Genomic DNA, 121,896 nt, shown 5'->3' with positions numbered 1-121,896 from the left:
TTTGTGCAATTTATACAGTGTAAGTGAATTCAGTGTTCTTGTTCTTCAAATACTGAAACAAGTTTATCAATGTTTGGATCATGTTGTACATCCGTTTGGGGATCAAGTTGGTTTGTTTTTTGTTTATTTACTTCTGTAAATTTTGTTTTGACTAGTGTGTCTTTTAAATTTTTGTTTCTCTTGTAAGCAATGATTGGTGATTCTGGGAATAGATTCCTCAGTGTCTTTTTCCGCTCTGCCCAGCGTTTCAAAATATTTCCTTTTGTTTTAATGCATGGGCAGTATGTTGTGCTTAAAATAAGTTTGTCCGTTGTTTCTTTTCTTGTCACTGTTCGGTTTGTTAGTGTATTTCGAATACTGTGCAAATTGAAATGTAATGACCATGCCTTATCCATACTTTGTAGAATTATTTAGATGTCCAATCCAACAATTTTGTTTATTTTCACATAAATTATTGTTCAGATATTGCACATTACATGTATCAAATAAAAATATGGGGTCACAAGCCTATTTACAATGCTACATTGCTTAACATCACCCCCTCCCCATATGTGAAATGGGAAAAATTACAATTTGATGAGAAACATGTCCTTTTTAAATTATTTTGTTGGGATTTTTAAATACTTTGTAAATATATCGACATTCGAACATTAAAAACTTACAACTCGACGATAATATAATGATCATTCAATCATCACTAACAACGTCTGCTTTCATGCTAAAAGCTCTGACAATAAGTTGTATGAAGATAGGTTTCCATCAAAACCACGGTGTAATTTTCACAGTGAGCACGGTCCCGTACAGTGGACGTGCGTGTCGTATAGTGCGCGTACTATTGTTTGCAGCTATGATGATGTAGCAAGTGACCCGATCACCCTTAAAACTGAAAGTAGTATTCATTTTCTTTAAGGCATCTTTACAAGTCAAGCGGTCAAACACTCATAGGCAAGTGCTAAGACACTATGAATAATTTAAGGTACTATGTGCCTCGAAAGTTAAAGACTTAAACTTTTGCGAAACTTTCCTAAAGGAATATTTCAACCATTCTCTTTCAAAATCAAGAAAAAAAAACGGGGATCATCGTGCAAATTTTGGTACTATAGACACAAATTACCAAAGATTTACCTATACTTGAAATCCAAAATGGCCACCTGTGTTAACTCTATGGAGAAAAATGAAATATTATGCATATACAGTTTCTATGGAAACAATGGAAAGTGTCAATTTGTGCAGGGTCAATGAAATGGAGATAACTCCCACCTCCTTCCCCTCCAAACATTGAGTTTTGTTCATCATGTACGTCTTATTCATCCACAGCCTCTGGGCTGATAGGCTTTGTGGCTGTCAATGTTCATGGACCAGCACTCTGATAAAAACATGCATTGATGGACGGATGTAGATAATCCCAGCAGCCAAAATGAAACAAGTGCAATATGGCCTATAAATATATAATGTGAAATGAGCCAATACAGATGCACAATACATCGATGTGAAAGGCAATACAGATACACAATACAAGGATGTGAAATAAGGCAATACAGATACACAATACATAGATGTGAAATAAGGCAATACAGATACACAATACAAGGATGTGAAACCAGATATGAACTGAAAATGCTCATGTGTTTCATTATATATTGCAGTTATGTGTAAATTTGAACCTTCACCACATGTTTGCAACTTCATTGAAAGTGTTATGATCAACATAATGAATAATATTCACCACAGATTGATTCTCAATAATAATAATATAGAAAGTTCATTAAAATAAGCAAATTAGGAATTGACTGAAATGTTCTCATTAAAATGCAAATTAGGAATTGGCTGAAGTAAAAGTGAATCACTTTCAATAATCTCGTATCATAATATCTTTAATGTGCAAAGCAATTCGTCAACTTTGGTCTAGTCAAGACAGACAAATATCCTTAATTAGGAAAGTTCATAAAATTTGCAAATAAGGAATTGGCTAAAGTAAAAATTCTTAATGACTTTCAATGTTGTATCATAGTATCTTTAATGTACATAGCAAGTTTCGTCAAATTTGGTCTAGTCAATACAGATAAATATCCCTAATTAGGAAAGTTCATTAAATATGCAAATTAGGAATTAGCTGAGGTAAACAAGTTTAGTGACTTTCAATAATATTGTTTTATAGTATCTTCAATATAGTAGCAAGATTCATCCACTTCGGTCGAGTCAATTCAGATATATATCCCTAATTAGTGAAGTTCATTAAATATGTAAATAAGGAATTGGCTGAAGTAAAACTGCTTAATGATTTTCAATAATGTTATATCATAGTATCTTCAATGTACATAGCAAGTTTCATCAACTTTGGTCAAGTCAATTCAGATATATATATCTAATTACGAAAGTTTATTAAATATGCAAATAAGTATTTGGCTGAAGTAAAAATGCTTAATGACTTTCAAAAATGTTATATCATAGTATCTTTAATGTACATAGCAAGTTTCATCAATTTTGATCAAGTCAATTCAAATAAATACCCTAATTTCAAAAGTTCATTAAATATGCAATTAAGAGTTTGACGAAGTAAAAATGCTTAATGACTTTCAATAATGTTAAATCATAGTATCTTCAATATACATACCAAGTTTTGTCAATTTTGATCAAGTCAAATCAGATATATATCCCTAATGAGGAAAGTTCATTAAATATGCAAATTATCCATTATCTTTTATGTCACCCCTTCGTACCTTTCACAGCTGATATATCTTGGTGTGATCAACATTTGTAGTGAATTTCATCAAATTGTGTGCAGTCCTTGTCAATATATATCCGTTTCTTCTAAAATCATTAATTATGCAAATGAGCAAAAAGTAAGCAAGCCACATCCACCAAAAACTAATCAGTTCTTGCCATTTGCAAACTGAATCTATGTACCAGATTTGATTCTGATCTGATGAGCCGTTTTTGAGATAACGAGTACACAGACAGACAGACAGACAGACAGACAGACAGACAGACAGACATCGCTGCGACATATGCTCACATGTGTCAACACGTGAGCAAATATTAGGCAATACAGATACACAATACAAGGATGTGAAATAAGGCAATACAGATACACAATACAAGGATGTGAAATAAGGCAATACAGATACACAATACAAGGATGTGAAATGAGCCAATACAGATACACAATACAAGGATGTGAAATAAGGCAATACAGATACACAATACAAGGATGTGAAATAAGGCAATACAGATACACAATACAAGGATGTGAAATAAGGCAATACAGATACACAATACAAGGATGTGAAATAAGGCAATACAGATACACAATACAAGGATGTGAAATAAGGCAATACAGATACACAATACAAGGATGTGAAATAAGGCAATACAGATACAAAATACAAGGATGTAAAACCAGATATGAACTGTAAATGCTCACATGTTTCATTATATATTGAAGTTATGTGTAAATTTGAACCTTTGCCACATGTTTGCAACTTCAGGGCCGACTCGCAGCGATTTCGAAGCTGTTATCCAATTGGTTGGCAGAATCGTACCGTTATAATGAAATAATACAAATAAACTCCCTAAGTTGCTGCGAATAGTGACAATCGACCAATCAGATATAACCTTGCAAACACGCTGCGAGTCAGCCGCAACTTCATTGAAAGTATTATGATCAACATAATGAACAATATTCACCACAGATTAACTTATAGGTCATTAAGTATTCAAATACGCAATTAACTGAAATAGAAATAGTTAATTTCTTTGACTGCTGTCATTGTATCACCACTTTATATAGCAAGTGTAATTGCTTGCCTTTGGTCAAGTCCTTCAAACTATATATTCCAAACTTTGAAAGCTCATTAGATATGCAAACTATAAATTAGCTGACATGAAAACTTAAGTGCGAAATGACTATCAATATTGGTATAACTGGTATAATCATCAATGTACATAGCATGTTATGCCAACTTTGATCAAATAAATCCAAGTATATATCCCTAATTAGGAAAGTTCATTAAATACACAAATTAGGAATTGGCTGAAGCAAAAGTGCTCAATGCCTTTCAATAATGTACATAGCAAGTTTCATCAATTTTGGTCATATAAATTCAAATATATATCCCTAATTTCAAAAATTCATTAAATATGCAAATTAGGAGCTGGATGAAGTAAAAATGCTTAATGACTTTCAGTAACGTCGTATCATAGTATCTTTATGTACATAGCAAGTTTCGTCAACTTTGGTCTAGTCAATACAGATAAACATCCCTGATTATGAGGGTTCATTAAATATGAATAAGGAATTGTCTAATGTTCAAATGCTTAATGACTTTCAATAATGTTCTATCATAGTATCTTTAATGTACATAGCCAGTTTCGTCAACTTTGGGCTCGTCAATTCAGATAAATACCCCTAATTAGAAAGTTCATAAAATATGCAAATTAGGAATTGGCAGAAGTAAAAATGCTTAATGACATTTAATAATGTTCTATCATAGTATCTTTAATGTACATAGCAAGTTTCATCAATTTTGGTCATGTAAATTCAAATATATATCCTTAATTTCAAAAGGTCATTAAATATGCAAATCAGGATTTGGATGAAGTAAAAATGCTTATTGACTTTCAGTAATGTTAAATCATAGTATCCTCAATATGCATACCACGTTTCGTCAATTTTGATCAAGTAAATTCAGATATATATGCCTAATTAGTAGATTTCATTAAATATGCAAATCAGTCATTATCTTTCACGTCACCCCTTAATAACTTGAACAGCTAATATATCTTGATGTGATCAACATTTGTAGCAAATCTCATCAAATTGTGTACAGTCGTTCTCAATGTATAGCCGTTTTTTTCTAAAATCATTAATTATGCAAATGAGCATAAAGGAAGCAAGCCACACCCACCAAAACTAATCAGTTCTTGCCATTTGCAAACTAAATCTATGTACCAGATTTGATTCTGATCTGATGAGCCGTTTTTGAGATATTGAGCACACAGACAGACAGACAGACAGACACACAGACAGACAGACAAACAGACATCGCTGCGACATATGCTCACGTGTGTAAACACGTGAGCAAATAAGGCAATACAGATACACAATACAAGTATGTGAAATACGGCAATACAGATACACAATACATAGATGTGATCTACACAATACATAGATCTTTAAAAAAATTACATCAGAGACAATTTACTTTTCAAACGTCCTTTTATTTCTTTCACTTTATTTTCACTTGAAATATAACATCATCTGTTGAAAATCTTGTAATTTTAACACAACACTAAAATTTGTTTACAAATAGCTAGCACCCTGTCTGCTAGAAAGTACTGTTACAGTAAGAATACATCACCAATACCACTGATATACTACTAAAGCAGGTGCATGCTTTAGAAGTTTTGACACCAGTGTACACAAGTCCAAGTTTAAAAGTGTGATCTAACAATGAGGATCTAATGTGATGAGTGCAAACAACTCTCAGCACCCATAAGTATAAGCACTTAATGCAAAGTTGGATCACAGTACAAGGAAAGAGGGGAGGGTCTATGGCAAAGTTGGATCTCAGTACAGAGAAAGAGGGGTGGATAGGTAGTGGTCTATGGCAAAGTTGGATCTCAGTACAGGGAAAGAGGGGTGGATAGGTAGTGGTCTATGGCAAAGTTGGATCTCAGTACAGGGAAAGAGGGTGGATAGGTAGTGGTCAATGGCAAAGTTGGATCTCAGTACAGGGAAAGAGGGGTGGATAGGTAGTGGTCTATGGCAAAGTTGGATCTCAGTACAGGGAAAGAGGGGTGGATAGGTAGTGGTCTATGGCAAAGTTGGATCTCAGTACAGGGAAAGAGGGGTGGATAGGTAGTGGTCTATGGCAAAGTTGGATCTCAGTACAGGGAAAGAGGGGTGGATAGGTAGTGGTCAATGGCAAAGTTGGATCTCAGTACAGGGAAAGAGGGGTGGATAGGTAGTGGTCTATGGCAAAGTTGGATCTCAGTACAGGGAAAGAGGGGTGGATAGGTAGTGGTCTATGGCAAAGTTGGATCTCAGTACAGGGAAAGAGGGGTGGATAGGTAGTGGTCTATGGCAAAGTTGGATCTCAGTACAGGGAAAGAGGGGTGGATAGGTAGTGGTCTATAGCAAAGTTGGATCTTTGTACATGGAAAGAGGGGTGGATAGGTAGTGGTCTATGGCAAAGTTGGATCTCAGTACATGGAAAGAGGGGTGGATAGGTAGTGGTCAATGGCAAAGTTTGATCTCAGTAGAGGGAAAGAGGGGTGGATAGGTAGTGGTCTATAGCAAAGTTGGATCTCAGTACATGGAAAGAGGGGTGGATAGGTAGTGGTCTATGGCAAAGTTGGATCTCAGTACATGGAAAGAGGGGTGGATAGGTAGTGGTCTATGGCAAAGTTGGATCTCAGTAGAGGAAAGAGGGTGGATAGGTAGTGGTCTATGGCAAAGTTGGATCTCAGTACATGGAAAGAGGGGTGGATAGGTAGTGGTCTATGGCAAAGTTGGATCTCAGTACAGGGAAAGAGGGGTGGATAGGTAGTGGTCTATGGCAAAGTTGGATCTCAGTACAGGGAAAGAGGGGTGGATAGGTAGTGGTCTATGGCAAAGCTGGATCTCAGTACATGGAAAAGGGGTGGATAGGTAGTGGTCTATGGCAAAGCTGGATCTCAGTACAGGGAAAGAGGGGTGGATAGGTAGTGGTCTATGGCAAAGTTGGATCTCAGTACGGGAAAGAGGGGTGGATAGGTAGTGGTCTATGGCAAAGCTGGATCTTTGTACATGGAAAGAGGGGTGGATAGGTAGTGGTCTATGGCAAAGTTGGATCTCAGTACAGGGAAAGAGGGGTGGATAGGTAGTGGTCTATAGCAAAGTTGGATCTCAGTAGAGGGAAAGAGGGGTGGATAGGTAGTGGTCAATGGCAAAGTTGGATCTCAGTACATGGAAAGAGGGGTGGATAGGTAGTGGTCTATAGCAAAGTTGGATCTCAGTAGAGGGAAAGAGGGTGGATAGTTAGTGGTCTATGGCAAAGTTGGATCTCAGTACATGGAAAGAGGGGAGGGTCTATGGCAAAGTTGGATCTCAGTACAGAGAAAGAGGGGTGGATAGGTAGTGGTCAATGGCAAAGTTGGATCTCAGTACAGGGAAAGAGGGGTGGATAGGTAGTGGTCTATGGCAAAGTTGGATCTCAGTACAGGGAAAGAGGGGTGGATAGTTAGTGGTCTATGGCAAAGTTGGATCTCAGTACAGGGAAAGAGGGGTGGATAGGTGATTTGTCAAATGTATATACTGAAAGCCACTACATCTGCATCTCTTGATAACACTTTGGAAAACTTTGTTTCACAATATTTGGCGATGTGAGCTACTCTTACACAGGACTAATATCCTAGCCATGGATGGTTTGAGTGGACATATCCCATTACATGTGAATTTTCAATTTTTTAGACATTCATAATATTTTCATATCATAAGTAAATCAGAATGAAGTGCCATATGCATGATTACAGTGTTATGAACGGGTTGTGCAACATTGAATAAACGTGTATTCGGTATATCAAATGTTGCAGATTTACATCTCTGCTCAATATCACTATGCAACAATAAATGTCCACTAGATACTGGCTTTGTTTGTAGTCTGAAAACCAGGTGTACTAACACATTTAAGGAATAAAATTAGAAAATGAAGTTGACGGTAGAATAAAAACATTGAACTATTAATGTTACATCTGAAATGTACTGCCTTTTTTGACCAAGACTTTTTAAGATGGGAATACTTGGTTTCCATTGTATTACTTGAAATAGTACCCAGTATGTGTAAGCAATTGACATTTTGTAAACTTCAAGTTCTTGCATGTGTTTTAAAATTACAAATCTATAATAAGGGGAACTTCTATGTCAAGTAATACATGACAAGATGCAGCTACTGGGCCCGGTTTTTTTCTGATACAATTAAAATTTTAGTTTCCAAGACTTTCTTGGACACTAGTGTACAGAACTGCTCCAAAAAATTAAATAAAATTAAAGAACATGAAAATAAGGAGTATCTCATAAATCTGAACAAAGATAAATTTTAGGTTTCATTGATAGCAGTAAGTCTATAGTCAAAATACTAGAGAGTTTTACCTCTACCCAACTTTCCCAATTGCATCTACAGTAAGTACTAAAGATACTTGACTACGATTGAAAAGCTGCTTTTCTTTTATCATGTCACTGCGACCATATCAAAATTCACATAAGTGTATCTCTTTTACATAACCCTAAAATCATAAATATTGCAATTTTTTTACATCCACACAAAGACTTCATAATGTTACTTGTGTTTAATTACCCTGACAAACCTTTTGAACAAAACATTATTTTCTTAGCCATTATCATAGCCTAAAATACAACAAAATTCAACAGAAGCAAATACATCTGTTTTGCTAGAAAAGGCATGGCAGTACCAGCATTTGTTTTGTGGGCTATTTATGGAATATTAAAAAAAAGTTATAAAATAGACAGCAAATGACATGCATGGAGCTGATACAGATTGATACGATGTACCTTTCATGTAGTGTCTCTATTTCCTACACTATTGTAACTGATGAATGTCATAAACTGAAACAATCTTTGTTAAAATTGATTTTTTGCCAGGTCTATTTTTTTAGTCATAAGTTGAGTTCACATTTAATGCACCTCTCCTTACCCAATTATATATTAGATAGGACTGGAATAAGAGTTTGGCGGTACAATTTTAGTATACCAGTAGTTGATGAAATAATCAAATAATTTGCCATATCATACATCTGCTGTCAAATATTTGTTTGATTCCAGGAACAAATACTGACACAAAAGATTACTGGTAGTTTCAATCTCTACAGTTCCTTTTATTTTTCAGTTAAAGCTTTATCAGAACATCACAGGTAAAAAGCCAACTTTTCATATGTCCAAAATAACATGAAACCTTGCATCTAAACATGCTGTCGTATATTTATATATACAAGAAAATCACATCTCAGAAAACGTTAATAAATTATCACCAAATGAACCTAAGTTTAAGTGTTGTTGAAATGCAAAGGAACATATCTCAGATTGTCTTCAGAAAACTAATGAATAAGAAGGTAAACATCTGCAGATTCACTAATATCTAAGTTACATAGCCATACCATGACAATCTACATAATTATGAAACATGCATACAGATAGAATATCATCAAGGAGTATTGTGGTCAAACATTGAAATACTCCATTGATGGAAAGTTTACTATCAAAGTATTTACATAGAACAACTTACTGACATCATTGAATGAAACTGTCAAATGTGATGTTGAATCTTTATTTTCAAGTTGACATTCCTGTACTTGGTGGCGCTGACCAAGATATCTTCCTTTGGGATGCCACAACCCTTCAACTATTAGAAATCAAGGTATCAGTACAAGTTTAATGATACAAAAGTTGAAGAGGTAAACTAACCAGTCACCTGATGTAGCTACATGTAAAACAGAAAATAATCTGATCATGCATGATTATACAAAATGACATCATTCACCAAATGTATGGTAACTCAGCCACTTTGAATGATACACAAAATGCTGACACTACAGCTTTCATTATATATTACTTATATTGACCCTTTCAAAATGACCATACTTGCAAAGGGACTCACCACTATGATTGAACTAGATTCCAATACTTTCAAGCAAAAGCTGAAATAATACTGATACTAACACTGGCAGTTGCAGAGTATACATTCTGCAGCTGTGCTTTTTTCAAATGAATTGATAGATGTACAGTCCATTGTCAGCTGGCTGGCAGGAACAGGCAAAGCACCATAGTGATAGAACTGAAAAAGACTGTCTGTTCCACATGTTGACAATTGTTTTGAAATTTTCTATTTATTTACCTATCTTCCTTGTGCTAAATTTCATACTCGTTAAAATACTCAGAAATTTGTAAACATGAGATCATTTACTCATTACATGTATGGTCTATGCTTCTCAAGGCATTTGCACTGTGCCTGTACACCAGCTGACTCAGGTACAGTTTGTAAATCCCATTACAAAGAAAAAACATGATCAAGGTAGTCAAATCATAATAAAACAAAGACCAGGTCTCTATAAACGGAAAGTCTACACTCTGCATGAAGTGATCTACAGTATAAAGGCACCTTTACTGCAGGGGGAATATTTCTTCATGCTATATTGGTGTACAAAAATTAGCTATGAATACATGCAACCTTTGTATCACTTCAATCTATCATTGATGGTTTCTTTCACTTCAACTTTCACATTGTCTGACATTAGAGTTACTCTCAATACAGTAAAAGTGATCCAATTAAAAAAACAAAATTTCATTTTTGAGACATTGCCTTCAAAGCAAGGGTTGTCTCTTTCATGTAATTTCATGTATACATAAAAATGAAATACAGACAAAATATGACAGAAAAAACATCTCTCTCCCCAATAGCAAGATGCAGCCGTTTCAGCAATGATTATCAATATAAAAATGTTCTTGACATTTACATCAGAAGAAAATACAGAAATACATGCTTAGAGAGTACATGTTGGGCCTTAATTAAAGTAATTACAATTTCAATGGTCACAGAAACTTTCAATGATGAAAGAATTCTTTAAAATCACTCTCTGTTCATGCAGTATGATTGTACACATTGACATCTCTCTACTTACTATAAGAATGCACTAGGGTTTGCTCGAGGGTCTTTCTGGTTCCTGTAGCGTACAGCTAACCATACTCCAAGAAGCTAGTAGACAAATAGGAATTGCATTAAAAATTCATGTATTTTTGTCGAAAACAAGATACACACAATTGGAACTACTTTCGGAGAATAGGATCTTTAAGTTATTCACAAAAGTGTTAGGTGCTCCACAGCTGAAATTGCAATATTACAAATTTACCATTTAAGGTAATATGCACCTCAAAAGTGAAAGACAAACTTTTGCTCAAATTTTCCTTGATGAAAGCAAGAATACAAATCAGAGGTCAATGTGCAAAATTTGGTACTAGAGAGACAAATGACCTAGGATTAGCCGATATTTGAAATTCAAAATGGCTGCTATCAGGAAAAATAAAATTTTTCGATTTGAAAAACTAAGACGTTGACAACTTCTCTTTCACAAAGAGTTTTAAAATGAACCCCCCCACCCCCCACAAGTGGTAGATCAGAACAGAATTGATAAAATTGAAAGCCCGAATTTCTGTCCCCCAAAATATAAATTCTGAGAGCAACAAAGGCCAACAGCTTGCATTGTTTGAGCTAACCAGGGCAGGGCCAGTTGTGCATGTGTTGAAAAAACTGGCTTCAACACCAAAAAGTGTGCATTTCTGCTTTATTTTTTTGTCAAAACATTCATTCACCTGATAATTTTACCTTAAATTAATTTGTCAGATAGAAACATTTTTGGGTCAACTCCCCCCACCCCCCGACTAAAAAAGATTGTTTTTTATCCGACATTGAACTTTTGACGTCACCCCTATTCATCAGTAATTTGCCGATTAAACCAACGTTATTACAATATTCTATTCTCCAAAATTAGCTCCAATCATATATCTAACAAGAAATTGCATTTACATGCTGCTATGAAGAAACTGCTGAAGAGAAATACAGATAAAATACTTGTTTCCTACATAGCTTTCCTATTTATTGTGACAAAACTCATAATATCTTGAATTTGTGTCATTAACATATACAGAAAGCTGATGAACTTAAATGACAGGTTCCCAGATACTTCTCACCATACCATCTCATCCCATACCATTTCGCACCAAAACAAGCTCATACCAAAACCTCTTCGCCTCAAAAGTCACATTGCCCCAAACCATTTCACCCCTACATTTCGCCAACACCACTTTGCCCAAGACTTATTGCCAAATGGTATAGCTGAAAATAACCAACCACTGCCATCAAAGTTTTCATCACCTTTCTATCATCCCATGACTGAAATCTTGAAAGTATACACATTTCGAGAAAATGACATAGTCCAATTCCGCGCACGGCACCTGAGTTGAAGCATTTTGTAGTTTGCGTTTTTCTTTTTTTTCTTATATACCGTTTATGGTTTCATGCAAGAATAAATGGTTTGTTGTAGCCAAACTGTCCTGACACATTAATGCTTCAAAGTTGCAGGTAAAAACAACGTTATGATACATCATGGCATTGTTGTTTTAGGACGAGTTGGTAGTATTATGATGGTATTATATTGGGGCGAAGTGGTTTTAGTCTGAGGTGGTACTTGGGGCGAAGTGACGATGGACGAGGTGGTTTTGGTACGAAATGGTTTTGGGACAAAGTTGTGTGAGGCAAACTGGTTTTGGTGCTAAGAGTCTGGACCCTGAAATGACATGATGCAATCTTAACAAGAACATCCTATAATTTAAAAGACTCTCTAGTTTTAAAAATCATTTAATATAGACCGGTGCAATTCATTACAGGTGAATACCTTCAGTTTGTGTATGTCATGGAAAAATTAGAAATTCCCCCGTTACATTACACTCACTTGACGATACATGTACCTACCTCTGTGAAACTGAAAAAAAGACCAATGCCACCACTGAATCTCAATGCTGTACCCATTACAGGCAGTATCTTTTCACTACATGTCTCACAGGCTCCACAATTATTTGTCATATTCTTTTGACAACATTTCTGTAAGAAAGTTAAGAAATGTATGTACATAAAAAAATACTGTCAAGGACATTGTGCTCATATTTGGTTTGAATTTGTCCATCAAGAAATCTTTAACCTGTTCACTCCCAATTCCCTGTAAACAGGGCCACACATATCATTGATAACAATGAGTTTGGACCAAACCATGCAGTCCTTCTTGGTTTCAGCAGGTCTGCCAATATGTATCAGTTCATGAACAATGACAGGAAATGACTCAAGGTCAGAGAAGTAGCCTGTTTCAGTCACTGCCACCACTCCTACACATAATAGGTACACAGCATACAAATAGGTTAGAAATTACAGAATCTGCAACTAAGATGTGTGGGCTGTTTCAGTTAATGCCACCACTCCAGCACATTTGCAGGATTTCCCCTTTTTCTTACCTCATTTGCATATTTTTGACAGGTCAATACTTTCAGTTTGTGTATGTCATGTTCATTTGAACAACGTCACATCTCAACCCCGGGTCTACCTGTACACCAAATACTGTGATGGTAGGTGTGGCAGTTTGGGAGCTTTTGCGTGTGATGGACATACACCCGCACATACATACATACATACATACATACATACATACATACATACATACCAACATACAGATGCCATCGACTCACCATATAAGCTCTTTTTGGTATTTATATACATACAAAATATGAGCTAACCAGAAACAGTATACAATGTGGAGAAATGACATTGCTTATAATGACAGTGTAAAGTGTAAATCTACCTTTTCAAACACATATTGATTGTTGTAATGTGGAATGATGTTAGCTGAGATAAGCAATGAGAGCAAAAGCCAACCAGAGTGAGAATCTCTGCATCACTGATTATTTTGCTATTCCATTACATTAGCATATGCTTAAGGTGGTGTTGCACTTAATCAACACTATTCAAAGCACTTACTAAAGATGACATGAAAACCCCCTCATACTATATATTTTTAAAAAAGCAGAGACTCTTTTAGTACTGAAGCAATAGTTTACATGTACTTGAAGGATGAAGGGGTTATTTTGAGGTACAAAATCTAAATTTTAGTACTAATGATAAAAAATTAATTTAAGTTAAAAACTTGATATTTTATGAAATTTAATATCTCGTTTAAAACTAGAGTTTATGTAGAAAACAAAATAATTTATTGCATTATCTATACTCATTCTTAAATGGCAGGGGTTGAAAGACTGACCTTCAAAAAGTGAATTAAATCATAATAGGCAAAATGAGCCTCATTCAAAATATAGGAATTCTATCACCGAACAAAATTGTCCTTTTGGTAAATAAATACATGTAGTATTCAAAGAACATAAAGTGAAAATTTCACAAAATTTGACCCAGCAAGTGTTGAGTTAAATATTTTTGAAATGTTCAAAATTTTGGAAAAAGAAGCCAGGAAATCTATGATTTTGCATATATCTACACTTCTTTCTCACTAATTCTACCGTATGGTATATGACTACTTGTCATGCTAAAAGGTGAAGCGAACAAATATCTAATCTTGGGTTAAAAGATTGATGAAAATTGAATGAATCTTTGCAAAAAAAGGATTTTTAGCAAAATAACTATGAGGTTATATTGAAAATACTGCAAAGGATACATGAGGACATTGGCGCAGCCTATTGACCTCTGCTTCGCGTCGGGTGATGCGCGGCGCCTATGTCCTCGTGCATCCTTTGCGGTATTTTCGTAATAACCTTATTATTATACATCTTATATTCGAGACTGGGACATCAAATTGTCAGAGTAATGACGCTTTTCGTGCAATATCAACAATTTTTCTTCTGATTTATAGCAAGTGTGGAACGCCATCTCGGACGCGCTTCTGCAAGTTCGGCATAGTGTGTGTGCACTACACACGTATGTACAGAGCGTGCGTGAGACATGTTCTGGCACTCGCCCAATGGGTCCCTTGAAACAGTTCAATAGTGAACGCGCAGATACAGCTGCAGGGGATGGGGCTCCTGGAAACCGTTCGTGTTACGGAATGGGCGTTCAGTACCGGTTTTTTAGCACACGCAAAATTCTGTTGTTCTCAATGGTAGATGTATAATAAGATGTGTTACGTGCAACACCACATTAAATGAATTTGTAACAGACATGTACTTGAAAGAATGGACAAATACACTTGGAATTAATCTAATTTAAGATCAGCTGATATTGTATGATAGAGAAGTATTGGTGTGTAACAAACAACTGGCTATTCAAACTATTTTCAGAGTGCTAGTAGAGAGTACTTACTGTTCCTTCACACGACGGATGACCCAGTTGAGGATCAGTTTCGTTCCTTGAAAACAGACCACAACAATCAAATTGTAGTTGTGCTTCTTCCTTGGTTTTGTCAGATGAAGATTTCCATCCTGAGACAAGAAGTTGTGTCCTTGCATTGTTATCTAATGCCAAACATGCACAGGATATTGCAAATTGTAACAGGAATACTAGGAAAAGAATTATCATATACTGTGATCCTCAGTTAAGGATGTAATGTCAATATCAGTTTTACATTATCAAATACACAAGAGTGTACCACTTCACATTCAGCACTTCCATTTAAAATTTGGATGATTTTTTCCCTCTCTTATGTTAAAGGTATACTGTCACCTGTTTCAATTTTGCCACAGTTACCATGGAAAGAGAAAATCTAACCAATCACAGATTTTAAGCGGGTGGCTGCTTTTTAAAAATAGCGCCCTCACATGGGCATTTTGAATACCAAGGAATGCCCCTTTGACCATATATAGGCATATTTAGATTACAGGTGACTGTATACCTTTAAGTACCAAGAGAAGAAACAACCAGGTTATTTCCATGTTATTTTCATTTCAAATCTTTTTAATCCCATTGTTGTTCAAAATTGCTTTTAAGACATTCAGTCATAAAACAACTTGCAACTGTTCCCTACATCATAGACAGTTGTAATTCATGGCCCTCAAGTTGCTTAGCTATGTCAAGGTGGTAATAGAAAAGGAAATTAAGGACAGTATGTAAATGCACTGATAAACAGCTACCAGAAATGTAATAACTTTGATCTATTGAAAGACTCCTTTTTCATGCAATAGTACAACCATTGTTTATCTTTCATGCAATCAACAATCTTAAGTTTGATCAAACAAGCTTCAGGACTACACACTGAATGAAAAGAAAAACACACAGTATGAATTAATGGAACAACCACAGCATTACAGGAGCTGTGATTGAAATCTTCCTACAAATGATTGGATGTACTGATTATAAATGTGACCTTCACTTCAATACATTGTTAAATTCCATGAATGGACATTTTAAACATACAATTTCCTGTTCTATTATCAGAACCCATCAGAACTTTTTTGATCTCATTGGGAAAGAAATGGTGGCATGTGTAGTACACAATACATAGTGTAGAAATTTAGGAACTATTAAGCAGAATGTTACTGCTGATAGCACATAAAGTACATATAGTCATTTGTAGACAAGTCAGTTATCAATAATGTAACACTTGGTGTTACATTATTGATATCATACAGTACTCACAAGGGTGTGTATACAATGATACTGATAGCCTTTGATAATAACTTGTCAACTGTATTGAATGAAGTTTTCAGTGGCCATATATTCTATTGTTTATGACTATTATGGTGAACAATGACTGTAAAATTATGAGATACAAAGACACTTTTAAAACCAGTTCACTGGGCTGTAATCTTAGAAATATGAAAATTGAAATTCATTGTTTATGGGAATAAACTGTATTGCAATCAATGTGTACAAATTAATACAACCTCAATGCAATAGTTCAAAAGAGTAAATGTTTACCCAATCCCCGCAACCACCTACCACATCATGTACAACTTGCAAACTAGCGACCGTTTTGTCTTTCTTGACTGCCAGAATATTTTTAAGAACCCTGATATTATTGTGATAAGATTTTGATTTGAAATGTTATTGTTCAAAGACCTGTCAGCAATATAAATGTCAACACATATAATTTCAGCATGTCAGGGAGGGGGTCAATTTAAAATTTTACCGTCAGATTTTCTTACTTCTAAACTTTTGTTTACGGAAGGGTTAAGAGTGAAATGCAATGAGTTGCCAGGTCACATTTCAATTATCCATGACTTGGAATGTTGATTTGTTTTGAATCATCACGTTTTGTAAAAGGATACAAAGAAAAGTAAAACTTGATGGTGTTTGACAGCTCCTACAAGTCCAATAAGTGCAACTAGAAATAAGAAGACTCCACATGCTATGATTCCTCCTATGATGGCTATACTGGTTACAATTGCCATAATCCGACCATATGCCGCTACTCCTATCAGAATAAATGACACCAGCTGTGGAAAAAACACAAGAGATAAAGACAGTTGAATAACCAGATCAAAATTTGGATGTAACAGGCATATGAATATGTGAAGTCATTTTGTTTCCAATGAAAAGAGACATGTACTATGGGTCAAAGTTCAGTCTTCACAAAGACTTCATTCAACAGTGTATGGTCAATGACCTGGCTGTAAATTACAGATACCATTAAATTGACCCTGTGAGTACAATGTACAACATGGAAGTACAATGTGCAGTTCAACTGAGTGATCCTACATTCAATAGAATGAGTGGAAAAACCCACTGTTTGATATTACGTACTTTAGTAACCTTCTTTTACTTTTTGAAAGGAAGTGAAATTGAATAAAGTGAGTTTTGCTATAAAAACATACATGCATCAGCTGACCATCATAGTTTTCATAAATACTGGAGAGTTTTGCCAGAAATGAAAAACAACACCTAGTACATATAGTAGCAATAATTTTATGAATATGTACAAATCTCAATATCATAACTATTAAAGTGGTAATATACGAACATAAGATCTAATCATAATTATATTCATGTCATAAATTATATGTATTGACCACCTATTTTTGAATGATTGACATACCGGTACAGCTATAAATTGATCCTTGCAATTAAACTTTAGCCAAAATTTGCAAAAATATGTCAGTCTTAAAATTTGCAAAACTACATCAGTCTTAATAGCAGTTTGCTGGTACAACATGTACTATTTACATTTACTTTGCATCCAGGTTTTGGATGAATGTCACTTCTAGCCTACATGTGCTGAACTTTGACAACTTACAACAATTGTTCTTTGCTTCAAATGGCAAAAGGACTGGGGAGCAACAATTAAATTAAAACTGTTAAAACATTTAACGTTTACATGGATATTGTAACAACAATGTACTACTGTAATAAACAAAATCACGCATAATTATTTTGTTTTATACAGACCTTTGCAAAATAATTAGACAATCTACATGAACAACAACACTCACTGCATATGCCATAATTGAATGCAACAACCATCAAATGTACAATAAGAGTTGAATGTAACAACATCAAGAATGAGACACAACTCATGGTGTGATGCAATATTCAATTAATTCCTTTCTCTTGAAGGGTCACAGGTTAAGGTGAAGTGAAAGTAACATATGCAAGATAATAGATTGCTATAAATGTGAAAAAATGGTTGGGATACATTCCATTGCATTTGAATTGATATGTTATCATCCTATACTTCTCAGTAGTCTTTATATCAGTGTTTCTTTTTGATAATTCAGTGTTGAACTTGAACTTGCAATGCATCTGTTTTACAGACTGAGTGTTTTTTGTTTTTGTTTTTTTTGGGGGTGTGCATACTTTGATATGAAGTGACAAGTAGAGATTAAGAACCTTTAAGATATCTTAATCATTTTACCTGGGAGCTTAATTTACTGAATATCTGTCAGTATGTGATATTTCAAAATTACTGACAGATACTGAGTTATCAATGAATTATTAGCGACTTATCAGATTAAAGTGAACTTGTGAAAGATAGTTTGGGCTACACTCACAATTTGGTATACTGTTGCATAAACTTACTAAATTCAACAAATGGAAATTACAGACCATAACCCCTAAGAAGAGGATTAAATACTACAGTCATGTCAGCTACTCATGATATCCAACTGATATAAATTATGTTCGTAGGGAAATTTTTGCTTAGTTTATCAGCGTTTTTGTTAAGGACCTTGGGCATGGTAAATTTGACCTTGGTTCCCAAGTCATCAATGTCATGTTTGGGAACATTAGAAATGGTTAAAGGGTTCTCAAAACCATGCACCTATGTTCCAAAACCTTAGCAAAAACACTGGTTATTCTGAGAACAGATTCCAATAAATTGTTAGTAGACAAACTGTTCTGAGTGGCAGTATCTATCACGCATTGTATCAATAAAGAGTGTCAGTGGAAGATGTGAAAGCATTTCCTTCGTAAAATTCCACAAATAGTAAATCCCGAATTGGAGTTGCAAAAAGAACAAATTGAATACCAAGATGTTTTGTTACGCTTTTTTGGAAGCTACCCAATATTCATATATTTTTTTATTTGAATGACTGTTTGCTTTCGGTTTTGAAATTAGCTTGCATAATTTTTTACTTTGATTCAACCACTGATAACAAAGAAAGTTCAACAGCATGTTATATTAAATAACCTTTTTGAAATTATATGCTAAATATAAATAGCAACTCCCTATCAGACAAAATGTACAGGGTCAAGCTCTTCAAGTAGACTCCATTTAGCTAGCCTCTGAAAAATGTTACTTAAATATAGTGCATAATGTAGTGTCTGACTGTATGCCTTATAAATTAGTATATGCACCATATTTACATGAATAAGAATAGCAACACATTTACAAATAACAGTATTGTATTTTCCTCTATTTTAATTTACTGTGTCATGAAAGAATTTCCTTTTCTGTTGAGAAATGATCCTTCCCTTTTCCATGCTTTGTCGATGAAAATCAATTAGTACATGAAAATTTCACACAATTTTTTTCCTTTGGTTACTTCACAATGTTGATTGATTTTCCTAAAAAAAATTTTGAAAGGTAATGCAAATTTTATCCATAAAATGATTCATAAAAATATGCTACAATATTAATTTTGTGGTTAAGCTATATGGCTAAACCAACAATGACATGCAGAATACATGTATTTGTGAAAGTGTCATTATATTGCTACTCAACACACAAAATGCCATTTTGCATTCACAGACTGAAAAAGGATCTTACATTCTGCCTTTCTTGGGTTATATATTATAAATCAGAAATATGTGTTTATTTCACTCATTTATCAATCTCTCATAACACTATGATGGATGCAAGCCTATATATATATATATATATATATATATATATATATATATATATATATATATATATAATATATATATATATATATATATATATATATATATATATATATATGTGTGTGTGTGTGTGTGTGTGTGTGTGTGTGTAAATTTCCGAACATTTCTCCTTCATTGTATAGAAATAGAAAACCTTACAGTATGCTCTAATGCTAAATTAGTTGAAGACAAAATCACTTAAAAATGAACCCAAAAAATTATTCTTTTCAGATGGTAAGTACTGGCATAGATCCTACAGAACTCTGGGGTCTATGGTATTAGTCATACCTGTTTCACATAAAAAAAAAATTAAAATGCAACTAAAAATGTATATGGACAGACACTGATTCAAGGGAACTTCCCTTCACTCGACCAGCAAAGAAACAGAAGTACATATAGTAAGTACTGTGATCTTTTGTACAGACATGGCTACACAAAATTGGAAGGAGTTTAATGTCCTGATCTGTCCAGGACTCCAAGGAGACTCCAATCAAGTAATACTTATGATTTATTGGATCTTTTGTCCTGAAATTGGCACACTGCCTTTTGCCTGCTCTCATTTGATGAAAGAGGCCTAGGGCAGTGGGCCCTTTCCAGCCACATCATTGCTCAGTGATGTTTTGAATAAAATAAACAATGGGTACACAATGTTGGTGCATCTGCCTCAGCTTTTTCCCTTGTGAAAGATATATGCACAATGTGGAAGTACATGTAGAGGTATGACATCATGGATGAAACAACCTTTGGCCGTTCATTGTTCACGAGACCATGGTTGTACAAAAATCTATTTTTGTACATCCATGACGAGACCCAGCACAATGTAGTTTCTAGTATTTGATGGGTTTTGATATTGAAACAAAGACGCAGCAAAGAGCTCCTGTTTTGATTTTGTTTCTAGGGACCCCTGGCATTTATGAAGTGACAGTATATTGCAATTTTCACTCTACACTTGTCATGGTTACTCTGCCTCACCAGTAGGGTAGAATAACCGTATTCTGATACGTACTATTTTCATGAAAAATGTAACAGAAGATTAACAGTGTGCTACAGTTGCCATGGAGGTGGTTGTGATCATTATATTGCATCGATGTAGTTGCCCTGGCTGGTTTAGCGATGTTCTGTGTTATCTGCTGAGTTATCAAGGACATAATCATGGTATCGAGTATTTGAGAGCACCATCATGATGGCAATTGGCATGGTGATGAGTACAGTTTAGCTGAAATCACAAACTTGAGTTAATTATTTCTCCGTACTCTCGCTTAACATGCTTAAAATAGGAGTAATGTTAGCTCCACGTGACGCTTACGTGCGTTTTGACATAAATTGTTCAAAAACAGAAGTTACGACTTAGGTAAACTATACCAACAAATTGAACAATGCCTCTGGCGAATCCCGGAAGTATTATTGCTATGCCACGGTGTAAAACTAGTACACAATGCTGGTACGAACAAAATATATTATTTCTTCAAACACTATACCGTTGAACATTTTAAAATTATCCACGAGGATATGACTATATTGACCATATAATCGAAAGAGTTTTGAATCAGAAGGCTTCAATCTTCCTATAAATGTTATTAAATTTATTCGGAGCCACGTCAGCTGCTACACAGCACAGCATTGACCAAACTGACGATTTTGTGAATTAAGATTTGCAGTATTGATCATGTACTTACGATGTAAAGGACGTTCAACGCCGCAAGAGCATTTTTACTGCAGGCAAAACCACCACACGGCATCTTTGTGGTACTTTTCTGCCCCTAGACTAAAAAAAAATCGGTCAGTTGGAATTATTCAGCGAACAATCGGCAACCTGTCTGCTGTCTACTATTCCACGCGAAGGAAGATGGCGACTGATAATCAGCCTCGCTTTGACGATACCTGCCCTCATCGATGACGTCATGGTTCATCCAAGCATTTTGTCATGTAAAATACCAGGCGCAATCATGAGCATGACAAGTTGAGTCATCCGTAACCGAAGTATTGTCGGTTGGAATAGTTGGAAAAGTGTCGGTTGAAAGCTTTGAAAATATCTTCAGGTTTTTTGCACGCTCTAATATTACTTTGTTCAAATGTCTCTGTTTGGGTTAGATTTAATTTAATTTAATTATATTCTTTATTTCCAAAATGTGCTCATAAAGGCCCAACAAAAATAACATAAAACATACCAACAAAACATTTAAAAAATTTGTACTTACTTTTTACATCGAACACAAATAACAAAGAAATCTTGTGGCAAAAGTTGGCATGTCGAATCACATCAAAGGATGAAGCTGCTTCTATCAGGTGCAGAAACACTGTCCACTCAGCAACACCTTCACTTCCATTGACCGTGTTGGCAATCACCTCTGGTGCCCTTTCAATGGACATATGTATAGTGTGTTCACAAGTTTGAAAGTTCGGTATCTGTGTTTTCGTAATTTTCTGTATACTGTGATATAAACATCAAATGCTAAATACATTCATTGGCTCCAACAATTCTGATGGGATTTGTCTATTGTGCTTTTTCATAGACTTGATAAAAAAATTAATGAAAAGCTGCAGCAAAGGTAGTGAGGCTGTAAAAGCAAAATTAATAAAATTTAGCTTTACTTTGTTTGATAAAGTGCATTCAATTCATGCAAAGTACATTTTATAAAATTGGTAATTGACACAGACTGCCTGAACTATTGTACAATATCACACAATACACCACCATTAATAATAATAATAATAATAATAATACTTTATTGCATAACAACACACTTCGGGAAGTGCGGTAGAGCAAATCAAAGTCAAACATTACACACATGTTCAGGTAAGACTGCTGCTGGGGATGAATCTGTAGTGTAAGAAATATACCTTAAAAGAGGCTTCTTGTCCTCAAAATTCATGATGTACAGGAATTTCTCTCTGTCACTTAAATATTCAAAGTTCTCAAAATGTGATTTCATACTAGTGAAAAGAGTATTTCTATTATTAACATACTTGTCACACTTAATAATATAATGAAACTCATCTTCTACAGAAGACTTACAAAAAGTACAAAATCTCTCATTTAACGGGATTCTTGGGACTGACCTTCTGCCAATCTCAATTTGTAAATTATGATCAGAAATACGAAACTTGGTAATCAATTTCCTGCAGTTAATATTTGTAATATCCATCAAGTATTCCTCAAAAGTAAATAAAGTTTTAAATTTTCTGTATGTTCTTAGTTTATTTTTGTCCACACTCTGAGTCCTTACATCATTATGTAAATCATTCATCCATGAGACACGATATCTTTCTTTCAGTTCTCTGTGAACTGTTTTAACAGTGAAATTAATGTTACAGATATTTGACCAGATAGATCTTCCACTATAATTATCCAAAATATACTGAATATACTCAAACCACTGGAGTGGGTGCTTAGCAGTTGTATATGCAGCACGTAGTAGAATATCATCTGATAAAACCAATCTATGCCAATATTTTATCATATGTAGTATAACAGTGAACTGAATGGGGTATCTACCCAATACACCACCATTAACGAATTGTTTACGAAACTTAATGCTCAGTTGTATAAACCTGTCCTCATTTTGCAGAGCTTTGGTTTCATAATGACAGTTTTCTGATTGGTGAAATGAAGTAGTTATGGCAATTGTGAGCCATCTTTTTCACAAATGGCAGGTGATTAGGCTGCGTACACAAAAAACCAGTTAGGGGGGGCTGGAGGAATTCGGGGGGGGGGGGACTAAAACATTTTTGGGGTAGTAGGGGGGACTTGAAAGTTTTGCTCTGCCTATAGGGGCCGGGGGGTACCTGAAAACTTTTTGGTTCCCTTTTTTTTACGATTCAAAGTTTGTTGGGTATTTCAATGAAAATTTAATAACACTTTAATGTCATCCAATTGTTCTATTGTTAGTAATAATTAAACAAGATCTAGAAAAAAAACAAGTAGGCCTAGTATCGGAGCAACGGCTGCAACTGTTGTAGTATACTATGCAGTATATCAAACACAGTTTCTTGCTATCTCCCTACAGCATGCTGAAACATACAATATTCGGTTTGTAAACAAAAGCCTGCATATATGAATATTGCATGATAATTGAATTAGCGTCCAGATTGAAAGTCATTTGTCAATGATATACTGTAAATGCTGGGTACATATATATTCACAATCACAGGCTGTGTTGGCAAGCTGAATACTGGACAGTCCAGCACACTGTAGGGTGTGAAACAAGAATGCAGTTGTATAAACTGAACAAAATTATCATCAAAATTATCAAAGTTAATACAGCTACTGCCCTGCTACTGCCTTCGGACAGTGTCACCGTCATTGCATACCGGCAGTGACAGAGATTGAGCTCTGACTATGAAGTAGATGGAAAAGGGTTCGGTCATCCTCATGACAGTGAAACATACAAGATCAGGCCAGAAAGCAACACATGGAAGACCAGGAGACTTGAAAGTTATCAGGAATTTCTGAATTCTGGCATATGAGCATAATCAAACATAAAAGAAAAAAGATGGGGTCAACATGCTTGATTTTCTAAATTTTCACATTTTCATTGTAAAATAACACAAAAGTAAAACTTTGTACAGTAAAGACTCTAATTTAAATGAAAAAATGTGAGACTAAATGGAATTATTTTACTTTTACCGGGCAAACATCAAGAACTTGGACACTGACAAGAAGAGATGCAGCTTCTATGAAGTTTATTGCACAAAAAGTGTAAACATGACCATGATTAATGTACATTAACACAAAATATTGAGTGAAAAAAAAAATTGTGTGAGATAAAGATCATGATTGAAAGCACTTGAAAGTGCATTTGATTAAGACTTGTGACAATACACGGTACTGAATGAAATTTCAAAATTTGCAAACGGAAAAGACTGATGGCAAAAAAGAAAGACAATTCTTTCAATTATTATTCTGTCAATTATTGCATGTTCTATCTATCTCTACATAATTGTATCTGCCACAGTGCCCAAACAAATAGTTGGAAATACCATGGTAACTATTTATACCAGATGAACTGCTACATCCACATACCACTGTCTTTGAATGAACACTTATCAAGACAGTCAGCATAATGAGAGATTCAGATCAAAGATTTTGCTGTGATGATCAAAGAACAGTATTTGCAGGATTTTCAGACAGTACTTGATACAATACTTGAGTAATACAATGTTATATGCAGCTGATAGTGTGCTTAGCAGTAATCTTACACATGGTGAGTAGTTAGGCTAGGTGACAATGTTACACGTCTATTTTTGCTGAAAATTCAAAGTAACAGCTCATAAAATTCATGTCGTAAAACCTGTTTTTTTACAATTACCTTCAAAGGAAATTATTGTACAGAATAAAATCAATGTCTTCAATGTTGAATGATAGGCTGTTGCAGGCTCAAAAGACAAAGTTACATGCACAAAGAAAAATGCAAAATCCAAGCATTCAACCATAGACCTTTCTGCTCCAGGGTCGATGATTAGATATTGGTGACCAAACTTTTAATACTTCAAGAGGTGAACAGTTTAGCTGAGTTGTACATCTTCTATTGTACCAGCAAATTACACAAAAGCACTGTTACAACAATTGAGTTATGATTGTTCAAGTGAAACACTGATGACCGTAACTGATGGTCTAGGTATTGCCAACTGCTGGAGATGAAGAATATACGACAGTACACTTCATGAAGGATATACCAGGCTACACTTCATGAAGGATATACCAGGCTACACTTCATGAAGGATATACCAGGCTACACTTCATGAAGGATATACCAGGCTACACTTCATGAAGGATATACCAGCTACACTTCATAAAGGATATACCAGGCTACACTTCATGAAGGATATACCAGCTGCACTTCATGAAGGATATACCAGCTACACTTCATAAAGGATATACCAGGCTACACTTCATGAAGGATATACCAGGCTACACTTCATGAAGGATATACCAGGCTACACTTCATGAAGGATATACCAGGCTACACTTCATGAAGGATATACCAGGCTACACTTCATGAAGGATATACCAGGCTACACTTCATAAAGGATATACCAGGCTACACTTCATGAAGGATATACCAGCTACACTTCATGAAGGATATACCAGGCTACACTTCATGAAGGATATACCAGGCTACACTTCATGAAGGATATACCAGGCTACACTTCATGAAGGATATACCAGGCTACACTTCATAAAGGATATACCAGGCTACACTTCATGAAGGATATACCAGCTACACTTCATAAAGGATATACCAGGCTACACTTCATGAAGGATATACCAGCTACACTTCATGAAGGATATACCAGGCTACACTTCATAAAGGATATACCAGGCTACACTTCATGAAGGATATACCAGGCTACACTTCATGAAGGATATACCAGCTACACTTCATGAAGGATATACCAGGCTACACTTCATGAAGGAAATACCAGGCTACACGTCAATGCCATGACTTACTATTTCTCACTAATTTCATACAATATTCACACTGAATCTAACAAGGTACAAATGGAAATCAATATTTTAAGTTGGACAGAGATCATTCACCACTTCCATCACCTTGGAAACAGAGTAATTGTAAACGCATATTACTCTTGAAGTTATTTAACTCTTCTTCCAGTATTCTGTGAATGGAAAAGACAAACAAATTCTTTACAACTGATACAGGTGAAAATGAGGACAAAACAAGACACGGAGGTCCACTTTCCTGATGATAATATCCATAGAACATTTCAGTAAAAGTTCAAACTTCTTTACTGGCAGAGTAAAAATCCCTGTCTATCTCTAGGTAGGTCTGCAGTGATTTATATGATTATTGTACAAATGATAAGTCAATATTATAATGCTGAATTGTGCTGACTTCATCTGTTTTTACTTCAGTCCTCTGAGCTATAATTACAATATTACAGAAAAACTCACTGACAGTAAATGGATGGACATTACATGAAAATAGACATCTGCATTTTCTTACTTTTTGTTGCTGCCATTAACTTGTGGAATCAACTTCAGTGCTTCTTCAAATGATGAACTGTAAATGATGAACGAACAACTTGATGAAATCAAACAAAACTTATGTTGAACTGGACAGCAACAAATGCTAAGGAATGCATTTTATTGATGCTACTATGTTCGTTCTTATTTCACACTTTATCGCTGATACTTTTCATATCACATCATATTAATATTACGTTTGCAATATGTTTACAGTAATCAGTCTTGACAAAGGCTGCATTAGTTATTGAACATGGATACTAAATGTTACAGAGACCAACATCATGTTTCTCCCATATGGAATAAAATCTTCCATTACTATTGTAAATCAAAATAGACTTACTTGGAGGCAGCATTACTGTAATTCATAACAGCTTGTTTTAGAGCTTGTAATTCTATCCTAGCTTGCAAAGCACCAGCTGAACTAAAACCTGTTGTGACACAACTCATCAAGCGGCAAATTTCCTCAGCTAAAGCTTCAACTATCTTTGTCATGATACGACCAATAAACATCGGTGAGATGGCATATACTTCAGCATGTATGCTTATTAGATTCATAATAGCTTCTTTGATGTATGGCCTCACACCTACGAATGAACAATGTTAATAAGAAATTATGGTAAATGGTAACATGCAGAATTATTCATCTCTCACATGATATCTCCTTTGCCAAAGTTCTGTACTTTACATTGCGTTGCCAAAATACATGACTGTGATTTTGAAATGAACACTTGGCACAATCATTTTAGATCACTAGGGATGACATGTACGTACCACTGAAAAGCATGAAGAGTCTGCTAACTTATCTGGTTTCCAAGCAAGCTTTTGCCTTGCACTCTGTTTTACTCTCTCATTCCTTTGTTTGAATTAATTCTGTCTGGGGTCATTATTTCATTTATTATGCATTACTCACTGACTCACTGCTTGTTACGAGTAGAGTTAGCCATCACTAGTGCCACAGTATGGTAAATGTCATGCTATACCCATGATCATTTTCTGCATGTTAAGTTCCTAAAGCTATTCTGTAGTGACTTTCTGTGTAAACTGATGACATGGCTGAAAATCTTTGTCCATGTTACTCAAACAGAAACTGAAGCAACGGTGGCTTTGAGGCAAACGATATTTGAAACGTTTGAGCTATGAGCACAAATTGTCATTGTCTTATTGTGTATGGCTGCTTCATAGAAAGTATTCTGCAAAGTTGCATCTTTAAAGCTTGGAGTGATAATCAAGGGTTAAAGTTGTTTCAGTATTGATATGATGTCATCTTCTTTCAATGGTAAAGGGATGCTGGTATAAGTTGAAAGTAGTGGATACAAACCTTTGGATATAAACTGAAAGGGTTTTCCCAAGCAAGTCTACTGGCTATGTACTCTATCCAAAACCCTAAAGCTAACCATTCCCTATAATACAATTGATGAAGGTGGAATGCCATCTGTGTGTTGACTTATTTCACTAAAGCAGGAGAATTGGTAGGTTATGGCTTTTTTGTTCAACAATGGTAAACTGTGGATTGCAAAATTGTCTTTGAAATGGTTGAAACATTTTGAAGAGAAAAATATGTGTCAAGTAGACTGAGCATGAAGGAGGAAGACAGACATGCTGTAGTAGATATTGTGATGTAGCATAAATACTGTCAAATAGAAATTCAACATTCAAAGCACTGTCTGGTGATTGGATGATGGTAAAATATGCATGAATTTTACCTTGTATGATTGACAGGTGATTGAACTTCATACATGTGATTGTGTTCCTACATGTCTGCTGCTGACTTGCAGAGCTGTCCTTTGGCGTCCGCTGGACAACCCATACAACCTGTCATTTTTTACAGCAGTTGCAATCTGAGGATGATCAGTCTCAGAGATGTGGTGAATAGAGAGACTTACATTATTGAAATGACTTATCTTTGACACAGAGTTTATTACTGAAAAGATTTCCTACTTCAGAGTTACCTACCCATTGGTCTCTGTAATGTCTTCCAGTCAAAGTAACCAGCATACAAGCCCTGTTCTAGTAAACCTACAACTGGGTCAGATTTCTGTTCTGTATATGCGTCAAATAATTTATCATCTAGTTCAGAAAATGCTGCTTGTACAACCTGTAAAGTAATTGTAATGGAAAGAGTTTTACAAAATCAATGATAAGATACAACTCAAAAGTAGTGATAACTTGCTAAGACCAGTAAGTTATGAACATTAATGGATTGGAGAGATCCAATCCATCTCTCTCCAAACTATTGATCAAAGTTTGGTGTACTCTAATGCAATTTAAAATCCTAGCAGGCTGTACAAACTTACTGAATGGTTGTTGTGCATATGTGAACAATCATCTCCAAGTTCATGAGACACAGTAAACATCTACACCAGTGAAAGAAATTTCAATCAACAGTGCTGCATACACAGGGCTGTGTATAACTGTGTTTTCACAGCTCTATCACAACTCTCTCTATGTGGTGTTTGCTGACAGACACCTGTACCATATGGTTGTGACAAGTGAAATCTTTTGGCGGTGTACCACAGAGGCAGAATACTGGTAATCAATCATTATTTGGTCAAAAATCTGGGCATTGGCATCAGATAAATCAGTCATTACATGTACGGTGTTTGTGTGATATCAGAATTTATTTGAGCAATTAACTCTGACACTTGACTCTTTCTTATGTCCAACACAGCTATGACATTCATGGTGATAGACTCCAAAAAAAGGTTACATTTGGTAACAACCGGCGTGTAGCCTATAAACAATAGATCATGTTCACAATTAAACAGTAAAACAGCCATACTTACTGTCTCTACCCTCTTTGTGTCTGGATAACCATTTTTTTCAAAATGTTCTCGAAGTCTTGGTATGACTTGATTTGCTACATAATTGCAGTTTGCTAAAACTATTATTAGTCTCTGTTCCTAAGCAGTGAATAGAAAAGACATGCAATAAATATTGCTGTAGCTTGATTGATTTTACAGGGATTCTACAATCAACCATTATCCTGGAGAAAATTTTAACATTACAAACTTTATTATGGTAAACTATCTGAACTTATGACTGTAGTCATTTGGTTATTTTCACACAGCATCATCTTGTCATTTTTCATTTCATTATTCATTTAATGTTCAATGTTTAGAGTATCTTTCATGGCAACAATAAATAGAACACATAGATTATGGAAGGGGCAGACAAATCAACTTCTTGCAAAACTGTACACAGATTTATTCAAAGCTAACAACACTTACCATTGTTAATAAGTTTTCAGTAGTATTTGTGTTATCTATATATCCATAAAGATTTCTGAAATTTGACAAACAGAGTTAGTTCTTTACAATGTCTTCTGAACACACTCACATCTATCATATGAGAGAGATCTGATTGGCTAGTATTGTAACTTCATGCTAGCAAATGAAATCTACCACAGCTGCATTTGTCCATATCATATTGCGTTTACAATGTGGAAAATCAACTGATTTTGACATTGAAGATTGACACAAGAATTCCCTGAGGATTGAAACTACCAGCAAATGGAACTGAAAGAAAAGGGAATCAAAAATAGACGAGCAAAGCTATGTTTTCAAGTTCAAGCTATGAGTCTATGATAAACTCATTACTTATATTGAGGTGTGATATCTGCATATACAGTGTATTTACTGTATAATCTCTCAATATACCACACCAGTATTTCAATGGAAGTGCTATATCCACCACAGCACAGTTTAAACATGTGCAAGCTCTCACTTGGAGGAAAGTTTGTTTTTTTAACGTTTCACAAAAGAATTGAAATATACTGTCATGATGTAACAGCAATAAACCACTTAAACAATTGGCAGACCAAATGGCTTTGACCAGTTCTCTCCATATACCGGTATGCACTTGTTATCACTCATGCACATGTATGCAACTGGTTTAAATCTTGTGCTAATCACTGGACGTGGTTTATTGCTTAAATATCTTGTACCCTATGTCCTACAGGTAACATTTTCAATAAACTTAAACGATGATGTAGGTTGTAGACATCAAATATATCTGATGTTGCTTGTTGTTGACAGGTGGTTTAGATAACACTTACTCCTGTGAATCTGCTTCTACATCTGTTTTAAAAGTCAGCTGTTCCAGACAAGTTGCAAATGACTGTCAAAAAAAATCATAGGGAGAAGAGTCACAAAGGTATTATTGCTACAACTACAGCAAAAGTGTCTTCACTATGTTTGGATCATTCATTGCACTGTTTGACTATTGAAAACTAGAAAATATTGGTGCATGATTTGAGAACTAATGTGTCATTTACACAGTTTTATATCTTGATTTGACTACACTGAAACACCATAGGATGTCCCACTGTCTCACCATTGTCAAACGACCTTTGAACCTTGGTAAGAGTTATGATTAGGACTAACTGTAACAAAAACCCTGACCTATATAAATGTATCCTACAAGACCTGTGTAAAATGTTGTTATTTGATTGATTTACTAAATATTGTTGCATTGATAATAATTGATGACTTTAAAGACATGTTTGAAAGATTATTATGGAGAAGATTTTTACAATGACCAATGATGACCTTCCTTGGTCCCTCTCAGTCAACGGTTTCTGATTTATACAATTGTATATATCCTACCTTCAGCATATCTATGGATAGTCTGCCAGTTGATTTTTGAACACCTGGATCTCTAAAAATCTGTGAATGTGAACAAAGTTGGCACTTTTCATGACAAAATCTTCATTGACAAATACAGCTTTAACTGAATCACATGTACATTTCAGAAAGATTGCATAGCAACTGAGACAGGAAACTGAGATGTACCGTACAACCTGATGTAAATATCTGCACAAAAAAGTAAAATGAAAAATTTTCGATCATTGCAATTACATTGCATCTTATTGACTTGTTTGATTATAAAAAAATTCCTCCAACTACACTCACTTTGAACAAACAACAAAGAAATAAATAAGACACTGACTTACATTAGCTTCTCCGGCTTTCCATTCCACCACCACTTCTTTCAACAACTGGATAGTTTCCATGACAATGTTTTCAAATAAAAGAGGCTAATACAGAAATGATATTCATACAACATTGTTATAGTCATATTTACTGATTGACACAATAGTTTACATCGTCTCACAGATTGTAAAGACACTGCTGTTATTTATTTTGAATTGCAAATAGTAAGGAGGGATGTCAGAGGTACAGCTACAAGAATTACTGTGTTACAGACAGTGAATATAGTCACCTGTCCAAACTTTGGAAATAACTATTCAAAGAATATATGCGATTCAAAGTATCAGATTTCGGGAAATCCGGTAATTTAATTAAATCAAAAGAAGAGATTTGGTATAGTGTAAAATCTGTTTACTCCAAATATGTAACAAGAAAAGAACAAAAGAGCTTCCATTTGATCAGAAGTATAGTTTGACTACAGGGGCTCAAAAGTGGCTATATAAGTCAATATTACAGCGTTTTTCTTCCTTTTTCAATGTTAAAAATAAACTAGCTGAAGAGCACAACACTTGTGTAGCTGTCTTTTGTGTAGCTTGTATTGGCATGTATAGTGCGCCCTCAATAGGGAGTGTGATCATATGTAAATGCGACCTTTAGTTCCGTGACCTCTAGCCATGCCTACTTCCCTCTCCATATGGCCGGCCATGCGTACAGACGTCGCTGTGTTTACTGACGTCGGTGTGGGGAAATTAGTACAGTAAGCATAGCGAGGACAGGAAGTAGGCATGGCTAGAGGTCACGGAACTAAAGGTCGCATTTACATATGATCACACTCCCTATTGAGGGCGCACTATACATGCCAATACAAGCTACACAAAAGACAGCTACACAAGTGTTGTGCTCTTCAGCTAGTTTATTTTTAACATTGAAAAAGAAAGAAAAACGCTGTAATATTGACTTATATTGCCACTTATGAGCCCCTGTGGTTTGACTACCAAAATTAATATGTTTAACAAATTGTTCAAAGCCAAAAATTGGAATAATGGCCCTAAAAGTTTAAATTGACAAATTTCATTATCATTCAAACAAGTTCAAATAAAGTCATCTCTGGTAATCTACAAACAAAATTTGAATGATATTGAGTGACTCCATTTGGAGAAATGATGCATTATCTGAAACTGCAAATCTTGACAATAGAAATTTACACTAGCAAAGTCACTATTGTCTAATAACATCTCCATGAGGTTCTCCCTAGGCACCTACAAACCAAATTTGAAAGCTATAAGCAAGTGGTTTCAGAGATGAGGTGTTTTATTAAAACACTGAGCAAAGTTTCTCTATTAAAATATTAACTTTTCATTATCATTTGAACATATCAGAGTAAGCCCATCCTTTGGAACTTACAGGTCAAACTGAAATGCTATCAAACATGTGACTTAAAACAAGGCATTTGAAGTTTTATAAAAATGTTTGTAGATACTGACGAGTTGATCACCTAGACTTAAATGGGAAGTTACAGGACCATGGGTGCACAATAGGGGGATTACTGATGACGCACCATTTTCATACACTGGGCAGTAGTTTTTTAATTCTCATAGCATCGTGTTGACCATGTAATAAATTTGAATAATCATGATGGGCAATTTCGTGACATAAGCAAAGAGGGTAAAAGGTCGTACAGGAAACACATTTCGAAACATATGCGTTCTCCGATAAAAAAAAAAACGGAACATTTTTTCACTTTATTTTCGACTCAAGTTCAGTCGCCATATATTCACAGACATCATATGCAAGATTCAATGACAATGAACGCCTAAAACATGGCAAAATTATGGAATTCTGGGACCGGCTTTTATAGGGGAAGTTCCTGTTTAATCAATAAGCCCTTCTGTAGACAGGTATACACAAGATTAAGGTGCAATGTAAAATATTTTGCCCAGAATGCTCTAGGCAAGTGATATCTAGAATAAATTGTATCAAAGCCGAGCACAGACCCTACACGCAGAGAGGCTAATTGCTACTATATGTTATATTCCTGCATTTTCAAACTGTTGTCTGAAATAGTTTGAGCATTCAAAATAGAGAAAGCAAATTTCAGGATAGAGAAAGCATCGTTGAACAAAAACTTAGAAACCGGCACAATGAATAGTGACCGATGGCACACAGTAGAAGAACAAATAAAATTTGACAATTCTGATGTACAAGTAAGAAGAGGAAAGACAAAGATTTCAAATAGATCTAATAAAACACTTTCAAAAGTTTAACTGCAGTTACGTATCATCTCCAAGCATTTAATTATTTACTTTTTTCAAACCCTGAATTTTCCCTGTTACCTGAACAGCCTTTGTCTTGGCATCAATCTAATCTTCTATATTAGTAGAGGAACCCATTTTAGCACTGGTAAATTACTATTTTAACACAGCTTTGACACAATGATGTTGTGTAAGGGCTCATCATGTCCTTGTGAGAATTTCTTTGAGATTATTTCTATCAGTTGTACACAGTCAAACTCTGTGCAATGTATATTTACAGAATGTTTTGCATCAAAATACACTGTAAGCTATCTGTGTATCAGGCCTGAATATTGATGATGAGTCTTACCAGTGTTGTAATTCCATTATTTTCATCAACCTGCAAGCACCAGTTCTCTCTTCTGTGTAATGCTTTTATATCTGTATAAAACAGAAGAAGTTATTTATAGAATATTACTAAATCTCTTCCTAACTTCAAAGATGAAATTACAAATATCAGTCTACTATCACTTTTCAGAGACAAACAGTGGTGGTAGGGTAATATTTTGTTTCAATTTCAAAAACAGCACTTGTTTGACAAATTAGTATAAGCTACCTTGTCAAAGAAATATGGCTCAAAATTGGGGTGTCTACTTTTACAAACAAGCTTACACACTTATGTCATGTACTTTACATGTAATCTCACTTTAAACAGTTTTTGTAGATCTTCAGTTTTTAAAGATAATATCCTGTTACTGAAATAAACAAAACCTTAGACAGTACATGTACTGTCAATGAAATCCCCATATTGCACAACCTTAGACAGTACATGTACTGTCAATGAAATCCACATATTGCACAACCTTAGACAGTACATGTACTGTCAATGAAATCCCCATATTGCACAACCTTAGACAGTACATGTACTGTCAATGAAATCCACATATTGCACCAATCAGAGTTGGACTTATCCTTTCCTCAATAAAACCTTATGCCTTTTTCATTTTAATAATCTGGGGCTTTCCTTTTCTCTGTAGATGATCAAGGAATTACAGTAATTTTGAAAGCGTTGTGCTATAAAAACGTACAATTGTATTCAAAGAAATCTCTAAAAGATTGACATCAAAGCTAAAATAAGATGAAAACTCTTTCCATTGTAATTTGCTGTGTCAATATAGCACAGGTCTATACAGTGAACTCCAATGAAAATGAACCATAATGAAAGTCCATCAAAATGAAAAACTCTCTCTTATGACTTTTCAAATTAAAATGCCTATTTTATCTATATTTCATCTGTCTGCATTAGTATAATTGACTTTCTTGTTTTCTATCCGCTGAACATAAAGCCAACAAAGCCAGTTTGCTGTATATCATAAATATACCAATAGGTGATGCTATGGCACTGACATCTACATGTAGGTAAGATATCGTGTTTATCACACAAAGTCATACAAATGCTCATGCAATAACTATTTCCCTTTCAGGAAGCAGCACTATGATTTAACTTAATTCATAATGTACGACCCCTTCAAATAAATTAATATACCTTAAGGTAGTTCACCCTCAATACAAAAAGACTTATTGCTGAAATTTTCAGTAGAAGAATTTTTAGCTATATCGTTTGAAATTGCGAATGGAATGAGGAGCTAAAATGTGGTGCTAGAGCAAAATTACTGAATATTTCATGACATTTGAAATTCAAAATGGCTGCAATCCCCAAGTTAACTCTATGGTGGAAAATAAAATTTTCATTGATTTGTTTTTTGTCCATTTTCACGAAAAACAAGTCAATGAAAATCTTATTTACTCAATGAGCTTTAAAATGAGCTCCAAAAGTAGTAGATCAAATAGTGCTGAAAAAGTTTGAGAGTCTGAATAAAAAGAGATAAATAGCGGGTTGAAGTGCCTCAACGTTCAGGTTATACAAAGTACAAAATGAAAGAACCGATTACCTTCACTAGCTTGTTGAAATAAAGACGTCATACAGTGAGATCTCATGGCTAGTGTGAAAGCCTGAATGTGCTGCACGGCATCTGATGGCATATCTATATTGGTAAAGATACTCAACAGTGTCCTGTAAGAAATGAAAAAAGAATTAACTGTAAGATCTTCATGCATTCTGTGAAAGTGGAAGACATAAATTGTTGACAATGCAGAGTTTTGACTAATTGAGATGGATGGGAAATACACTGCAGGGTGAGAAAATCCATTCAATATTTGTTATTGTTTGGACAAGTTTTCTTTATCCTGTATACATTCTTTACCATGCAAGTCCAATATCACTGGTCAGTTGTGCAACCACCATCGCATATTTAGTGGTCTGAGCAGATACCTTAGTAGTACCAAATCTGACAACACAGGATTTGCTCACCTCTAGATACAGTATTTCCCCGATTAAACATCAAATCTTCATTTTCACTGACAGATGGAAAAGTTCTACCGTTCACTAATTTCTCCCAACATTTAGACAGTTTTAATGTGATTTGTAGAATTTACGTGTTTTTTGTTGGTGTGCTACAAGTATTGAAATTTTTAAGAATGCACAATTGCTAAACAACAGTTCACACAAATTCAAAGTCTCCATGATAAGGGCTCCAAAGGTTTACAATGATAAATATTTCTAAATTCTTGGTGAATTACAGGACAGATGTCTCTCTCAACCCTGTTGCAAAACAGAGTATTTGAGACTTGAAGTGCTAACAAGTGTAACCTACAGTGAAAAGGGATGTGTCTGTTTTACAGTGACATGGGATGTGTCTGTTTTACAGTGACATGGGATGTGTCTGTTTTACAGTGACATGGGATGTGTCTGTTTCACAGTGACATGGGATAGGTCTGTTTTACAGTGACATGGGATGTGTCTGTTTCACAGTGACATGGGATGTGTCTGTTTCACAGTGACATGGGATGTGTCTGTTTCACAGTGACATGGGATGTGTCTGTTTCACAGTGACATGGGATGTGTCTGTTTTACAGTGACATGGGATGTGTCTGTTTCACAGTGACATGGGATGTGTCTGTTTCACAGTGACATGGGATGTGTCTGTTTCACAGTGACATGGGATGTGTCTGTTTCACAGTGACATGGGATGTGTCTGTTTCACAGTGACATGAGATGGGTCTCTTTTACAGTGACATGGCATAGGTCTGATTTACAGTGACATGGGATGGGTCTGTTTCACAGTGACATGGGATGTGTCTGTGTCACAGTGATATGGGATGTGTCTGTTTCACAGTGACATGGGATGTGTCTGTTTCACAGTGACATGGGATGTGTCTGTTTTACAGTGACATGGGATGTGTTGTTTTACAGTGACTTGGGATGTGTCTGTTTCACAGTGACATGGGATGTGTCTGTTTCACAGTGACATGGGATGTGTCTGTTTTACAGTGACATGGGATGGGTCTGTTTTACAGTGACATGGGATGTGTCTGTTTCACAGTGACATGGGATGTGTCTGTTTTACAGTGACATGGGATGGGTCTGTTTTACAGTGACATGGGATGTGTCTGTTTTACAGTGACATGGGATGGGTCTGTTTCACAGTGACATGGGATGGGTCTGTTTTACAGTGACATGGGATGTGTCTGTTTCACAGTGACATGGGATGTGTCTGTTTTACAGTGACATGGGATGGGTCTGTTTTACAGTGACATGGCATAGGTCTGATTTACAGTGACATGGGATGGGTCTGTTTCACAGTGACATGGGATGGGTCTGCTTTAAAGTGACATGGGATGTGTCTGTTTCACAGTGACATGGGATGTGTCTGCTTTAAAGTGACATGGGATGGGTCTGTTTTACAGCGACATGGGATGTGTGTGTTTCACAGTGACACGGGATGTGTCTGCTTTAAAGTGACATGGGATGGGTCTGTTTTACAGCGACATGGGATGTGTGTGTTTCACAGTGACACGGGATGTGTCTGTTTCACAGTGACATGGGATGTGTCTGTTTCACAGTGACATGGGATGTGTCTGTTTCACAGTGACATGGGATGTGTCTGTTTTACAGTGACATGGGATGTGTCTGTTTTACAGAGACTTGGGATGTGTCTGTTTCACAGTGACATGGGATATGTCCGTGTCACGGTGACATGGGATGTGTCTGTTTCACAGTGACATGGGATGGGTCTATTTTACAGTGACATGGGATAGGTCTGTTTTTCAGTGATATGGGATGGGTCTGTTTTAAAGTGACATGGGATGGGTCTGTTTCACAGTGACATGGGATGTGTCTGTTTCAGTGACATGGGATAGGTCTGTTTCACAGTGACATGGGATGGGTCTGTTTCACAGTGACATGGCTTGTGTCTGTTTCACAGTGACATGGGATGGGTCTGTTTCACAGTGACATGGGATGGGTCTGTTTCACAGTGACATGGGATGTGTCTGTTTTCAGTGACATGGGATGGGTCTGTTTTCAGTGACATGGGATGGGTCTGTTTTACGTGACATGGGATGGTCTGTTTTCAGTGACATGGGATGGGTCTGTTTCACAGTGACATGGGATGGGTCTGTTTCACGTGACATGGGATGGGTCTGTTTTCAGTGACATGGGATGGGTCTGTTTTCAGTGACATGGGATGGGTCTGTTTTCAGTGACATGGGATGGGTCTGTTTTACGTGACATGGGATGGGTATGTTTTCAATGACATTGGATGGGTCTGTTTTCAGTGACATGGGATGGGTCTGTTTTCAGTGACATGGGATGGGTCTGTTTTCAGTGACATGGGATGGGTCTGTTTTACAGTGACATGGGATGTGTCTGTTTTACAGTGACATGGGATGTGTCTGTTTTACAGTGACATGGGATGTGTCTGTTTTACAGTGACATGGGATGGGTCTGTTTTACAGTGACATGGGATGGGTCTGTTTTACAGTGACATGGGATGTGTCTGTTTCACAGTGACATGGGATGGGTCTGTTTCACTGTTTCACTAAATCTGACACTACTGACAGGATGCATACTGAGCAATATCATGTAAAAATCACTCTAAACCCTTTCACCGCCATGGTTTGGCTCAAACCCTTTGTTATAAATGGTGATTGTGGACCTATTAACAGGGAAAAATTGGGGTGAACAGGGTTATGAAAATACAGCAGTCAACATTTTTTAAAACTGTGATAGTTGGAATTACATGTAAAATGAATACCTTGGGATAATCCCATGTCTGTTATTGAAATTATTAAATTGTTTTTGCCAACTGCTTTATTTAAGATTGTACCTCATAATTCTAACACAATGTGGTAACCATGCACTTCCACTGTCTTGTGTTGATTCAAGTTTCCAAATACCAAGCTTCTTTCTAGGTATTTCAGGTAACTTCACCAAAGTTTGTGGCAAAAATGCTGCCCTCAGTAGATATGCAAAGTGTTTGGCAACATCACACATCATTTTCTGTAAAACAAAAATTTCAGAGTTTTACTATTTAATCTTGAATGCTATCCTTTTGGATATGATATGAGACATACAGAACTTTTTACTCTTTTGCCATTTGAGATTCTCTAATGCTATCATTCACTGAGTTTAATCTTGGATGCTACAGAAACAGGGGACTCTGCCCCCTTGCCACAATTTCAAGGAGTCATTTGGAAGTACTCATGGGGATGAAATCTATGGCTTTCAAAGAAATTCTTTTTTTCATCCTGACCTGCTGTGTTTTTTAATCAAAATGCACTCAGTAAAATTCATCTGCTACCAGTATATGTAGACCTAATCTTCCCTGAAGATGTTAGCATTTTTGAAAAATATTCAAAAAATAATGTTTTGATCACAGGTAGAAATAGGCTGGGAGGGTATTTCATAAAAAGTAACAAAATAAAAGGACATGCAAAATTGTTATTTTTGATCAAGACTGAATAAAATAGACTTATTATATTGTTGCCTGGCTGTCAATTGGCATCAGCAAAGAGTTTAAAACTGTAATCACTAAGTGGTATTACTGGGTGTCATCCCATTGCAGTGATCCACATGGAGGGCATGGACTGATTAAGTGTTGGGATCCTGAAATCCCACAGCCTAGATGAAACACTGCTGACCTGACCTTCACACACTTTAAAGCACTGCATGGCAAAACATTAGCGTTGAAGAACTTTATGACACCTGATTTTGAAGTAATTTGTACACATGTATGTGTAGATTAAATGTGGACTTGTGGTATTCTAATCCCCATCCATGTACATGTATGTGCAGATTAAACATGGACTTGTGGCATTCTAATGCCCATCCATGTACATGTATGTGCAGATTAAATATGGACTTGTGGCATTCTAAATCCCCATCCATGTACATGTATGTACACATTAAATGTGAACTTGTGGCATTCTAATCCCCATCCATGTACATGTATGTGCACATTAAATATGGACTTGTGGCATTCTAATCCCCATCCACGTACATGTATGTGCAGATTAAATATGGACTTGTGGCATTCTAATCCCCATCCACGTACATATATGTGCAGATTAAATATGGACTTGTGGCATTCTAATCCCCATCCATGTACACGTATGTGCAGATTAAATATGGACTTGTGGCATTCTAATCCCCACCCATATACATGTATGTGCAGATTAAATGTTTTTCCCCATCAAGGTAGATGTATATGTACTACTGCAGATCTTTGCAGTGTTTGAATGTAGCAGACCAGCAACTCAGCATGAATAAAACATTGAATAACAAATAAGTAAAATGAAGACAGAACATGACTTACCCTAAACACTTCAGTTTTTTTTGTATCAGTTTGTGCCATTTTCATTCCACTCTGTTGGATCAAAAACATCACATTAAATATCAAACCAGACGTTGACAAATATCTTACAGGCGATATTTCATGTAGCAAAATAAATTGAGTTTCAAAACTTAAAATCTACCTATGGAGTTGATTCATTTAAAACAAATGAAAAACGTAGCTAGAAGGGATATAGGAAGGAGAAATTGAAGATATTTTACTGTAGAAATGGGGAAAATAGAATGAAGTCTCAGTAAGATTTATCTTAATCCATGCTGCTGATCTAAAGTTTAAACTTGCAAAAATATTGTTCAATCAAGAAGGAAGTAGTTTTATTCCATCAACGGAAGAAGTCATTTACTTCCTAATTAGTGAAGTACATGTACATCATATGTAGGGCTGAAATATAATATTATCACTTGTGTTTACATTCATTCTGAAAGATGAACTTACATCAGCATAGAGTTCTCCAGTACAGTAAGCTTGTCCAAGCTTCCAAAACTCTGGTAAACGTTCCTGAATGATATCAACCAAATCTTCAAGAAATGCTACTCTATGTGGTGAGGTCAGTTTGTCTGTGATTTAAGAGGATGAAATATTGTAAGAGTTGGTAAGATGTAACTAAATTTTGCAACAATCAGTTTTTCTGTATGCATTGTCAGAAATGCAGTGATGCTCTGGTATGAACAAATAGATGGTTACAATACCATAACTTAAGAAAATGTTGTCATTTGAACTTTTGACCCACAGTTTAAATCATTTCTACTATCAGTCTGATTCAGACCATTGAATTCATCCTTATCAAATCATTCACTGCAGATAATGATAAATAGTTATCAACATTCATTAAACCTTTTATCTGTCAAAATATTTCACCAAAACTTATAAACCTATCCATTGAATTTTCTGATAGTTTTGTGATCTCTTTCTTTCAACAAACCATGAAAGAATATATGCTGAACAAGTCATTGACAATGACACAGTCCCAACTTGTTAGTGGGTAGTTTAGTTACAAGTCCTCTGAGAGGAAAGAGTCCTCTTCATCAATTAGGTCTGTGATTAAAAATACTGCGATACAGATGGGGCTTAATAAAACCAATGTAAGCCGGCATACTAATTACAAAAGGTCATTAAAAAGAATCAATTAGTACTTAATTGACTTGATGCTTCCAAACATTTTTGCATCCTATCCTAACACTGACAGATTATCACTGGTACCATATTTCATAAAGTTTGATGCAGTACTTTGGACATTCACCCTAAAAACAAAAATCCATTATGTAAATGCAAACTAGCAATTAATTTATATATATAAATGATACCACTAAGTGTCATTGATTTGTATTTGCAACACTATGAGATCAAAATCTGTACCAAGTTTCATCAAATTTAATGAAGTATTTGTGGATATATCACTCTAATTAGGAAAGTTCATTACATATGCAATTACAAATTAATTAAGTTGACACTGACAAATGTCTTTTTCACTGTTAAAGCAATGTGAGCTTAACATCTGTACCAAGTTTAATGAAATTTGATGCAGTATTTCTTGACATATCAGACTAATTACGAAAATTCAATAATTGACATGATACTACTACATGCCGTTAAACAAATTGATGTGCACATGTATGACATACGTCAATGTCCTTGTGCCAACTTTGAATGATACTGGTGGAAATATGTCTGAGTTATAGCTCTGTACATGAAAAAATCGTAACAAAATGGCCACCAGGCAGCCATTATGTTGTATTGGACTGTGAAACCAATAGACATGCATATTTATGACATGATAGGTCAATGTCCTTGTACCAGCTTTGAAAAAAATCAGTTGATACATATCCAAATTATGGCTCAGGACATGACAAAATCATAACAAAATGGCCACAAAGCAGCCATTTTGCATCGGATTGTGAAACCAATTGACATGCATATTTATGACATAGGTCAATGTCCTTGTACCAACTTTGAATAAAATTGGTTGAAATGTGCCTGAGTTATGGCTCCGTACATGAAAAAGTCTTAACAAAATGGCCGCACGGCAGTCATATTGGATTGTATCACAAAACAAATCAACGTGCATATGTATGACATATGAATAATCCTTCAACCAACTTTGAATGAAATCACTCCAGGCATCTCTGAGATATCTGCGTGAACGGACGGACGGACAGACGGATGCACGCACCCACGGACATGACCAAACCCTAGGGATAAATCTCCCCGGACGGTGTCCGTGGTGACTAAAAATCTTCTACAGGTACTAATAATTTGCCCAAAATTTTAATGAAACAATATTTTTAACCTCCAAAGATACATCTTGGGATCAATCTGATTTCAAACTGAGATAATTGTCAATTTTTTAACTTTAATGAATAATTCTCTTTAATTCCATGGAACATGAATTTTACATCCTACTGTATTTAATGTAAAGAAATCAAAAACCTAGTTGCCATGCAGCTATCGATAAACTTTTCTAGTTTTGTTTCAAGACAATAATCTTATTCTTGTTGACAGTAACGTGTTTTATTGCCACTACTTAGTTCCTGCTATACATGTCATTTTAGTTAATCACATGTACAAGCCAAGTTTGTCTTCTTGTCATTCTACATTCTACCTGCCTAGGTGTAATCAATTTGTTGTGTCAACATGTTTTTTGCATCAATTTTCAATGTGTTTGACAATGAAACAACATGGCAGCAGGTATATCTCCTGCCATCAAATTGAAGTCTAGCCAGCAGTGAAGATTTTATAAAAATTAACCTTGTTTCACAATGTATAATTTGGGTTCCATATTGCCTTAGAAAATTGAGTGCTGGCTGTGGCTGGCTGGAATGTGACCAAGACCATGCCATATAGATTCAATTGATTTATCTCTTTGAGTTCTAGTGTAACATTGTCGGAGGTGAATTTCTACGCCTATGCCTTCTGTATAACCATGTGTAACTGCAGTGGAGGTATATTAGATCAAACAATTATCTGGCAATATTTACCATGTGAGTGATGTTTCTCACTTGCGACCTAAACATTGACATCATTGAAAACTTTGTCACACGCATTACAAATTATAGTAGTTTTTAATTTACAAAAATAATATAACAAACTTTTGGCTCGAGCATATGATATGATAAGTTAATTATTTCAAAATATTTTTCTTTGATAAACTTGGAAAATACTAGTGATGTACTGTCACCATAAAACAAAGACAACATGTTGGCTGGCCACTACATCACTCACATTTTTCAAGTTGGATGAAGTAACATCACTCATAGTTTTCGAGTTGGATGTAGTTAAATATGAGAAAGTAATGTGCAATTATTCTTCTACAAAAGAAAACAGAAAATAACTTCTCACAAAACAACAATATCACAACACTGTCAAAAGTAGGCACTTTTATCCCTCTTAATGAGGTAGAGGCTAATACTACATCTTAGTGATAAACAACTCAGATTTAATGAATAGTAATTTAGATTAGTATAAATCAGTAGCATCCTGTGGTGTCTGAGTTAAAAACAATTACTTTAATTGGTGTAGGCTTGTATTTATCTATTGCTGCTTTGCTTTGTAACAAAAGTCCCAATTGACAATCTCATGATCACCTTAGGAAAAGATTTTGTAAATTACACTGTACTTTCATGCCTACCATTGAGGAATCGGCCAAACTTGATAATTTTGTAAAGGCACGGTAGGGTACATCTTACCCACTGTTCCATGTAATTCTATGGAATAATATTAAAGTTGGTGCCATTTGGAATTTTGCCTCGGGACAATCATTTTCAATAACAGATACTGTTAATTTCCTATGATATTTATAACACACCATCTGTGTTCCATGGTCCACATCATGTATGCATCCCATGATGGGGTACTCCGGCAAGACAAAGATTGACTGCTCTGTAGCAATGTTCACAAGACAAGAATGCTGCTATGGGTTAGATTGCATATCTAGTAAGTCTACAGAAGCTCAGGTCTATTAATGCTACACTGTACTATGACACTGGTGACAGATGGATAGATGCATATTTGAGATGATGTAATAGCATCCTGAACAATGTAGATATGAGTGACGTGATAGCATCCTGAAAATAGCAGATATGAGATGATGCAATAGCATCCTGAACAATGCAGATATGAGATAATGTGATAGCATCCTCAACAATGCAGATATGAAATGATGTGATAGTGTACCTTCCATCTCGTATAATGCAGACATAAAATGAGGGAGAATGGCAAAAGTACAGTGACAAAAACATAATATTCAATTTGAGTTTTTACAGAACTCAGGGGAAAGATAGATAGACATATAGACGGACAGACAGACAGACATCCAAGGCTGTCTTACCATTGTCAACATTGGATTGATGAGATTTCATGCCAAGACTGCTTTGTTTCATAGATTTGATTGGTGGACGTACATGTAAGCCACCTGGAGCACTGTCACCACTGCCAGCACCACATGATTCACCGTCAGCGGCTTGTTGTTCTGAGTGATAGCAATGTATGAAAATGATTCATGATATGCATTCTTAAAAAAATCACAGCTTTTTTCTGCAAACCAATGCCATGTATATTTTTACATAATATATTGGATAAATCTGTGACAGTTACTGGCACAAAAATGCTTTATGGCAATACTATTTTTAAAGCTGCTTTTTCATTGTGCTCCAGGAAATAGCATTAGCTTGAAGTATGCAAGTATTTGGTATTTCAGTATCAGTATAGTGAGTCAGCTGAGTATAACCATTCTAAATTTGCTGCATCACAGTCCCTCCACACACTGTGGGGAGGGGGGAGGGACTGCAGCTGCATTTAGCAAAACCATTGAAGCAATTCTTATCTCTGTATCTGTGTTACAAGCAACAGATTGGGTGTTATACTTGTGCCTGATATGATGATGAGAAATGAAATGCAGTGCAATGGTACATGTATGGTACCAAACCAACAGTAACCTTTCTTTCCTAGGATTGCAATCAGCAAGGAGCAATCAAGATGCCCTTTATTTTTTACAATTAGTTGTACCTATATTCTAGTATTGAAGTGTTAAAGAGCCAGTAGCTTTAACTTTTAAGATTTTTTTTTTCATCATTTTTGTTTTGTATGTCAGTTGGAAGTTCTTGCTCTACTTCCTAAAGCACGGACTATTAAGCTTGTCAACACAGCATCTATTCATGTAAAATGCACTGTTATTAATTACGTTTCACTTGTCAGCAATAACAATACAGTCTACACATGTACATGTTGAGTTGACAAGCTGTATACTGTGTACCTCAACATGCTTTGGGGAGTGGAACAAAAACTGTGGTCAAAATAAAAAAACCCAAAAACTGATAAGTCATCAAAGTTATAGCTTCTGGCCCTTTATCAGAGACTAAACAAACAGTTTCAGTTTAAATACTAAACTTACTAGTGTTAAACAAAACAATTCACTTTTAGAACATGGGGACTACAGAAGTTTAGTTTCCTTTGCATGCACTCTTGATAGTGAAAACACAAAAATAAATTACTGTTACAAGCTTCTTGACAGAGACCTTTTCTTTACAGACACAACAGGTAAGTTACTAAGTTGGATTTTATGACATTGATACAGGTTCATTGTTGTCATCTAACAGTTTATTTAAAGTGTTTCTCACTAGGTTTAAGGATAAGTGTCATGATTCATGCACTCAAGTGTTTTAATTTTATATTATTTACAAATTTTATGAAACTTTAACTTAGTACATGCAAACTCTCTTGATTTTTGTGGCAAGTCCATCATCAGTGTTTCAAGGCACACAAAGTGGTTAGTGACAAGGCAACAACGTGCCGTGTACAGTATTACATGTACCAGTACATAAATGCATTAGTCACTGAAAATTGAATTCAATATTCTGAAATTATTAGAATGAAAGAAGTAAAACCAAAAGACTTAGAGCATTGGATTTGTAACATCGTCAACTTTGTTTTCTTGATCAAATAAAAGTTTATGATATCTTGAAAATATTGTTGCTGGCAACAAAAACGATTTGAAATAGATTTGTGCAGTTATATGCATCTGAATATCACGGATTGTATAGACACTACCAGTAGTATACACGTGACTGTAGTTGCTATTTATACGGTGCTGGTAGAGTTTCACTTTCTAAGTTTGGTGTTGCATTGAGAGTTACATCATCAGCTAAGGACAAAAACCACTTCTATGGGCAACTAGGAGGGCTTTGGTAAACCACTTCTATGGGCAACTAGGAGGGCTTTTGTAAATCACTTCTATGGGCAACTAGGAGGGCTTTGGTAAACCACTTCTATGGGCAACTAGGAGGGCTTTTGTAAACCACTTCTATGGGCAACTAGGAGGGCTTTGGTAAACCACTTCTATGGGCAACTAGGAGGGCTTTTGTAAACCACTTCTATGGGCAACTAGGAGGGCTTTTGTAAATCACTTCTATGGGCAACTAGGAGGGCTTTTGTAAACCACTTCTATGGGCAACTAGGAGGGCTTTTGTAAATCACTTCTATGGGCAACTAGGAGGGCTTTTGTAAACCACTTCTATGGGCAACTAGGAGGGCTTTTGTAAACCACTTCTATGGCAACTAGGAGGGCTTTTGTAAACCACTTCTATGGGCAACTAGGAGGGCTTTGGTAAATCACTTCTATGGGCAACTAGGAGGGCTTTTGTAAATCACTTCTACATTCTTTAAGCAACTAGGAGGGCTTTGGTAAACCAGTTCTGTGAGCAACAAGGACGGCTTTGGTGAACCACTTCTATACTTCTATATACTGTCAGTATCAAAGTCATCTAAGTCATAACTTGATCCTTACAGGTTACATCATGTACTCTGGAAATGTCTTTGTCTTCAATAACATCTGAATGGGGATCAGTCAACAATGTATAGCATCAAAAAAGCCCATGAAATAGTCTTTAATATGGAACTGTGAATGTAAGGATTACTGCCCTGAGAATGAGGTGTTTGTTTGCATGGTCAGTTTTTGCTCATGTTTGCAGGATTGTAGATGAAAGAACAGAGTTAAAGTGACAATTTCTAAATATTTGACCAGTCACCTCTTTCACTTTTATAATCTTTAAAACAAATATTCTCTTGGCCTTGGTCCTCACTAATATTTAGAACTATTGGTATACATAGAACTAAAAGAACACAAACATTAACAAAGTGTTCAATTTAACATAAATAACACAAGCCACTAACATTGAACATAAACTCAATCATGGCAGAATCATTTGCAAAGTTGCAATGAGTTCATGACCTAAAAAAGATCTTCCATAAATATCCAGTAGATGGGGAGATTCTACATGACAGTTGATCTTATCAGCTCCTAGCTTACCTCCTTGAATGTATTCATCTTTGCATTGAGTCAGCAAGTTCATCAACCACTGTTGTTGGTGTTTTATACAATCCCATGCTGGGTCACCACCGGACTCTAAATCCACCAAATAACTGCAGATCAACACCATGACCATGTATAAGAGATACAAAGATAGAGATAAAGTAGCGTAATGTAAGTTCATTTCTTAGGTATGGAAAACTCTTACATCATGGACATGCATTACATCAAGTATCTAGCTTAAGGACACATTCATAGTAATATCATTTAGAAAGACAAAGATTGTGTTGATTCAGTAATTTGGTATTGACTGAAATAGATTACTGCCAACATCATTGACAATATGACAACAACAGCAATGCCATGGTGTGTGTCATTTTAACGCTGACAGGTCGATTTCATGACTTTCTTCGAAAACAATATGTTTACAATCATGCATACTACAAGACCTTCATCCAATACTAAACAGTAAAATACTAAATATCAAATATTAAACTATAGCTTGTGTGATGAGATACTACAACTTTACTGCCATCATTGCATCTGTCTTTATTGATGTATTGGAGCTAAGCTGTACAAATGCAATGAAATGCTGATATGATGCAATACTATGTCATAAACTTTGTAATCAAAGTGATATAAAGTCAATAATGTCAGTAACCCTTTCATATCATGGTTTGATCTAATCCCACAATTCAATATGGCCCAGATGGATCATCACAGAGAGAGATGGGGGTGCATGGCAGAGGGTGGCAGTCACTACTAGCCAAGTTGGACCATCACAGAGAGAGATGGGGATGGCAGAGGGTGGCAGTCACTATAGCCAAGTTGGACCATCACAGAGAGAGATGGGGGTACATGGCAGAGGGTGGCAGTCACTGTGGCCAAGTTGGACCATCACAGAAAGAGAGGGTGGCAGAGGGTGGCAGTCACTATAGCCAAGTTGGACCATCACAGAGAGAGATGGGGGTACATGGCAGAGAGTGGCAGTCACTGTGGCCAAGTTGGACCATCACAGAAAGAGAGGGTGGCAGAGGGTGGCAGTCACTATAGCCAAGTTGGACCATCACAGAGAGAGATGGGGTGGCAGAGGGTGGCAGTCACTATAGCCAAGTTGGACCATCACAGAGAGAGATGGGGGTGGCAGACAGTAGCAGTCACTGTGGCCAAGTTGGACCATCACAGAAAGAGAGGGTGGCAGAGGGTGGCAGTCACTATAGCCAAGTTGGACCATCACAGAAAGAGAGGGTGGCAGTCACTATAGCCAAGTTGGACCATCACAGAGAGAGATGGGGTGGCAGAGGGTGGCAGTCACTATAGCCAAGTTGGACCATCACAGAAAGAGAGGGTGGCAGTCACTATACCCAAGTTGGACCATCACAGAGAGAGATGGGTGGCAGAGGGTGGCAGTCACTGTGGCCAAGTTGGACCATCACAGAAAGAGAGGGTGGCAGTCACTATACCCAAGTTGGACCATCACAGAGAGAGATGGGGGTGGCAGAGGAAGGCAGTCACTATAGCCAAGTTGGACCATCACAGAGAGAGATGGGGTGGCAGAGGGTGGCAATCACTATAGCCAAGTTGGACCATCACAGAGAGAGATGGGGTGGCAGAGGGTAGCAGTCACTGTGGCCAAGTTGGACCATCACAGAAAGAGAGGGTGGCAGAGGGAGGCAGTCACTGCCACACTCTATACAATCTATGGAATATCTATAATCAGTATCAAAGCCTTACCGAATGATCTTCTTTTGATCTTCAAGTGTGGCTGGTAGATCCTTTAATTGTTCTTTTAGTTGATTTCTCAGTTTGGCAACTCTGCTCTCAACTTCCGTGAAAACTAATCCAAGGTAAAGATGAAAATTTAAAGGCATTATACATTTTAAAACTGCAGCAAAAATGAGTATATTTTTATAATAAAATTACACATTCCAGATGAGATTTGCATGTTTGATGCAGGGTCAGAAAATTCAGTATCTTGCACAATGTAATCATCCTTTCAAAGCTTTCTCTGATGTAATACATTGATGGTTCTACTGCCCTCCATGATAATACACAACAGTATAGCATTAGTAGCAGTATAGTTTAATTCAGATAACATTCATTTGATATTTAACCCTTGGATCCTGCACAATATTCATATACACGCCCTGAACATTGTACATCTATGTTAGTAACACACTGTACATACTGTGATCAATTCAAATTGTGATCCACTACTGCACTGGTCAGCCATTGTTAATTCACTCCCTGTTCATTTCATCTGAACATAAGACATGTGACATGACAGAATACCGTACATGTAGACTTTACCTTTCTTGAATACTTGTACTTCTGTGTTTGAAAACAGTGATTTTGCTCTACCATAATCATTGACGACAATTTCATAATCTCCCTGAAATGAAATGCATATGGAGGTATTATTGTATTGTGTAATTAAAGGCCTGTGCTGGCATCAGATTGTCTCGCGGGAAATCTACTTATTAGATTACATTTTCAATGGAAAACAAAAGGCTTTGACACTCCATAATCCTCTTATAGACTAAAACAAACTTGATCCCGGGGATCAAGTCCCTGGCCTTTAAATTATCTTGGCACAACATAAAAACATAAATACCTATCTGGATTAATTATCAGAAGCAATGATGTGATTGTGAAGGTGAGATATGGTAGAATTTTTACAGGACTTTTGATGTTAGCCATTGTGTTGATGTTAGCCATAGTGTTGATGTTAGCCATAGTGTTGATGTTAGCCATAGTGTTGATGTTAGCCATTGTGTTGATGTTAGCCATATTGTTGATGTTAGCCATAGTGTTGATGTTAGCCATAGTGTTGATGTTAGCCATTGTGTTGATGTTAGCCATAGTGTTGATGTCAGCCATAGTGTTGATGTCAGCCATTGTGTTGATGTTAGCCATTGTGTTGATGTTAGCCATTGTGTTGATGTTAGCCATATTATTGATGTTAGCCATTGTGTTGATGTTAGCCATTGTGTTGATGTTAGCCATTGTGTTGATGTTAGCCATTGTGTTGATGTTAGCCATTGTGTGATGTTAGCCATAGTGTTGATGTTAGCCATAGTGTTGATGTTAGCCATAGTGTTGATGTTAGCCATTGTGTTGATGTCAGCCATTGTGTTGATGTTAGCGATAGTGTTGATGTCAGCCATAGTGTTGATGTTAGCCATAGTGTTGATGTTAGCCATTGTGTGATGTTAGCCATTGTGTTGATGTTAGCCATTGTGTGATGTTAGCCATTGTGTTGATGTTAGCCATAGTGTTGATGTTAGCCATAGTGTTGATGTTAGCCATTGTGTTGATGTTAGCCATAGTGTTGATGTTAGCCATAGTGTTGATGTTAGCCATCGTGTTGATGTTAGCCATTGTGTTGATGTTAGCCATAGTGTTGATGTTAGCCATATTGTTGATGTTAGCCATTGTGTTGACGTAAGCCATAGTGTTGACGTTAGCTATTGTGTTGATGTCAGCCATTGTGTTGATGTCAGCCATAGTGTTGATGTCAGCCATTGTGTTGATGTCAGCCATTGTGTTGATGTTAGCCATTGTGTTGATGTTAGCCATAGTGTTGATGTTAGCCATTGTGTTGATGTTAGCCATTGTGTTGATGTTAGCCATTGTGTTGATGTTAGCCATTGTGTTGATATTAGCCATTGTGTTGATGTTCGCCACAGTGTTGATGTCAGCCATAGTGTTGATGTTAGCCATTGTGTTGATGTTAGCCATTGTGTTGATGTTAGCCATAGTGTTGATGTTAGCCATAGTGTTGATGTTAGCCATAGTGTTGATGTTAGCCATTGTGTTGATGTTAGCCATTGTGTTGATGTTAGCCATTGTGTTGATGTTAGCCATAGTGTTGATGTTAGCCATAGTGTTGATGTTAGCCATTGTGTTGATGTTAGCCATAGTGTTGATGTTAGCCATTGTGTTGATGTTAGCCATAGTGTTGATGTTAGCCATTGTGTTGATGTTAGCCATAGTGTTGATGTTAGCCATTGTGTTGATGTTAGCCATAGTGTTGATGTTAGCCATAGTGTTGATGTTAGCCATTGTGTTGATGTTAGCCATTGTGTTGATGTTAGCCATTGAGTTGATGTTAGCCATTGTGTTACTCCTTTGCATGTCATACTTAATATTTCATTCAGAAAGCAGTGACTGAAATTAAATTCTCCTTTGCTGGTCAGATATTCTCACTCAAGATGAGAAGTAATATTCACATTAATTTCCATGACCTATTCTTGGTTCATCTATAATCCCTCTGCATTAAGTAATTGAAAAAATATTCAGTTTCTCTTGAACTGATGTACCGTAGTAGTACTATTTCACTAGTCTTAAAGTTAAGGTGGTTGGAAAGGCTAGAGCGTCAGTTATAAATTCAACAAAACTATTAAAATATAAAAGTAGTCAACATTCTCTGTGGAATAAAAAAAACTAGACATTTGGGCACAAAGGCATTGCAGAGTTATAGCCTGTTAAAACTTCTGAAAAACTGACCAAATAAGAAGAAGTTGGGGAGTCCTTAGTGTATTAACTATGGTAGAGGTCCCCTAGCTTTTAATAAATTGTTTGAAAAGGGAAAGTCATTATTTGCTGTTTTTCAGGAAAGTTTGACAAGGCGGTGCTGGCATTCAGAGTGAGTGACTGCTATTGTAAATGCATTTTTAGATTCTTTGAGTGTCAAAGAGGTGTCAAAAGTGAGATTAACCAAAAAAAACTGCTCTATGACTTCAAACGAGGGGTGCAAATATGGCTTGTTTTCAACATTTTTGACAGAATAACAGTTTTCCTACATAATTGTGTACCAATTTAATCCAACTTTAAAATGAGATATGGACATGGAATTTTTACAGCCTATTAACAAGGTTACAGATAAGATTTGTACGGCACAATTTTCCTGTATTTGAAGTACTTTTTGAAAAATCACATTTTGAAATTTGAAAGAATTTTTAATAATTTTTTGATATATAAACCCATGTAAAATCATAAAAACGAATTTTATTTACAAATCCTGCTGTACAAATCTTACAATAAATAGTGTCAACATATTATAACTAATTTGGTAATATTAGTACTATCCAATTATTATTAAATTCAAATATGTAAAAAAAATATGAAAAATTAATTTTAATATTTACTGGTGTCATATTTCAAAATCATGGCTGCAAATATACAATTTTTATATTCTTTGGAGAAAATATTAACTAAGGGAGTTATCCTGAAAATTTGAACTAAATATCTTGATTCTAACACTTGAAACTTGACATTAACTCTGAGAAAAGAATTGGTGCAAAAATAGCCTTTTCAACCACCTTAAGGATGTACGATCGGAAAAATATAAGCGTACTGCGCCGATTTCCGCGCAGAAATTTATCCATAGTAACCACGCGCGCATAGTGACGTTCCGAACGTTTTTTGCGTTGTACAAAATGTCGTCTACAGAAAAAGGAAAATCGCGCCGAGAAAATGTTTAGCGTGCCCTCAAAACATGCTGGAAGGTACGAGAATTCAGCAAAAAGATAAAAAAAATGCAACATGACCGTAGCCTGTACAGCGTAAATCAGAAAAGTGACGTCTGATTTGCTATTCGTGGTTATAATTCCAATGATAGTGTCTCTAGTAGACCTACCGGAGAATGGAAGAATGGCCGTCGCATAGTCGATTTGAGTGAACTAGCCGAAAATCTTGACACTTGTGTCAGTTGCGGGCTTGCCTTTACGATTGTCATCGTGTATTGGAGAAACGCCAAGTTCACGGCCTCGGCTCCTGGCTCCACGTAGTGTGTGAAAACTTACTTAGCCTGCAGCGAAGTCAACCTAATCCCCACCGATAAGCGTTACGGCAATAAATATTACGTGATTTTTTGTATGCTGTATTAATATATAGACTCTAAAAGTAGAAGAACCTAAAAGTCTTTGCTTTGTTCTGTCATTTCCCTCTCATTAAAGTTTAATGGTAGGCTTAAATCATGACCATGCCTGGACAGGGCCACTGCGGGTAGCCACGGCAGGTCAGCGGCATTTGAAGAGCGCCCTCGTGCGACAAACCCGGGAGAGCATGGTTTATCGCCAGAACCTGTAAATCCTAGTTAGTTTTTGCAAAATTGTGAAAAATCGAGCTCGGTGACCTACTAAACAAAATGTGGTTTTGAAAAATTCACAAAAAGTGCTATTATTTGGCAAAGTTTGAGAAAATTGACATTAGTAGAAACTATCAATAATTAATAAATTACCCTCTCCCATTCCTAAAATTTGGGGCATATTTGTTGCAATTTTGGTTAAAAAATAAATATGACTTTTTAACTCAATTTTAATGTAAGTAAAATCTTCAAAGTAGCTTAGGTTTATAATTTCTTTATTCTTTTACAGTGTAAACGTGAAAAATGCAATCATGATATAAATATGAAAATGATGACCTGTTTTATTGATTTTTAGTGATTTTGTGAAAAACCGTGAATTTTTAATGTCATTTTGTAAAAAAACAAGCGCGGTGACCCCATGTTTTTTTCCCAGTTTTGGACTATTCACATATGTAGGTATTCAAAAATCCCCATTTGAAAAAATTGACATTACATTTACTTTTTCCGATCGTACATCCTTAATGTGTAACACAAACACACTAACACTACTGCAAAGTTAAAGAAGAACTAACCTTTTTGATATTCCTTTCCATATTTATTGGAAGGTTAAACAGGAACTTAAATCGATGGAGCACATTTAATGCATTTCTGGTGGAGTCAGCTTTATCTTTTCGATTCAGAACATCTTCAAACAATACACCGGCATTTTTGTTACATTCTGAGGATGTATAAAACACATGATATTCATGATAAGACATGATTATGATATTCCCAGTGATGACTGATGTCAACATATGATTTATTAGTCTTAAAAATTGACATTTTCACTGTACCTAACCAGGAACTTGTTCAAAACTGTCCTGAAATTAGGAAACAGCTATCTGTAATTTGATGTTGGTAAAAACAATTTAAAAATATAAATACCGGTTTTCATTAATAAAGAATTATATTTAATATTGCCTGTTGTTGACTTTGAATGTGGTCTGCCTTTCTCTCAAAAACCTTGAGGGAAACACACACACACACACACACACACACACACACACACACACACACACACACACACACACACACACACACACACACACACACACACACACACACACACACACACACACACACACACCAATGTAATACAGTGACATTGATGCAAGATGTCTGTGACTTGAGTACTGTACTGATCAATGATAGTCACCTTCTAAATTGTCTTGCAGAGTTTGACAGATCGATGGACTTCCCAAGACGTCATCTTCTACTAGTCTGCTATGCATTGCTGAAATCACATAGAATATTGAAATGTCACATAAAAATGTACATATACAGGAAAAGAAAATTTACATAAAGAAAAAGAAAATTGTCTCATCTAACATGAAACTGAAATAAGCAAACTTTTAGTGAATGTACCATTTGATGAACTTCTATGGAACTTATAACAATGGCGGCATGTAGGGAATTTACGTATCACGTGTATGGTAATAATGACAGCACTAACAAATATATCCCTGAGATATATTATCATTTCTACAGAGGACCAGATTCTCATACAGACTTTGAAAGACTACAATGTATGAACAGCCAATGAAATAGTTTTCTTATTATTACATGCCTCGATGTGAGTGCATTCGGTGCATTGATTTGAATAGGAACATCCGGGGAGTTAGTGGGCCAGTGAACGATGTACTGACCGGTTTCCTCCATGGTTATCCGGTCCAGTGAAACCCTTCGACGTTTTCAACGTCAAAGTAGATGCTTAACGCTGGATGTAAAATATCCATTCATGCATTGCTATTTTGACATTCATTAAAATCTGTTTGATGCTGGTCGATAACAGTAAAATTGTTTGATAATGCCCTGCATATAACTAAATGTTATATAGCATTAACTGTGAAGAGGCATGTAATATTATTGCCTGAATAAATGGATTTTTGTGCCAAGCAGCAGGAGACAATCTGCCCTCCTTTGATGACTGATTATGATATCATCATTGTGATTGTTCTCAATTACATTTTAAAGAGTCATTCTATTTGGAAAGCCATAGCATACAATAAAGTAGTGTGGAATGGAATAGAATTACAGGAAATTATCAAAATGTTTGTCAGACTTTTCAAACATTACCTCTTAATTTTGGCTGCATGGCTAAAATATATTTTGACTGGTAAATGCTACTCAAATATATAATAAAAATTCTCACTGATGGTAGTCTTTCAGGAAAGGTGAGTGAAGCTTAGATGGTCGCACACTTTTTATGTTTGATGGACAACATTTCTGATGATTTAAAATGAAAGAACAGAAAACCTGATGATATTAAAAATAGCGTCAATGATGGCACTGTTGCTCCTCAGTGCGTTTAGCGGCAGGGATACAAACTTTCTTCCTGTCATTGATAGCCTTGATTTTCTTAGGATATTGAATGGATATATTTATGAAAGACGTCACTTTAGCTTGTCCATGACAGTGAATTGATTTTTGTCGAACTCAATCGGCCCAGCCAAGTACACACGCTTACTCATAATAGTTGGACCGCGATGATCACAACGTTGTTTTGTGATATCCCGATAAAAAATCAAAATATTGTGATTAATATGTCGTATCGACAATAAAGTTGCAAAATATTGTGATTAATACGTATCAACTATAAAGTTGCAAACACAAAATCTTTTTTGCCTTTATTGCACAATTTTTCTCAAAATGAATACTCCTGTCAGAGTGTGACACACTGTATGATCTGTGTATGCATTTTCATGACAAATGGATCAAAATAAACAGCCATTTTTTAACGTTTGCTTTTCTCTTATTAGTTTTAGATTTCTTTCTTGTGCATTCAAAGTGTCCACATGTCAATACCATTGCACAGCACCTTGACGGTCTCATCACATTACTTAAATCTGGACAGTTTGAGGAATGGGTACACTATAACAGTATACAGTAGCAGTCTTTTGTCCTCAAGTTCTTGTACGTTTCTTTCAGGTTTCTGGTAATGTTTATGCTCTGATGGAATGTCATAGTTTTGCTAAAGATGTCTCTGTTTTGAAAGAAAACACCAAACTGGTCGGGTAACTTGTAGCCTCTGCATTCAATTTTAGAAAGATGGGGCATCAGAGAGAACAAGATATTGGTGATATAATGACAAAAGTATTCCCGTAGCTTCCTCGGGACCATCCATAAAACCAGCACCTTTCCTTTCCATCAAATAAAAGAAATCATTTCGCAATTGTCATTCTCCACACACAGACTCATCAGACCCAAATTTAGGTGGACATTTCACATCTATATTCCTTGCACTTTCAAAGTACCACACCCTTGCCTTTCCAACCACCAGAAAAACATGACCCCTATTTAAAAGTCAAATCGGCCCGATTTCACAACGACCTTATGGGCGTCGACACCCACGTATATCCTATATCACTGCCATTTGCGTACACGAAGGCAAAAAGCATTACATGTCCACCTAAAGATGTCCACCAAACTTTGACATCGTTCAACAATATCATCCTAAATTTCGAAACAATTTATCCACGATTTTACGATTGTAGCAGCGTAACCTACATGTACGCAGCAGTCAGCCGGCCGGTGGAGCTTCGACCTGCACGGTGCACGGTATCTATACATCTATCCATACATATATCCCCGAGACGGTATTCTAACCACAAACCACGGTCCTTAAAAACGCAAGATCAATAGTTTTCACATGTCCAGCAATCTCGTAATTTACACTGACGGGACAAAAAACTTCAAAATTGATATGGCATGGACGTTCTAACGTTATTGCATCATTCCGTGGAGGGTCTAGTTGATAGTCTATCGCATTTTCATGCAAAAAGTGCAATGGTACGCAGTCAGCAGGCCAGCGGGGCATCGACCTCCGGGTTCTACCTGCATGGTGCACGGTAACTATATCCCCGAGAAGGTATTCTCACCACAAATGCAAGATCAGTAGTTTTCACAGGTCCACTACACTCACGACAAAAAACACTTCAAAATTGATCGAGCATAGACGTTCTAACGTAAATGCATTATTGTCTATCGCATTTCCATGTAGGCCAATACACACACACATACGCTCTAACTTTCATTTTATTATTATTTCATATACACAACAATCTCCCGTTTCCTTATCGAGGTAATTTCATGGTGGTAGTAAATATACGTAGCACAGTATGATCACGTGGTGTGACAAAATAGTTTAACGGAAGCTGTTGACGGATGTTACGTACGTCACTTTTGCCTCCTGCACTCTATTAGCTTCCTCAGTTACATAATTTCGTCGCTAAAAATCAGATGAAACTCTGAAGAATTTGCATTACCTGTCAAAGATTCTTGACAATCCATGAACGCACTAACATTTTCTTTCATAAATGCCAGTGGACCTTCAGATCTCTGTGCTGATGTTTTCTTCAAATAACTAAGGCCAGCTTTTAAATCTTCAAAACTTTCATGGGAATCAAAACAAAATAAGATCTGCATTATTACAAGGTACTGTGATTACCACTACTACAATTCTACAATTTTATAAGCCTTTATATTCAACATATTGATGGAAAACTGCTTCAATTTTACAGAAATTTATGAAACTACTCTTTAATTTTAACTACTAGTTTACACTTTCAAAGTTTTTCTATTGTTCAGGATAAAACTAAAACTAGTTTCACCAACAACATTGCATTGTTGAGTGCTATTTTACATGGCTAATGTCAAACAACAGAGGATATATATCTAATTCTACTTCATATTTTTATATGAAAGAATGTTATATTTCTAAAATAAAGTATTGAATATTTCATCTATGTGTAGTTCATCATTAATTGTGATGTTATGGTACTGACCTTGTCCCTTGGTGATTTTCAAGGAGGAATCTTGCTGGTATGAAATCCTTTGCCGCAATATCACCACTTCCTGTGAGAAAATATGATGACAATATTATCTAAAAGGTTGCAACATGTTTTACTAAGAAATGTTATTGATGAATTCACAAAAGTAAAGTAACTAACAGTATACTTGTTGAATAAGGAGTACAACCCTATTCCATCTAGAAAATAATGATGCGATATCCAAGCTGTTGCAATTTTATGATTTTCTTCTATTGATACAGTGAGTTCTAGTCAAGCACCTGCAAGTATGAGTACATGAACACTCTGCCATGCAGGCATACAATGATACATACCACACAACACACACACACATATAAATAATACATCCAAAACTGCAAATCAGTCCAAAGACAGTACTACGGGCAGTGATGTCAACTGGTACAATTCAATATCCATATTACCTTCTGGAAAAAGTTCTGCTATTTCACCATCAGCAGATGTAAGTCTGCAATGATAAAATAAATCACTCTATCAATTATAACATTACCTTTTACAACGTGCATAGTCACAATATACAATACCACACGTAAATATGAAATATACAAACAGTTATCCAAATTTATTAAAAATCTGCATATTAGGAAAACACAAGAAAGAATATAACAGTAACTTTTGATGATTGTTTCAAATTTTTTTATTCATATGTTTTGAATATATGGTACACTTTCTGTATGAGTGAAATGAGCATTCAAATACATAATAGTTTAAACCAATGCATGAGTGTTAATACAAATACATGTACAAGCTTTGTTTTTCTTCATGTCACAAATGTCAAATCACATTGATGGTAATTTGATAGCTTTCTTAATATACCTTGTTCCATCATCAGCTAATCCCAATGGGTTATCATCTTCTGACAGAGTAGGTGAAGAGGGCCGATGTACTGATGATAGTCTGGAGTCTGCAACATGACCTTCATCAATCCAAATTGCTGACTCTTGTAATGGACCTAGTGTTTCCGGTAGAAATCACACTCGTTAGCCAATCAACATGCCGTGTTCATCTCATTGCAACTACAGCTATTGTTAAATGGGTTAACAAACCAAAATTGCCAATACAGTGGAGAAGTTCAGCCACCACATCAAAATATCATGACATTATGAATGAATACTTGAACTATGCCATGACTACAAATCAATGAGTTCTGGAAGTCATTTCTGGTGAAGATATTGTGCAAGGTGCAAAGGCCACCCATGGAGTGTTAGAAGTCTAAATACACTCAATCTTCTAACCTTCTTAATGAACTGTAATTTTCATGTATTTCTATTGTACACTGATTGTAAAATAATCTCTCTTATCCTACTTCAGCATCATATCAACCTCTCAATACAGACTGTGTAATGTCAATACTATTGTTGATTGGGTCCAGACTAGATTACATTTGTGAACAACTTGGTATCAAATATGAATGGTATAGGCAAGGTTAGTACCATGTTTTTTAATATACTTTAAGGAGGATAAGAATAAAATATACCTTTTCTTCTGAATTAAATATATCATAAAGTTACAGCTACCTTTAAACTGATTTACTATTTAAAATCCAGAAATGATTGCTCATGCAACTAAATATGCATTCAAATTTTAGTTGACCTTGAAGTTATTATATCTACTGATACATTCTGTGGTTAATACATGTGATAACTAGTATTACATCAATCCAGTGTATTGATGGCACAAATACAGTGATCTGATTGGTCCAGACATGAAAATAACTGTGGTATACTGGCAATAAAGCACGATTAGCATGTGCGCAAGCTCTCGGCAAGAGCAAAAATCCTTTTTTTGACATTGCATACCAGAATTGTAATATACTATTATGATTTTAATAGCAATAAAGCATACCCAGCAATAGTATACCACTTGGTCTTGACCAGTTCACACTCGCTATCGCTTGTGCATATATGTCGTGAACTGGTCAAAATCTTGTGGTATACCGTCACCAGGTGTGCTTTATTGCTTAAATATGCACCTGTCTGCTACCCATAGGATTTACAACAGAGGAATACATTGTACATGTATTAGGCATAATAACGGATATTGTCATCAAAATGCACCATTTACGAATAAAAAACATTCAACAACCCTTCCTTTCAGCTAAATCTAGCTTTTGATAAACTTTTGATCGTAATTCATTGAATTTAAGCATTTCAAATGAAGTCGCTTTATACACTGTAAGGGTATGTCACCATACTAGAGTTTACAATGGATTATCGATGACATACTTACCAACTTGTACAAAGAAACCTGTGAAAGTGACTGTGGATGTACCAATACCAGCTGATTTGGTTTGAACAATCACATCACCTTTGCCTTTAACTGGTCCAGTTCTACAAATTATTTTACTTGGAGAAATCCATTCCGAGGACAGTAAACAATTCACTCCACATATTGTCAATCCTGTGAAAAGATCAAATCAAACTTGTGATTATATTTCTAAAGGAGGTTGTCAAGGTACAGACCATTTTCAAGTGATCTTTGTCTAGTAAGGGAGGGGGGGTCATTGTGATTTTGTATTTTCTACTAGTATTAACAGGTTGTACTGAAGTCTTAGGTCCCCTTGATACATACATGAAGTAAACTGAGAAGTGAGAAGTGAACCTGAACTTGTTTATTGTTGTAATGAGATCTGTACTACTATACTGACATCAACGCTGAACAATCTCCCCAATCCAAAGGAGTCTCAGCTTAGATTTTACAGTAGAGCTACAATGAAGCAATATGGCACAAGATGCCAAATTAAATGTAAGTGTACATTGTTCTTATAAATTTTATTTGTTTCATGCTGTCTGTATTTCCAATCTTAACCAATCCATCTCAATTCTTATAATATCAAACTCACAAATAATCCTCAAGAATAATTTGATTGAAATTGACTTAATTACATAATTTTTCATAAGTTGTCTTGGACAAAGACAGGTGTTGAAATCTTACATCATGTAAGGCATGATAAGGTTTCAGACACATCCGATAAGTTTACCATAACAATGCCAATGCTTGTGACAGCCATGAATACCGGTATTTAGTTCTCTCTGAGTGTAAAGTAGTAGTACCAATGCTACTTTAAAGGTCTGGTGAAATGGTCCCGTTCATGTGACTGAATATCTTCCAGGGGGTCAATACCATCACACTCGCGACAGAATTGCAACCTAAAAGTACGCGCAAGTGTTAATTTTTTTGATATTTCTGTGCGCGGCTTTGATGGGGTCATTTTGCGACACTCAGGTCACGCCCTCAGCTGGGATCATGGTTGGCCGTCTGTGACGTCACAGGTGTGTTCATTTACATCGAATAGCGGTCCCACGCCGCCTTATCTCTGCCCGGTATCCGCTAACAAAACAGTGTTCGCGCTGCCCATCCGCCACGTTCGCCAATGCGAATCGAAATCCGAAGTGGCGAAAAAATCGATCCTAATTCGCCACAGTGGCGAAAGTGATTTAAAATAAAGAAAAAACGTGGCTTTTTTTTAGTCTTTTGTTGATCTGCGCTTCTCTCTCGGCGATTCGCAAAAACTGTATCTACTTCCGTATTATTGCATTCTTTCCGTCGTACGCATTTGCCATGAAGCCAAGTCTCGCGAGAGACTTGACGTCATTTAGTCTAGTGTACAGCATGCATAAATGGCTCTCGCGAGAATTGAAACTTAGGCACACTCAATCGAGCCCTCGCGATAAATTTGACGTCATTTTGTCTAGTGTACAGCAGGCATGATAGGAACGCTCGCTCGCGAGAATGAAACTTTTGCTGTACATAGCAGACATACGCATTTAAATCAAGGCCACAAGGTTCGGTGTTGCAGTTGATTTGCATTGCGGTCTAGATGCTTCCATGTTGCGTTTGATTTGCACAGCGTTCCTCGTGGTCCGGTATTCCCGGTTGTGTCCGGTATTCCCGGTTGTTCTTCATTTTTATCGCCGTCCCAACGACGCGTTCCGTGTTGCTGTCGATTGGAGGACTCAACCTCCATGATTTGTATCGCGATCTCTACGTTCCGTATTGTTGTTCGTTTTAATGGTAGTCTCAACGTTCAGTGTTTGTGTTTATGCAGTTGGTTTGCACCGCGGTCCCAACCTTCTGTGTAGCGAGTAACGAGGCAGGCTCAGCCGATCGTAAGAACCAGAAGAGACAAGCACGTTACTGTTCAAACACTCAACACTTGACGGGAACTTGAAAAAGTTTACAGTTGAGCCGTTCACGTTCTTGCCGCTGTCACAGCCACCAAAAGAACAACGTCTTCCCATAGTGAAGGAGGACACTGTCCTGATCATGTAAGCGGAAATCCTAGAAGTTACCCCACGCGGGGAGTTTACGGAGGTGTGAAATACTTAACTTCCCGTTATGAGATACGGCTTCGGGCAAGCTTCGGAAAGCCGAAAAAAGTCGACTGGAGAGGCTCGGGGGACACGCCCACATTGCATTTTTCTTTTGCCATATTTCATAATCACGCGCGCTAAACGAAAAAAGAAATGAATGTGACTGTTTTATAGACCATCGACTGTATTTTTGTGATTTTGCTACATGGGCATTTCACCAGACCTTTAAGTCTACTCAACTGAATCATTGAAATCACAGAAACTACCTCTGTGAGGTTGTAACATCTGCTTGAAACTGTTGAGAGCTTCAATTTTTCCCATCAAAATTTTAGTGCAACATTTTACCAATTTTTATGAATTTTTCTGTATTTGTTTATTCTTTTGGCTATGTTTGACTTTCATACTACTTTGGATATTTTCCTTTTTATAAAACAGGTAAAAGTGTTGGAAAACACAGACAAGTTTTATACATTGTTTCAACACTTTGCATAACCAACATTACTAACCTATTAGATCTCTGGCATTGATACCAAGATTTTCACCACGTATTGTAACTTTAGTTCCTGGAGGTCCTTCTTTTGGTGACAAGCCAGTGACTTTTGGAGGTTCCCTGTTCCTCTTCATTGTACGATCTCTACAGGAAAGTCACAAGTACAAATGTTTCATCTGCTTAGAAAGGGGAATTAAGTTCACAAAGGCTGATTTTTACATATATGCTAGCTTTTGGGTTGCTTACTTGGAAGTTGCAGTTAAGGGCTTCATCAACTTAATTCATTTGGATTATGAGAAAAAGCACCAAGCCAGGCTGTGCGTATTTGCATAACTATTGTTTAATACGCAAACACTCACAGCCTTATGTTAAAGCCGCACTTTTCAATCCCAGGTTCTCGCATTAGTGGAGTTCTCCTCCCAGTCAAACATTTGGCCAGTACGATGTTTCAACCTTTTGGCACCTTTTGCTAATCCTGCAAACAGAGTTTATGCAAGCTTTGATTGACGGTCGGTTCAAATCGCCAACGGTCATTGATTCCCCACCACAAACACTTGCATTTCCTAAAAATTGTCTTCCAGTCGCGTTAGACTTTGAATACAACCACAGAGTTCGATCGGCAGCAAATTCAAGCTGACCGCTTGGCAGTCTGTCTACGTTTTTGCTGCCGGGAAAACTAAAACTTTGCATTTTCTGGAGCGTGTGCCTGCGTGTTGCCTGTTTGGTGTCCACTTACACGTTGAACGCCGCCATAACTTGGCGTCCTTTTAAAGGGAGGCTCCGCCTTTAACATGAGTGATAAGGTGATATCTCAGTCTTGCTACAAGCCATAAGCCAAAAGTGGGTTTACACGTGCGTGTTTACTCCGGAGCTGACACTGGATTAAATTTAAACCTGTGTCAGTTGGACGTGTGACCAGACAACACCGAACTAACAAAGAACTAAATTAATTCAGTGTGGAAGGGCTGGTCCAGGTTCAGTGCTCGTACCAAACAATGGCATATTTACAAGTGTGACCAGAACACCAAACTAAACGCCAAACTATATCCTGTCTTCAGCTTGCGGTCATTACCACAATGGACGGTGTTCAAGGAAGAAGTTCGGCGATCATGGCAGCAATTGGTCACAGGATGAAATCAAACTACTCATTTCCATCTGGAGAGGCGAAAAAGTCATCGGTGTGATTTGTTATGTCCATAGGCAAGTTTATGAAGTCATCGCTGCCAAGGCCAGGGAGAAGGGATTCGAGAGAACCGCGGAGCAATGTCATAACAAAATCAAATGGTTGTGAGCCCAATTCAAAATCATGTCCGACAATAACCATCGTAGTGGCAAAGGTAGAAAAACGGATGCCCCAACCTTACTATCCAAAAGTTTGTGTTGCATTCATTGGAGTTTGTTTCATTTCGGATATATGTGAAATAGGATCCCCCACCTTACTGTCCATTCATTAGTGTTACAATAGTGTTTGTTTCGTTTAGAATAGGTGCAGGGAAGTTTATTTTATTGAGTGATAGTGTTTTGTTTGTGTGTTTGTCCATATCGACCGATACACGGGTGCAGTGCAGGATTCATGATCACACACAGGAAAAGGAAACATAAACTTGCTCGTTTTCTTCGATGGCGACTCAACGATCTTCATGGAATCGGTATCGACATCAGGCCGAGTGAGGCCATCAAAATTTTCTTCTTCTTGTAAATGTTTTTGCCGAAGGTGTCTTGATCGGTTGAATGAAACACGGGCCCTCCGGTGATTGAAAACAAAAAGAGCGTAGACAATAGCCATGCGTACGATGCTGTTGTGTGTTCCCGGCATTGTACGGCCTCCCAACACATGTGATGGGAGGCTGTAGGGCTACGTAGACAGCAGTAGTCTGACATGTTTGTGTCCGCCATTGCGAGCGAGCAATTGTTCTCTGGTCCACTGAATACCGCTGAGGATGCTTGACCCGATCTAAATTTATACCTTGTTGATTGACGTGTAAACCCGAGGTTGCTTAGATCGCTCATAAGCAATATTTACAGAGCAACTAATCAGATCCCCCCAGGTTCAAAAAATACACGTGTAACCACGACTAGGGTCTTATGATGTCATAAACTAGCCTATCCCTCGATGTGCCGACCATCATGTGGATGATGTTTTTGTCACTTCAGATGGAAATGAGTAGTTTGATTTCGTCCTGTTACAAATTGTTGCCGCAATCTCGCAAACTTCTTGCTCAAACACTATCCACTGTGGTAACCGCAAGCCAGAAGACAGGATATAGTTCGGTGTTCTGGTCACATGTGTAAAGAGGCCATTGTTAAGTACGGAGCACCAAACCCGAACCAGCCCTCCAACACAGAATTAATTTATTTTTTTGTTGGTTCAGTGTTGTCTGGTCACATGTCCAACTGACATTGGTTTAACTTTAATCTAGTGTCAGTGCTGGAGTAAACATGCACATGTAAACCCTACTATAGAGTAGCGATGAAATCTGTGTTGAATTACTTGTCAAACCAGTTTACAGATCATACATAATCATACATAATTCGGAAATTGTTATTTTTACAGTTTTTAAAGGCATTTTTGTGGATGTACAACCAAACCTGCACAATATATGCAATGTTTCTTTATGTGACCAAGTTAAAGTTACAACTATTACTATTTATTAGAAACAAATAAGCAATATAATATCAGTCTGAATAGCAGATATATGTCCATAACAAATGAAAATCATCTAGCGCACCCTGATTGTGACTGACCCGTATATATATTATAATAGAAAGCTATAAAATAAGAGTCTGTTTTACTCTAAATGTCCGAGTCCTGTCTCAGAACTAACATCAATATTGGAGCGCTAAGTTCTCGACTCGACGGGCAGTGATGGGCAGTGTTCCGACATCGAATACGATCAGCGTTGCCACTCGTTTGCAAATCAACGTTGTTGGGGTCTGGGACGACAATTTTGTTTGGTTCTATTGTAAGTGATGTTTTTGACATGAGATATCAACTGATTACAGTAATTGGAAGGTAAATTTCCTGACGGCAGTGATGGGCAGAGGTCAGACATCAACGGGCAGTATGTAGGTGGCCAGTGAGTGATGCATGTACGATCACACGATTAGCGTTACTTCTCGTTCGAAAATCAACATTTTTCGGATCTGGGAATATTATTTCGTTCGTTTTTAAAAAGAGTGATCTTTGGTATTGAAATATCAACTAATTAAAGTAATTGGAAGGCTAATTTCCTGATGGGCAGTGACGGGCAGTAATCAGTAGGACCCATAGAAGGTGATTCGATGGCAGTGGTTGCTTATTTTCAGCTTTTAACGGTTTATAGCGATATAAAGTTGGAGGCGAAGTGGCATTTGTTTTGGGGGCGAAGAGGTTTTGGTACTACTACTATAGAGGTTGTTTTGGTGCGAAGTGGTTTTGGTGCGAAATGTCTGGGAACCTTCGAAAAATCATCCATGATAGGGGGAGCATTATAAATGCATTCGCATTCTCGTGAAATACAACATTCTTTCTACACAGGTAGGGAGGCTGGAGCAGTTGAGGGACTGAAAATATGGTGATGAATAGCTGTAGTACAGTAACTCGAGGTTTTGCCTGGGTGTTTGGGTCGGACGGCAAATCTGGTTTTGCCGTCCGACCCACACACTCAGGCAAAACCTCAAGCTACTGTACACTGCAGCTAGATGATGAACCACAGTCCCTCGTGAGCTATTCAGCTCTGGGACTATTCGCCTCATAGACGTGTGTACATAAGCGAGAAACAATGTACACACGTCTATGGGAAGAATAGTCCCAGAGCTGAATAGCTCACGAGGGACTTAGCTGCAAAATTGTAGCTCTACGGTGAGGCGGTCGGTGAGTTTTGGTTTTTGCGACATCGCTCACCGTAGAGCTACAATTTTGCAGCTAACGTGAAAGCGGTACAGCACGATATAAACCATGGGTTTACGAAGTGGTGACGATCGCTAATTTGATTTCAACTTTGCCTTGTATCAACCTACTTACAGGTTCTCAATTTTCTTCAAAACAGACCATCTACGACGACAGTACCTGCTGAAAGACAATATTATCCGTGGTCCCTCTGAATGCCAGAATGAAGGAGAATGGATTCAAGCGGAAGTTGTTATTGAACAAGGCAAGAGTTTTCTGATTCTGAATCTTTCTGAATCCTGAATCCCAACTTCAACTGCCCTGCCGCGCCTAGCAATACACATACGCAAAACGCTTCAGAACGCTTAATAGCTAGCCCCTTAATTTCGGTCTTATATTCGTTTTGAATTACTATGCTGCCCACTCACGTCACAGGTCCGCCCACGGTGCAATGAACAAGGTAAAACCGCGACGAGTGAATATAGATTACCATCATTGTGAAGAGCCACATACACTGCGTGAAGGTAATGACGCATTTTTGTTACTCCATATATTGTCGTATAGCATAGCTGAAAACAAGGCAGTAGCATGAGTAGAGCTCATGATGTCGACTGACAAACAGCGACTTTATCCATGATACATTTACTTGTACACACACGTAAAGTTTTCATGACCGAACTTACGCAATCTCTGTTAGGTCCTGGCTAAGATTTACTACACTGCAGTGTGTCACACTGCAAAGAAACTGTCAAGTCATCAGTTATTGTGGTTGAGGTCAAGTCAGCATACTCACTACTGTTGGCCTTTCAGTTTCACTGTTATGTTATCGATAAATACTCAACCTCTGTGAAGTTCTGTGGTCTGTCGGTTAAACTTCGAAGTAAGCCATGTATAAGCTGCACGTTTTACTAGTAAGTCAGTACAATACATGGATCCTTGTTCATGTGTTTTGTAGCTCCATAATCAGTGTAAATGTTACTGTATGTGTATGAGAGATTAGCACATGATGAAAACTGCTTCAAAAGAGGCATCCGTCCTGAAATTCACATAGTTTGTAGGAAGTTTTGGCCATCATTATGACAGTCCAATACTAATATTCAGCAAGGCATTTCTATTTGTTGCACATCTCAGTCAATTAGCACAAACATTATAGGAATGTATGTAGGAAATCATTTTGTATAAAATCAATTTAACTTGTCAGTCTGTATAATACGGGAGCTATCATTATACCAGGGGTCGGAAGAATGTAAACTTATATTTACATTAAATTCTTATTGAATCATCCCAAAATTTCTTTATTAACAACTGATAAAATTGTGTCCCATATTCTATGAGTGCCAGAGAGTTCACATTTTACATTAAGTCAAGCTACAAAATGCATGGGCATTCAAAGTCAATATAGTATTTACATTGTTACATGGTAGAAGTAGGTGTCATGTCACCTATGTAACTCTTTGTTTAAGTCACATGTCCAGTCCAACTTTAGAAATTCTCAAGAGCTATGAGTGACAGCCTGCCAATAAATTGAAAGGAAAGGCACAGTCCAATATTCATTGTCAGAGAGTGACCTGACCTTTGATTTTTGAATTCAGTGCAATATTGATATTTGTACCATTGTTACATTGTGTTCTGATTCACCCATGACAGTTTGTTAGCTTTGGGTTGCCACCACTTGAACTGTGACCCTAAGTCACCCAAACTCCGCCATACATTACAAAACATAAGTCTTACGTGCTAAGGTCTAATGAGATGATAGGCATTTTCAAATAACACTTTTGCCCTTCTTTGATCTTCAAAGTGGAATTTTAACTGTCAGTGCATAATAGCGATTCCTGTTTAATAAATGGTATAACTAGTAGTCTACTAAAACATCAAACATGGGCAAGAAATTGAAGAATTTACTAGGTCACTATGTCAACACCAGTTATAATGTAATTGTTCAATAAAGGATTAACATTTTAATTTCAAATTTTGTTCAAAACCATAATTAGATAGTCAATTTATTGATCTGGGTTTCCTATGAATTTAATCTATTATCCTAAACATATTAAAGAGGCACTCCCACTTGGTAACATTTTTAAAACACATTTTTTTAATGCCAACGGTCGATATTTGACGTGGCGACTGCGCGCGGATCGCGAGATATCGATAAAATCATGTCATTTCCCGAGTGTATTTTTCACATCCCGAAGGTTTACGATCGTTTCTGATTTTGACCCGAAATCCCCCGAAGGTTTGTTGTTGTGCTTATGACGATATTCTAGGGAGTCTACAATAAGTTCGATCGACGCGATTAATTTACTTCCCACTACAAAGACTTTGTATACAGCATTATGCCTTTACCTCAGGTAAGTTTTTTAAAACTTCTTCGTTTTTGTCGTTTTCATTATTCTCAATCAGTTGTATTACATTTTTAACCAATACCACATAAACATCAGTTTTTACCTGTCAAAATATTAGCCGCCTCCGATGACTACATTTTGTCGTCTGCCACACAGTACGCCCCGCGCGTGGTATGCGTCTATGCATACCACATGGCGGCCGCTATGTATCAACCACACATAACTGTGCTAGTCACCTACGCGAATTCTGGTGGAATCAGCAAAAATTGTTTTTCGTTTATACGCCAAGTCAGTAAGACTCAGCTTTCTTCCACGGGACATGACCGATCACCGATGCATACTGTGGCGTACAGCAGCGTCAGCATAGACTCGTACTCCATAGCTTAGTTGACAATGGCCCAAGTGCCGAACGTTCGATGTTTGGAAGCTGAATGTAGGTGGGCCACCGGAATTCAAACTTTTACTTTTTTGAAGACATGTTTTTATCGATATCTCGCGATCCGTGCGCAGTGTCAAATGTCAAATATCGACCGTTGGAATAAAAAAATGTGTTTTAAAAATGTTACCAAGTGGGAGTGCCACTTTAATCACACAGTTTTAGATCAAATCCCTCCTGAAATTTATTCAATGTAATTTTAATCCGCTATTAGTCTGTTGATGTTGTCTAAAAACACATGAATATATTAAAAAATTCTTTTGGTGAAATTGGTGAAATCCTCATGTATCACACTTTCTTTTTCCTTTCTAGAAATTAGAATGGAAAAGGGAAAACAAAAGTCCAATATAAGTTACGTGAAGATCTACTGCTGTACCTCATCACAGGAGACACAAAAGTAAAACTTTCAGAAATGGCAAATACATCTGTCAGTGAACTGACCTGGTTTTGTGGAGGAAACAATTCAAAAAATTCTGATAGAGAATGGAAAATTTATGATAATTACTGCATGGCTAATTTTTTCACTGCATGTGTACACCTGTTCTTCCTCCTGGCAACATGCGCCATTTTAATCATCTTAGGATGTTGTACTAGTTTACGGCAATACCATTCCAAAACATTATTGCAGTTCCCTGGACACTTCATCAAATGGACAATTTCCATACTACTATGTGTTGTGTTGTTGATTGCCATTGGAGAGGGAGTATTGACAGACGTGACCAGAAACTCTGTAACTGCACCTCATCTGTATGTACCGGATAGTATTGCCTTTGTGACTGTGATCATGGTACTAGTGTTGTATCACCATTTAGAATGTTGGAACAAACCTCATCTTGCCTGGTTTCTACTCTTGTACTGGATTCTTGCCGTAACTGGTGAAATATTCCGACTTGTAAGTCTAAGCAGGGAGATTGGCTTTGATCTAAACATTCTACGTTTTGTGCTGCTGATCCTGACAAGTGCATTCTATGCAGTTTGTGCACTGGTGGAGATCAATCTTCTCAGAACAAAGGTAAGAATTCTATAAACATGAGTACTTTGGGAGAACTTTGTATATGTTCATTTAAAGGTAGAACGCACCTCGGGGACAGACATTCGGACTCTCTAACTTCTCTTCTGATATACCACTTGTGGGGGTTCATTTTAAAGCTCTTGGTGAAAGAAAACTTTTCACTGGTTGAGTTTTTTGAAATTCGAAAATTTTTATTATTCTCCGTAGAGTTAACACAGGGATGGCGGCCATTTTGAATTTCTAATATCGGCAAATCTTGGGTAATTTGTTTCTCTAGTATCAAAATTTGCATGGTGACCCCTATTTTTATTCTTGATTTTGAAAGAGAATGATTGAAAGATTCCTTGAGGAAAGTTACAGCAAAAGTTTTAGTCTTTCACTTTCGAGGCGCATACTACCTTAACCCTTTTCCTGCCAGACAGTAATAACTGTATCACTTCTCCATCAGCCAAGTCAGTAAAAAGCGGTATTGAGCCAAAACATGACGTATTTTCACCCTCTTGGCTTTGTATGTTATAGCTTCTTTTGTCCCAAAAAAATCAACTTTACAGTATTATGTTTTCAACAGCCTTCAAATGTACGTACAGTATTATATTAAAATACATCATATACATCATATGGAATATGTTGTGTTTCATTAATTTTAACCATCTTGACCTGGTGGTGAAATATGGACTTGGCAGGAAAAGGGGCATACTACCTTAAAGAAATACTGATAACTGATTCTTTAAGATTACTTCAACCGCTCTAAGCCTTTCATATGACATGGATGTACACACAAGGAAATGTTATTACTGTCACTGCATACATGTAGATGCATATACATTAAAATGTTATCACAATGAAAAATGATATGTGTATATTCTACATGTAAATATCTCACCTAATCGGTAGTTTACTTCATTTACATCTCAGACTGTTGCACAGAGTGTGACTTCGATACTCACTTTCTGAAACTTTTTAGACCAATGCCTTGGTCCTGATACAATATAAGGTGTTAGATTATGGTGTGAAACTTCTCACCCGATAAATTTAAGTATAGGATAAAGCCCGAGTACGAGGGTTTTATCCGACTTAAAAACTATCGCCCCTAACTGATATATTTTCGTTTTCAATGTGTTTACGTCAACCGTCCCCTTTGTCAATGTAACATGTTTAGGATATGAATTAAATTTTTGTTTGTGAAATAGCCTTCCAATGTAATGGAACATCCCATAAATGCCCTAGGGCACATTATATAAATGCCCTAGGGCACAGCAGATTTTGTGTTGCAGCTGGTTTCCGCTGTGTTACCAAATTTGAATATTAAAACGTACCAGATGTCTACAGAATATGACATGTTCACTTTTGATTGGACAGTACTTTACTACGGCGCTGTCATTCGTTTCTGGAATTTGGTGACCAAGGCTTTACGAGTAAATAAAACACCCTGAATTGAGCACTCTGATTGGTCAATCAACAGTAGATAGTTTTTAAAAGATAAATAATTTACATTCTTAATGTACATGTCATTTTGTCAAAAGAATGATACACATTACAGTATGTTTTTGTTTTCATGACAAAGTTCCAGATCATGATTACGTTGATATTATAAAATACCATCACTATTTTTAACAGGTATTCAGATGTTGCTACCAGCCCAAGCCATATCCCCGTGATCTTAAGAAGAAATCCATGTACTTTTACTATAAGTACACAAACTTCCTATCACAAACATCCCAAGTGTGCATAAATTGGTTATTTGCTCTTGGATATAAGCAACCGCTAGAAATACAGGATCTTGGGTGTCCACCAGAAGAATTTGAAGCACAATATCAGTACAAGTTGTTCAACAATGCATATGAAAAACAAAAGGTGAGGGATGGGTCAGTTTTGTCATAGAATAAGAAATGATCTTGTCTTTGTCACAAGGCTAAGAAAAGTAGTTTTTAAAAATATTACCACCCCTTTTGGTTATGAAATTTCTTCTGATTATTTTTATGTGTTTTTATGTTGTAGAAAATTCACTTATAAACCATGTGTACACCTACATATATTCACAATAAGAAATATTCACCTTTGACCTCATTGACAGTTGCAAAGGTCATGTCATCTCTGAAAATTGAGATGGAAATACTAGTGTAGAAAAGATCAAATACATATACTACTATATAGACGAGATTTTTTTGAGTAATAATGTACCCCTTCCCAGCCCATAATGGACAAAAGCAGACTTAGCACGATATAATGTACAAGCAAGCTGAGTACGTGTCCTTTGTAACAAAGAAAATACCGGTAGAACTAGCTATGGAACAAATTTTCAAATTACTGTACAAATAATCTGTGCAACAACTTTTGTGGTCAGGATCTCTTCTAGCTTTTAAAGAATATCATATCAGTAGTAGCTGCAATAATTGCAGCCATGGTTAAGGCTGGGTCATGCAGCTTGGGCCTCTGTTGTGTGATTTGTGCAATACCCTACCAAGGCTACAATCCCATCCTATACCTTGCCCATGTAAATCAGCAGTGCAGATCTGCAGTGCACACACAAGGCACACGTGGGGCTGCATTATCAGCGAGTCTCTCCTTACCGTGCGCAAATTTCACCATAATCCTGCTCTGGGATAATGTTAGAATCGTTTTAACCCCATATACCGGAAGATGGTCAACTGTACTCCTTGCATCTGAAAAATGACAGTTTAATAACTCGGGCACAAGTCAATTCAAACTCGACGGCCATCTTTCGACAGAGTACTTAAGATGACCTATTTCAGTTATTTTCATATTTGATTCAGGAACTACTGACTTGCTAAGTTACGGAAAAAATCTTGTTAAGTACATTCTATTCAATTTCATCATTACAACCATATAACACAGGGGCCATGAAAGTCTTACCTTGATTTTATTTTGTAGTTACATGCACTGAGGAAAGGACAAACTGCATCTTTATGGAAGACATATGGAAGTGTATATGGCCGTGATATTACAATAGGAGTGGTATGGGTTATGGTCAGTGCAATCTTTGTGTTGATACCCACTATCTCAGTTGGAAGTGTTGTCGCCTATGCCTCTGATTGGTATTATGATAAACTCAAACAATATGTGAGTTCAGTTTATTTTTTTCACTTTTACCATCATCTTTCTCTTCATAATAAAATATTCTATTCAATGTTTTCATTCATTTTATGTTCTTTGTGTACCATATTACTCTGAAAACTGCTTGAGATATTGCATGATTGTTCAAAATTAGATTTCTTTGAACTAAAAAATCCACAGTACTTTGTAATGCTGTAGCAATCCATCATTTGCCTCTTGTTTCTGTAAGCTTACATGATTTGAATCCTGAAACTCAAACTTTTATATATAAAAGACATAATAGATATTTTCATTTCATTCTTTCTGTAGGATACTGACATGGTTTCTGTGACTGAATATTTCAGCAATGGCTTTGTCCTAGTAGGCGTGATATTTGTTTCTTCAGTTTTGAAAATATTCGCTTTGGGCTATGGTATGAATGTCGCTGTTACGACAGCTGTCAAAGTCAAGACTGCCTTACAGGTACAGCATATTTTGGTCATATTTTAACTGTAGACCTCTTGTCACACTGATATCTGTTTTTGTGAAGTTGTATGCTTTTTGTATCTGTTCCGTCAATATTTTAAGAATGGCTGGTTTAATCACAAATGTTTCATACAGATGTATTTGAGAAATTGTTAAAACTGATTATGTTAAAGCCATTGTGCATTTTATCTGTGCATCACAAATATTTTCAAAGTTATTTAGGTGACTAGCAGCGCAAGTGAACTTGATCAAAGCAATTAGCAAATATTGTGTAGGATTTGTTGGGTGAATTGCAAGTTCATCTGTACTGTAACAGCTGACATTGCGATTTTACAGAGACTATCTTGAAAGTACTAAGTTACATATAGTTTGTACCTTAATGCTCATCCTAAAAAATCCTTTATTCTGTGCAAGACTGTCAAAGTATAATGCTACCCTTACTTCCCTGTTTCTTGAGGCACATGTTTATTTTAAGTCTTCTGCCTTGTAGGGCACTTGAGCCCTACACATTATCTCCTGACAACCAGGTATGAAGATGGACAGCTTTAACAGTTAAACTAAACCTTATGTGTCTATAAAATCCCATAATGTGTGGTGAAATGATCCGTAACTTCAGGTGTCATAAGTGTTGTATGTGTTCACTGATAGCATATGGAGAATGTTATACACTGGGCTACAATTGTGTCAAATTATGAAAAATTTCTTCAATTTTGACCTTTTCCTTTATCAGCTTGGCTTCAAATATAACAAAATTTTTATTGTTCCTATTTTAATGACTTTACTGCCATCAAGCAGGATTATGATACCAGATTGTTTTGATGTACATGAAACCCAAGATGGTAAATCAAATAATGTTTGTCCAAGTATGGTACAAGATGATGATACAATGTGTTAAACTACACCATAAATGCTTCACCCTGTCAGTTTTGCTTTGTACTTTTTCAGACTCACACCTATGAGAAAGCATTACATTTATCATCCTGGGCTCTATCAAGTGGTGATACAACTGCAGGCAAAATAACAAATCATATGTCTGTTGATGCCATAGCCCTGCAGAATTTTCTTGTTTTCTGCCCACAGATTGGAGCCATACCATTTCGAGTAAGTGTTATCATGTCTTTGTACAGGCATTTCTCAAATTTTCAAAGAAAGTCCAATTTCAAGGATGGGCATTTATGTTGCAATCTGATATACATGTAGTACATGTACAGTATGTCTCAACAGACACACAGTAGTATGTGAGAAAAAATTGTTTGGAAAATGTTTCGGAAGAAAATCCTCAAATGTATTTTAACCCTTTTTCTGCCAGACAGTATCACTTCCCCATCAGCCAAGTCAGAAAAAAGCGGTGTTGAGCCAAAATGTGAAGTATTTTCATTCACTTGGCTTGGTCTGTTACAGCATCTTTAGTCCAAAAAAATCAAGATTATGTATTTATGTTTTCAACAGCTTTCAAATGTACAGTATTATGTTAAAATACACCATATGGAATATGTTGTGTTTCATTAATTTTAATCATCTTGACCTGGTGGTGAAATATGGACTTGGCAGGAAAAGGGTTAAAATTGTCTCTGAAAATAAGAAATAACACCATAGTTTTTAAATTGAGATTCAAAGGTAAGCAATGAATGCAAAGTGTCTGCCTGTCAAAATGGAAAACCGAAAGTGAAATTAGTTGATTTATTGTTTGCCTCAAACCACCTTTTATTTCTGAATCACTGAGAATAGCCCTGATTACATTTTGTAGATTTATTTCATTGAGAATATCCCTGATTACATTATTTTGTAGATTTTTAGTTAGAAAACATAGCACTGCATGTATAACAGTATAACAGTATCTGCTGCTGGCATAAAATCAGGCATATTTTGTATTTCTGTGTATTTCTGATTGTTTGATCTCTTTATGTGTGATTGTGGTGGTTTTCATTTCTTTTTTCACCTCTGTTTTTTCAGTTTCATGTTTGTTATATGAACATTGATTTCATTGTCTATTCCATTTTCACATTGGATATAAAATCAAGATAAATTTCATTTTCATTTCTGTACAATTATTGGGTAATTTTTTTTTTATTTACTCCATTATCCAACTGGCAAGGATCCTATAGATAAGGTACCCGTAACCCAATCCCTGATTGAGCAATGAGGAGTTCACTGCCTTGCTCAAGGTCACTACACCATGCTTAAGTCTCAAACTCACTATCCTTTGTTAGTGAGTCCACTGCTGTGGCCTCACCCAGATATCACACTCACCATCATGTGACAATGAGTCTGGTGCCCTACCCACTGAACCATGATGCCTCCTTTTTAAACCTGATAAACTTTTACTTTCACTTCCTTTTCTACTATGGTTTGAAAGCAAAAATATTTAATATCAAATCCATTTTAGTCCAGGACACTTGTATGAGTTATTTCCAAAAGTCTTGTCGAAACTTTTAAACAAAACATTATGCATATTTGTGATGTAATTGGAGTGTCATTTTCAGTCAGCCTGATTAGAACGTCAAGATTTGGGTCAGAGTTCATTTCATTTTATTTCATTTCAATTTGGTTAAGGACAGTGCATATCTTTTATGTCCAAGGGATGTTTTGACTCACTGCCAAATCCTAAACTCTAATGCTTTATGTTTAATTTCAGATTGTGATTATTCTAATCTTTCTCTATTTGGAAATTGGATTTGCTGCTCTCATTGGGGCATCAATCTTCATCATTGTGTCCCCACTACAATATGGAATTACAAAAATGATGGCCAAGGTGCAAGGTCGTGTCCTGGTAAGTCATATTCCATTGAGTGAGGGCGCTAGACAAACAATCATGTTTTTGCAGGTAACTTTATTGGATTTATGTAAACTGAGTTCCTGCAGTTATGTTAAAGTCCATTTACCCTCATTGAAACACAAGAAATTGTTGAATTTTGTGATGGAAGATGTCATGAAAACAGTGAAACCAAAACATTTACGCACAACTGTTCAGTTTACACAAAATGTACTGTATTATTATCTGTACTGCCATACTCACAATGCAGAGTATGTGTACAACTAAGCATCTTTCCAGTTCTGAATTTCATTGCTTTCTCAAACTATCTTTTATTGCACACTGTGCATTGCCTTTCATTGATCTCAACAACTAAAACAGTTTCTAGTTAATGAACTTTCAGAAGAAATTGTTGAACTTTATGATTGAAGATGTCATGAAAACAGTGAAACCACAACACTTATACACAACAGTGCACTTCAGTGCACCAAATATTTTATTAAATACCAATAACAGTATTGTATTATGTTCAGAAAGTGGCTGATAAGCGTCTTAAGAGATCCAATGAGGTTCTGATGGGAATCAAACTATTAAAGCTTTATGGTTGGGAAGAGAAGTTTTGCTCTGCAATTGAAGTGTTACGTAATCTTGAAGTCAAACAAATGATGAAGAGAGGTGGTTACACTATCTTGACAAGTGAGTTGCTATTTCACATTGTAAATATACTAAGTGTACATTGCAAGGAATGGATCATGATGTGTGTCACACCGTCAATATCAGCAGATATAGTTGGAATAAATGAAGTCATAAGTCATTGTAGTTTGTAGGCCCAGACACCATTTCATCCCTAATGACCTGACCTTAAAGTACTTCATGGCAAAATACTTCATCCTAAGCTACTTTGACCTGAGCCATTTTGCCTAAACCCAGGTCTATCCACCAATTCACCCCAAATTAACTTTTGAGATTGTCCGTGGTGTGTTTATAAATTTGAATCACATCCTTGCAAATATGATGTCAAGACTCTTCAACAATCACAAGGAAATGTGCCTTCCCCTTGATATTGCGTGTACACATAATGGATGGTTGTACTTTTTATATACCACCAGATTCTTGTGTCACTACTATGACGATTGAAATTATCTGTAAAAATTCAACCCTGAAAGTTTGTTTTTAGAGGGAATTCGAGAAAGGTTGCATGAAATTTTCATGACTAGGTGGAGATAATTTACACTATGTGGCTGTAGCAGAGTTTGTAACAAGCTGGTTTTGGAACAAATGGTTTTTTACTAGTGGCTAGTGCTTTTTAGATGAAAAACTACATGGACAAAGTAGAGGAGACAAAGTTGTTTGGTAAAAAGAGTGCAATACAATGGTCTTTTCAAAATGATTGTACTCGTAATCTCTGCTCATTACTTTGATGACGATTTACAGCTATGGACTTCATAATGTGTCAACACAATAATTATAGTCATTAGTAGTGATTCAATGCAATATCAGTAATTATATCATACCAGTATATTGATGGCGTAAATGCAGCGATCTGATTGGTCGAGACGTGAAAAAACCGAGGTATATTGGCAATATACCATGGCTGGCACATGCGTGAGCTCTCTGCAAGAGCCAAAATCCATTTTTTGACGTTCTATGCAAGAATTTCAATATACTGTTATGATATAATAGCAATAAATCACACCCAGTGACGGTATACCACTCGATTTTGACCAGTTCACTTCATATTTGCACTTGCTATTGCTCGTGCATATATGTCGTGAACTGGTCAAAATCTCGTGGTATACCATCGCTTGGTGTGCTTTATTGCTTAAGTAAATGAACAATCAAATAGTTTAAACAAAAATCCAATGCTACAGAGAAATACTGCAATCTTGATTGACCCATTTTATGGATATATATACACATACACATACTGTCTTGATGCTATGATTTCTAATACATTGCATCTTGTAAAATTTTTCAGCATTTGTGGCAACAAGTACTCCAATTCTTCTCACCTTCATAGTAAGTATCTCTCCTTATTTTATCTGCTTCCAAATCCTAATCAAACTTATAGTGTGATACTACCTAATAAAGTTATTCAACATTTAAAAATGATGGCAAAGACATGATCATGATTTGCTGCCTGGCCAAACGTTTGGTTCATCGTATGGTAATATTGATGATTTCAAAGCCAAAGGGGAGGGTATCATCAGCATTAATAGTGTATGGTAGGCACCAGCTTAAAAGCAGGCAACAAATCCAGAGAATCCCCTCACCATCATCTAAGTGCTGTCATCTCTGTTACACTGAACAAAAATCTGTATGTCTGAATCTTTGCACACAGCATTCTCTTACAGAGCAGAGCAGAGTTGGAAGTCTGTCTGCTGTCTGTTAATAGTTTCATCCCCTAAAAAGCCATATACCGGTATACTGTTAGCAGGTACCATAGTTTCTGTCAGGTTGCACTAAAATGTTGTCTAATTCAGCTGATGGTAATTCTGCCTGCCTTTAAAGCCAAATGCAAGGTTATGCAAAAAATTGTGCATCTTGTAGATGATAGTTTGTTACACACAGAAAAAAGTGCTACAAACTCAAATGTGGCTCCTGTGAGTATATCACCATATTCAGCAGGCAAAAGTCTCTTCAGCCTTTGTACATCATTTTCCTCTTGTGACAAAGTCTCAGCAGTCTTGATAACCAGTTCATACTAGATGTGTGATAATGAAAGACACTTCATGACTTTCCTTTCATGAAGAGTAGAGATACTAAAATACAAGTTATGACCAAAATGAGTATTGTCACAATAAACCAGTTTTGTCTTGGTGGTGAAGAACATTTATGAAATTACTGTCAGTGTATCAGCAATGCAGATTTTGTGATGTAGGTTTTGTGATGTGTTCTGCAGTTTATTAAACTTCAAAAGATATTTGTTTTTATACCCTGTACAGTACACAGGATTGGCGTATAACGATGGATTCATTTGCTGTGTCATTTATTAACATCATCTTGTTTTCAAGTCATTCTGATCTGATATTAAAAATGATTTGTTTCTTTGCAGTCCTTTGCTGTGTATTCACTGACAAGTCCAGTTCCATTGACTCCAGAGGTAGCGTTTGGATCATTGGCTTTGTTCAATCTTCTTGTGTGGCCAATGTCTGTTTTACCAACTTATATCAGTAACTGTGTCAATGCAGCAGTCAGCACACAGCGTCTACGCATGTTCTTTGCCGCTGCAGAGTTAGCTGAATCCCATGATGGAAGAAAACCTCTCGGGAAAGGTTTTGGTAAACCAGATGAAAATGATGAGGACAGTGTGGACGAGGATGAGGTATGTCATTGGTACATTGTATTGATAAAATCAATGGTTAATGGTATGTCCCTGGCCAAATACAACAACAAGCTAGGAGTGTGAAGGCAAAATAGAAGTATCAAATAAGTATCATATTGTTTGTGATCAACTTCCCAGGAATACTAAATTGATGTGGTTTCAATAGCTAACTGTCCATGACCTCAAGGTTATCATCCCAATCACTAATCTTTCATCAATTAGTATAATTCTTTCCAATGCAGTCTGTTGAAGTTGGGTTGTATTGTGAAGGATATTTCTAGACCCAAGTTTTTGATGAAAAGGGTTCATGTAGATGACATTATACAGATTTTTCAGATTGTTGCTAACAAGGTGTTACATATATTGTGCAGTAATATTACATGATTTGTCATGAAAACTGTTTTCAAAATGACAATTGCTGTATTTTTTAAAGCAACATTATGTCAAAATGTTCCAAATTTGTCTTCATGTTTGTATTTTATAAGATCTGTCATCTGAGCCTGTACATGTATAAAACAAAAGTACATTCTTAGTCAACACATATAATTAAGCACTGTGTTCAAAAGGTAAATAGTAAGTTGGTGTTTCAATATGCTTTGAGTACTAGGATAAGACCTTGCAATTGACGTACTGAGCAAAACTCGAGGAAAAAATATCATCAAAGTTAAAACTACTGGTACTAGCCCTTTAATGATCACTATGCACAAATCTTCCCATCACAACAGATATTTGACCATGACAGCGTGGATGAACGCACCACATTTGGAATCAAGCGACGGGGATCAGAGAAAGCTGACAACCACAAGTCGTATGGTTCTCTTGAAAGTAATTCATTCTTCAATGAAACTGATTTTGGAATTACTTTACCTGATCATATTGCCGTGCAGGTACTGAAAGCCCATTTCCAATTTTACATCCTCCTTTTCTGGGTGATCTTTGAAAGCTTGCAGAGCAGCTGAGTAATATTGATCATTTGTTGTTTGAAGTTTATCGTGACTTGTTGTTTTAAGTTTATAATGACGTAATCAAACCAATAGTTAACATAATGATATATGGTTCCAATTTTTAATTTCATACTACAGTCAGACTGTGTTTAAACCAAGGAGTAAACAGTTCTAGTTCAATGAACAATCAATTTCTGAGATGTGTTTCAGGAAACACAAATAACTTGCATTCATGTCATCATGAATGAATTTTAAACAAACTGTAAGAAAGTCAATGATTAACACCTGTATTTTTTTAAATTTTATTCCAGATAAAAAATGGATCTTTTGCATGGGGGAATGAGACATTGATGCCAGTTTTATCCAATATCAACGCAGACATTCCAAAAGGTGACTATGCCACGCTTGTCATTTTATGGGGAAAGGTGGTAAATTGCAGTGTGTTGGTTTGTTCACTTAATACATTGCAAAATCCCATTGATAGCCAAGATATCACTCAATCCATCCTGTATAGTGTACTACTGTTCTTTGAAAATCTACAGCCATCTTTCAATGAGAAGAAAGTGTGAAACAGTGATTACAAATTTAACATTTTCCATGAAATGAAGTAACATCTGTCAATCTATCAGGAGTCTACGGGAATAGATATTTTACTGCAGTAATGATGTACATCGTTCAGTTTTAACATTTGAAAATTCTTAATTCAACAAATGCAGCCAAACACCTTTTACACAGTGTATCGTCAACATTTAACCCTTTTCCTGCCAGACAGTATCACTTCCCCATCAACCAAGTCAGTAAAAAGCAGTATTTAGCCAAAACATGACATTTTCACCCACTTGGCTTGGTCTGTTATAGCATCTGTAGTCCAAAAAAATCAAGTTTACAGTATTTTTGTTTTCGACGACCTTCAAATGTTCAATATTATGTTAAAATACACCATATGGAATATGTTGTGTTTCATTAATTTTAACCATCTTAACCTGATGGTGAAATATGGACTTGGCAGGAAAAGGGTTAAATAGGGTGTGGGATACATGGTGGGATCCCAGGTGGTTACCTTGATGACATTACATGTGGGCTCTCAAGATGGGTTCATGAAGAGCATTCCAGCCAGAATCTTGGCTAACTCTCCATCAATTTAAGATACATGTCGATACAGTTCAGTCCTACCCAAAGATTGCATAATGGTATGTATGTATATGCTGGTATTGCTAGGAGAGCACAACTGACACTCCAAGTAAATCATGTTATGTTGATTCCATTAACACCCTTGAGTGATATAGGCTGAATTACTGATTTAATAATCTTTGTACTTTTAGACTGTTACACACCATGTGCATCATAGTCATACATTGATATTTATATCAATTGGAAAGTATGCAGAAATGTACTTTTGAACTGTGCAGAAATCTACATTTACTTGTGCAATGTGACACAACATTGAATTTTACAAAAGCAGGAGGCTCAGAATTGTGTTGGAAAATATGCTATAATATGATGAATCAATATCTGTAGTTGACAATGACATGCACATTATCTTTTCTGGACATACCGTACTGTATATTGTTTTCTGTGTCAGTTTATGTAATAAGTCTAGCAAAATAGATGAATTCATGTTTATATTTCACAGGAAAAGTAACGATGGTTGTTGGACTTGTTGGTAGTGGTAAATCATCATTGTTGTCAGCAATATTGGGAGAAATGAATGCTCTTTCTGGCACAGTCAAGTTCAATCGGTAAGTGTTGCATTGCAGTCTAACTGAAAAGGACGGTAAATATATAGTCCTGTTTCAGATACTCTGTAATAACTTGACGGGTCTTCCTTCCAGGAAGGATCATTACTTCTTACTGGTATTAATCGATTTTAGGAATTCACATGAGAAGACATGATATTGTTTAATTTGTTTCCATGGGTGTTGTCATAATATTTAAAATTCCTTGTTATCTTGTAACAAGATTGAAAAGCTGATAGCAATATTCATTATCTTTGCAGACACTACAATGTTGTATCTTATGTCGCCCAGAAACCATGGCTACAAAATGCTCCATTCAAGGAGAATATTCTATTTGGTAATGAAATGAATTCCAAAAGGTAAGTTTACCAGTATTTATCATTGTCCAAGCACACATCATCTAGATTGCTGCCTTTCCTGAGTATGATATGAACATTTAACATGTATTTGTAATAATCAGCCTGTCAGTAGATGTTTTAGGATGTTTATGTTTCTTGATCACGTCTTCAGTTGTACATTGCAAATCATGTCTATTTCAGCTTTGCAAGGGGAAAACTGCTTTGCTCTTTGTCAAACAGAGGGTACAGTACATCCAAGATTTTTCAACGGTGCCTGTTTGTTTCAGATACCGCAAAGTTATTGAGGTATGCCAGTTACAGGCTGATATAGATATTCTACCTGCTGGTGATATGACAGAGATTGGTGAGAAAGGTATTAACTTGAGTGGAGGTCAGAAACAACGAGTCAGTGTGGCAAGAGCTTTGTACAGTAACTCATCTGTCATAATCCTGGTAAGCTTCTTTGCCTCCAGTTGGTTTTTGTAGCATGTCTGTGATTACACTATCTGTTTCATATTTAATCCTCAAAGACTATTGGATGTAAACATGATGCATGCATACATTATTTGTATAGCATGGTATCAAAGACATAGAAGTGGACAGCATCACCCTCATGTGCAATGTAGTGACTCATTTGTGCTAGTGAAGGACATAGATGTCTTTTGATGGTTTGCCTTTTGTGATATACTAGTACACCTTTAGTTATGTGCGATGGTAAGTGTACGAGCTTGAGTGCTTCACAAACTCTACAGCATGTGGAGGGATCGCAGTCACAAAAATTGTAACAATCTAGCTCAGTTATTGAACCAATCTTTTTGAGATTGAGGATTTGGCCAAGCGGTTTTGTCTGTGGCTTCTCCGCTAGGCAACTGGGTGCTGTACATTGTGAGTTTGAAACCAACGTATTACTTACCATGAGGATGATAGTGTAACTTTATTCCTTTGAAGGATAGCAGGTCATCCCCAAGCTATGACAATCAGTATTTCTTTGACAATAAAGGGCAGGTTGTCCCCAAGCTATGACAATCAGTATTTCTTTGACAATAAAGGGCAGGTTGTCCCCAAGCTATGACAATCAGTATTTCTTTGAAAATAAAGGTCAAGGAAGATCTATTGTGGAGTTGACACTCCAGGCGTGGTGAAACACGTCACTATTTTACCTGATACAGTCTGTTTTTGTAGCATACTTTGTATGAAAGGCAAAACCAAGATTCATCAGAGCCATATTTCATAATACTTATCACATACACGCAATTTCTTCATTTTAGTATCATGATCTTACCATACCAGTATATGCATTCAAGAATAAGTGATTGTTTACGTTTCTTGACTTACGTGTATTTCAGTGAGCTTGTACAAACAGATGAGTAGTGACATTTTATGATGATTCACTCTAAGTGCTTCATCTCAAACATGTATTAAGCAAATAATTTGTTGATCTTTTGCACTATATTTGAACTGGTATTACAAACTACAATGAATGAAAGATTTCTAATCATCATCTGCACCATGAAATGCATACAATTTTTCAACTCCAGACTCTGTAGGATTAGTTTCTATGGATACTGACTCAAGGCGGAAAACAGTCTGTCAGATATATCTTACTTAATTATTGTTTCATTGTGTATTTTATCCAATCTAGTGAAGACATGTCTGTTAAAGACAACAGCTTCTGTTGTTAGAATAATATGAATGGTACATCGTCTTTGTTCATATAGGATGATCCATTGTCAGCTTTAGATGTCCATGTTGGTTCACATCTGATGGAAAGAGGAATAATGAACTTTGCCATGAATGAAGGAAGAACAGTCATTCTTGTCACCCATCAAGTGCAATATTTGCAGTACGCAGATAAGGTCAGTTGTAACCCATCAAGTGCAATATTTGCATTATGCAGATAAGGTCAGTTGTGACACATCAAGTGCAATATTTGCATTATGCAGATAAGGTCAGTTGTGACACATAAAGTCCAATATTTGCATTATGCAGATAAGGTCAGTTGTAACCCATCAAGTGCAATATTTGCAGTACGCAGATAAGGTCAGTTGTGACACATCAAGTGCAATATTTGCAGTACGCAGATAAGGTCAGTTGTGACACATCAAGTCCAATATTTGCATTATGCAGATAAGGTCAGTTGTGACACATCAAGTGCAATATTTGCAGTACGCAGATAAGGTCAGTTGTGACACATCAAGTACAATATTTGCAGTACGCAGATAAGGTCAGTTGTAACCCATCAAGTGCAATATTTGCAGTACGCAGATAAGGTCAGTTGTGACACATCAAGTCCAATATTTGCATTATGCAGATAAGGTCAGTTGTAACCCATCAAGTGCAATATTTGCAGTACGCAGATAAGGTCAGTTGTAACCCATGAAGTACTATACTTATTGTACGCAGATAAAGGTCAGTTGTATAAACCTGTCGAGTATGATATCATCTTTTTGACTTCCTGATCAAACCTATTTATTATACAGGTAATACTTCTAGAGGGAGGCAAAATCCTGCTGCAAGGCAACCCTGATGAGATTGCCGTCAGTGATCCAGTATTGTTTGCAAATTTAAAGGAAAAGATACAATTGAGTGAAGTGGAAAGTGAAATCGAATCAGACCCAGACAAACATACTGACAAAGTCGCAAGCAAGTTGAACAGACAACTTTCAAATCGAGATGGTGATGCGGCAAAGATGAAACCTGGTAAATGATCCATATGTACAAATGATGACTATGTCATCTGTATATGATTTGACTGTGTTCATACAATTTATCCGACATCTTGAATTCTTAGAGTAGACTTTGTCATGCATTTTATCAGACAGCAGTGTAATACTGTCATCTGATAGAGTGATATGATCTGAGATTATTAATAACAATTTAAGTATAATACAAATATATTATCTTTACCTGATATATGGTTGGAGAATGGTAAGTTTAGAGACTAAGTATGGTGGTGTGCCCTTGAACAGGACACCCTTCTTTTCAGTGTCACTCCTCTATTATCCAGGAGTAATGGGTAACACATTCTCTCTTAGAGATTCAGCTTTCTGGCATGTTGGAAAGAATGAATGAATGAATGAGTGAATGAATGAATAAAAGTAAGAAAGGATACACATAACATTGAATTTTTCAATTCTATCCCTGCAGGTGGTCGTTTGATAGAAAAAGAAGAAAGGAAGAAAGGTTCAGTGTCATGGAAAATCTACTTGACCTATGCCAAAGCAGTCAAGTTTCCATTGGTGTCTGTTATAGTGTTGTTTTTCCTTGCCCAAGGAGCTGCACAAATACTGACAAATTTCTGGCTAGCTAGGTGGTCTGAATCTGGAGAGGAAATCGGCAATAAAACTGAAGTGAGTGATGCATTCTCTAGACATTGTTGAGGAAGTACTTGATAATCAAGTTTGTTTGTTTATTATTTTCTCAAATATTCCCATGTTTGTCCATGCTCTGTCTCTCTCTGTCTCTCTCTCTCTGTCTCTCTCTCTCTCTCTCTCTCTCTCTCTCTCTCTTCCATGAAGCAGTAACTGATTTGTGAGAAACATTGCTGTGTTATAAGATCTCTGTATAAATGTAAAAATTGCCATTTATAATCCAGAAGTTGTCATCATACTCTATGTACATACAAACAGGTCTCTATTTCCTGAATGACACAGCATTTTGGAATACATGTCACTAGAAACCACTTACTTTGATCAATGCTAGGAAGAACTGAAAGAAGAGCTGGACTATTATCTTGGTGGATATGGAATTCTATCGATGATCTATGTTCTCCTGGCGTGTTCAGCAACTACCTGCCACATATTGTTTACTTTATTTGCTGCAAAACGACTCCACCTCGGCCTGTTACGTAACATCATACGTGCACCAATGAGATTCTTCGACACAACTCCAGTTGGGCGAATTCTTAATAGACTGTCTAATGATACACAAATTATAGATCAGGTATGTTGATCAGTTGTGGCCATGAGCAAGCTGTGTACAGTTTTCAGTATTTGCAAGATCTTTGAAAAGTGTAACTTGATTCGAACCGTAAACTACCTATACATCAGTCTAATTTTATAAAATTTTTAACAATTAATGAAGGCAAATGTTGGTTGATTTTACAATTATCTTTTCACAACACTAGTATGATCATAGCAACTTTATTCATGACTAAAAATGGCTGAGAAATTTACTAAAATGTATCAAGATTATCAAATTGCATGTCTTCTTACACATATATGTTCACTATCAACTTATTGTAACACCCTACATATTATAGCTTCAGTAGAAAATGCTTGTATCTGCAAAGTTCTGTATTTGACAGATGTGCCAAAACAACCTAGATGTCGCGATATTAGCAGTAATAAATGTGAAACAGTATAGACAAATGTTCAACAAATGTCTTACTGAAATTCAACTTCATATAACAAGTCATTTGTATCATTATTACAGTACATTTACCAATGATTTTGACGATGAGATACAGCTGGATATTGATACACTACTTAGGTTTGTAAGTTTGCTGGCGAATTTACCCTTTTAATGGTCAACTTTTACAACTTTGTGCCAACATCAGACAGACTAAAACAGCAGGTGACGCAGCAAGATGTCTGTAAACTAATTTACTATGTAGTATGTTTATATCTTTACAGCAGCTATCAGTTTCAATGGTGACACACACAGAGACTGGTTGCCAAGTTTTACAAGCAGTTCAAATTCACGGAGAGGTGGTAAAAGAATGACGTTACTGCAAATTTAGACTCAGAGGACAGTGTTCTTTGTAGTTGAATATCAATAAAGTTAATGACTTCAAAAATAATAGAGTGATGTGTAAAATGAACAAACTTTACTTTGGTTATCAACAAATGAATGACACCACATTTCTCAATGAGCTGACATCGGGGCCTACTTCAGTACGAAGTGAACTTGGGGGTTTCAGACTATTTCGTGAACGTCATTTGTTTTCTATATTGACAAGATTGTAGCGACAAGCGATAAAAACATTGGAACATTGTAAGAGTGTTTATCATTTCCAGTTGATCCAACGTTTTTATTAAACACAAAAAAATAATAGACTGTGTTCTTTGTAGTTGAATATCAATAAAGTTCATGACTTCAAACAAAATCTAAAACTAACAACACAAATCGATCTTAAAGAATCAGAACATTTGAGTAGCGATAGCAATGTCTGGAAGTCAGGGCTTTGAGTCAGCAACTTTCTAGTCCAATAAAACTCAGACAACGAGATGTTCTGGTATTGCCAGCCATGGTGGGGCTTTGTATACATACGCTGACACGTAATTAGCAGCTATCAGTTTCACTGGCGTAATGATCTGTACATTTGTACAAACAGACGTTGAACCAGACAAAAAACGCATCACATCACACATCACTCTATTATTTTTGAAGTCATGAACTTTATTGATATTCAACTACAAAGAACACTGTCCTCTGAGTCTAAATTTGCAGTAACGTCGGAACTTTATTGATATTCAACTACAAAGAACACTGTCCTCTGAGTCTAAATTTGCAGTAACGTCGTTCTTTTACCACCTCTCCGTGAATTTGAACTGCTTGTAAAACTTGGCAACCAGTCTCTGTGTGTGTCACCATTGAAACTGATAGCTGCTGTAAAGATATAAACATACTACATAGTAAATTAGTTTACAGACATCTTGCTGCGTCACCTGCTGTTTTAGTCTGTCTGATGTTGGCGCAAAGTTGTAAAAGTTGACCACTAAAAGGGTAAATTCGCCAGCAAACTGACAAAACTTATATCAATATCCAGCTGTATCTCATCGTCAAAATCATTGGTAAATGTACTGTAAAAGAGAACCAGTAAAAAACAGAAATGTCAGTTATAACCTGACATTGACACAGTGGCATACCATTATTGGCATGCTTCACTGTCCTATTTTCATGCTACAAAGCAAGACTGCCTTTGTCTTTTGGGAAACTAACACGGTTCTGTACCCAAAATGTTAAATTTTTATTCAAATATTTCTATTTTCATCTTTTCAGAGGTTGAATCTGATCATTTTAGAATTAATGACAACTACAGTCCAGTGTCTTGCCGTATTGGTTGTAAATACTGCTTCAACTCCAGTGTTTATGGCAGCTGTACTACCTGTCATAGTTGTCTATCTGATCTATATGAAATATTACCTGACAACATCCAGGTGAGAACAGATTATGTTTATACTTGTTTTGTAGATTGTAATAAAATCACCTCATCAATTAACATACCAGTTAAGAGGCACTGTCTGTAAAAACCTGCAGAGCGCCTATATGAGGTGGCCAAGGGTAAATTTCAAAAACATATAAATTATATACCAAAAGATAGGACGTGACCTAACTAAAGTACCAGTGTAATAATTTTGTTGTGCTACCTTCTGTTACCATAGTAACAGCGTTTGAAAAATAAGACGTCAATGGCGCAAATTTTACATCAAACGGTCAAAAACAACATTTCTATATAACAAATATACCAATATTTCACCAATCATTACTTGTCTTGTCTAATTTCCAATTGTACAAGTACAGTAAAATGGTTACGCGAATGGTCAAGTCAATTAAGACAATGGCTATTATTTGACCTTTGACTCCATCTTAAAATCGTGATAGCGCCCTCAGGTGGCCATGTTTTTCGATTTGTGGAAAGAGAGAAAACTTCTCAAATTCAAACGTGTTTAACTCAAAAAGGAAGCGGGGCCGTAATAAGTTGATATAATATTTACTTTAACCCATGACCGATGTCTAATAATCCAATTAAAAACGTGCGGGCACTCATTGTTTTTTTGCTTTAATTTTATTTTTAAAATTATGGAAAATTAGAAATATTTGCTAAGCCTTCCCGTTTTTTTAAAAACTGTTTAGTGGAGAAAAACTAAATTGAATTAAGATATCTTGTATACTATGAAACATCATTTTCAGTTCTATCAAAAATATTAAAAATCATATTAATTTGGCAAAGTTTGTTGCCATGGCAACACTTCTAAAAATGGCGTTTTCTCGTCATTTTCAATGATTTCACTGATTGTAGCACAATCCCACGTGTCCCTGTCGGAATGGATAGTGCTCATATGTTATTATTCTTAAAATACGTACAATTTAGTTGTTAAATTTCCCTGTACTGCCTTTAATTCTGTTTCCATTGATATCGATCAGAGTAGTATAAATGATTGAAATTATTAACGTTTTCGTAAATTCTTGCAACAATTATACAATTAGTTAAGTTATATTATACCAATTATTCTGCTGCATGCATAGTTGTTTATATGAATAAATATTACACACGCCACAAAAAATAATATAAATGTTTTGTTATTTATTCGATATGGCGCTAAATTTCGGTTAAGGGCAAAGGTCAAAGGTCACTGTTAAACCAACAGAAATGCTTGATTTTATTGGGGATCTACGGGGAAACGAGTATTTGGCGAACAGGAGTATTTTATTGTTCACAAATATACAACCTTATGTTATCGAACACATACAAAATTATAACACGTTTTTGAAGAATCCAATGTGTATTAAGTCTTAAAGTATACTTCTCCTCTGTTTTTTTTTGAATTTTGCGCATAGTTCTGCGCATGCGCAGTATGTCACAGCTCATTTCCGGTATGCCAAAACAACCCTTTTTTTCGATTTTTGTGTACACATTTCTACCGCCACCATCTATCACTTGCAAATATGATTCAACCAGTCCAATTATGGGAGACTAAATCATATAAAGAAGTTATGGCTGCACTTTGAAGTGTTTTATCATACAGACAGTGAGTGCATAGAAGCAGAATATGCCCTATGCTGTGAAATAACGCACTAACAGTGGAACTGTTAGAGTAAGTTGGCATTTGAATAGTAGCCTTTTAATATCGCTCTGTTGTTTATGATGCGGTTTATAATAAGACATTATTGTTTGTTATTTACCCCCATGATATTCCCATACTATATCATCATTTGTTACCATAGCAACCGAATTAGCGGGCATCATTAAACGCTGACTTAGATCAACTTAAAAAGTTCAGCAAATGGCCTTATGTGAAGAGACTTGAAGGTGAGATGCAATCTCTGTCACCCCAACTTCCTATGGACAAAATCAAATCCAAATGCCACTATATCGGAAATGCTTTGAACAATAATGCTAAGGAAAGGCTAGACGCTATTATCGCTAAAGAAAGACTGGATAACCATGAACACGAAACTACGTCTAGACTTCGGCTGCGATCGGCTGTGAACGTAAATGATGAAACCAATGGAAAAATAACTAAAGGGAAAAAGCGCAGCAATCGTGTTCAGGAGAAAGATACCGATCCACCATTGTGTACGGAATTCTGTAGATTCGACCGCAGTAGTACGGGTAATATGGTAAGATGTAGTCTGTGCTTTATTTGGTTTCATCTTCGCTGTGTGAATGCTACTGAGGATGAAACGCAGCGGTACTTCTGGCCGTGTCCTGAATGTAGAACTATCACAAAATTGTTGAAGTCCACTGAATTGAAACTAACTGAAATGTTGAACGAACAGGCCAAGTAAAGAGTTGAACTTTCTTCACTTCAGGCCGTAAACTCTGATTTAATAACACAGCTCTCTATGAAAACGACTGAAAATGAACAACTACGAAATAAATGTCATGAACTTGAATCTAACTGCGAGTCCATGCGAACTCATTACGCCATGCAATACGAATACCGATGTGACCAATGACTCCATTTCTAATTACAGCGCAGATAACGGACACTCAGCCCAATCTCCATCAATTCGATCGCGTACAAATTCCTCAACAGCCTACGAGGACCACTGTGCAGCTGGCCGCCAGAAAAATGTAAATACTGTTCATCGGTGATTCGTTATTACGCAATTTTTAAAGCAATTCAACTGAAACTATTGTCAAATGTCTGCCAGGTGCTACCATAAATAGAATGCGTCACTCATCGCCACGAAATACTCTGGCAATGATCCTTTCAAGGAGGTTATTTTTAGAAGTAGGTGGAAATGACTGCAGTTCACAAGAACTCACTGTTGAAAACTTGACTGCTGACTATGATCTACTTTTAAATGAAACAAAGAAGATTGTGCTTGAGAAAATTAGTATTCTCAGTATCTATCCGAGGATTGACCAGTCAAATCCTGACCTTTGGTCTGAAAATGGGGACCTTGCCGCTGCATTTATTGATAATGATGCTAATTTTCGATTCGGGATGGTTCAGTTGACATGTCACGTCTCTGTTACTGCGTGATGGTGTGCACCTAACGTATTCTGGATGTTATAAGCTCCTCACAAATGCAAATCTCTCCAGCTGCTGCTTCACAACGAAATCTCCGTCTGCGGGAAGGCGCTTCACAGTAAGTGAGGCTACCCACAATTCCCCTTGATTTGTTCACTCAGACATTTTTTGCTAAAGGCTTTTTCAATTTTATCAGTTTCTTAACAATTTTTAACTCATAATTTAAGTTCAGGATTATTTGTTAAAACTATGTTCCAAAATTATTGATTATGATTAAAATTCAAGAGTAAATTGAATGAGAAGTCGATGTTTGGAGGTGCTAAAAATTGCACACTTGTCAAGATAAAGTTATCAGCAACTAAGATGGTCTCATCATACCACCTGTCAGACATGCAAATTTCCTTTGTTACGGACATTAAAAAAAATCAATACCCTTTCTTTTGCCAACACAAATGCAACTTATTCCCTTAGTTTCCTTGAAAATATTGTGTATGGCTGTCAAAAATCCATGTCAACAAAATTACAAAATTGCTATCTCCTCCGCGGAAAAGGGGTTGATCTTGTCATTATTCACAGTGAGAGATCAGAAAATTATGATTATCAGAACTATGTTGCCAGAATTTTGAAATATGGACTGAGTTGTTCTGTGTACAGAAGAAATTTGCTTCAGTTCAGTGAGTGATCTCCGTGTGTACAGATCATAGAGAATTGTGGGTAGCCTCACTTACTGTGTGGTTTACATCTGGTAGCAGTAAGCACAACAATGTCTACAACCGTCGACACTCGAATTCTCAACGATATAGCGATCAAGCGAAATCTAGAAGGGCGGTATACTGCTATCTGTGTGGCGAATCTTGTCATATTGAGAGAGTCTGCAGACATGGAATCCGTATCAACTGCTGGGCTTGTGGTCCTTCGGGTCACAAGCAACGTCAGAGTCTCGGCGAGGAAGCTCAAGCCGTGGACTCTGTGAACATACACGCTTCTCGGACAAGCTTTTCGAATGGTCTAAAGATTGGATATTGGAGTGTTCAATACTTAACAAACAAAATTCATCAGATTACTCATTATCTTTCTGTTGACAAAACGTTTTCATTGGAAGTATCGTTTCTTGCTGAAGCCTTTTTTAAGTAATACGAACTCTGTCAATGATTTTAAAATTGTCGGTTTTCAAATTGAAAGAAAAGATAAGAACGAAAAAAAAGGCGGTGGTCTTTTGGCTTATATTCGTTGTAATGTTTGTTACACGAGAAGGTCTGACCTGGAATCTGATGTCTTGGAAAGCTCGTGGCTTGAGATCAAGCCTCCTAAATGTAATATTTTTTTAATTGCTGGTGTTTATAGACCACCTGGTACCTCTCATAGCATTGATATTTGTATTGAATCGAATTTGGAAAAGGGTTTCTATACTGGTAAAGAACTTTACTTATTCGGTGACTTCAACATTGATTTATTCAAGGAGTAACTATATTTACAATTCGCTGAGTAACTTGTCCTTCGTTCAACTTATATCGCTTCCTACAAGACCAGTTTCTAAGACATGTATTGATCATATCTATACTTCCAATCGAGAAAATGTTGCTAGCGTTTTTGTGCCTGAAATTGGCATTTCTGATCATTATCCTGTTGTAATGGTACGTAAAAGAAACTCGCATTATCCACATGTAACTATCTCACGGTCAAATTTCATTCGTTTACCAACATTAACTATAGTATTTTTCTCCGTGACCTTCATCATGCGCCGTGGTGTTTAGTTGATTCTGCGACTGATGTAAATATTGTAATGAGGATTTGGGTTACCATTTTTAACAAAATTTGTGACATTCACGCTCCATTTATTGAAAAACGTTTTCAACGTGTTAGACAACCGCCATGGATGAACGACGATATTTTGAATGCCATGCATGAGAGAGATGCTTTGCTTAACCAAGCAAAATCGGATGCTAGCAAACTACCTCTTTATAGGCAATCAAGGAATAAAGTTGTCCATATGATTGAAAAGTCAAAACAGGAGTATTTTAGAGATTAGACAGAAAGGTTCGAATGCAAAATCTCTCTGGCATATTTTTAACAGCATTGTCAAACCATCAAAAGAAAATACTACTCCGATTTTAGTTAATGGTGTTCTGTTTCTGACCTTTCTGTTATTGTGAACGCTTTCAATTCTTTCTTTTCTAATATTTCAAATACTTTAAATGTTACCGTCAACAAAGACACCGATATCTCACTGTTAGAAGATCATCTTCGTGGAAAACTTGATGATGCAGTTTTAAACATTCCGCACTTGTCTTCTGACTCAGAGTTTGTTACAAGGGCACTATCACAGGCGAAATCCACAGGTGTCGATAACGTTAATGCTAAGTTATTACGTGTGAGTGCTCCAATTATTTCTTTTTATCTCACCAAAGTGTTATATCTTAGTATCGATAATGAAACCGTTCCTGAAATTTTCAAGTGTGCAAGAATTGTTCCGATTTATAAGGGCACTGGTAATGTAAATGAAATGTCAAATTATAGGCCAATTTCAATTTTCCCAGCAATTTCTAAGTTTTTAGAGAATCACATTCATTGTAATTTGTATAAATTTTTGACCGATAAGAGTCTGCTGCATACGACACAGTCTGTTTTCAGAAAGTATCATTCCTGTCAAACGGCCCTTTTACGTATGTGCGACGAATTATTACTAAATATTGACAGTGGTCATCTTTCTGGAGTTCTTTTTCTCGACCTGTCTAAGGCGTTTGATCTTGTTGACCATGAGTTACTCTCAAAGAAACTTTCTCTGAATGGACTGAATAATAAAAACCTAAATTGGTTTAAATCGTACCTTTCTGAACGTTCAAAGATTGTGAAAGACAGAAAGTATCAGTTGGAGTACCGCAAGGGTCGATACTTGGCCCTTTGCTTTTTTACCATCTTTATCAATGATTTTCCATTATCTGTAATGTAACTTCTAACTCTCATTTAGACACGTACGCCGATGACCAGACTCTTCTATCATCTGGCTTTACGATTTCCAAGTCAAAAATCTACTTCAAAATGACGCTATTGCTGTTAACAATTGGATAACAGCAACTAGCATGTTAATTAATGCAAGCAAAACCAAGGCTATGTTAGTTGGGTCGCGGCATAAGCTACACAATGTTGACCGTCGTTACGACAAAAAATGATGTTGTCATAAATGATATAAGTATTTCTTGTGTTAATTTTGAGAGGATCCTTGGTGTGACTATGATGATGTGGTTTCTTGGAATAAGCATATTGACAATATGTGCACCACACTGAGTCAGAGAATAGGTCTACTAAGACTCTTACATAAACTAATTCCTTTTCACCTTAGAAAAATTCTGTATTATGGTTTAATTCAATCAACTCTTGACTATTGTAGGGTGGTTTGGGGAAATACCAGTGAGAACAACATGGACAGGGTGTATAAAATGCAGAAAAGAGCATTGAGGATTCTACTTAACGCAGATTTTGATACGCCGAGTAATGATCTTTTCAAAGCCGCTGATGTTCTTTCCGTTATGCAACGTATTTTCTATTTCACTTGTATCTTAGTCTTTAAATATTTTGAGAACTCTGTTCCGACGTACATTGCAGACATGTTTTTGTGCCTTTAATGAATGTTCATGATTATCCCACACGCGCAGCAATCTCGCGTAACCTCCTTCTTCCTCGAACGGAATCAGGTCAGAGAACTTTTGTAATGCGTGCATCCAGAATTTGGAATTCCCTCCCAGAAAATCTCCGATGTAGCCCTAGTTTCAGTATCTTTAAAACACAATTGAAACTTTTTATAAAAGATAACATTGACTCATAATTTTTTCTCAATACGGTCACTTTGTTTATTTCTTAATTACTTTAACTACTCATGTGTTTATTTTGCTGTACTTTTATTTGTATTTTTTATTGTATTTAGTGTTTTTAGGACCCCATGGAAGATTATGGCCCTGTTGGGAACTTTCACCAAAAAGGTGTCTGTAAATGGGTTATCCTTTAATGTGAATAAATAAAAAATAAGTAAATATAAAAACATTCATATAGTCTATCTTTGACTTCTTCTACCTTAAAAATTCACCCCCAAATTTTTTACCCTAATTTTCTTTCAAATATCCCCTATAATTTATTCTGAAAGTTTCAACAAAAGTTTAAATCTGGAAATGGCAAAAATAGTCAACGGTTTAAAACGTGCCAATTTTCAGCATTGAAAAAGACACAAAATGATGATATAATGATATAATGCAAAAAAAAAAATCGACTTTGGTAAAGTGATTCGTTCATGATGGATTCATTCTATAATGACCCGAAAACATGACAGCACAACCAAAACAATTATATTTAAAGTCGTTCTGAAAGCGTATTGGGAAATTTGAGATGTGCAGTGATGTCTCGAGTACACAATTCAAGGGCTGTTAGCGATCCATGGCATTCACTTGCTTTTCCGGCAGCAATGCCGACATCACAACCCACAGCTGTGACAGAGATATCCATTCGTGACATCAGGTAGATCTGAAATTATTGTGAATTGAGAATAAAACAAAATTACGTTCCTAATGATTATTTGTTTGTAACTCTCTCAGAAACTTGTACACACTCGCCTATTTAGAATCATGAACGGCTAAGCTCTCATACGCAGCATTTGATAATGTGATGCGACGGTAGGTCTAATCATACAACACTCAGAGCATTGCTAGCCAGGGTTTCTCCTGCTGCCTCCATGTTTCCAGGTAAAGCGATTGCTGATAATGTCACAGCAATTCAAGATAGCAGTACATTGCTGGGATTCATCAAGTCACCAAGCTGAAATATGACATTGACTGATATTGACTCATATTTTGATAAATAAACGTCAAGTCAACACACCGGGATCGCTATCACCAATTTGAAATTCCCGCTGCTTCGACCGATGCAGGTTGCCTGGATTTTATCACTGAATTTCACTTCCGATGTTTGTAAAACTAAAGAAACAAAACTGTTTGGTGTGTCGAATTTATTTTCGTTGATAATATCATGGATAAAAATGCCAATACTCACCAATTTTCTCGGAGTGCACCGGCGGCTGCTTCCGGATTGCGGCAAGCGGGTCTATTGTTTACGTTGGACTGCGTGTTGCAGCTATGGTTACGAAATGTCATTAACCTTTGACCCCATAGTGACAGAAACCTTTGGATTATTTGCTTTTTATGTCTTCACTTACAAACGTCAAGGAATCTCACGAGCAGTTCCAATGACGGTAAATATTTTTATAATTGTAGTAGAAGCAGTGCTTACTTGTTTGCTGTATCTAAACACTTCCTAATGTCAAATATTTTCCAAGGCGACAGACTTTCAGTAAATACATACAAGAAGTCTAACCATAATTTGTAGTACTTACAGCTACTTCAAGCTTACAAGGAAATGTGTCATCGTATTTTGTTTAGTTTGGACTTTGAAATTGTTCAAACTATTTTTTTTTGGTGTGTGTTAAATGTCATATTCCATTTTTCCGAAAGTAAACTGTTAGCAATAAACCGATGATGAAGATAATAACAAAGAAATTAATTTATGAATTCGTCACCCTTACACCCGGGGTATATGTATTCGTATGGTACAAAAAAAACGTGTCACGAAGTTGCTACTTGTGTTGTTGTTGTTATTGTTGTTGTTTGTAAATTTGAAAATATGTTTTTTGGATTTATTTTTTTGTCAATGGTATAAAAAACGAACCTGTTGATAAATGATTAAGACAGGCTTTAGCAAAAATCAAAATAAGAAAGTACCAATATTTCATCACTTTTCATGACAGCATAACATAAAAAATAACTGTTTGCCCGCAAGTTTTGAAAGTGATTCACAAAACATTAGTCATGTTACGTAACATGATGTACATGTCACTACGGGATCTCGCACAAGGGTTACCATTTTTAATTTATAAAATTGGAAGTTTTTAATGCTGAAATTTGCTCAGATTTCACTTCTCCGGCATTAGAGCGCCCTCTACGGCAGAGAAAGGTCAATGGTCAATATAAGGTTACGGACGTACTGAGGGGACCTTACTCATGACAAATATATATACTGATACCGTCACTTTTTGTTAGTTAATAATCTACAATATAGTGAATATGTTGCATTTTTACAGAATTTTCAATTTTTTTAAGGGGAAGTCGTAAGGAAATATTAGGTCCTCACCATATCACGTGACATGGCCTGTAACATCAAAATGGGTCCGTTTAAACAAAAATTAAAATTCATTCCTTCTTAGTTAAATTATGCCCTATCATATGTGATATGTTTCGTCTTAATTGAAAATTTGACCTTGGCCACCTTTTGCAGGTTTTTACAGACAGTGCCTCTTAAGTTTACAGACACCTATGATGGGCTTCAATGATGAAAATCAAGACTGAGTAGATATCCCTAATTGTAAATTATTTTGAATATGTAATTACCATATTTATCATACAAGTGACATCTTCCAGTATAGCTATGCATATGCTTACTTGTAGATAGCATTGGAGAAAGAGCGAGGGAGACACGCATCAAATGTGAATGCATAAATTTACAAGTAATAGTATTGTTGACTTCAAGTATTCACACATCTTACTAAATACACATCTCAGTCAATAAAAAAGTTCTCAGTATAAAAATTGCTGTGTGATTTTTTAGCGAAGTATGTGGCACAATTTCCAATGACAGCCAAGTTTGAAAGGTGAAAGATTGAATTGATACAGCACGGATGGATGTGCCACAAAAGTAACCTATGATATCAGTAAATCCTGAAAACTTGTTGTTTTCTACATTTCTTCAGTATTACCACATGACATAAATAGGCAGGAGAAACCATCAGCAAAATCTTCTTCAGCCTTCAGTGATATTGATGATTTATTTTTCCCAGGATGCACACTGCTGTGGATATTATTTATCTGCTTGAATCAGTCTTAAGGTCCACGAAAATCTGATGGTGGATAGGCACCTATGCTGTGAAAACAATATCACCAATGTAATCTTACACGTAGACTTCTGGCACAGTTTGTAAATTGTACAATTAGGGTCTCTTTCCATGCTATTTCGAATCAATTGACTTTTTTACAAGTAGTGTTTTCTATTGACAGTCACTATACATATACAATTGTGTTGTCTGTACACCAATCCAATATCATTGACAGATGAAAGAAATCATACAAATACCATATTTTTGTTATCACAACTGGAAGTTGTGATATAGAGGTGGTTTCAACCGGTGTTTGATGTCGTCCATTTCCGTAAACGACAAAAAGTCAAAAACTGCTGAACAGACTGCGTTGATGTTTGATACCGATACATAGACTGGTTCCAAGGTTCCAATTCGGAAAAATGGAGCCAAACGGAGCGGCGGTTAGATAGTTTTGGGAAATTTCTAACCCCCTTTTAACTAATTGATTTTAGGGGTCTTTCATATATGTAGTTTTGGAATGTACACCAATCCTGCATTGTGGACTGTTTTATGAGTTGTGGAACAGAAATGAGGTTTTGATGAATGTTAGAAATATGCAGGATGACTGATTCGAAGTATAAGAGATTTCTATGCTCTTTTGGGCATCAAAAGCATTAAAAAACATATTTCATAGTTTAGATTCTCACTTTTGAGATGACCCTAGGCATTTGTTAAGTAAACATCCTTGAGTCAATATACAGACTTTGACATTCCAGAGATTAAGTATCCACAACCTCACATGTTACAGCCTTTCACTACAATGGTATGGCCCAAACCCATTGTTATCAATGGAGAGTGTGGACCTGTCTACAGGAAATTGGGGTGAACAGGTTAGACAATGACGTTACAAGTTGTAGGTTAGTTATCAAGGTAGCACCAGCATAGAGTCCTGAGCATCTGTCCATGTGTTCTCACAGCAAATTACAGGGAAAAAAATTATTTGAGAAGTTTCTCTCCTTTAAATAGAAGTATATTACAATTTAAAGCTGTCATGGATGGATTGCTCTCAAATGATCTGAAACACAGTTATTGCCCATTAGCAACAAATCTACAGCAAGATTTATGTAAAGTTCATGAACTTACACAAGGTATTAGACAAAAGATGACCATGACTTTGCTACTTTTCAACATTTATTTCAATCAGATTTCCCCAGCTTAGTGTATAATTTTGTAATCTTAATTACTGTCAACTTAGCTTTACTAACTTATTCTAACCTCATTATTCTTACACTAGTGTTATACCTTATAACCACAAAATTTCAAGAGATGCATATATGATTGTCACTTAACAAACAATTTACAAATATGTCTTCTGCTATTCTCCATATACATATACATGTCTCTTTCTCATAAAAATGAGCTCAAAATCGCAATGTGAAAAATAGTCTTTCAGCTATATGATGGTCATTGACTTCGTGGTCTGTCTAATTCACAGTGATTGTGGTTGTTGATAAATGCCGATAATACTAGGCGGTCATTATGTCCAAGCGCCATTGGCGGTATTTTTTAACATAATGACCATAGGTCATTATCACATCTGGAAGTTGTGATATAGGGTTAGCTTCAACCGGTGTCAGACAGACTCAGTGTCCATTTTCCGGTAAACGACAAAAAGTCAAAAACCGCTGAACAGACTGCATTGATATTTGGTACAGATATTCAGACTGGTTCCAAGGTTCCGATTCTGAAAAATGGAGCCAAACGGAGCAGGGGTTAGATAGTTTTGGGAAATTTCTAACCCCCCCTTTAACTAATTGATTTTAGGGGTCTTTCATATATGTAGTTTTGGATGTACACCAATCCTGCATTATGGACTATTTATGAGTTGTGGAACAGAAATGAGGTTTTGATGAATGTTAGAAATATGCAGGATGGCTGATTCAAAGTATCAGAGATTTCATGCGCTTTTGGTAATAAAATTGATAAAAAACAACATATTTAATGTTTTAGATTTCTCACATTTGTTATGACCCTTAACATTACAGACTTGATGACATAACTAGCTGCTGGACCTGTTTACTGGCGCATTGATTTAAAGACAAAGATCGTTTTATTTGTGATAAGGACGTGTGATTTCGTAAAACATAGTCTATTAGCCTGGAAATGTGATTTTGCGAATATGCTTACCCCACTGACAAACAGTGTGGTTTGAAAATGGCTGGAATTCGCTACTTCGGGACTTTGTTTTGTGTGTGCATTACTGACAAACTCCAAACCCGCAGCACCTACCCATTCAGTATTTCATGTACAGGTGTACCCAGAGATAGAGTAGTTTCACAATGTGCCAGTTGTGATCAAGTGCCATTGGCGCTATTTTTTAGTACCTCATCAATAATTCCTGTGTTTCCTTTGAAGGGAATTAAAACGTCTTGACAGTGTGTCTGTATCACCAGTCTTTTCACATTTATCAGAAACATTGACTGGAGTAACAACAATACGGGCATACAGGTGAGTTGCCCTCTTGCAGTGTCATCTTATTCAATGTAATAAATCTAGTTATTATTATCATTTATCTGTGTACGCCTGAATTGTGATGTTTTTGATGATTGACAAATTCTTAGTAACCCATGTTGCAATACACTCCCTGATTTTGGTTTTCATCACATACACTCTAGTCATTTACCAAATGTTTTCAAGTCTTTTCAACTCTGTCTTGTTATACAAGTCAATCTTATCATGCATGCATTTTTGATCAGTTTTCACTGAGCTAAAAATGTTTGTCATAACTTCAATAACTTTGTTATCACTCTGAACATTATGTTGCTTATGCATCCAGAAAATTCATATACTCTCAGTCTGATGTTACATACACTATTTTTTACTTGACAAGAGATGATGTTCGATTTCGTCAACGATTAGCTCATCGCATGGATACCAATGTCTTGACACAGCTCTATTTGCTATTCAGCACCAGATGGTTGGGAATTCGATTGGTAAATCATTACAATTCTTGCTTTTCTGTATGATATTCAGTTTAAATTGTGACATGAAGGAGTTACTAAAAAATTATATTATGGACTCAAACCAGATTTTGTGAAGCTAAATGGGAAGTAGAAGAATAAATTTGATAACTCATGCAATGATTTTCAATGTGTTTATTCAGATCTAAAATATTCCATTGTACTAGACCAGGTGAATACGTATAAATTCAAGATTATGTTGTTGTGATACAGAACCAGTGTAAACAGAACCATCAACTGAATCTATGTTCATATTACCATGGACCATCAAGTACTGAATTTTGACAAATTTTATCAGTTTTGCATTTGTCTTGATAACTTCCATTTATGGTCAGAGCCTCGTGATTGTGACAAGTGATATTTATTGTTTCAAAACTACACTTTTCCAATTTCCCAAGTGTATTTTTTTCTTTTTTGCCATTCCAAGTTCAGACACTGTGTCAAGAGTGTTCAGTTGTTACTAGATGAATTATAGCAAAATGTTTCTGTTATCTCATTCATTATTTAGGACTTCCTTGGTTGTTTGATTATTTTAGCATCAGGGTTATCAACCATGTTATCGTGTGTACTTGGTGATCTACAACCTAGCTTAGTGGGTTTATCTCTCACATATGCTTTAACTGTAAGTACAGTTCTCTTAGTTTTATCATTTGTGTGTTTTGTATTCATCAGTTTTATCATTTTTGTGTGTTGCATTTGTCAGTTTATCATTTGTTTCTTTTGTACTTGTCAGTTTTATCATTTGACAAATGATGAAAGACTCATTGTGTCTTTTGTAATTGTCAGTTTTATCATTTTTGTGTTGTATTCGTCACTTTTCTTGATCCTGTTCACTGCACATTGAACAATTTTACATTCTGGAATTTTACCATGAAAGAGACAAATGATGTCATGGAAAGAGATGCAGATAACAATGAAATGTATAATATATGTATATGCTAGTGACATGGTTATGTTACTTCATATCATTTGGTTTCAGGTTCCTGGTCTAATGAGTGGCTTGGTTCGATCAATTGGCGACTGTGAAATTCAAATGAATGCAGTAGAGAGAGTAGATTACTATACACATATCGAGACTGAAGAATATCAAGGTATTATATGTTGATCTAGCCAGGTCTGATACAGACCTTCAGTGTGTGAGTCAGTAGCGTTTAACCAGGTCTGATACAGACCTTCAGTGTGTGAGTCAGTAGCGTTTAACCAGGTCTGATACAGACCTTCAGTGTGTGAGTCAGTAGCGTTTACAATTCAATAGAACTTTATTTATCCCAAACACGGGCAATTAAAAAGCGTGGCTCAAATACAACATCAAAAATATATAATACAAATTTACAAAATGGTAGGAGACACAGGACTATACAAAAAACAGTTTAGGAATCATTTAAAAGCCGCACAGCGGTTGGAATGAATGACAACTTGCGCCGGTTTGACCTGCAAGCCGGGTATCTAAAACGCCGACCAGAGGGAAGTGTGTCGAACTCTGCTGATAAAATATGATCACTAGACAAAAGAATTTAACCAGGCTGATACAGACCTTCAGTGTGTGAGTCAGTGCCAGGCACCATGCCCCGTATTTTGATCTTGAATAGATGTGATATGTAAGCATGATTTAACGATACATAGGTGTATGTTGATTTTAAAATATCCTTCCAAAGATATTAAGTTTGTGTTTAAGTCTTGATTGAACAATTAGCAGAGGTAAAAGACAAACTAAATGAAATGCTACAACTTTATATATTGCAGGTGATTGAACAGAATATTTCATGTTTCCAGAATTAGCTTTTCGTTTATTTTGATTTGGGGTTCTAAGTGCCAAAGGCTAATATGTTTACTATTTCTTATCAGGTCTATATCAACCACCTTTTGATTGGCCTACTGAAGGCAACATTGAGTTCAAGAGTGTATCTGTTCGGTATAGCAATGAATTAGATCCAGTATTGTATGATGTCAACATTGAGTTGCAGCAAGGTCAAAAGGTATGCATATACATAATTTGCACAGAGTCAGTGCTTATCAATGTGCTAGTCTGAATTCCTTTCTGATGGTCTGTTAAATGCAATGTATTATAACTTGTATGATTCTCAGCTTTACTGCTAGTACCGGTAATACTTGGATTATCAAGGAAGTGAAGCAACAAACGGCATTCTCGGTTTGTTGACTTTTTGGACATTTTGAACTTTTAAATTCTGCCGTTTCAATGGTTGTGATATTTGGTGAAAGTATTCTCAACATTACCAAAATTCAGAGTTGAAAATGAGCATGAACTTTGCATTGCCTATATTTTGAAACTTAGCCTGTCATTTGTCTTTGGGCATGTTCTCTAAAATGCTCATTCAGTATTGTTTTAAGATGGTTTGTAGGGTCCAACTCTTTGCATTGTTCATATCTGATCTCCGTACATTTCCTGCAATGTCTTGTTCAGATTTGTGCTTTTTTGTTTATGTCATTGCTTCCATATTATTATTGATATTATTTATCTTCCAAAAAATCATAAAGACAGCTGTTCCCAGTCGTTATCATTGTTGTCACTTGTTCAGTTTTCCTAGTAAAAACTAACTCCTAAACTTTGTCAAGTCTATATTTACAGTGACAGAAGTTGTAACATTTGCCAAAAGTTTTTCACGATGTGTTTTAATATCATCTACAATTTAAATACAAACAATGACAGCTCATTTTACATGTACAGACACTCACACAGTAAGTGAGGCTACCCACAATCCCCTTGATTTGTTCACTCAGACATTTATTGCTAAAGGCCTTTTCAATTTTATCAGTTTCTCAACAATTTTTAACTTATAATTTAAGTTCAGGATTATTTGTTAAAACTATGTTCCAAAATTATTGATCATGTTTAAAATTCAAGAGTAACTTGAATGAGAAGTGGATGTTTGGAGATGCTAAAAATTGCACACTTGTCAAGATAAAGTTATCAGCAACTAAGATGGTCTCATGATACCACCTGTCAGACATGCAAATTTCCTTTGTTACGAACATTAAAAAAAATCATACCCTTTCATTTGCCAACACAGATGCAATTTATTTCCTTAGTTTCCTTGAAAATATTGTGTATGGCTGTCAAATCTATGTCGACAAAATTACAAAATTGCTATCTCCTCCGCGGAAAGGGGTTAATCTTCTCATTATTCACAGTGAGAAATCAGAAATTATGATTATCAGAATTATGTTGCCAGAATTTTGAAATATGGACCGAGTTGTTCTGTGTATAGAAGAAATTTGCTTAAGTTCAGTGAGTGATCTCCGTGTGTACAGATCATGGAGAATTGTGGGTAGTCTCACTTACTGTGACTCAGTTGGCAAGCTAAATAGTTTGTTTTTTCAATATGCTTATGAGAGTATGACAAGAACCTGCAATGGACATACAAAACAAAAATTGAAAAAAATAATCAACAGTTACAGCTGCTATCTATTTAAATGTGTCCTGTGAATTCATGAATAACATATAAAATTGTAGTTTTCTATGAAAATTACAATTTACTGGAATTGTATTGATTGTTTATTTTAATTGGAATTGCATTGTTTTCCAAAGAGAGATTCTCCAACATTGCTATTGTACAAGTTTTTCTATGAAATGCCTTGACATGTTTCTCTCTGACGATGTCTTGTCAGTATTTGCCTGATGAACAGTACTGTAGTTTACTAATAATCACTCTAATATTTACAGTACAAATCAAATCAGTCTTGATGTTTATTTATTCAGGACACCAACAAATGACATAATTATTAGCAGTGGTACTTTATATGGCATTTCACCAGCATATTCTGAGTTATTATAGAAGACATTCATGGTGGATAGATTTGACATCCTGTAACCAAATTCTAAATCATAATACATGTACCTATGAATTATTGAAAATATTTCTGGTTTGCTTTATACATTATCTTACAGATTGGCATTTGTGGTCGTACTGGAAGTGGCAAATCATCTCTGTCTTTGTCTCTGTTTAGAATGATTGATATTTTCAAAGGTAAGAACTAGAATCTTTCAATATTTTCATGATAGGTCATCATTACCACAAATAAAACTCAATACACAATGCTACATGTAGAATAGTAACTTTGTCCACTGATATTGTCTTTAAATACACAAGACTTTCGACTTCTGTCCAGACTGCTTGTTCCAGAAATCCCCTTGACTGTGTCACATCAGCATTTTATGCTCTGAAGTCAGCCAGCTCATAATGCTGTTTATTCAGCCTAGATCGTGTCAACTATTAAAATATCATTGGCATCTCTAAATTAATATGCTATGGAAACTTCTTTATAGTTTCATTTCATTGTAAAGCCTAATGACAAGATGAATTGCTCAGTTAGAAACAAAAATGAAAGGAAAAATCAAAATCAAATGTAGTGTTTGAATGGTAGTTCGCAAACATAGATTTGTATTTCATTTGGCCATTGAGGGTACAACACAATATTTCTTTTATTGCCAGAGGAAAACAAGCAGTGAGTCAGATAATGAGAACAAAAAACTGAGAGAGTCTGTTTTGCTGTGTTGCACAGTTTCTAACAAGTTATAAAACACATTAATAGATAATAATACAAGAATTTCACTTGTCTTTCTGACAATTATGACATAAAATAACAGAATTTGCATGTACACCTGTTTGCTCAAATCATGTATTACCCAGTAGTACTTTTAATGTGATTTTGCCTTTTCCAAGAAATTTGTCAAGTCCAGGAAGTGAGAGTTTTCACTTTGGTGGGGAAATACATGTCGCACCAAAGTTCAAGTGTAAATGAAGTCTATGAACTGATATTTGACAATGTTTGGTATTTCACATAACTGTAAGCTGTTTATTTTGACAAGTATCAGCTATCCCGTTGTTTGTCTCCTCAGTACTGCTCATTGTAACAGTATAACAGTACTAGATCCTGATATTCCGTATATCACCTGGAAATTGTCCTTTTCAACAAACAAACATATCCATGTGTTTTAGAATTTTGATGAAGAATTTTTTTCTTGTTTAAAACTGTAGGTAGTATAATGATTGACGGGGTGAACATTGCCACTGTACCATTGTTGACGTTGAGAAGCAGGCTGACAGTGATTCCACAAGATCCTGTTTTGTTTTCTGGTACAATCAGGTATGACTAATGACTTCATCTTATAGTATCATGCAATCCACTACATGTATGTCACAACTCTTTTGCAAAGCGGCCCCATCCAATTTCTTCTTATGTCTGAATGTCAAGATTATTGTCCTAGACACAGATCGGTAGATCACTAGAACGGTATCCAGCATCTCAAGCTTTGTTAATATTTATCTCACTGGCAGTATTCCTATCAAAAATGTCCTTCTAAAACACTCTTTTTAAATCAGTTACCAAGATTTTTCAATTTGCACACAGGTTCAACCTTGACCCTGACGGAATTTATAATGATGAAGAGTTGTGGCATGCTTTGGAAATTTCTCAGATGAAGCAGACTGTTTTGGAATTGAATAATCAATTGGGTGAGTAGAATTTTTGATAAACTCATCATTCTAATAAAATGATATTTTTTAATTCTCTGTTGATCATAATACTTTGCAACCTGTTTGTATATACGTGTCAGCTGTATCTTGGAAGCTTCCATAGAATGAAGACAACTACCCACAGTTCACAAATATCTACCAAAAAGTCACAGCCAAGCCATAAAGGTATCATGATGTCCTTGGTGGGATTCTACCAGTAAATTTGTAAAATTGTCTTTGTTTCATGTTTGATAACATTTTTTTGATGCCATTGATTTAGAAAGAATATGAAAGCTGTATTGCCTTACACCGTTGTGATTGACAGAGGACAAGGATGTCATTTGTTTACATTGATTATGTTGACATTTTATAGAATAAACTTCTCACCATGGTATGAAAGAAAAGATTCAAAGAGATTATTTGCATTTCAATATCAATCATACACTGTTTTCCTCAAGCAATTGGGAATGAGGTCATCTTTACAATCAATATCAGTGGTGTAAATTAATTGGATTCTTGCAGAGTGTGATTGATAGGAATAAACATCGCTCACTACCATTTTTGTTTTGCAGAGTTAGTAGGAATTCATTCTTTTGATTCAATTTTCTGTTCCAAACTCAGAATATTTTCAAAGTGACAGTTTTGTATTGCTCAATATTTTTACCAAAGTATGCAGATCATATTTTCTTCATTTACATTTCTCTTCTGCCGTGACGTAAAGCTTGTAACTTAATACTTGAAAGTTGACATTGTATCTTGAACACTACTCTTTCGTTTCTTGTACGTGTTCTGAGAAAAGTTGTAGATTGATAAACTTCTTCCTACAGCTCAGCAAACAATGGAAATGTCTGATTGGTAGCCACATCAACAGAAGACAGACATCTCCTTTCAGAATGTTTGAATTCATATCAGGCCTTGGTTCTCATTGTTTAGTTTGTGAGATCAACATCTTAAATTTCTGTCCGTTACATTCTTACAAGAGATGCTGATGTTTATTTGATCGGCACCTTAGATTTCTTTCTATTATATTCTTACAACAGATGCTGATGTTTCTGAAGAAGGAGATAACTTCAGTGTTGGTCAGAGACAACTGTTCTGTCTGGCAAGGGCATTTTTGAGAAAAGCAAGAATTCTCGTCATGGACGAAGCCACAGCATCAATTGATATCAAAACAGTAAGTTAGGGATATCAGTTGCCTCGCTCACAATAAATTTTTCATTCAAGTGAGCATAGCCATTCAGTATACACAAAACAGGTATAAAACAAAATTCATTGAGATTTGCAAATTTTACTGTGCATGTATTGTGTGATAGCATTGTGACATGACATTGACATTGTTTGATGTCATATTAACCATTACAGAAGTAGAAATTGGTTTTGTATCTGTCGTATGGCTGTAGGAACGTAATGTTTCACACTCCTCACACCAGATTATTGTGCCAGAATCAGCTCAGATATGCATCAGTCTTCCAATTCTTTATGTTAACCAGTCACTACATTAAATAAAGCATTTCATATTTATAAACCTCTTAAATTATTTGAAACAAAATGTCCAAAAATTAATTCAATCAGGAAATTTGAGTATTACAGTGGTTTAAACTATATGTTTAATCTCAGGTGTTCCTACATGTGAGAGTGGAGATTAATATTGCAACACAAGGTTCAAGAACAGAAAACTAGAATTGATTAAGTTTAAGCTTAAGTTAGCACATGAGAGCAAGTATTTAAACATTTGAATTAACACCATACATTACCTTGGACGTTCTGTTTTTATGCAAATAACCATGTCAAAAATACATGTTTGTCATAGAGCAGCCTGCAACATTAACCTTATACCTGCCAGACAGTATCACTTCCCTTTCTGCCAAGTTAGTTAAAAGCGGTATTGAGCCAAAACAAAATGTATTTTCACCCACTTGGCTTGGTATGTTGTCGCAACTTAGTCTGTAAAAATCATGTTTACAGTATCTCTGTTTTCAGGGACCATCGAATTTTCAAGTCTTTGTTAAAATGCACCACATGGGACATGTTTTGCTTCACTAGTTTTAACCAACTTGACCTGATGGTGAAATATGAACTTGGCAAGAAAAGGGTTAAGCAGAATTTATTCAAAATGTCTAAATGTATGAAGATGTCTAAATGTATGAACTATGAAGTACACGCTTCCTTCAATAACATGTTAAAACTCATTCTCATAAAAACCACAGGAGGCAATATTGAGAGATGTAATCAAGACGGTGTTTACTGATGTGACAGTTCTGACTATTGCAGTAAGTAATCTTGTCCTTTTCATCAAGATACTGTACAACTGTTTGTAATAACAAATGGCAATCACATGACAATCACATGACCCTCAGTGGAATGATAATTCCTCATTATAATCACATTTGTCTACAGAAAGAAACCTAAGGAATCAAGCTTTGAACCCTAGTAACATTGAATGAATTCACCATTCTTAACAGAGATACCCAGGCGTGTATTCTTATAAAGTAAATTTACCAAATGTGTTCATTTTACTTGTTTAGAAATTAAAGTGCATGGGATAATCTTGATTAGGTACTTTGACAAGACATTCCCTCTGAGATAAATTTCTGCATTAAAAAGTTTGTTCCAAGACACTTACATTTCAGTGCACCTTGCAAAAATAAGGAACATGCAGGCACATTGTTGTTCTTGATTGTAAACTAAATTTCAATTATTTAATTCAGCATCGAATAACATCAATCATGGACTGTGATATGATATTGGTGTTAAGTGATGGCAGAGTTGTGGAATATGACACTCCAAAAAATCTTTTGGATCGACCTGACAGTGTGTTTGCTGACTTGGTGCAGAAGTCAACACAGTAACCTACAGTAGTTCCCTTGGAACTCGGCGAGGAAGCCATCAATATGAAATCTAGCAATTTATAAAACATCCTACAAAAGTCATTGAAGACTCTTGATTGGCCTTCAGTGGTAAGAATACATATCAACTACAATAACGAAATATGCCATAGCAAACCGTGGAGGATGTGTCACGACTATCAACCGCTTTTCAGCCATTGGAAAGACTTCATTTGCATAGGTGATCATCTTTATCTGAGTGAAATAAACACGTCTACAAAATGTTGATGTAGTATGCAGAATACTACAGGATGATTGGTTGATTATAGTTGCTATGTGCTGTAATCATTCATTTGTAAAGTTCTTTGTAGAAGCTGTAGAAAACACAGGGTATGGTCACCATTGAGGTATAGAGTATCATGAATTTAACTGATATTGTTGCTTATTTCGTAGAAGCATGGAAGAAACACAGTCCACACATTAACAAAAAACAAAGCACAATGATTCATACTCAGGTGGAGTGCAAAGTTGTCTTCAAATGTCAACAATTTGACCAAATGCTTTTAACGAGTCTTTAAATGGCAAAACATTCTTCTCAAAAACTTTATCACAATCCAAATATCTGTGATTCTGGTATTGTGCTTTTACATTTCGTTATTTACAATGAAGTAATTTTTTCTATGCAGTCTTCCAATAGTTTAATTATGTATAAACCAATGCAACAGGTTCATAATTTGCAGATGATCTCGGGAATGCATGCCTTAGTACTGTTAGTCCCCTCTGTAAGTAGTCCAGAACAGGGACTTAAGGATTGGTTACATCTGTGCGTGTGTGTGTGTGTGTCTGTCCGGAGCTATTTGGACATGACTGGACTGATTATTTCAAACTTTAGGTAAGGACAACATGGTTTGGCATACACATGCATGTCAGTTTTTTTGGGCAAAGACCTAGAATTGGCAAACTCAACACTGGACATGCTACTATGACCTACAGCTGTATATGTCAACATGTTTCATGATACGATTGAACATGTTTGCCCAGTTGCAGTTTTGTTTTAATTTTTGTTGATCTCAAACCAATTCAAAGACATGCCTAGACAGATTTCAGTCATTTGATATTATATATACTCAGCTATGACTATAAATACCATTGTATTATTTTGACTTCAATTCAGTTACATCTAATCAAATCACCTTACTTACAGGTGGGGACTGTGTCATTTACAATGACTTGTTATCCAGGTAAATGCAACTCAACATGAAATAACAGTGTTGTCTATAATGTCATAACATTTACTCCAAATATAATTTTTTTAGTGATATTGTGGTGAACAGGCTTTTTTTGTAGAAAGTTTTTGAGGCATATTATAGTTGAGACAAAGAGGGAACAAATGCAAGAGGAGAGAGGATGAGTTGGGTCTTCCCTGTTATATGACAGTATTGGAATATCGTAACAAATTTTGATGCCACTTGATCTATCTAGCTATCTAACAAATTTACATAGCACCTAATATCCAAAGTTCATGCTCAGTTGCACTTTGAATGATAGTTAAAATACTGTCTGAAAGATGTACATTTTTAGATGCAATTTGATAAATACAATTGATGGAAATATGTCGTGTTTTTAATGGAGAAGAAAAAACGTAGTCTATAATACTTACTTGGAGAGAGTATGAAATACTGCAGCCCTTTCTTTTACAGTAATTTGAAAAATATTCTTAATATAAATTTGTATGGGCCCTGAGGTGCAGTGTTAGAAGGACAAGTGCTGATGACAAATATGTTGTTTTCAAACACAACAGAAACAAGAAGACATGCACATATTTAAAAAAAAATTACTTTTTGTAAATGAGTTATGATACTGACAGAAAAACATCAATACTGACTATTGATATTATAATTACTGTTTTGGTGAAATCCAGTGAAAGAAAAGGCAACACTTACAGGTTTTCCAAACCTAAACACTATTTGAGCTCGATGCGAACGTTAAAAGTGATTCTAGAGTGGTGACTCTGATATGTCTAAACAAACTACAATGTTTGGTAAATGTAAAAACAGGAAACAACATTGACTTTGATAATTTGAATATATATTTTTGGTAAATATGATTTCTATATTGAAGTTAAAACAGTGTATTCATTCAAGACAGTTAGTAAGTTTGTCAGTGGCCAGACGCTATCGTAGACTTAGTGTGATTTTTGTCAGAGGTAACTTAGTATCTGAACATCAAAATGAGTTATGAAAGTTTAATTGCAGGAATGGCTTACATTCCACTATGGTGCAATCGTACTTAGAGAATTTTGACTTGAATGTCATATCACTTGCCTTGTACATCCATTTGGATCAAACTTTAGGGGACTTTGGAGAATTGTAATATATTGTAATACAGAGGTAAATAGGGGTTTTGTAAACGCACACTCAGTACTCTGTAAACTTTGCTAAACAGAGCCTAGGTGTATCAGTAAGAGGGTTTTACACATTCACATATGATCAGTACTTTTTATACTTTGAAGATTGATTAATCATCTGCAGAATAGATTCACCATGTTTTGTATTCACATTTCTTACATGTTCAAATAATCTCCATACATATCAGATTTTCAAAGTACATTTAAAACAGGATATGAACTGAAAGTAGGGATGTTATAGTTTATAGTGCAGATTATCCTGGCTCCCAGCTGTGGGTTTCAGATGTACGACTGAATGTCTGCACGACATTCTAAGAATGTGATCATAAAAACCACAGCCTGGTCTAATCTGCATAAATGTTCTTGACTTTTCTGGGACAATTTATGCAAATGAGGAGAACCCATTAGTCAGTTGATTGACACAACAGCATCCGCCAGTATCAACTCTATGACCCATATTGAATAGATTAATTCAAGTATGCCTATTTTGAAAAGTACCAAAGTTAAATGAGTTTGTTTTGGTAAAAATAATGATCAAACACAATCTTGACAGTGTCTTCAGTGGTCTGGTTGTGATGTCGCCTCACCACATGCATTCATATATCAATGGAATTATGCCCAATAGACCTGTCTTGGTATTTCATGCACAGTATGCGTGCCCATCCACTTGGAAGTAAATACCACAGCTGGACCAGTCTGATTGCAGACTGGTGTTTTCTTTGATTTTTAGGAAATGCAATAAAAATAGGCTACACTTTCATGTAAAGTTTATCTCGTATGAGCTAGGCAATTTCTGTGACTCAAGTGTTTCATGTTTTTTGTGAAATCAATCGTTTCACATGCTTGAACAATATTCCTTTATTGACCACGTCTGTGGAGGAAAGATTTACCAATATCACAAATGGATGAATCAAAAGTACTTATTTTGCGATTTTCAAATGTAGCGAAAACTAACATGCATGTGTGACTTTGAAATGCAGTAATTTTTTCCTACAGCGAAATTGATTATGAAAACTATTAATGTTGATGTTTTAGCAATCAGGCTGTTGTATCTTTTACCACATAACACATGCCACATTTCAATGAAATTATAACAAGATTAAATAAAGCTTCATAAGTTGTTTCATTTTTAATTTGATCCGCAAGCCTTCTCAACCTTTATGTGTAATTTTTACTTGTATGTAAAATTTTGATACTCTTTCATCCACTTTTTTCATTGCACTTTTCAATATTCAAATACAGATGAGTTGTAAATTATACATTTGGGTAATTTCATATGTAATTACATGTACTTTTGATTATTGTGAAAAATTTGTAATGAATTTGCAATAAAGAGGCATATTATTGGTATCAGGTTAAGTAAATCTGTCCACCTTCAGACGTAAAACTGACACCATTAGCAAACCATTTCAACCAAGCAAACCATAAGTTAGATAAATAGCATATCAATTACAGGAATATGGATGAAAAAACTCCAAACTAATACACCTCATGGCCTCCATATTTGCAAAGGATTTATTTGTCTTATTCCTCAATTAGCATCTCAACAGCGCCCTCTACCTGCTGCACCTGTCCAGGGTATAAAGTCACTAATCATCCTTGTCCACTTCACACCAGTTCACATCATCAAGAGTCCCGCAAGCATTGACCTTCCTCATATTTTTCTTAACGCTAAGCCCCTTGGCACTATCCAACATTCTATGAAGTGTACATTCACATTTATGCCCAGCTTTGTAAGTTCATGCCATTCCTTGAGTTGTAAAATCTTTCTTTGGATAATGTTTCTAAAGAAGCTCCATTTGTCACATTGCAACAAAACAATTTTATCTTGTCCCACTACACATTCAGTTTGGGATTTCCTGTTCATCAACTTTGTTATATATATATATATATATATATATATATATATATATATATATATATATATATATATATATATATATATATATATATATATGGGGGCAATTTTTCTATATATATATATATATATATATATATATATATATATATATATATATATATATATATATTTTGGGGGCAATTTTTCCTTTTTTGTAATCAAAATATCTTCTCTGGAACCGCTTTTGCGATTGCTTAGAAACTTTGTATTTAGTTTCCTCAGATTGACTTCAGTAAGATTTGTTCAAATTATGCAGAATTTGTATTTTTTAGGCAATTTTTTAGCTCATATTTGGTATGTATATAAATACCAAAAAGAGCTTATATGGTGAGTCTGTGGCATCTGTATGTATGTATGTGGGTATGTATGTATGGATGTATGTCCGTCACATGCACAAGCTCCCATATCGCCAAAGCTACCATCTCAGTATTTGGTGTACAGGTAGATGCAGGGGTTGAGATGTGACTTGTTCAAATGAACATGTTCGTGTCAAAAACATATGAGGTGAGAAAAAGGGAAATCCTGCAAATGTGCTGGAATAGTGGCATGTCAATGACTGAAAAAGGTTACTCCACTGAACTTGAGTCATTTCCTGTCATTGTTTATGAACTGTTACATATCAACTAAGAGGGACTAGCTGTTTCTGCTATGCATGTATCTAAAGTTGACCTCCAGTACCTAAAGTTTCAGACCTTATTTACTTTTGTCATTCTTGTTTTTCTTGTTTAAATATTTGTTGTTGTTTTTCTGGTTGTACTGTGCAGAAATCATTGTCATAACATCAACGTAGAATTTTCCTGCACTGAACAGATAGAAATAACACTTATTGTTGATCTTTGGTAACCATACTGGTATGTACTAATTCTGATAAAATGTGAGGGACTCCGTATAATTGCGGTATTTTTTGTGTTTTGTGTTTCAGTCAAAAACGCATCTCATCTGAAAGTACTTGTCTGATTGGTTTGAAATTAGGTGTTCAGGTTGCCAGGGATAATCCAAATCAGGTTTGTTCAAATAGTAGTGACATTTGTATTTTGGGGGCAACTTTTTACGTTTTTTGTCAAAAAATCTCCTTTGAAATTGCCTGATTGCTTTGTGACTTGGTATAGAGTTTCCTTAGATTGACTTTAGTAAGGTTTGTTCAGATCATGCTAGAATTTGCATATTAAAATTTTGGGGCAATTTTTTCCAGTTTTTTTTTTTAAATCATCAAATTTCTTTGCAATTTGAAATGAAGGTACGGGAAAAAAACTGAAAAACTGTATTTTTTGGGCGATTTTTGCTGTATTGGTCAACAAATTCCAAAAATCATCAAAGTTCTTAGAATCTCCTTGTCTAATTGTTTTTGTATAACACGATTTGAACTAATTTGGGATAATTTGATCTTCATATTTTAGCTCCCATATATGCATATGTATTTATGCAAATGGGAGGTATTCTTATAAGGTGGCAAAATGGCATTTGTGTGTATGTATGTCTGTATGTATGTATGCCTGTTAGTCCGTCCAAATCAAAAACTCCTAAACCGCAACGGCTGCTGTCTTAGTATTTGGTGTACAGGTGTATCTTGGGTGGAGATGTGAATTTGTTCAAATAAACATGTCAGTGCCAAAAATATGCAAATGAGGGGAAAAAAGGAAAAATCCTGCAAATGGCTAAAACTCAGTAAGCATTGGTCAGATTGGGTTGAGATTTAGTATGCAGATTTCTTTAGGTATTCTGAATTATGTGTGCACAAATCGGAGTGAAATTTGCATGTTTGTATTTTTAGGGTATTTTTTCTGCTTTTAGTCAAAAAATCTTGTTCTCTGAAATTGCACATCGGATTGCTCTGAAAGTTGATATTCATGTTCCTCAGGATGACCTCAGTCAAGTTTGTACAAATTGTATTGATATTATCATATTTGTAATTTCGGCAATTTTCCCAATTTTTGGTCGAAATTTTTTTTATCCAAAAACTACTGATCTAGCTTTGATATTTGGAATACAGGAATCAGGGCTCGAAATTAATTTTTTTCCTGAAGTTGGTAGCCCAGTGACAATGGCTGGTAGCCCATACATTTTTAGTGAAGGGATATCCTTTTTCGTTAAGCAGATGAGAAAAAGCTGTTTTTCAAGATTCTAACCATGAAGTGAATTTTCTAGTCATTTGATGTGAATATTGCACACCTTTAATACCTTAAGAAACAGGTATAATGGACGTTATGCAAATTTTGATGGTCGTCACGACAATGAGACGACCTTCTCAGCACTGAGACATACTGTAGCAGAGCTCTAAAAATAGACCATGGGCTTTCTGTAGGGACCAGGCATAATTTCTATGTAATTGGGGTTATGATGAAAATGTGACGAAAATACATTTTCATTGACCATCATTTCACATTTTCATTGACCATCATTTCCTGTGCTTCTCATTCAAGTACGGCAGTTCAGATATAGAAACTTTGCTGCAAAGTTCCATCGCACAGTCGTCTTCATTATTTGCACTTTAACAAAGTCATAATCTGGCCTTTCTGTGTCTAGCTGAGTTTGACTGCATTAGCTGGTGCCAAAGTGATAGACCGGACATGGCATGCTAAGTACTAATTGAATTTCAGGTCCCAGGATTTGGTAGTCTGTATGGGCTACCATTTCATGGACTTTATAGTAGCCCCAGAGAAAAGTTGGTAGTCTGTGGACGCGGGACTACCGCTAATTTCGAGTCCTGTATATAGAAGTTAGGTTGAAACTGGCAATTTTTTATTTTGGGGCAATTTTTGCCTTTTTTTGTCAAAAATTTTTTTCTCATAAAACTACTATTGTCTAATCTGGTCGCTTTGATATTTGATGTACAGGTTCCTAGGGTTTATGTTCATAAGATATCTTGAAATTAGGATAAAATCTGCGATTTTGTATTGGGGCAATTTTTCTCATATTTGGTCAAAAAATTTGTTTCTCAAAATTTACCAGTGTGATTGCTTTGATATTTAGTAAACAGGTTCCTGGGGTTATGTGAATATGATATATTGGAAATTAGGTTGAAATCTTGAATTTTTAATTTTGGGGGCAATTTTTGCCACTTTTGGTCAAAAACTGTATTTGGTGTTGAAATGCAGTAAATAAATCATTAGAAAATATGTGTGAGATGATTTTAGCAGGTTCTGTTTCCAACAAATACATTCCAAAATTTTTTCATTGTTTAAGAGTATCAAGGTTGTAAATAGTTGACACACTTCCTACCTTCTGGTCATTGCATATCTCATGCACAGATGGTCAATACAAAGGGGTGGACCATTTTATATCCTGGGGGGGGGGGATCCTGGCAGATTTTGCAGATTTTGAAAAAAATTCCAAAGAAATGTAAATAAAATATCAGCCAGAGAAGGTTTGACAAAAAGAAAAGATGGGAGAGTGGGAAAAAAAGAATATACAATGGATCAGATAAAAAGATAATGTAACTCATCAATCTTCCAGACACAGCCCCCCCCCCCCCCCATATCAAATGGCCACCCCTGATGTATTTTTGCGGGCAATTAGCCATGCAGTGTATATTAGTTTAAGATGTCAAGTTAGGTAAGGATTTGAAAGGAATAGTCAAGTACACCACAGTTAAATTTCTTAACTTTATCTCTTGTGTTATCATCCTTGTGTAATTGGTTAAATTTGTAAGTTTTTCAAGATGTGGATGCACCAGTTGTACTGGAAGAAACTGTTTACTTTTCCCTGTAGGGTTTCTGAGTTAATTATTGTATGTTGAAATCTCTCCATGTATCTGGCGTATGGGTTGAATGTAAATATTGATTGCATGTTATGTATTTGCGTCTATGTCAAATATTGTAAATGGAAAATCAAGAACAGTTTTCTGTGTGCTTGGAAAAGATAACATATTTGTCAATACATAAACTGCCTTGCAGATTGATTGTCCTAAAAATTATCACAGAAGTAGAGAATGAAAAGAAACTAATCAAATTGCTGTAGCGTATTCACCCTGAGTGCCTGTAGGCCTATATTTCACTATTTTATCATTACATTCAGCTGTTTGTTATATCTGTATGGTGCACTCTCCATGGGCCAAGGCACACTTGGGGGCCAATGTCATCACCCTGTGCCAGTATATGTATGTCAGTCTGTCTGTATGTACGTATGTCCATGTTTCATACAATTGTTGGCTTGTTTTGATAACTATATGGGAGCGAACAGTGACATTGTTACTGTTCTTTTTATTTCTTAGAAGTGTTAGGTGCCCTATAGCTGATGAATGTTGCAACATTACAAATACTCATAAAAACAAGTAACTTAAAAACGAAAAGCAGATGAACTTACATATGCAGATCAAATCAACATTACTTCACTATCCAATTATCGCAAATTAGTTCCAATCGTGTTATATGCAGGTTTGTAGGGATGGCCGGATTCAGATTTGTAGGAATTATGATAAAACTTGCATATCAATAAATTGGGGAATTTTTGCTGGTTTTGGTCAAATAAAACATTTGTCTGGACAGTTGAGCTATGATTAACTGATAGTACTCAGGCAAAGTGTGCCAACAGTAAAAGTCGGCACTGATGTACACCAGTAATCACAGGTTGGACTTTCCCATCCATATATCCCATGTTTGTCAGGATCCCCCTTAATTTCCAAACCAGCCACACTTATTAATTTATATTACAACGGAGTTACATCAGCTGCTAGATCACTTGTTGCCGTTTTGAGTCAAAATTTTCCATAAATTTTAATTCCTTTAGAATCCCTTTGCCCGATTGTTATTGTACGCAGGTTCCTAAGCGTGCCCTGACTCAGATTTGTTGAAATTATGATAAAACTTGCATACTTATATTTTTGGGGAAATATTTGCAAATACAGCTACGTGCGCTACCAATGACGTACGCCACCAGAAGTCGCAGCCGGCACTGATGTATGCAAACGATCATCCGTTTGCCTTTTTCTCATCTAAATAAATATTTTTAAAGAATGTTCTGAAATTTGCTGATGATTTTCAAATATGTCCCATGTTCATTAGTATTCCCTTCATTGACAAACAAGCCAACACTTAATATCTATCACAGCGGGCTCTATATCGGCCACTACGCCGCTTGTTCAGTTCGAGTAGGAATTTATTGTTGATTCAGTACGATAACTCAAGTCGTTAATGTCAACAATCAGTAGAAATACTGCATTAGATCAAGAATAGACTCTAGAGTCTATGGTTCAAGACAAGAATAATTATGTTTATTCATGGTCCTATTGTTGGCTAACAACTGGATATATTTGCGAAAGCAGACTAATACCAACTCTTCCTTTCCGATCTTGTAATGTTACATTTTGTTGACGAAGCTGTATCCAGTCACAGGCGAGGTTGTAAAAGAAATAGCAAATGGAGATCTAGTTAGTAGTTGATTAATTACATTCAGTGACTAGTTCATCTTACATGTAAGTCTAAGAAAAATAAAACTGATTTATTCATGTGCTCAGTGGACATCCTGGTATTGCCCGATCAGAAATTAGGGATGCTTACGGTGTGGAAGGAGTGCAAAACCAGCCTCAGGGATGAATTTCTCGTGCAGACGAGAAAGTTTTTCGTGCACACGAGACAATTATTTTTATCTGCTTTACAAAATGTCCCTTTTTGGCTTTCGTACAAATCCTATATTTTCTTGCTGAATTTGTGATAAACGTCTGAGAAAGTGACGACAAGATAAAATAAGCCATTATTAGATAGGTTATCAATGTTTTAAAGTGATTTCGCACTGTGTACAACAAAACTATCAGTTTCGTACACTTAGAGCGATAATCAACACATGACTAATTACGAACAATTAAAATTGGATTCGCGTGAACATGTTTTATGAAATATGAACAATCACGCAAAGTTCATATTTCACCGCTTCCTGATTAAAATCATTTTACTCACACTTTTTACGATTCAAAACCTTTATTGATATCCTTACTGAAGAAAATATATTTCCTCCAGGAGAAAAGCTAATGACCTCTGAATGTCACACCAGGACACAGTTATCAATCATATGCATGACAGTTACCTTGGCTACCAATGCTAAGAAAACCTTGGACACTTGAGTCATTT

At 36.0% G+C, this 121,896-nt stretch overlaps 3 protein-coding genes across 8 annotated transcripts; 1 reads left to right on the top strand and 2 right to left on the bottom strand.

Moving 5' to 3' along the window:
• Positions 1-8,797: 8,797 nt before the first annotated feature.
• LOC139117554 (tetraspanin-31-like) lies at positions 8,798-21,732 on the bottom strand. The gene is made up of 6 exons (XM_070680777.1): positions 21,536-21,732; positions 16,808-16,975; positions 14,904-15,122; positions 12,522-12,650; positions 10,675-10,748; positions 8,798-9,398 (listed from the first exon to the last, which is right to left on the bottom strand). The coding sequence occupies exons 1-6, from the start codon at positions 21,596-21,598 to the stop codon at positions 9,395-9,397; spliced, it is 657 nt and encodes a 218-aa protein (XP_070536878.1). The 5' UTR covers positions 21,599-21,732; the 3' UTR covers positions 8,798-9,394.
• Positions 21,733-24,525: 2,793 nt separating this feature from the next.
• Positions 24,526-68,052, bottom strand: LOC139117551 (exocyst complex component 2-like). Of its 4 annotated transcripts, none has more exons than XM_070680771.1 (27): positions 67,866-67,987; positions 63,834-63,961; positions 61,244-61,414; positions 59,831-59,966; positions 59,419-59,462; positions 58,973-59,042; positions 58,454-58,578; positions 55,345-55,422; positions 54,722-54,867; positions 50,369-50,450; positions 49,793-49,895; positions 48,059-48,171; positions 45,083-45,223; positions 41,194-41,315; positions 40,723-40,773; positions 39,235-39,407; positions 35,959-36,080; positions 34,377-34,447; positions 31,799-31,882; positions 31,452-31,511; positions 30,902-30,963; positions 30,075-30,129; positions 29,631-29,747; positions 28,801-28,942; positions 27,188-27,431; positions 26,825-26,881; positions 24,526-26,477 (listed from the first exon to the last, which is right to left on the bottom strand). In XM_070680771.1, the coding sequence occupies exons 2-27, from the start codon at positions 63,949-63,951 to the stop codon at positions 26,393-26,395; spliced, it is 2,772 nt and encodes a 923-aa protein (XP_070536872.1). In that variant the 5' UTR covers positions 63,952-63,961; positions 67,866-67,987; the 3' UTR covers positions 24,526-26,392. The 4 variants fall into 4 exon arrangements, with proteins under 4 accessions (XP_070536872.1, XP_070536871.1, XP_070536874.1 ...); XM_070680770.1 differs by having other exon boundaries at positions 67,821-67,944; XM_070680773.1 differs by lacking the exon at positions 45,083-45,223 and having other exon boundaries at positions 67,866-68,052.
• On the top strand, positions 68,025-114,669 carry LOC139117550 (ATP-binding cassette sub-family C member 9-like). Of its 3 annotated transcripts, none has more exons than XM_070680767.1 (31): positions 68,025-68,209; positions 70,776-71,475; positions 73,093-73,329; positions 74,368-74,556; positions 74,860-75,012; positions 75,961-76,116; positions 77,651-77,785; positions 78,301-78,463; positions 79,746-79,786; positions 80,823-81,092; positions 81,818-81,979; positions 82,348-82,426; positions 83,670-83,775; positions 84,033-84,131; positions 84,398-84,563; positions 85,829-85,966; positions 86,591-86,810; positions 87,258-87,460; positions 87,813-88,052; positions 90,114-90,271; positions 102,624-102,716; positions 103,099-103,201; positions 103,737-103,850; positions 104,208-104,319; positions 105,074-105,204; positions 107,136-107,214; positions 108,226-108,334; positions 108,599-108,702; positions 109,743-109,876; positions 110,910-110,972; positions 111,411-114,669. In XM_070680767.1, the coding sequence occupies exons 2-31, from the start codon at positions 70,876-70,878 to the stop codon at positions 111,549-111,551; spliced, it is 4,698 nt and encodes a 1,565-aa protein (XP_070536868.1). In that variant the 5' UTR covers positions 68,025-68,209; positions 70,776-70,875; the 3' UTR covers positions 111,552-114,669. The 3 variants fall into 3 exon arrangements, with proteins under 3 accessions (XP_070536868.1, XP_070536870.1, XP_070536869.1); XM_070680769.1 differs by having other exon boundaries at positions 68,207-68,596; XM_070680768.1 differs by lacking the exon at positions 68,025-68,209 and adding an exon at positions 69,878-70,033.
• The last annotated feature ends 7,227 nt before the right edge of the window (positions 114,670-121,896 follow it).

Source organism: Ptychodera flava, chromosome 18, assembly GCF_041260155.1.
Source record: "Ptychodera flava strain L36383 chromosome 18, AS_Pfla_20210202, whole genome shotgun sequence".
Taxonomy (NCBI): domain Eukaryota; kingdom Metazoa; phylum Hemichordata; class Enteropneusta; family Ptychoderidae; genus Ptychodera; species Ptychodera flava.
Note: the sequence above shows the minus strand (reverse complement) of the source record. Positions and strands in the feature narration are given on the sequence as shown.

Coding starts and splice junctions, on each gene's coding strand:
- LOC139117554 (XM_070680777.1), bottom strand. CDS start 21,598: ATGCCGTGTGGTGGTTTTGCCTGCAGTAAAAATGCTCTTGCGGCGTTG. Junction 12,651..14,903: donor ATCCGTCGTGTGAAGGAACA/GTAAGTACTCTC, acceptor ACTTTCTTACAG/AAATGTTGTCAAAAGAATAT. Junction 10,749..12,521: donor TTTTTTTCAGTTTCACAGAG/GTAGGTACATGT, acceptor TTTGTCTACTAG/CTTCTTGGAGTATGGTTAGC.
- LOC139117551 (XM_070680771.1), bottom strand. CDS start 63,951: ATGAAGAGGAACAGGGAACCTCCAAAAGTCACTGGCTTGTCACCAAAA. Junction 59,967..61,243: donor AGGTTTCTTTGTACAAGTTG/GTAAGTATGTCA, acceptor CGGAAACACTAG/GTCCATTACAAGAGTCAGCA. Junction 39,408..40,722: donor AAAAAACTGAAGTGTTTAGG/GTAAGTCATGTT, acceptor TTTGTTTTACAG/AAAATGATGTGTGATGTTGC.
- LOC139117550 (XM_070680767.1), top strand. CDS start 70,876: ATGGCAAATACATCTGTCAGTGAACTGACCTGGTTTTGTGGAGGAAAC. Junction 108,703..109,742: donor GGAATTGAATAATCAATTGG/GTGAGTAGAATT, acceptor TTCTTACAACAG/ATGCTGATGTTTCTGAAGAA. Junction 110,973..111,410: donor TGACAGTTCTGACTATTGCA/GTAAGTAATCTT, acceptor TATTTAATTCAG/CATCGAATAACATCAATCAT.